This window comes from Haplochromis burtoni, unplaced genomic scaffold (genome assembly GCF_018398535.1).
Source record: "Haplochromis burtoni strain Fernald_Lab_line unplaced genomic scaffold, NCSU_Asbu1 Contig_6, whole genome shotgun sequence".
In the NCBI taxonomy this organism is placed as follows: Eukaryota; Metazoa; Chordata; class Actinopteri; order Cichliformes; family Cichlidae; genus Haplochromis; species Haplochromis burtoni.
Genome location: NW_024582367.1, coordinates 4,148,289 through 4,277,278, shown reverse-complemented (window position 1 = coordinate 4,277,278; position 128,990 = coordinate 4,148,289). Strand labels below are relative to the sequence as shown.

General features: G+C 39.9%; 8 protein-coding genes and 1 non-coding gene across 17 annotated transcripts in view; 3 read left to right on the top strand and 6 right to left on the bottom strand.

The window, feature by feature from the left end:
- Positions 1-17,350: 17,350 nt before the first annotated feature.
- Positions 17,351-23,472, bottom strand: fbxw10 (F-box and WD repeat domain containing 10). Its single transcript, XM_014335343.2, has 12 exons — positions 22,828-23,472; positions 21,754-21,906; positions 21,464-21,594; positions 21,215-21,322; positions 21,008-21,114; positions 20,666-20,869; positions 20,399-20,520; positions 19,495-19,649; positions 19,242-19,384; positions 18,997-19,155; positions 18,590-18,888; positions 17,351-18,508 (listed from the first exon to the last, which is right to left on the bottom strand). The coding sequence occupies exons 1-12, from the start codon at positions 23,417-23,419 to the stop codon at positions 18,102-18,104; spliced, it is 2,580 nt and encodes an 859-aa protein (XP_014190829.1). The 5' UTR covers positions 23,420-23,472; the 3' UTR covers positions 17,351-18,101.
- A 1,094-nt stretch (positions 23,473-24,566) lies between these two features.
- Positions 24,567-24,637, bottom strand: trnag-ccc. Its single transcript has one exon. It is a non-coding gene; the product is annotated as a tRNA-Gly (tRNA).
- A 174-nt stretch (positions 24,638-24,811) lies between these two features.
- On the top strand, positions 24,812-33,066 carry prdm9 (PR domain containing 9). 2 transcript variants are annotated; one of them, XM_005913561.3, is made up of 7 exons: positions 24,812-25,006; positions 25,258-25,426; positions 25,517-25,600; positions 26,393-26,670; positions 26,776-26,843; positions 26,978-27,168; positions 27,323-33,066. In XM_005913561.3, exons 2-7 carry the CDS (start codon positions 25,330-25,332, stop codon positions 29,308-29,310), a joined length of 2,706 nt encoding a protein of 901 aa, XP_005913623.1. In that variant the 5' UTR covers positions 24,812-25,006; positions 25,258-25,329; the 3' UTR covers positions 29,311-33,066. The 2 variants fall into 2 exon arrangements, with proteins under 2 accessions (XP_005913623.1, XP_005913622.1); XM_005913560.3 differs by having other exon boundaries at positions 24,813-25,006; positions 25,311-25,426.
- On the bottom strand, positions 29,540-51,556 carry ppp1r9bb (protein phosphatase 1, regulatory subunit 9Bb). 2 transcript variants are annotated; one of them, XM_005913559.2, is made up of 11 exons: positions 51,345-51,556; positions 49,006-50,552; positions 39,096-39,228; positions 37,132-37,252; positions 36,811-36,915; positions 34,516-34,648; positions 32,860-33,012; positions 32,691-32,744; positions 32,314-32,543; positions 32,133-32,229; positions 29,540-31,022 (listed from the first exon to the last, which is right to left on the bottom strand). In XM_005913559.2, the coding sequence occupies exons 2-11, from the start codon at positions 50,437-50,439 to the stop codon at positions 30,972-30,974; spliced, it is 2,511 nt and encodes an 836-aa protein (XP_005913621.1). In that variant the 5' UTR covers positions 50,440-50,552; positions 51,345-51,556; the 3' UTR covers positions 29,540-30,971. The 2 variants fall into 2 exon arrangements, with proteins under 2 accessions (XP_005913621.1, XP_005913620.1); XM_005913558.3 differs by lacking the exon at positions 51,345-51,556 and adding an exon at positions 50,800-51,096.
- Positions 51,557-53,526: 1,970 nt separating this feature from the next.
- Positions 53,527-61,542, top strand: sgca (sarcoglycan, alpha). The gene is made up of 11 exons (XM_005913564.3): positions 53,527-53,626; positions 53,883-54,011; positions 54,106-54,254; positions 55,107-55,173; positions 55,274-55,472; positions 55,640-55,808; positions 55,987-56,195; positions 56,400-56,426; positions 56,628-56,801; positions 57,546-57,572; positions 57,661-61,542. The coding sequence occupies exons 1-11, from the start codon at positions 53,590-53,592 to the stop codon at positions 57,665-57,667; spliced, it is 1,194 nt and encodes a 397-aa protein (XP_005913626.1). The 5' UTR covers positions 53,527-53,589; the 3' UTR covers positions 57,668-61,542.
- On the bottom strand, positions 61,494-78,891 carry col1a1b (collagen, type I, alpha 1b). Of its 3 annotated transcripts, none has more exons than XM_005913565.3 (51): positions 78,617-78,891; positions 77,048-77,236; positions 76,458-76,474; positions 76,313-76,351; positions 75,348-75,440; positions 74,729-74,791; positions 74,591-74,635; positions 74,358-74,411; positions 74,010-74,063; positions 73,726-73,779; positions 73,449-73,502; positions 73,301-73,354; positions 73,147-73,191; positions 72,919-72,972; positions 72,712-72,756; positions 72,471-72,524; positions 71,254-71,352; positions 71,105-71,149; positions 70,921-71,019; positions 70,764-70,817; positions 70,558-70,665; positions 70,243-70,296; positions 69,996-70,094; positions 69,858-69,911; positions 69,672-69,770; positions 69,466-69,519; positions 69,284-69,337; positions 69,060-69,113; positions 68,900-68,953; positions 68,742-68,786; positions 68,537-68,635; positions 67,027-67,134; positions 66,658-66,765; positions 66,226-66,279; positions 66,054-66,107; positions 65,817-65,924; positions 65,541-65,594; positions 65,355-65,408; positions 65,096-65,257; positions 64,896-65,003; positions 64,115-64,222; positions 63,923-63,976; positions 63,736-63,843; positions 63,584-63,637; positions 63,357-63,464; positions 62,996-63,049; positions 62,782-62,889; positions 62,418-62,700; positions 62,127-62,317; positions 61,787-62,029; positions 61,494-61,680 (listed from the first exon to the last, which is right to left on the bottom strand). In XM_005913565.3, the coding sequence occupies exons 1-51, from the start codon at positions 78,696-78,698 to the stop codon at positions 61,534-61,536; spliced, it is 4,335 nt and encodes a 1,444-aa protein (XP_005913627.1). In that variant the 5' UTR covers positions 78,699-78,891; the 3' UTR covers positions 61,494-61,533. The 3 variants fall into 3 exon arrangements, with proteins under 3 accessions (XP_005913627.1, XP_042080029.1, XP_005913630.1); XM_042224095.1 differs by having other exon boundaries at positions 62,418-62,682; positions 62,791-62,889; XM_005913568.3 differs by lacking the exons at positions 69,858-69,911; positions 69,996-70,094; positions 70,243-70,296; ... (2 more) ...; positions 70,921-71,019; positions 71,105-71,149.
- Positions 78,892-101,766: 22,875 nt separating this feature from the next.
- Positions 101,767-118,452, bottom strand: si:ch1073-13h15.3 (guanine nucleotide-binding protein G(I)/G(S)/G(O) subunit gamma-T2). 5 transcript variants are annotated; one of them, XR_006054765.1, is made up of 15 exons: positions 118,274-118,452; positions 118,021-118,109; positions 113,878-117,880; positions 112,514-112,696; positions 112,009-112,250; positions 111,712-111,907; positions 110,211-110,408; positions 110,007-110,126; positions 109,757-109,895; positions 109,050-109,159; positions 108,398-108,564; positions 108,046-108,205; positions 106,416-106,630; positions 105,011-105,124; positions 101,767-103,679 (listed from the first exon to the last, which is right to left on the bottom strand). XR_006054765.1 is itself a non-coding variant. In XM_042224089.1 (14 exons), the coding sequence occupies exons 3-13, from the start codon at positions 114,032-114,034 to the stop codon at positions 106,461-106,463; spliced, it is 1,842 nt and encodes a 613-aa protein (XP_042080023.1). In that variant the 5' UTR covers positions 114,035-117,880; positions 118,021-118,109; positions 118,274-118,452; the 3' UTR covers positions 104,545-105,124; positions 106,416-106,460. The 5 variants fall into 5 exon arrangements, 3 of the variants coding, with proteins under 3 accessions (XP_042080023.1, XP_014190844.2, XP_005913631.1); XM_042224089.1 differs by lacking the exon at positions 101,767-103,679 and having other exon boundaries at positions 104,545-105,124; XM_014335358.2 differs by lacking the exons at positions 101,767-103,679; positions 105,011-105,124 and having other exon boundaries at positions 105,132-106,630.
- A 2,583-nt stretch (positions 118,453-121,035) lies between these two features.
- tmem101 (transmembrane protein 101) lies at positions 121,036-125,991 on the top strand. Its single transcript, XM_005913584.3, has 4 exons — positions 121,036-121,225; positions 121,796-121,976; positions 122,882-123,028; positions 123,967-125,991. Exons 1-4 carry the CDS (start codon positions 121,095-121,097, stop codon positions 124,273-124,275), a joined length of 768 nt encoding a protein of 255 aa, XP_005913646.1. The 5' UTR covers positions 121,036-121,094; the 3' UTR covers positions 124,276-125,991.
- Positions 125,992-126,117: 126 nt separating this feature from the next.
- Positions 126,118-128,990, bottom strand: part of LOC102308945 (leucine-rich repeat-containing protein 17) — an 8,463-nt gene continuing 5,590 nt past the window's right edge. The window contains exon 2 of the mRNA XM_042224078.1: positions 126,118-127,624. Within this exon, the coding sequence (XP_042080012.1) occupies positions 126,854-127,624 (771 nt within the window). The 3' untranslated portion in view covers positions 126,118-126,853. The remainder of the gene's footprint in view (positions 127,625-128,990) is intronic.

The window sequence follows — 128,990 nt, the reverse complement described above, 5'->3', positions numbered from 1 at the left end:
TGTGTGTGTGTGTGTGTGTGTGTGTGTGCGTGTGTGCGTGTGTGTGTGCATGTCTTGCTTATGAGGCATTAGTAAAAGGTCATTAGGTCGTGTATGGTGCTAGGATCTTTCACCCCATGACCCCACCCCACGTTGGTCACCCTGTGCCGACAGTTTGCCCTTCAGCAGTTTCAGCTCTAGATAAATCAGAGCAAACAGTTCAATTTGTCATTGCCTTTCTCATTAAGTTTTCGTAATGAATTATGTTTTCTTAATGGTGACCTTTTGAAATATGAAAAAAATGACTGAAGACCAACCTCAGCGTGACCCTTTTGTTCTTGCGCGTTTGTGTAATTTATATGGGACGGCGTCACAACAGCTCACCAATCTTAAAAATAAAAAAATTTTATACGCTTGATACGCTGTGACGCTGCATTAGAAGACCCATGTGGCATGTGGCGCTGGCTGGTGCCGTTCCATGAGGAGATGGCACGAATTCAGATGTGTGAAATGGACCCGACTTTCAACATAAAATCATATAAATCAAATTCAAAACCTCCCTTGCTTATTCCCAATGACGAGTATCATTGGCAATAACTAGTAAGCAAATCTGTTCAGCATTATTCATGAAGCAGTTTTTGATCTTTTCCTTTTGGGCATGCCAAATTTCACAAAAACATATTTTGTGTTTTACAGGCACTTTTATAGGCACACCTGGAAGTTGCCCCATATGGTCACAAATTGAAATATTACAAGTGTTAAAAACCTGCTCAGCACCTTTCACTCATGCACAAGCACAGTCCTGTTGAAACACTTTCGTCCTCTCTTCTGCTCCAGCCTGTTTGTCCTCACTTTGTCTCTGAATGATCTGAGTGACACAAACAAGATAGATTCCTTCACTGCACTCTGCACATCTACTTGGCTCTAACTCCATGCTATAGTATATATTCTCCATGCTATAAAAAGACAGGGTTATCTATCTTTTTAGTTGGGCCCAAGTAGTTTATGGTCACAGCAGTTCTTCTGGATCTTTGCCACTGTGTGAGAAGCCTGAAAGGCTCCACACTCATTGACTTTTACTGAGTGAGACAGCGACCAAGAGATACCCCAAGAAATGCATGCTGACCTCTTGAATGTCACTTAAAAGTTCTTTGTGCGTTTAGCTTTGGTTCACCGACTTGTATGTATACATGTATAATATATTGTGTTATTTATAGTGCAGCTCAGAAAGCAATCAAAGCAGAGATACCCAATATGAAATTCTGTCTTAATGTTGTCCATTAATCTCCATGACCGGCAAACCTATTCATCAGACTGTTGTTGTCATCACCATGTGTGTACTGTATTAGGCGTAGGGCTCTAGTGTCACTTCACTGTGGGGCTGCTGATGGCTGAGGAATGATAAGTGGAGGGATAAACCCTTTGTGGGGGTACACAACAGCAAATACACCCTCAGCCGTTGGTAAGAATCCAGTTTCAAGACTTCAGGAGTACACACAGACCCATTCAATGGCTCCTTCAGGCATAGGAACCCAAAGAAGAGTTACAATTTCCTTCAAACGCACAGGCTCAAGGCTGGGATGTCATTCAAAAGATTACACTCGTGTATTAGTTAGTTTGGCCAGATTTTCTAGGGTTAATGAAAACATTCACAAAATCACAGTAAAACTGCTGTAATAAGTATTAGGTAATACGCAATATATTACTTATAAGCAATTATAAGATGCTTATTAGTATAATTGTGTTATTATATTATTGTCTGACTTACCTATCCATTGTTAAAAATACATTAAATCTTTACATTTTTCAATTCAAATCCAGTTTTTTTTAAAAGCAAATAAACAAAAAACAACAACATTGGTAAATGTAAATAACTAATTTAGTTAAATGCTTGTTTAGGCTTATTAGTCTTTGGTAATAACTTTATAAGTGGCTAATTACTAACTAACTAACATTTATTACAGGGGGCTTAATAGAAAGCATTACCAAAATGGATTTTTAAGCCATTTAGTTATTCAATTCCTGAGTTACCTGAGATCTGTTTCCATGCATGTCAAAGTTTTTTATCACAAAGACTGAAAACAAAAGGAAGCTTTTATCTGCTTCCAGCTGTAACAAAAAGTGATATAATTATAGCAAGATTCCCTTTTTCCCTATAAGCTTCCTTTGCAGCTGGGGTTAGTTGCTGAAACATTTCTTTGCATGGCACAGTGGAGTCAAAGTGAGTCATAAAAGTTATCAGAAATTCCAGAAGATATAATATTTAAATAAGCAAGCCAGATGTGTAACGGATCAAAATCTGTCAGTTTGTATTTAGATGGTTAGTTAACCATTAATCAAGAACCTCACTGGCACGCTGTATTGTGTAACCCTGTTCTAACATGGAGTAGTTTTACAGCTTTAGACCATTCAAAGGTTTGCGTGTTTTCTGATATTTCATCGTGGCAGATTTTGTTACATTATGCCATGTTGTTTAGGAATCCAAGATGTCTGATTTTTACCCTGGGACACAAATGCAGCCAAATAATTAAAGTGGATCTGGAACATCGCTTAATCTAACTCTCTGATGCTTTAAGCCAAGGACTTTCAGCCCGCACATTTTCAATCATGTTCCCTTTTCAGTTATGTTCACTGTTTGTTTTTTTTTCCTCTTTTGCAAACAAAGAGGCAGATGTGAAAACATTACCTTTTCCCAAAAATGGAGAAATATTCATAAGAAATCACACTGATTTTTTTCGGGTTTACCAAACAAGAGTGAGTTTCTGAAAAATTCCCATTTTAAGAGATCTTTTAAATTTTACATGTCAGCTGGTGGTTGCTGATAAGTGAGTGATAGATCAAACTCTGACACATGAAAGAGTATTGACAACATCTCTCTAATGGATTTTCTCCAAAGTTCTGTTTGCACTTCAAAGGCTCAATTAAATATTTACATACAAAACATATTTATGCAGCCTGGCATATAAGATGATAGGTAAATATTGCCTTGTGACTCATATTGACAAACAGATCAACACTGCGTACCTGTGTTGGTTTTACATGTGGTATTAAACATGCCAGTTCTTTCTCCTCTACACACCATCAGGTTCAGTTTCTGCTGTTCCCACTTCAGTCTGATGAACAGCTGGGTCTCCCATCTCTGTTCCAATTCAGTCATTCCTTCTCCTACATTTCATTGTTATTCCCAAGACATGCACTTGTCAATTCACTGTTCACAGTGATGCTAACAAAGTCAGCAGAGGAAGCATGTCATCTGTATTGTCATTGTAAGGATGTACATTAGAAAATCATTTAATTAGCATTCACTCTCAACCTCTCAATTTCCACTGCATGTTGCTCAAAGAGCCATGTTGCCATGGCACCTATCTGGATTTTTCATTTGGTGCTTTATCATGTGGCCATTCTCCACTTTGTGGGTCTGCAGATATAATTTCCTTTTATACAGTCGATTTTATGGTTGGCTTTGCTGTTAGCTTCACCCAGAGGGGTTGTTGCCTCGGAAAGTGATTGTGATTTTGTTTGTTCGCTGGCTATCTCTGAAGAAGCTGAGCAGGCTGGAAAGTCGGTACTTTAAAAAAAATCAATGTGCAAAAGAGGTTTATTGTATGCAGATTCAGATTTCCTTTGAAAAATATGAACCTGTTGACCAAAACAAACCTATGTTTGTTATTTTCAGTTATTTATTTATTTATTCTTTTAATTTGGTCAAAACCATGGACCAAACTCTACAAAACATCTGTAAAGAAAAAATATATGTAATACCCCCTAATTTGTATAAAATTATAATAAACAGGTACATTGAAGTTGTACAGATAAAAATGGTTATTATTAATAATGTTAACTAATTATCACTAGTACTTTTTTTTTTCTGTAAATAGTTACTGCCAACCGTTTCCAGAGTGTAGACCGCTTATCCCAGTGAGACATATTTCACTCCTAACTCTATGTATTTTGGCCTGAATTGCAATCTTTTTAGCAGTTACATGAATGAAGCAGGACACACCGTGATCTCCAGATTCATGGCTCACTGTGATTTGTTGTCAACACTAAAGAGATTCAAATGCAGGATAGAGATCAAATGGTTTAAAGGGATTTAATGAATGTTTCCAATAAGTGCAACAGAAGTTTAGGTTTAAGTTGAGCTTTCCAAACAGCATGATTTTACTCAGGTAAATCCCCCTCTTAACTATAATTCAGGTAAGTATTTCCCTTTTTCCAACACTGGTTCAATCTTCCAGCTTTTCACAGGCTTGAAGACAGAAAAGTCTCCAACTGAGACAATACCAGAGTTGTTCCCACAGAATTGCTGCAAGGAGCAAGGAGACAAAATAAGTAAGCAGACAGCACAAAACAAAGGAAAGCAGATTTTATGCCATCACATGAGTAGAAAAACAACCTGCCATCGACTGGAGATGAGAAACTGGTGTCCCTGCCTGGGTCCTCTCTGGACCACAGCGACTCCTGTAAGAGAGTGGTTAGTGCCGCCCTCGGATATACTCACAGACAGGTCAACACCTGGGGAGTGACACCATGATATTTATGCTATATAACTACTATAACTGCTCTCTTAAACAACTTTAGAAAAGCCATTCAAATAATTTTATTATCTGCACTAAACAATATTTAAAATACATTTGAAGAGTCAGCTTTATATTAACCAATTAGCAACTATTATTAATTAACATTTCACTGTTTGTTAAAAATAAAAGAAAAACACTTAACAAAAGTTTCAGCAACTGTCAATTTACCACTTTCTACCGATTGGGTTTTATCATGTGTTACTATATATCCAGTCCTTTGGGTAAATGCCCAACTTCTATATGTATTTTTGGACTTACAAAAAAGGTATACTGTTTAGTATACTTTTTATACTGCCTTGAGTCCTCTTTCACAGCTATAACGTAATGACCCAAGCAGACCCTTGTGCACTCTTTGATGCAGAAAGTGTAACTCAGCTCAGTTATTCAGGAGGGGCTCACACTAGAGTCGCTGCTCATACACATTGAAAGGAGCCTACTTAACCCAGGTTGCTCAGGCATGTGTCAAATCTGCCTCCTGAATGACTCCTCGGTAAGATGTTTCAGGTTTATCCAACCAGACTGGCTAGAGCTGCGACATGCTGGAAAGTTTATGTTTCTCGGGGGATTTGGAGATCCTCCCCCCAAGAAGAGCTGGAGACGCCAGTGAGGACGTCTAGGCAGCTTTGCTTAGACTTCTACCCCAACAAAAATGAAGGAATAGATGGATGGATATGAATTACATGATGACATGCTTCTATAGGTGGTGCAGTGGTAGAGCAGTCACTTAATGGCAAGAATGTTTCTGGTTTGAACCCCAGCTGGGGGCTTTCTGTGTAGAATTTGTGTGTTCTCTCTGTGTCTGCGGGTGGTTCTACCCACAATCCAAAGACATCAATGTCAGGTTAATTGTTGTTTCTGAACTGACCATAGATGTCAGGCAAAGTGCTTAATGTGGCTGGTAGTCTAAAGCACTTTGAGTGGTCAGTAAGATGAGAAAAATGCCATGCCAGTGCCAGTCTATTCCATGTGTGCAACATATTGCTTATCCTTGTTTTTGAATGGATCGAGACCAATTCATTGTTGTTTAGTCTTCCTTTATGTTGTGGTACAAATCATTATCTGCCCTCTGCAAAAGAAAACTGTGCTGTCTTTTCACGCTCTGGGCCCTGTTAGCACCTTTTTCATCATCCAAGGTGTGTTTATATGTGCTGTAACAGCACAAGTGCTGTAGCCACTGACCTACAGCAGATTGTTTACACAGCAGAATGGGAATGATAAGTGATTCTTGTCCTTCACACTGGTCTTGTATATTGCTCAGTGTGGTTTGATACGTGTTATTCTTTGCCTGTGTGCTCAAACCACATGGATGATGAGATGTCGGTGGGTAATGGTAAAAATAAATTAAGACTGATAAGACTATAAAAAATAATTAAAAAATATATAATTTTATTGCTGTTGGAGCCATATGGAAGTGATGGCATGTCTGGAAGGCCAATCTGATAAACACTTCTCTTCAAAACTAACGTCTCATCTTGCATTTGAGCTTTCAGTAAAGAGTACCATTTAAGAATGAAACATGAAGTGGATGTGGGACTCTTCCTTTTCAAAATAAATGAAAACCTCAAAAATCGCATCAATGTACATGAAAAGTCTTCAGGGCCTGGCACTGTTCCCGCTGAAAGTGGTAAAAGCCTGAACAGTGAGTACAGGAACCTCCTGGCACAGTCGTGTTATTGTTGCAAAGAATGAAGAGAGTGCGAGCCAGGCATACAGAGTTAGTTCAATAAAACTATAACCAAAATCAGCAAATTGAGCCGGAAAGATTGAGACGAAGCCAATACCGTGTCTGTCTGGGAGTGTCCTTGGATATTTTTTTTTTCTGTCAGTGTATATTCTGTTTTTGTAGGAATATTTGCAGGTATGCATGCTGATTTACTGCAAATGCATAAACTGTGAACAGACATATGGTCAGCAGTAATTTATGTGCATTTCCATAAAAGCCAGACTTTGCACAATTAAGTCCATGGCACACTCAACACATGCACAATCCAGTGGTGAAATGAGAAGATAGGAGGAGTCAGTTCTCTGCCAGTATCACTACCCGAATCTCAGGTTTGATGGTTCACCCCATCCCAGTCCTTCCTGGAATCTCTTTCTTTCCATGTGGGAAAGCTTTACTTCACATGAGATTTGAAGCATATTTGTTTTCACCTACTGTCACGTTGACGGCTCGCCCATTTGGGATGGATCAAGCGCGACGCCAAGATCCGCTGTCACGTCTTCATGCCACTTGTGAGGAGACATTACCAGAGGTAAACACTTCATTAAGAGGAAGCCAGTCAAATATGGAATATTCACATGCATGTTTGGAGAAATATTACAGGGCGCCTGTTTGTGTGGATATCTTAACATCTCCAGCGTTTTTCACGACACAGTGATCCCAGATGTGGCTTTTGAGTCATCGTCCAGCCCAGCACTTTCAGTCTAACCTGTCTTGGAAGTCTTCCACTGTTTTGGCCCTAAGAGTCACGGGTTCCCTTTTTAAGGCAGCAGGGTGTTTATACGGCCTATGCCAACTGGCTCCATGATTGCAGGCCACTGGTTTATTTTAATTAGCCATGGAAAGCAGTTCCGATGGATTTTAGTGTGACTCACTCCTTTTTCAAAACATTAGTCTCCACCACGTCCCATTGTTGCCCTTTGAGGTTGGGTTTCGTTTCAGATTACTAAAAAGCAGGACCATGCTGTGCCATGTACTGTGTACTGTGAGTGTGTGTACATTTGTGCGTGTGCTGGCCTACTGGTGAAAGGTTTAATATTAATCAGATGTGACGTAGTAGTTATGCAGAAATGTATTTTGTTTGACTTGCACTGCAGCAGTGTTTGTTGTGTCTCTTAAAATGCAAACCCCACTATAACATAATTTCTTATGTAAGGACTCAAAAAGTACTCAGAGATTTGTTTGTGGATGGCAAAACTTTTCCAAATTTTAGATACAGCTTCTAAGTGTAAACTGGGTTCAAACACCAGAGTTACAAATCTACACATCAGATATTCATGAGATATTCTGCTTCAGCATCTCACGTCATGAACAAAAGAGGCTGTGTGTGCTCTCTGTGTTGAAGAATGTATTGTCTTTTTGCAAGCAAGTGATCATTAGGTTGTCACCGCAGCAATATTCCAACCAATTCATCTCAAAATAATCACTTAATTATGATGCAAAAATCATCTCCATTTGTTTTCTGATGGCCACATTGTGTAATTACAGTGTGCAAACAAACACTGATGTCATTTCGTATTATTTTTGGTTTATTTAACCTATTAGTTATACATTAAAAATCTCTTTTGCAAGAATATCAGTGGTTACTAAACAATAAGTCATAACAAAGTGTGCGAAACATGCACATATAGAGAATATTAAACTGTAAGAATTTCTCAAGAGATCTATAGGGGCAATCATAACATTTGTAGCCAGACTGCCAGCTCCATAACATTTAGCTGAGCTTTAAGTTCAGTCTAAGCAGAGTGAGCATCACATTTAAACAGCATTTTCCAGATTTCATGTACAGTTTACAGAGATTTTTTTTTATATATATTCTATTATATCAAATTTTGGGCTAAATAGACATGCAGACCTGTTTTGTATGACAATCTTTTTCCCTACTGTTGCTGTTTATAGCTGCTTTCTCCCACATTATCTTAAAGTCATTGTTAGCGAGATAATACAACAATGTATTGGTAAATTCAAGCATGGGGGGAAAAGCCACAAAGTCCAACCATCAATGGACCATCACAATCTCGAAACTATGAAAGTAGAGCTGACGTTTCCAAGTCAAACCACTGGAATGGCAATATTTTCTTATGTTTTTCTGCTTTGTTTCTTTATCTCAAATATATAATTTTTTATTTGGAATTATATCGAAAATGAAATTTAAGCTCAAAATTATGTATCTTTGGAATTTTGGCAGTTTGGAGACTCAAGTGCTTATTGTTGCAAGTGTGAAATAAATCTCTGGATGTGATTTTTTTTTTCCCCCCTTAGATTCCAAACATTTGCATACTGTAAAATCACTGTGGAATGCATTGACCCTGGCAGCTCATTTTCTCTGCCTCTCTGGCAGAGAGGTTTAAGTAAAGCCAGTTTATTCAAAACACATGAACTGCATTCAACAGACTAAGCCTCGGCTTCAGACTTGCAGTAAAGACGTCTTTTGATGTAGCCACATCAGTACACTGTGAATACAAACGTAGACACTTGCAAGAAGAAAAGTGTGGTCTGACATTTCCAACTTATCACATCAGGTATCAGGTTTCCTTTGTGTACACATGCAGTGGCTTGGTCTTTGGAAACAGCTTACTAAAATTGTCATGGACTCTGCTTTTATGTCATCGGCCAAAAGATTGCTTCTGATATCCTTCGTTCCTTGTGTAACCTTAATTTCTGCTCTCTCTATAACTCTGTGCAACCTTCAACATGTTGTTTAGATATTGGGTGAGCATAACAGGGCCATATCATAAACCAGCTTGCGTTCCATTGCAACCACTAAACATGAAATTTAGCTTTTTCACAGTCCCTGAGAGGAGTTGTAACTAGATGGCAGTCCAAGCCAACAGACACTCATTATCCCCTGCAAAATGTGAGCTTTTGTAGGAAAGACAACCCCAGCTATGTCATTCTTACTTCATGCTTTTATCGTTGACGAAAAACACCACACTAACTCGAACGCCTCCACAGAGCACCTTTTACACACTCGTAACTGTTAAAAGCTGCAGCTGCATAAGGATCAGTTACATTCTTTATCTCACCTTATAGAGATTTTCTGAGTGAGAACTATAAACCTCCAGGCTTGTGCTGCTCACGAGAGGCTTCTTGTGATTCTGTAGTCATTTTTATCTCTTTTTTTTGTCTCCAGCTTTGGCTTCAAATTAATTTTCTTGCAGCTGTTAACAGATGTTGAAAGAAAAAGGGGATTGTAATTATTAAACGTCTACAGAGGGGAGGTTACATAAAACACCAACGTAGTGAGAAAGCGGCCAAGACCATAAAGCCATTGTGCTCCAATGAAGAAAAATTACTGGCAGACAGATTTGAAAGCAATGGCCAAGAAATTTCTGGTTAAATCGCTAAATCTTATTTAGTGGTTAAGAAACATAAACACCTTTTAAAGGGGGTAAGAAAAAATGATTAATTAGCAATAAAGTTACGTAGTGAACACAAATGAAGGAGAAAAAGAACTCAAAACTGGACAAGAAACTCCTTTGGCTCCTTACTTCTGCCAAATGTTGGAAAAATTTGAAACTTTAAATTGTGAGTCACTAAAAAACCTATTATAACCAAAAGGAAATACTTGAGAAACACATGTGTATCTTGGAGAACTTGTTAATTCATATCAGTCCATAAAGTCGCCATTATTTCTGAGAAAAGTTGTCTGTGTTCGCTTCATTTTTACTTCTCCATATCAATTCCAGACTTTAAAAAAATGCAAATCAGACATGTGAGTCTTCGCCAAACAGATGTGTCACAGTTAGTCTTGCTGCAATTGGAAGGAAAAAATATTACAGAAATGTTAAACATGGCAGACCCAGGCATGAATGTTTCTGGGTGACTTGTAATGCGTTTTACTTTGCGTCTGTCTATATGAAGCTGTATTTTGTTTTATACACTAAGGAATGTCAGTAGTCAAAAAACCACTTGCCTCACATGGGACAACGGTTTTTGATTCCCGACTCATCCAGCTTGGCACGTTAAAATAACAGCCCACACACTGAAACAATTATGGGAATAATGTGGGGTGTTTTAACAGCTGTAGACTGGGGGAGGGCAGGGCGAGAGGCTGCGGCATTCGATGAATCGAAATATGACAAGAGACAAGAGACCTGTCTTAATGCTTAGCAGCATCTCACTCACTGCTGGCACCAAAAAAAAAGGTTCATTTTAATATGGAAAAATTTGGAAATGATAGATTGGTTGAGTTATTTCAACAGGGCACTGAGACATCTTTGGCTCAAAAGAAATGAGGTGGCCTGGATTTATTAATAGTTTTAATAAGTATATAAAGTCTTAGAAGTCTTAGAAGAAGTCTTAAAATACTTAGGGTTATAACCTTCTGTCTGAAGACATATATATGGTATTTTGATTTATAAGCCCTCTTTAGCTTTGCTGAACTTTATAGTGAGTTTCAGTTAAATGTAGAACCGTAAGACTCATAGAATATCTACCAGTTTTGGTCTTTCGGTCTTGCTAATTCATTTATTCTGGCTTTTGTATTCCTGTAATTTATGTTCAGACCGACTCCAGCCTGCCTTGCACTGAAGCCAGCTGTATCACCTGAGTTCCCTGCCACTCTGCTCACCTGTTTCCACTCTACTAATCAGCACACTTGGTATTTATATCCTGAGCTCACTAAGTCACTTGTTTTATGCTTTCTCTCTTTTCTTTTGGCATTTTTCTTTTTAAACATGTTTTTATATATATATATATATATATATATATACACACACACACACACACACACACACACACACACACACACACACACACACACACCCCTTTGGCTTTTCACTGTCATTGTATACTGTCTAACCAGACACGGTAAAAAAAGTGAGCCTACAGATAGATACATTAGTGGCTAAAGGGAGAAAATACACGATGCTGTCAAAACTATTCACTCATCAATGAATACTACACAATAATGAACAACACACAAATAAACACAAACAAATAGGGTTTAATATGGGAAAGCCTGGCTTGCAGTCTCTGTTCTAATTCTTCCCAAAGGTGTTTTATCAGGTTGAGGTCAGGACTCTGTGCAGGTCAGTCAAGTTCTTCAACACCAAACTCGCTCATCCACGTCTTTATGGACCTTGCTTTGTGTAGTGGTGCACAATCATCTTGGAAAAGGAATGGGCCATCCCCAAACTATTCCCACAAACCAGAAGCATTAAATTATCCAAAGTGTCTGAGTATGCTGAAGCACTAAGAGTTCCTTTCAGTGGAACTCAGGGGGCCAACTCCTGAAAAACAACCCCACACCATAACCCACCCTCCACCAAACTTTCCAAGTATACGACAACTGCCAGATAAACGGTCATCTATCAGATAGCCAAAAGCATGATCCACCACTCCAGAAAACACATCTCCAGTGGCAGCGTGCTTTACACCACTGGATCCAACACACATTGCACTTGGTGATATAAGGCTTGGATACAGCTGCTCAGCCATGGAAACCCATTCCATGAAGCTCTTTATACTCTGTTCATGAGCTAATCTGAAAGCCACATGAAGCCTGAAGTTCTGTATCTACTTACTCATCAAAAAGTAGGCGGCCTATACACACTATGCACTTCACCATCTGCTGCCACCACAACCCAGTCTTTCACAAGTGTTTGTAGAAGTCTGCATACCTAGTTCATTTTATACACCTGAGGCCATGGAGGCGATTGGAATACCTGAACTGAATTATCTGGATGGGTGAGTGAATACTTTTGGAAATCATCATTAGTCATCTGAGAGAAAAGTCGAGGCAAAAATACATATTGCACCGGGTAGAGAGAAAGGAAAAATGTGATGCATCCAAATGGCAAAAGAATACTTGTGGATTTAATGAAAAAAAATTCTTAGGAAGAACTCTCATGCATGTATTTATACAGTATTGCAAGTAAGCATTTTCAAGCAAAGCAAATAAGCAGCAGTTTTTTCTTTTCTTTTTTTTTCTTCTTTTTTTTGTGTCCCGTTTGGATCTTTAGCCATCAGAATTGTTGTCTTAAGGCCAAGAAAGATGCCAAGCGGATTTATTTTACCAAGTGGATCATCATGGCCTTGCCATATTGGTCCATTTGATTGACCTTTATTATAATTATGAATTTATTTTATTTTCGGTTGCTACAAACGGGACAGACATGACTGAGGGATAGGACAGGGAGAAAGAATGAAAGAAAGAGAGGGAGAGAAAGAAAACCAAAGGGGAGAAGAGACGGTGAGAAGGGGGGGAAGAAGGGAAAAAAAACAAAAAAAACACCTAGATCACCTGTATGGAGAAAAAAACAGAAGAGAAAGCAAACAACAAAGAGCAACATAATAATAAAAAAAACAGCACCATCACAATAAACTAGCGAGCAGTAGATAACAGTAGATACTAAATAATAAACGATATTGTGCAGCACGCAAGATAGACAGCGCACAATGTGCTTTGAGGCAGCAGCCAAGAAAGGTGTAGTCCGCGTCTGTGAACACCCGTGTGTACACCTGTGTGGATCAGCATGCTTGTATTCCAAAGGTTTCTCCATGTGGCGATCTGCTAGGGAGTGTGGGGAGCCACAGCCCCGTCCACCAGGGTATGAAGCAGGTATGGAGGAGATCCAGGCCCCAAGCAGCAGTTTTTTCAAGCGGTTTGCCATTAGTCTTCATATTAATAGAGGCTTGTCTTAAATATCATGTTATATAGACATGGGACTAGGATTAACCTTCTCATTATCTTTTAGCAAGAAGTGATAAGGAAAAAATCCCAATATGTCTAATTCTGGCACAGTGCCATCTACACAAAGGCTTGGTGTTTGTCTTATGGGTGCAATGACTCTGCCAGCAAACATAAGTCAAACCTACACTCATTTTCTCAAACAAAATTATGCTTGATGTTTTGACTTGGGGTCTGCAGTGTGTTTCAAACACCAGTGTTAGCATGCAGCGTGACAGTTGTTGATAAAACAGCCTTTTTAGTCTTTCACCTCTACCCCTCAAGATTATCCTGACTGGTCTAAGAGTTTAACTCGCTCCTTTCAAGTCAAAAGCTCACCTGCCATCAAGTTGCAAAAGCTCTTCTTTTATCAAACAACTACCCCTCTGGTGGCCATGGTACGCCTCTCACCACGAACCTCTGGGAAAAACACATAATACACACTCAATGACCCAAAACATCTGCTGCTAATATGGGTCAGTTTTATCCCCAGGTCTTTTAAAAAATAATCCCACGCATGACAACTTAGTAAAAAACACAAATGCATGAATCAACTGCCCTGCGTGTTATTTTCCAACACTTGTATCAACATGCTAAGGCACCCGCTGAGCTGTGAAGTGTCTAAACTAGAACACCCATTGCTTCTCCTCAGCTCCAAAAATGGCTCTTCCTAGGCCAGGGTCAAACGAGGAGAGAGTGAGAAGCCCAGAGAGCAGAGAGTATTTACTGTACAAACAACAGTCGAGTTATCGTGTCTGGAAAATGGTATTTGTTGTGACTGTTTTTTGCTGGGTTATAGGAAGTGTATTTAACTGCAGGACCAATCATCAGGGATTATTTTACAGGTTTCCTGAACTGCTTCAGTATTGTGGCAATTTATCTTGCTGCTAACGTGAGTTAGAAACGTGTTGCTGTGAAATAACCTCCTATAGAAGAGCCCCATCCATCAGATTTTCCATTTCAGAATCAAAATCCACCAATAAAGGCTCCCTTAAAAGTGTGCTCTCACTACACTGCTGGGGGCCTTTCCTTATCAGGTACCGTAACAGTGAGAGCCCTGTCTCTGTCGGAGAGAAAACATCTGTACTTGACATGACCAAGTGGCTAATTGTTTGTCAGGCTTTGAAGTTGAACTATGAAGATGAAGCACTGATATAGATGTCCATTAGCCATCCCAAACTTTCTGCCGCTGTCAGTGTGGTTTAAAACAGCGGTCCACAACCCCCGGGCCTCGGACTGGTACCGGTCCGTGTGTCGTTTGGTACCGGGCCGCGAGAGTTGAGGCTCAGGTGTGAAAATGTATGGTTTTCTGGGATTTTATCGGTTTTCAGCGTTATTTTGTTGTCATTTTTATCGTTAACTCGGTTTTCCTGGGTCTTTTCACGTGTTATGAATAAATCTTCTTTTTTTGGTACTAGTTTTATTTTGTTGTATTTATCCGAGACACCTTAAAGGCCGGTCCGTGAAAATATTGTTGGGCATAAACCGATCCGTGGCGCAAAAAAGGTTGGGGACCGCTGGTTTAAAAAATTAGAGCTGTAAATAGAAACAGTTGGTATTGCAACCAGCCACCACTCACGTACTCACTGAAGCAGAACTGCATCCAGCACAAGACCTCTAATCCTCCACTGCAGCTCTGGGCTCACTTAAGTGTATTATTCTTCTTCTGTGGTGCATGAAGACCTTTGTAGTCTGTGTTACAATTAATTTTCTATTCGTCTTGTGGCAGGAAGTAGACCCAGATGCCATTTTTCCTAAACTCTTCCTCTGTGAATTGCCTTCTTGTTCCAAGGTGCCACTCCACCCCCTCTCCCCAGACAATATTGCGTCTACTGACCTCTAAATAGAGAAGTTTTATGCAGTTGACCTTTGACTTTTACGTCTCTGCATTTATGTCTGAGAAAATAGTGAAATTATGACACTTAACACTGTCGCCTACAAGTGTCTGGAACAGCTCTGTGAAGACTAAGGGCCATTGAGATCGCAGGTCAATTCAAGACACCTTTCACTTTGGTTTAATAACCGTGTACTGAAACGCAATCGCGCTGACATGCAATGTAAGCCCACATAGAAGTGGGCTGGGAATCCTATTCAGTGATTGCAGAGGCTATTTACACTAATATACACATGAAGCTTGCAGTAATTTAAAGATGTCTCTCATCAGTTCCTTAAGTTAACACAAACCACCTTACCAGAGACTGAGAGTCAGTTAAAAACACACAAATTGACTGGCTGACACACACAGGCTTGAAGATTTCTATAAATGGAGACAGTTGGCCCCCCAGAGGACGAGCGCCATAAATCAGTGGTACCTTAAAATACTAGTAAACGTAATACATGCTATAGCCTCTGCTGTTAAAGCAGTAGTGTGTTTAATTAAAGCTTTTTCTGCTTGTTTTGCATTTGTCTTTAGTATAAAGTAGAACTTGCAGAGGTAAAATAATCTCTTTGCAATTATCACAATACATTCCAGATGTCACGTTATAACAGCAGATGGTCTCGAAGGACAATCAGTCAATTCATAAATGGGAAACAAAAACGTTTCAACTTAATTAGACACACAAAAAATTTAGAGCGAGGAGTGGGGAAAAAAGTATCTGCGTCTTTTACAGTCCAACTGTATAATGACCGTTTAAATGGAGTGACCGGTACATGAGGTGTCGCTCACATCACTGCACTACGACATGTGTTAGCACTGAGCCCTCTGTGAGTAACAACTTTGCACAATCATCTGTTGGGGTTTAGCCTTGTATATGAGAAGCCAGAAGCCAGCAGTAGCCTCTTTGATCATCTTCCTGATGTGCGGTCACAGCGGTTTCACCCTACTCTCTTTTGGCTCAATCAAGGGGGCCTTGATATCCGCATGTTCCAACATCCAGAAAACAAGAACCTGCTCACTGGAGAGGCACCGCAGAGAAGCAGTCAATGAGCAATCAGATTCCCTCTTATCTATTTGGCTTGGCTGGATGCGGCTGTTAATCAGTCCCATATCTCAGTAATGGTGTTCCTGTTAATTGCCTCCCTTCACTGTGGCTGTATTCCCTTTCGCTTATGATCTCTATCTGCAAATGAGGTCAGAAAGGCATATGGATCTTGTTTCCAGCCTGGCTTCGTTGGATGCTAACAGGGGATGGTTGGAAAGAGTGCTGGCCGTGTGGCCTGGCATTTAAAGCTGTCCTGAGATCAAGGCACTTGTCATCGCTCCCATGTGTTGATGTCACTACTCTGTTGGAACTTGAACTTATTCATAAAGATCCTTGTTTAACCCCAAATTTCATTCTCCAACAACTTTTCTTTTCTTCCTTTTTTTTTCTTTAGATTCAGCAGTACATGGTTGTATGGCACTTGGAAACCATTTTCATCATGACTCAGTTCCCCATGAGAATGACGTGATTTGCATATTCATTGAGCTTTTGCATCTGATGCCCATATTGCTAGACTTAGTAACGCAGCGATATCTGACTGGCTCCGGGGCAAGGCAGCCACCCGTCTGAGTTACATGCAAATACAAAAGTAAAGCAGATTGTTATTTTCTTAATCACATTCTGTACCATGACTGACTTGGCCTGCAAAGATGGTACTATTCAAGATGAAGTTGGAAGCTCAAACCTGCCGCTGACACAGCATGACAACATTTGAAAAATTAATTTGACAAATGAACTATGATGCAAATATGCACCTTTGGAGATGCAGATTCATGTAGACTGATGTCAGCTGGGGCACACTGAATTGCCTTTTGTTGCCTTCTCCCCCACTTCCAACCCTTCCAACCTTTTTTTTTTTTCCTTTTAACTTTGAGCGTCTTACATGTCATTTCTTTCCCTCTTCTCCTCGTGCATAAATAAACCTGTGCCCTCCTCTCCCCAAGCAAACTCTAGGGCTAGCTCAAAGGTCTGGGAGCATTCATGAAGACTTTTCTCTTTTCTAACTTTGTTTTGATTTTATGCTTGTTATCCACCCCTACAGCTCTGACACTCCTCAACAAGAGGCTCCGTACCTGATGAAACAAAAGGGGGGTTGTGCTGCCTGATGAACCTAAACTCAGCTTGTGGGGGTTCGGTTAAGCGCAGCAGGAAAAACGAAGGGAGCGCCATTCTCCCCAGTTCTCTGCAGACCAAATCAAATTATCTGCAGTGCGCTCATGAAAGAAGAGATTCCCCAAAGTGTTACTAAGACCGTTCTCCTCATAACCCCTTTGTTATTCAAAGGTGCCCAGCTGTTGTGCCGCTGCTCTTAAACCAGAGGACCTTCTCTCCCTGATCTTCAGCTCTCGTGACTTCCAATGATGCCCTCGAGGCACCATGGCCTAGAGGGCAGGTGGCAGGGTGAAAGGTCTCTCTGGATAGGACAAACCCAGCTCACTCAGCTGGTTTACCTCTGTAGCTTCTGTAGTGCTTCAAAAGACTACAAAGATATGTTGCTTAATTTTATTTATTTATTCTTTTTGAGACAGATAAACTAAAATGGCCAGTGGTGATGTGAGTGACAGGTGAAAGTATAATAAGCTGCTGGAATCTGAGAATTTCATAGTTTCACTGGTTTCTATTCCTTGTAAAAACTAAACTACTATTAAAACGTCTACATTTTTGACACAGTCTAAGTACAAAACCAAATTAAACTTAGAAATAATCCCTCTTCTCATTAACTCAACCTTCATAAAAAGTATGCAAAAACTGAAAATTTTCTAAAGGAAACAAAATGTAATTATTTAAGAAAGTTAAAGTGATGATAAATGTAATTGTTACAAAAAACTCAAGCATACTGCAGAACCATACGCCTTTGTCACTGTTCAACCACCTATCACATGATACAATACTGACCTCTAGTGGAAGTTTAATGAAACAACATATTTCAAGGTAAGGTTCATTGGATAAACAATCTGCAAAGCATGCATTGTGCAGTGCTTAACATTTATTGATGCACATTTTGTAATGTATGCCTCTTGGACAGTTTTTGGTCAGTGCTTTGTGTGACCTCCCTCATTGCTTCCACCAGTGTCACTGAGCTGTCCGAATCCTTTCCACTTAAAGAGTTAATCCTGGATAAACTGGGACTAGTTTTTATGTAACATTTTGGATTTATTTGTAATCTTATGAAGATGTATTGATAAGTCTATGGCCACCTTTTGATTGGCCTGAGTGTGTAAAGACTATAGGGTTCTTTTTGTGTCCCTAGGGGCAGTGGAAACCTGTCTGCCTTGTGGTTTGTTTGTCATATGTTCAGTGATAGTTCGTTTCACAACTGGGACACAGGTCTTGGCCCTGCTGGGATGACCATCGTGCGTTTCCTGCAGTGAGCACATGTGCATGCTCTGTTTTGGAGATGAGTGCAGAGAAGCCTTAGCTGTGTGAGGACCCCACAAATCTCTCAGTCTAGCCTTGCTCTCCATGTTGATGCTGACTTCTTCCGTGCACTGAGACCTCAGGATAGTGTTAACCCGGAGGTGGATGCAGTCCTGTGTCAGAGGATGATGAAGGCCTCTCTTCTTTATCCGTTCAGTTGCAGCCTTCTCGCTAAGCTTCACTGACTGTTTAGCAATCTCACTGCACACTCTGGCTGTGAAGAAAAAAAATCCACTTACAACACAAATCAACTAATTTTAAAGTATATTTTTTCTTCCACCTTGAGCATGCTTACGTTGTATTTGGCATTTAATGGGGGAGGACAGGATGTGGGTCCGGTGAAGCCGCTCACCTCTCTCTGGCTTCATACAGTCATGGCTGTGAATCTTTTGGGTGGTTGAAGGCAACTGTGCCACGTGATCTCCCGCAGGAGCGGAAAGAGGAAACTTTCTGAGAGAAGCTGCAGATTTCTCAGAAACCAAACTATCCTGTGGCATCACATCACAGTGATCTCCCCGTGAGGAACTGGCATAATCCCAGAACACTTTGGCAAACTGGAAGAGCTTCACGCTGTATATCGTGTTCACTAATATACTAAGGAACATTAGTGAGACAAAGTATAAAATCAAGCTAGAGATCGCACTAAGAAAAATTGTGTAATAAGAAAAAAATAATCAAGCTCATGCGAGTCATCCGACTCACCTTTGGTCAAGGAAGTGCAGGGACAGGAGACGACCTGTTCCAGTCTCTGCTGTGATCTCTCTTAAACAATCACCAGTGAGGAAATTAAATATGCGAATCTTTCCGTCCACACAGCCAGTAATAACACGAAGGTAGAGCAGCGTAAGAGATTTTACCTCCCTGCAGAACAATCAGAAGATCTTGTATTCCTAGTAAGATCCCATTTAAATTGTTCTACATGGCAGCTTCAGAGGTTACATGCTTACTTTTGGTGGCTGAATGTTATAAGACACTCCTCAACATTATGGTTGATGCTCCACACCATGACATTGCCAGTGCAGTCTCCAGATAGAAGGTGCCAGTCGTCAAGGAACAGGCACTTCACTGCACTCCTGTGGGCATCAATTGTCTTGTGGAAGATGGGACATTCATGAACAACATATGGAAAAACGGAAATGTTTCATCAGCTTCAGACAACACAAAGTGTTCTGTATTTGATTTTCCACAAATGTTTCTCACCCGGAGGAGTGCTGCATTTTCCATGTCCCATATTTTAACAAGGCCCTGTTTACAGCTGCTGTAGATAGTAGTTTTGCTGACCTTTACACATAGGACAGGACTGGGGTGCTTGAAATTAAAACCATTAAAAGGCTTCCCGGTCTGCAGACACCACACTGGCAAAGCAATGGTTCATTTCAGCTTGCTTACATATGAAAATGTTAACAGGAAGTTTTTTTTCTGAGGGTAAAAACATGACAATATACATACATTACACTGATTTCAATACACACATTTCCATTCACAGGACAGATGTAAACGATAAAAATAATGGGAGAAAGATTCAGGAAAAGCTAACCTATAAAAACTGTTTTCAGCAGTTCTTTAAAAGAAACCGCAGCTCACAGACCCTGATCAGCTGATCCACTGCTGTTTTAAGGTCTCAGTAGCTCTGCTATGTACACAGCAGCCCAGCCGTGGAAGGTTTGATATGTTATAAATAAAAAATTTAAATGGACTAAAATTCACTGGAAACTCGTAAAGGAGAGCGAGAATGAGAGTGACATGCCAGCGCTGGCTAGCAGCTTAGATGCTGCATTATTGTCCAGTTGAAGATGGGTATAATTAAAAGAAACACTGACAGTATTTTAGATGACATATAATCTTTTCTCCACAAATATGAGTGCAGGTATGTCTTAAATGGTTGGTTTGCATTTGGGTTTATCCAAAATACCTAAAAGAAACTCACTGATTAAGATAAGACATATGAATTGCTTCTTAGAAAAGACGATTTCTCAACAGGAAAATGAAAATATGTGATAAGTGTGTTTTTTGTTTTTTCTATTAAAGACAACGTGTGGTTATATTTACTCATGTAAATGTGAGCTCATGTAAAGATGGTGTATACCGATCAGTGGCCGCTTACCTTTAACTGCACAGTCTTTAGCTCCTGAGACAAGTTTATCAGCATCAGCATCCAGACAGTTGACGGTGCCAGTGTGACCGTACAGCGCCATGTCACACTGGTCTGTCTTCAAATTCCAACACCTGAAAGTGTGATGACAGGAAAACTTCAAAACACAATCAATTAAATCAGATTCATTCATGCAAATGCATTGTCGTCAGCATCTTCTGCATAATCAATTATTATCTACTCACAGAATTCTACTCATAAATTAGATGATTTTTTCACCTGATACTTGTGTCAAAGCTCGCGGTTATCAGCAGATCTCTGTCCTCACAGAGCAGCACTGCCCGAATGCTTCCAACGTGTCCTTTCAGCACCGACACGTCTTCTGTTTCTGATGACACATAAAACAGACGCACCAAACGGTCCTTTGAGCCGGTGGCCAGCAGCAGTCCTCCTCTATAGTCCAACACCCGATAAGGATCTTCGCTGCAAAAACACATAAGTGCACACCTCTGAATCACATCAGCTGTACCAGTAGAAACGTTTTCTCATTCCTGTTTTCAGAGTTTATTTGGGCACTATGAAAAATATAATAAAATAAAATACAGGGAAATCAACACTCACTTGTCCAGCAGCACTTTGGTAAAATATGCACCGCAGTAAACATTTCGCTCTTCCATTTGCACTGCTGTGGTTCTGATGTTTGCATAAGCGGAGTTAAATGGCTTGAGCTGCAGAACCAATCAAATAAACACACAATCACTGTGTTGAATATTCCGGCTGATTCCAAAAGCTGATGTTTACTGTGTAGATGGTACGACTCTGTGAAACCTTGTGGACAGTAGAATAAATATCTTCTTCCTTGTCATCCTTTACTGGTACAGGGATTTCAACAATGTTTGCATAAGTAGGACTCACAAAATTAACACTGCTGCACCCCTGTAACAGAAAAAAAAAGATTAGCACTGATCAGATTTTTTAAAATTATTCTAAAGAAGTCTGATTTTTTTTTAAGTATTTTAATTAATTAAAACCACTATAAATATTTATATAATTTAATGTGAAAAAAAAAATCTCAACCTCTATCATGGGAATAATTTGGCCCTGAAAATTTCTTCTGAATTTCATTTCCTCCATGGTTTCCTTCGCAAGTAGCTCCCAGTATTGACAAACTGCCGTGCAATGAATCAAAGTATGCTCACCTAACATTCCTACAAAACACACATACGGCATTGCACCTTTTCAATTTAACATTTACTGTATATTTAGTAAATGCAGACATAAGTGACATTGAAATTTTTACTTTAAGGACATATCGGCACACTTCACAAATTCAGGCTGCAGTAGTACAGTAGTATGCAAAGACTTGCCTAATATCCTCTTGGACAGATCAACAGGTAGGCAGCTTATGAAGTCTCTGTGTCGGCTGACCCCAGACACAGACTTGGAGGATCCCGGCACTACCATTAGAGCAGGGTCCTCAGACTCCTCCTGATTGTCATGATTGTTATTGTGGTTACTTACTGAAAAGATAAGACATACCTTATAGATCCCAAAAACTAGGAAATTAATTTGTTGGTGTGTCCCAAAATTAAATATAACATAATAAAATAATTAGTTATATCACAATAAAATAAAACACAGTTTTTCAGGATTGGGCTAATCTGAATACAATAAAATAAATAAATAGGTAAAATCTAATACTATAGAAATTACAGTTTAATAAAGTAAATATATCAATAATTTGAAATCCATATAAAATGCAATAACTAAATCTAAATCATCAATAAAAACAGAATTAAATAAAATCAGTATATGATACAAGAAGATGGCTCAGAGGGGGGGGGGTTGCCTATTGTATTACAATACTAGTAACAGTTCAACTCAAAATTGCAAATGGGTTTAATTTCCTCAAGCATTATCAAATCATCTTCTTTTTCTGCAAATCATCTCAACTCTCTCTCTCTGTGTCCTCCTTCACTACAAATATGAATCTCCTCTGTGGTCTTCCTCTTTTCCTCTGCCTAGCAGCTCCATATTCAACATCTTTGTCCAATAAAACCCTCCTCTCTACATGTACAGACCCTCTCAGTCTTCTTTTGTTTCCACAGTGCTTCACCTTAGCTGGACCAACCATCCAATTGGCCCAGATGGCATATTTGTAGAGGAATGTTTATTAAATGGCTCCAAATGGCAGCGATGTGATTAGACTTCTGTTAAGTAAGGTAACCCTGAGCTAAACGATAACTATATGGAGACTAACACTGGAGTCATTATGGGAGAAGACAACCCTTGTAACGCAAAGCTTATAGAACAAGAATTTGCTTTTACTATAATTGTGTATATTCTATAACTGTATATGTGTCGTTGGTGGCCTCTAGTGGTCCGTAGCGGGAATTGCAGTGCAGTGGAAACCAAGTCCTTTCCCACTCCTGAGATCTTACCATTAAACTCCAGGAATCCACTTTTCTGTCTGATCAGGAGCACGTTGGTTAAGTTGGCGACCATCCGTAAAAGTTCGGAGTCACACAGTGAAAAAATACGGCAAACGTAGCTTGACTTGACCCAGTCCGGACTGCTGCTGAACCACTTCCAGATTTCCTTCACGTTCACTCCCAGGGGTTTTCCATCATGACCTTGGTGGGAAAAGCGTAAGGGGTGTTCCTGAGGTGTGATGGGGCTTCTTGACCTAGCGTAGGTGTGCAGCGTCCACGACGTCGCGCCACGCAGCACACCTTGGATGTTCTCGAGGACTTGGACGCTCCTGCAGCGTAAAAGGAGCGTCAGCGCGAACCTCCTCTTGAACTCATCCGACACCTTCCACAGACACCGACTGGAACCCGGAGGATTGGAGGCAAAGACGCAGGTCGGACATATACCGCACATACTGACGCATCCCTCCGCTTTTTTGGTGCTGAAAGACTTCGAGGCATTAACAGACTTCATGTCGACGCTTTCAGTAGTTTCCTTTACATTCACCACGTCCGCGCCAGGCAACATTTTTTTCGTCTTTAACATCACAACGAAAACAAACATGCAGTGACAATTCAACTGGTTGCCATGCAACAAGTTCAGCGCGTCGGCAGCTGAATGGATGCTCGCGCGGGATTGTAGGCGAGACAGTTTATTAGGTACATAAGGTGGGCACTAAATCCAAGGGCCTTTAAGATTTAAATGCTTAGTGTGTCCTGGACTGATTTACAGAGGTGTTGGATTCTTATTCTTATTCTTATTCTTATTGCTGTTCCTGCTGTTTTGGTTGTTTTCCTTTCAGAAACATAAGGTAAAATAATAGGATAAAATGTACTTTTCTTATCCCAGACGTTGGCAAATTACCGTTTTACAGCATTCAAAACAAAAATTGGTTAAACAAATTATAACTATTCAGTAAAATGAATTGTAATATGACAAAGGAAATGGCTTGATTAAACATGAAAAGAAGCTCAATTAAATTTGAATATAAAAAACAACAGGAAAACATAATGTGAAATCAAAGTTTAAAAAAAATAAGAAATGAAATAAAACTCTGTAAAATGCAAATATTTTAGTTTAATAATAAAATGAAGTGTCTTTATAAAGAAAATTAGCTCAAATTAAATCAAGGGTGGTACAGTGACGGTGGCTGGGTGGTTTTGTGTGGAGTTTCTCACCATCCAAAGACATACATGCGATTAGGATAAGGTGATTAAGTTAAGGTGGTTTTAATTTGCGTGTGAAAGGCTGCCTGCCTCTATTTGTTTTGTTTATTTGTTTGTTTGTTTCCAAACAAACACATTCAGAAATAAATAAGCATAATCAAAAAAGTGTCCAAGTGTATTGAACTCTTGTGATAATGTTTTTCACAGTGTCAAATACATCTTCAAAGATTAATAAAGGTTTTTTTCCGCAAAAAAATAGTGTAAAAAATGTAGAGAACCCAGATGGGTATACCACAGAAAGGAGGAGGGAACCTAAAATTAAAAAAATGTATTCTTATACTCTTAATATAGTCTACAGTATACACACACTATATACACACTCGTGCCCTTTCGCACCAGGTTCGGTCACCTGAGATCACCTAGCTGCCTCTATAATTCAAACTTCCATAATATGGCTCAGGATCAAATGTTAATGTCAAATGTTAAGGGCATGAAATGGTTAATCTTAAGGCGCAGTCTCTTTCAGAGGAAAACAAAAATACTCGTGCGCCGCCCGGGAATCGAACCCGGGTCGCAAGAATGGGAATCTTGCATGATACCACTACACCAGCGGCGCCGTTGTTAGCGGGGCTGATAGAAAGCAATTTATCGGCGTGAAGCTTGGTCGAGTTTTGGACCATTATGTGTACTTTTGTTTATGGATGCTCGCCTTATCTATTACTGATATGTGAAAACGATAAAAGGAAGCGATAGTAGAAGAACAGCACATATTTGAAAAACGTTGCCACTTTTATTTAAAAAGAAGGAAACGTTTACTCTTATTCTGAAAGTGTGCTCTATTTTCTTCCGGGGGACCGTATCTTAGGGTTCGGATACTTTAGTTGTGGTTTCTAGTGAAGCGTCATGCGCTAACAGCTTAATCTTTCGTGTTTTGGACGGTAGTTACGAAACAACTCCAGAAATATAGCCGTTGAACGTCAGCTTGGTACAAAAGTTCTATTCTTTATATATTATTAACTACACATGCATTAATGCCATTTGCCATGTTTTGTGCTGTGATAGCCACATTTTCGTTATTAGCTATCGGAGACTGATTTGATAGTACCTTTGCCACTGATCCTTTTTTTTGTCTGTGTTAGTAGTATAGCTGTAATGTTAAAGGCTAAAGAGGTTTAACGTGCTGAAATAATGTTAGCTAATGCTAGCTGTAGCTTCATGTTACTATGTTTTTGACAGTGTGCATGCATCCTGTGTAAGCAACTGCCGTAAAGACTGATCATTCCCACCAGCTATCCACAGTTTTTACTCATGACGGACAGAAGCAGCAGCGTGGAGTGGGTTGAGACAACCGAGGAGGTGGTTGTAACTGAGGAGTGCATTCCCATTGAAAACAACCCCCCTGCAGGTACACTATAATGACATTACAAATAACGTTGACATTCAGTGCTGTAATATAGCCTTTAAAATAGTTTCTTTGTTCCTCTTGTGATGCCAGTTTTAGAGCCAGCAGACACGCCAATACAGAAGTTACTGGACGCTGTGGGGCAGGGAGAAAACCCAGATGGTGACGATGGCTTTTGTAAGCAAACCCCATGTTTACTCTTTTGCTATTGCAGTTTAGGTACAACTAATATCCAGCCAGAAATATGTCACAAGCCTGTCCATCGCTACCAAAAGAGCATGTTACAGGGCATTTAACCAAATGGGGGTAGGGATTTATTTGAACCTGTATGTATACTTTTAACCCTTTGTGGATTAGAGAAAATCCAAAATAAACTTGTGCGCCCAATTCTTGTTTTTTAAAGATATATGCTGTACAATCATTTCACCCTGGAAATCGAATAATTCAAAGAAATGTTAAAAGTCAAAAATTAACTTGACATTCAGGCCCGTGATAAGTGTGTCAAAACTTCTGACCACAACTCCAGGACCATTGCTAAGTAAATATAATACGCTTAAATGAAAGTCAAAGTGTTTTGCTATGGTCTTATTCAGTAGTCTTTAAACTTACACATTTCAGTTTTCTATCCCATTAACCTTACCTCTCTGTCTGGTTATATCTTCTTTAGATTTTAATAGGGACACACCTGTAGATCAGTACATATCTTTCTGAGCCACACATTTTTGTCATTTGTAAACTAGAGCTGAACTGTGGAATGTGTTAGATGGATGACTTAGCAGTGGTCTTCCCCATGAGGAGCTAACCTACACAAATATTTGCAGTGTATACACATTCATTCAAAGATTTACTAATATTTAATAATAATAATGACAATATTTGACTGATAATTTGTCACTGTGGTATGTCCAGTAAAAATTACCCCAGATGAGCTTTTTTCCATTTTTTTCCCTTGTTTTTACATTTTTATAGATTGCGAGGAGTGCCTGACTCTCTTCCAGGACCAGAGTGATCCTGACAACATTAATGGCCCATCTTTTATTCTCGATTTTCCAACAAACATGGGCGTCATGCAGAGGGCCCTCCTGACTCTGCCTTTTGGCCTGATGATAGGCAGATCTAGCATTCCCAGTGCAGGGATTGGGGTCCTAAATTATGGGCCTGCAGTGTCTCCTGGAATGCATTTTGGACCATTTGAGGGGGAAGTGACAACAAGGGAGATTGCCATGGCAAGTGACTTCTCATGGGAGGTGAGCTGGGATGTATTAAACCCAAACAATAAAACAAGTTTAAACCTCTTGATGCATATTTTGTTCTTTGTGTGTATTTTGTGACAATATTCCAATTTACTGCAGATTTACAAAGATAAGGATGACTATGACTACATTGATGCTGCCAAAGAATCATACTCAAACTGGATGAGGTATTGAATTATTTTCTGTTGTTTCCTGTTGAATTACAAAATTAATTTTTAATTATATTCGATGAAATAAATCACAGTTTGTACAGCTTGTACATTATTAGAAAATGCTTTTTTTCCCCTCCCTCCTGACACAGGTATGTCAACCATGCCCGTCATAGAGATGAGGCAAATCTGTTGGCAGTCCAGTACAAAGGTAGCATCCTCTTTCACTGCTGTCGCACCATAAATACTGGAGATGAGCTCTTGGTGTGGCCCAGCAGCAAACTTCATGCCCACTTTAGTGATCCTTGGGCCCAGATGTGGTATTTGAAGTTGAATGCAACAGGTACCCTGACTTTGCTAGTCTCAATAGTCCATAAAAGTGATCGTTGTAAGAGCGATAGTCATGTAAAATTTTCCTGACTGTGTTATTTAAAAATTTGATTTATAGTTTGTTTGTTTTTTTGTTGATGTTTTCGCCTTTTTCTCCTAAAATGCAGAGAGTACTGTAACCGGTACAACTCAGATCTTCCTGTGCGCCCACTGTCAGTTGTCTTTCACCACCAAAGCCTTCCTCCAGCGACACACAGAATACTTTCACACGCAGCCTGAAAGTGCTGAAGTAGCTGATGGAGAAAATAATGCCTCCAGTGCTGCAGGATCACTGGTGGTACTGTCTGTTGATCCTCTTGAATCTAAAACATGTGACGATTGCGGAAAGACATTCAAGCAAATACCTCATCTTAGGAGGCACAAGCTTTGTGTTCACTCCAACAAACGCCCCTATTGCTGCCCATATTGCAGGCGAAGCTTTAGCCAGGCATCTGGCTTAATCAGACATCAGTTAGTTCATAGGAAGCAGGCTGTAGGAAAAGCTTCCAATCAGAAGCAAGTCCTCAGCAACAAAGAGAGTGTAACGTCAGAGTCAGAACTTTTAAAAGCAGGAGATTCAGTTGTATCTGAAAAAATTAATGAAAATGAGACCCAACAAGAAGCTATGGATACAACTGAGGCTCCTGAGTCTTGTGCAGGTGAGTCAGAAACACTCCAGTCAAACTGTTTAGATTGTGGTAAGAGTTTCACAAAGGAATCATCCCTCAAAAAGCATAAGGTGACTGTCCATGAGAGGATACGTCCGTACGTCTGCGCTGTTTGTCAGAAATGCTTCGGTCAGTACAATGACCTGACCAGACACCTGCAGCGTCACCAGAAACAGAGTAAAACAAAAACAAATGAGGATCCAGAGGACTCCGACATATTGCCCTTCAGCTGTGGCGAATGTTCACTGGCGTTTTCCTCAGTGGACGACCTTCAGCAGCACATAAATGAACATCACTCTGATGAGAGCACAGCTGAAAATAACGAAGACGATGTAATGCCTGACGGTGAAAGTGTTGAATCGATCCAGAATCCTCCCTCTCAGAGGCCTCAGAGATTTGGAGCTAGATTCAGAGTTTCTGCCATAACTAAGCTCATTGCGCCTAAACGAAGAGCTACCAGTCCTGCTCAGCCTGCGAGGAGCTCCGCTGAACCAGAGGCGGCTTCTGTCCGAAATGGGAAGTTAAAAAAATACAAATGGTTCAGCTGCAATCGCTGTAAACAAACATATGGAAACCCAGATGACCTCAAAGCACATAAATGCACTTTGAGGCAGCACAGATGTGGCCAGTGTGGAGCAACCTTTAATAAGTCTGGTTTCCTGAAAAGGCACGAGCAGATGGTACATGTAGAGGCCAAATCTTACAGCTGCGATCGCTGCGGTAAGGTCTTCACTACACCTAGTAACCTTAAACAGCATCAGAAGAGTAACGCTTGTATGAAGTATCACTGCACGTCTGAGCTCTTCCCATGCTCCTTCTGTCAGTTCTCTTTCACCATGAAGAGCTATCTTATTAAACACATTAAAAGGCACCATCCCGTCGAGTATCTTTCACACTGCGAGTCGGACAGCCTAACGGATCAGCTGGAGGAACAAGAGGGGGGAAAAGAATATACGTGTCCTCACTGTGGCATGAACTGTATGACTGCCAAAGCTTTCAAATCTCACACATGCTTCAGGCAAGTGAAGGTTTTGTACTTGTGTAACGACTGCGGAAAGGGCTTCACAAACCACTACGGTCTGAAACAGCACCAGCGCATCCACACGGGCGAGAAACCGTACAGCTGCCCTCACTGCAGCAAAAGCTTCTCGTACGTCGGTCAGCTCAACGTACATCTCAGGACTCACACCGGGGAGAAGCCCTACCTGTGCACCCACTGCGGGGAGAGCTTTCGGCAGTCGGGAGATCTGAAGAGACACGAGAGAAAGCACACGGGGGTGAAACCGTACAGCTGCCCCGAATGCAGCAAAAGCTTCAGCCGACCGCAGAGTCTCAAAGCTCACCAGATGCTTCACTTGGGACAGAGAATGTTCAAATGCACTCAGTGCGGGAAGAGCTTTTCCCGAAACTATCATCTCAGGAGGCACCATCAGAAGATGCACATTTAGTCTAATCGCATTTTTTTTGAAGACTTTAAATTAAAATGAAATACAGGAGCTTAAATGTGAACTAAATTGCACTTTCCCGCTTGTGTACTTGATGACTTATTGAATGTCCTGTACTTAACATTCTTTTATTTAGTTTTTTTTTTTTTAGTTAAAAAAGGAAAAACACCAACAAATACTTGTCTTTGAGTGTCAAACTGCACTAAAAAATAAACAACAACCAACGTAACCATCACTGTTGACCATTTATTCCACAAAACATACAATGCAAAGCATGTGCACTGTACAAGCCTTAATATTATGAAAATACTCATAACCATGCCTGTTTTTTTTCTTCAATTAAGTAGTCTTAAATTTGTTTTTGTAGTCAGATCTACTACTTTTTTTGTCTTTTCTTGTTTTTTTTACATGACACAGTATAACTTTGTTTATTGGACATTAATTTTTGCATTGCTTTTGTCACTATTTGTCCTTTGTTAGCTCATATTTCCAACTTGACTATATTATAAATATTAAGTAAAATTAAAATATTTCAGTCTGACCTGAACTATACAAACATACTGGTATGACAGTTGACACAAGTAAAACTCAGTTTCATTTAAACTGTGCGTAAACTGAAACAGGTAGAAACCTGGCAGTGTTTTCCATGTGCTACACACAGCGGTGTCAAGTGCAGCTGCTGGTTAGAGAGGAGCTCCTTAAATCTAAAACTTTGCTGCTGGTAACGGCTTCTTTAACTTCCCAGTCCAGTAATGTTTCTTACATCAGTAGTCCTAACTAATTCCAGTTCTACAAGTCCATGACAACATCCATTTGAAGGGGAGGGAAGAGATATCCATTGTTTGTGGCACAGCAGTTGTGGAGGCTTGTTTCCGTGGTCCATTTTTTTCCTTTTTTCTATTTTTTTTTTCTTTTTGATAGAAGTGAGGGGTTGAAACCAGAGGATTAGTCGCTTGTTCGCGAGTCCTAATGTGTAAAAAATACACAAACACGTCTGAAAGGTAGGCAGCAGTTGGTTCTAAAGGTTATGTGACGAGACCCCTACGAAGGTTGGGATACTGTACAGTTTCAAAGACACGTCAGACTTGTTCCCGTTTATTACTCCAATCCAGTGAAGCACCATGTGTTGTCGTCTTCAGTGCGGTCTCCATCCAATTTACACATCTTTGCCACGCAAAATATACGACCCTCGACTCTCATTAGTTTATATTATGTTAAATGTTATGCACATTAAAATTTTTTACAAACCAAACTGATTGTTAAACCACACAGTATCACATCTGTACAAACTCAGAAAAAAATGTCACAAAACTAAGCGAAAGAAAGAAAGGATTTTTGTTTTGTTTTGGCAATTGAAAAGCAACAGCCTGGGCTTTCACAAGAATCACAAATTAAGGGAGAAAATACTGAAGTCTGAAAATGAAAAAGGAACAGTACATCTACGGAGTCCGTTTGTGATGATAAAACTGCTCTTCTTCCCATAAATGCCAACAGAAAAACATGGTTAAAAGGGTTAAGTGGGTGAAATACAAAGCCTGAGGGCACATACAGTATGCGACCACAAATTAAGCTCAAGTTGGACACACGAGATACCCTGCAGTTCGTTGCAAGTACTTAAAACACTCCTTTGTCGGGTGAAGTTCTATATTTATTAGAAAAGGCTTTTATAATGGTTCAGATTTCAGCTCCTCCACTCGGCACTCCAGATCAGCCACCTAAAAGAGAAGAGAGGAAAATGCACTTAAAACAATGAAGCGCTGCTGGAATGTGACTCGTACTGTTTTTGTATTTTTTGGAGATGATGTGTTCTGCTGTGCATTTCTGCTTTCAGTTGGTCCATTGATCTCCACAGCAGATCATCTTCTTCCATAGCATCCTATCCTTAGCTTCCTGCTTTGTCACACCAACCCTCTGAATGTCCTCCTTCACTACATCCATGAACCTCCTCTATGATCTTCTTTTTATCCTCCTGCTTGGCAGCTCCATGTTCAGCATGCTTTGTCAAGAGGCACACAGGAACGATATCTCTATGGCTTGCTGCTTCGTTGTTACACCCATCTCCCTCTCATTTACACTCATGTATTCTGTTTTCTACTAACAAGCAGGGAAAAAATAGGAACTACAGATAAACTTTAGCAAAAGCTTCTTTCCGTCAACGGTTTTAATTCTAAGCAAAATAACGACAGCATTAAAAGCTAAATGACAGCACTATAAAAGGTACAAAGACTCCTCCCTTAATAGTAGAAAACAGTTTTTTTACAGCCATTTTTACAAGAAAATATCAACATTTCAATATTGGAAAATCAGAAGGAGGTCTTGCTTATGAATGAATCTAGTGCAAGTTTTAAATTGCTGGAGGGAGGCAGGAGGATAAACTAGACCGAAGAGAAGCTCTGTATGGGATGTTGGGTCTTTTAATGCAATAAAATCAACCTTAACCTCTAAATCAGCAACAAGGTTTTCCGTTGCATTATACTTCTGCTTCAAACCTTTTTGAAATCCTACACCGTAAGCTGACATGCACTTTCTTAGTAATGCAACCACACAGCAGCTCAATGATAACATACATAAACTCTTTCAACTTCATCACACTTTCTCCAAGTTCCCCAAGACATTTTAAGATTTTCTTGAAACCACAAGCAATTCTGATTAATAGAAGTTTCAAGATCAGATTTGGTCTGGATCAAGCAAAGTGGTGTTTACTCTTGAACGCTTTACAAAATGCTCTGCAAACCTACCAGCACACAGTTGTTGTGTGAATATTATATTAAATGCTAGATGTGAAGATTAAATGTGCACACACTGCCTTGAGGCACCTCGTATACCTGTTCTTGGAGTTGCCCTGACTCCTCTTTCAGAAGGTTGGCCTCAGCCCCAACTTGTGCACAGCGCTGGGTCTCCTTCTTCAGATACTCAATCTCCCTGTTAAAGGAAGAGGATAACAGCATTGGCACTCTGATCTCACAACTCTCTCAGGCTTTTGTACATGTAGTTAAACGGTCTTACTTTTGTTGATACTCCTTGATCAGACGTTTGGCTTTGCTGTATTTGCGCTCCAGGGCCTGATACTGGGCCTGCGTCTCCTTCAGGTGCTCATCCACTGCCTGGCACAGGCTCTGAGCCTCCATCCAATATCCCTCCAGCTTCTCCATTCGCTCCTTGTTCTCCTGCAGGGTTTGCTCCAGCTGGGCCTTGTCCATACGCCAGCGCTGCTTCTCCTGCTCTGCGTGGTGCAGCTGGAAGAAAGCGTGATTCATTCATTTCAATCACATGATGATGTAAACGGACACACTCCTCTGACTCTAAAGATAAGAAATGCTCTTTTGCTTATTCTTAATAGAACCATTACATAAAATATCATGATAATATTCACTTTAAATTACCTTTCTTTTCAGTTGCTGGATCTCAGCCTGGGTGACAGCGTGTTTTATTTGGAGCTATAAAAAAAATCCCAGTGTTACTATTCTAAACACATCTCTAAATATAAGGTGCATTAGTGAAAAAAGTTTTGATTAAAGAAGAAATGTTGTAATTACGACATTCATGGCTCACCTCTTTGTATTTATGGGCCAGCTTCTCAGGGTCTGTCTCCAGAGGCGACATGTCCTCGTTCTCCGCCAAGTCAAACACCTCGATCGCAGTGGGATACGGTGGACTAGCTTCCTCATCATCATCCTCTTCCTCATCTGTGCCGTATTCCCCACCCTGCAGGAATATGGTCAAGGTTAGGACCCCGTTCATAGGCAAAAATCAAGAAAAGAAAAAAAAAGGAGAGCTTATGACTTATATTTTATATATATAGATGAAAGTGCATGTATAGCTAGAGAGTGAGTGAGATTAAAGTTTGTTGTCCTTCTCCTTTGCAGGTAAACAAACTCTTTCAAGTGATACAGAGAAAGCTAAATTTGAATCTGTCAATGTTTCCAGTGCTAAAATATAGTTTTTGCACATATTGGTTTCCAGGAGGGTTTTCAATTTATGCAATTCCTGGAGAAAACCAAATATATTTCTTTAAATTTGTTTAATTAATTTTTGGACATAATGCTAAAGGAAACAAGAAGGTAGAGTGTAATAGTCTTGATGGTGTCGTCCTCTTGTGCTGTGACGCCAAATAGACACTAGATGGTGCACAACTCAAGCAGGCGCCTGTACTTTTCATTACACAACTGCACACCTAATCTTCTTACTGTCCATGAATGGAGGAACTTCCTCTCTGTTATTCTAATGAAACCATAGACAGTTCCTGAGCCTGTTCCGTGTATGTGAATGAAAAGCGAAACAATCTGAGGCATCACTGACAAACTAAAGGGCACAAAAAAGTCCCTCTGCTTAGTCACAACCCTGAGCGGAGCATATTTTCTGATCATGTTTATAATACACTGGATATCACAGTGTGGCTTTTTCTTTTTCACTGTTCATAAAAATAATCACATATTTTTTAATCCTACAGGGAAACCAATATCCTAGAGGGCTAAGTGAGGATTTTAAGGTAGCACTTTGTGCTTAACTGTGAGGCTGTTTACTGATGTCTTTGCTCTGTTAGCTCAGCTTGTGTGGGACTGTGCGTCATCTGCAGTGGTTAAATAATATCTTATGTCCCATTTTTTTTGTATTTGTGCAGAGGGGAGGGGTGAAGCTGGATTAGTAAGCACTTCACCCTCACTTCTCTACTGTGCATGTGCAGATGTTGCTCCATCACCAGTTAAAGAATGATAAACCAGGCGCAGGCAAAGTTTTTATGCTTTGATCCCTACAGTGATGGGATGTGGTAGCTTTGTTACGCTGTGGGGGGGAGACAGTTTCCTGGCATGGTTTTGGTTCACTTGGCCACTTAAGAGGAAGGAATCCCTACAAATCAATTCAAAGTTGTTCTGAGTGATCGCCTTTATCCGGTGATATAACACTCCTACCCTGATGGGCATGCTCGCTTACAAAGTCCACCACCTAGAGCGCAGGAAGGATCACTGAATGGACTGATGAGTATAAAAAGGATGTGAATCATATGCTTTCACCTGATTTTAACTAACAGGGGATTGGGGAATCATGTGTTAGATAACAGTCTTCACCACCATCATGAAAACATCAACTGAGGGATTATCTGTGGGAAGAAATGTGCCCCCTTCCTCACAGACTTACAGAGATGATAATCAACGTGTTTTGTCTTTAGACGCTTCATTAGTAACCTCAGTAATCTTATTGCCCTCTAACCTCTTGTTCATCCATGTACTGGTTGTAGCGCTGCTCCATCATTTCCCTCTGCCAGCGCTCTTGCTCCAAGGTCTGCTGGATGAGCTGGGCCACTTCGCTCTGTTCACCCGGCTTCTCTCGTCCAATCACAAACCTGCATTTAGGCATATATTATTCCACCTCAGCCAGGAACAGAAAACTATGACAAAACCATATATATATGCTGTGATGCTGTATGTATATGCTAAATAATACATGTTGGCCTCTTCTTTGTTCTGAACACTGAGGAGCACAAACACCGGCTCTTTAGGCAGTGAATGTTTTCATTCTTCAGTTAGTATAGCATAATGTATTAATGTAGCTGGAATGCGCTGGCTCTCTGATAACAGAAAATGGCTTCCTGTTTACACTCTAACAAAGATCTTCTCTACATAGTTACCCTCTTGGGTGCACGAATCAAACCCTCAATTCGTCCTCTCTTTTAGCACATTGTACAGATCATTACAGACACTATATTTTCTCTTGATTGACGCTCACAAATGGTAAACTGGGTAAAGGACAGCGAATCATGACAAAGCCACAGATGGTTGTTAAGCCAGCCACTGTAGCCTTTCAATTTCTGCAGCACTGAGAGGTAATTAAATGCTCATAAACACACTTCCTGTCCCAATCTATTTGTCTGCGTGACGTTTGTTTTATGAATAGGTCGGAGCTCTATTGCCCTTCGCCATCACTGCAGCAGATCTATAATGTATGAGCTATCTATGGAGGTCTCTGATCTTCACAAGTCACACAACACTAGCAATTATCCCAACAGCGCAGACCACTAAACCCTGAATTATGAATGAGCATGGATGACAAAAGAAGCACACGGGAACAGTGAGCCATACCAAAAATCCAAAGCGCAAAGGCTACAAATAGACCCTTGGCATTTTGAAATTATACTTTTGATACAAAGTGTTTTGGTTCCTGATAACTGTTTTCAGTGGCTCTGATGTGGAACCTTTGGACTTTATACTGAATGTCTCTAAAAGGAGCTTTTCAATACTAAAGGGTATAATCACGACCCTGGGAGACTGGCGATATAAATCTAAAGTCTGGTGAAGTGAATGGGCAGGATGTGGTAGAAGTAAGCTTTGTGTGAAAAAATGTGCTGTGGGTAAATATCAAAAGGAAATCATCTCCTTCAGGAAGAATGCTTAATGTCAGGGCAACTAGCAATGAAAACACATATCCTGGTCACTGCTAAGGCATTTAGAAAACCACAAAATAGTAGCTACAAAAATACAAGACCATTTAACAAAGACCACAAATTAAAGTAGTTTAATGTACTTTAAATCTATATTACTTTAAAAGTATGGAAGTACTTTAAATACTAACATTAGCAAGTCAATTTACTGACAACAGTCTGATGTTTAGGAGCTTTCAGTGCGTTACATTTGCAGTTGGAATATCTGAGTTCCTAGTCAGAATTTTCACACTTCCAACTTGGAAATTCAAGAACGCCGACCTAATGATTCAAGGTGGTGGTAATGCACGTAAACCGCAGTAAAACTGTACTACTGCTGATATGTATTTGTGACTCATTAAATAACCCAGTACTCTGTGAATATTCCTCATCTGAGGTTTTAAGGGGCAAAAAAAACATGCAATGCACTGTTTTGATAGTGATGCATGAATAGATCTATCTTGCTAGGGAGCAACTTTATTACCAGAATGCATTCAACTCAGTACCAAGTATGTGTCTCCAACTTCCAGGTCAAGTACATTGCAAATGAGTCAAAAAAAAAGTGAAGCCAATAAGGAAATACCCTGCCCCTGCTTTCTTTATAATGGCCAGTAGGGGGCAACTCCATTAGCTGCCACTAGAAAAAGATAGCACATTGCACTTCCTTTTATGACCTCAATAAAACATTTCTGGTACATATATGCTGCAGTTCTAAGTTGTATTCAATAACGTATGCTGTCCTATTTTGTAAATGATGGTCCCATTTGTACTAGAATAGACAGAGTAGGCTGATGCAAAAAGTTGTGCATCATAGTTTGACTGCACCAGTTTTTTTTAACTTAAAATGGTGCTAAAAGGGAAGATTCAGGGGACACCCGAAGACACGACGATGGATCCTCTCAGGATTATGAAAGTCTTAACAAAATGTCTTGGCAATCCATAAAATTGTCGAGATATATCAGTAAAACTGAAATTGATAGCAAACTAGCATTTCTACTTCAACTTCTACTTGTCTACAAAAAAGAAAAAAGGTTTGTTTTGTGATGTAAAACTGATTCAAAGCAAATTGGTTAGTCAGAGAGACTTACTTAACGGTTCCTGAGGTGTTCCTGAGTACAGAGGCGGCAAAGCTTTGGGTGACTCCCACCAAACTGGTCCCATCTACCTCCACAATCAGATCGTTCACCTGGATCCTGAAGCAGACAGTTTAAAGGCTTAAAATTTAGAGGAACAATAAGGCATCCACTCCTGGAACTAACACTACAACTACTAAGGTAACCTCAAGGTGACATTTGATTTACAAAACAAAGGCCTGTTCAACTTCCCTTAATTTCTGACCTGCGATGTTTCAGTTCTGCAGTACATTTTTTTAATCATATCAGGAATATTTAAAGTACGAAGAAACATACCTGCTATCCCTGTGTGCTGCTCCTCCTTCTGTGACAGTCTTCACAAAGATGCCCAGTTTCTCCAGGCCCATGTCAGCCCCTGCACCCATCCCAATAATACTGATGCCCAGGCCGTCACCGTCTGAAAGAAATTAGGCTTGCTGTTACCAAACTGGTATTGTAATCTGTCTGTAACAGACTTGTTGTTGAAGAAGCAACCTTTGGGACTGAAAATGCAGCCAACACAAAAGTAACAGAACCTGCAGTTGTCTGAATGGCCACAAGATAGCTAACATTAGCTAACAACATAACATTCCACCTCTCTTCACTTCTGACTTCAGAACGACGGGATAGCAACAGTCACAATGCTCAAATCGATCTTTTAAAACAGGAATTCATGACCCAGCGCTTGAAGTCAGTGTGGCTATGTCCATGTTTTAATGTACAGTCTATGAATGTGTTATTATGGCATAGCAAAAAGAAATATAGCTGCTTTCAGTGGTCGTAGAAGAGGCTAAATTTTAATAATTCTTCAACTGTGTGCTAATAAATTAGTTAGTGAACCTTTGTTTGCTATCCTCTATAATTTAAACCCACTCAAAGGTGCACTGTAGTTTTTTATTAATTATATTCGCTTAATTTTAAGTAAAGTTTAAATTAAGTTTAACATAACTCGTGTCCTCAAGGCTATACATTTGCTTCCCCCAACATTTGCGCCAGCTTTAATCATATAGAAACCATGTATGGTTACCAGCAAAGTTTACCAGCACGCTCCACAGGGTACCTTAAAATGACTTGCTTACCATAATATATAATAAACCAATATTGTAAAAAATAAATATCAGCTTAAAGTGTTGGATTATAAGTCAGAAAAAAGCGAACACATATTACAGGTGCCTTCTGTTCAAACCTTCTGTTTGTGCAAAGTGAGGGGATAGGAAACCAGAATGGCTCGTTTGAGACTGAGGATTGACTGAGGGGATGCACCAAGGGCTAATATGAGATAGATAATGGTAACGATGAGTCACGCAAATGCACTCTAATAGAGTTCAAGAGTAGAAATATGTAACTGAAAGTCAGAATGAATGCAGGAACAACAAGGAAGGTACACTAAAAACTGTAACTGTAGTTTCTTGATATGTGAGAGGTTAAAAAGATTAGTTGTTGTTTGTTTGTTTGTGTTACCACATAGTTGGGATTTAAGATTTCTAAAGAAAGCCCAATCTATGTCACGATGACGCATCATAAGCTTTTTCATCTGTTGAATTTGGGGATTTTCAACCTGACATCAGCATTCTGTGCAAACTACAACTGAGTTTTAGTGCATAAGTTTCTTTGTACCTTGAGGACAAAAAAAAAAAAGCTCTGACCTTCATGTGATCTTGAAAAAATAAAACATTAGTTTTGTTGACGTCTGTGACGTCAAAGTTAGATGATAATCAATATAACACCTAGATTCCTCCCAGAGGCGTTATGTGCTGATTTAGCGTATTCTTTTTTTCAAGCACTGTTTCTTTTTTATTTCAGCTTCTATTCTATCATGATCTAATTAATGTAGAGCGTGCACACCGCAACACCTATAAAGAACACTGCTACATATGGTAACCCACGTAATCTGCCCTATACACAAGTCTTCTACACACATAGAAATGCACTATGATGTTACATGGATACTGCAAATCTGTAAGTCATTGGGGAGAGCAGAAGGCAGCTGGTGAACCCTGCAGGTCTTTTAAAGTAGGACTTTTTTTAATTGCTTCGGAGATGGGAGCCAAATGGGAGCTTGATCATTCAAATACAGAACCTTACATTTGTGGGTTTTTTGTATTCTCTTTCTTAGCAAGGTGCAAAGAAGCCTCAGGCAAGTCAAAGTACAGTAAATGCTTAGAATTATTTATATGCCCGAAGTAAAGTGCAGATTTTACAGAAAGAATTTGTATAAATACTCGACTGGTTAGAAAAAAAACAGGGTTTAGTTCTGATACCTTTCTCCAGCTCCACAGGGAATAGGTCCAGCCTCTCCACTCTTTTCTCCAGCTCATACTCAGCAGACGCTGCCATTGGATCCACATCTTCATTGCGTCTGTCATAGTCCTCGTTGGAATAGGTGGCAAACACCTGTAGGATGAGACAGTGACAAGATCAGACTGAGAATCACACTTACATCAAGTCTCTGCAAGGCGGAGCAGATTTTTGCTAGCATCTATTCCTGTTCAGAATTTGTTTGTTGTTGAAACGGGACATTTGTGAGTCACAGTTGTTTTGGGATTTTTTGTTTTGAAAAGAAAATGTTCAAAATTATGGCAAATTATTTGTTTTCTTGGCAAAAATTAGATCCACGCTTAGGCCTGTTCGATATAACGATATATATCGGATGACTATATAAAAACGTCTATCGTTTGTTTACAGCAATATTTTTTCATCGTTTTGATGGTCACTGTAGTAGCTATATAAATTTCTTAAAGTTCTATCTTTCTCTTATATTTAAAATAACCACACTATGGATGGACAAGTGCCAGTTTTTACGTGTTGTAGTTAGCAACAAAACTGCAGTCCGCTTGTTTGTTTTCCACGTAAGCCTTTCACAATAAAGCTCAAGATCCTGTTGAGACTTTTCAAAATAAACTGAATCACGGGAAAGAGTATGCAGAGAGTTTACGGATGAAAAGCAAAAAAGAGCCGTCAGGTGCTAAAAATAAACATTAGGCTCAAACTTTGAAAGAACTTATGTCTAAAAATGTATAGTTTCATGCATGGTTAAAACACAGGTAAAGGACGCCCAACTGGAAAAACTTCACGCAAGTCGAGATGCCCAAGATTCACAGAATTTACAGAAAATATTACATTTTTGTGATTTATATCCTTGTCAGGACGATAAATGTCTTATATCGGGATATGAGATTTTGGTTTTATCGCACAGCCATATCCACGCTTCACGCCACTGTCATTGTTGCCTAATAAACCTCCTTATAACTGGCCTCTGTGATATAGAGAGATAGATAGATATCCTTTCTTTCTAGACAAGTCTTTCTTTTCCTTGGAGCCATGGTGTCTTATCACTCTTCCTGCACATACTCCAAATATAGTAACTGCTGCTGTCACCAGAATCACTTCCTGTGCACCCTGAGGAGCAGTGATTCGTTTTGTTTTTTTTGTTTTTTTACTTTTTATTGCATTTGTGTATTAACAGGTAAAAGAGTGGGCAGATTGCAGAATGACGTGACTACAGATACTTAAATTCAAACTACTGAACGGTTCAGTTAATATCAGTTACACGTGCTTTGTGGAAGATGACTTACAGAGTCACAGAAAGGCAAGAGAGGAAGTACTGGAGGAAACAGGACCATTACTCACAGGAAACTGACTCTAATCTGAGTATTTTTTTTTCTCCCCCACATTTCTTGCACCGGTGCTCAAAATCCTTTCTAACAGCTTTATGTTCCACCACCACCAGCTGACTACTATGCCATGTTCATAGCCACTTAAATCACCTTTCTTTTTCACTCTGATACTTATTTGGAGCTCTAAACCATGTCCACATGGCACTGAGCTAAAGTTAAAAGACACACACACAGTGGTCAGTAAGCTTATATATAATATTTCTGTTTGATTTCTTTAGAAAATCCAGCTTAAGCTAACACAAGTTAAAATTAATATGATCTATTCAGAGAAATGACTCTTTCTAAATCACCTTCACTGATTTACATCATTCCATTGAGGACAGCAATTTAATGGATTGAAAAAAGCTTAAGATCACTACTTAGAGGTTTTGGATGCGTAAGTAGCTGAGACAGACAAGATGGCTTCATGGTTCGATAATAACTGACCAACACTGTTAATGCGGACATAATGCAATTCAAATGTATTGACATTTTCAACTGAGACAGCCACAGCATTTAGTCCGAGCTGTATTGTTTCACAGCAGTCATCTGTATCAAACAGACTAATGAGAAAATAAATAAATAAAAATCAATCACAACCACTGAAGTTGCTCTTATGAAGACAGGGGCCTCTGTTTTCAGGGCTCAACTTCCCACATTCACTCTGGTCTAACAGCATGACAGTTTACATAACCACCCCCAGCATGCTAATGGAGGCCTTCTGCAGCTGCTGCTCACAGGCCTCACATAGGCACAAACACACACACACACACAGGGAGAAAGAGAGAGCCCAATCTTTAAAAGCCTCACTTTCAGTCTTCCAGGGTGATTATGTATGCACCACCTTGCATGCTCCGCTGGCTACACTAATTCAGTGCTGGACCTTCTCCTTTTACACATTCTTTGATTTATTTTATCAACTTTTCTCTCCACAATCTTTGTTCCCTCTTCTGCAACACTTTCACACTGTTTCCTCAAGCCTTGGTTTGCTTTATTCAATGCATCTCTTGCATGTCGCCGGCCTGTTTAGCTTGTCCATCTGTGTTACAGAAGTAGCATCTCGTAGCTTCCGTGCTGCTCTTCAGTCCTACAGTATGGGGCCCCGTCTCCGTGGCAACCCCACAGTAAAGAGCCTGTCAGTTTTCTGACAGCTCCTTTGAAATGTAGCCAGCCCCTCCTCTCTTAAATTTATTCAGTATCATTGTATTCTCTTACATCATTGAGCACTGTACAAGCTTCTGCTATACTTTTGGGCTGTCCTTACCCATAACAATAGAGTTTAAAATGTAATCGCCTTGAGTTAAATCTCTCCCCATCACTGTCAGATCACGCAAGCAATGACATGGATGATTTTTTCTTTTGATTTTTTTTTTTTTTTTTTTTTTTTGGGGGGGGGGGGGGGGGGGCTAATTATGGCATAAAAATTACAATTTGCTTTAGAGTTCAGTTAGTGTCGATTATTCTATTCGTTTCTCAGGGAAGAATTAGTTCAGTACAAATACTGTCTATAAAAGATGGATACAGTAATTGTGATTTTTGTTTTGTTTTTTTTGGTTTTTTAAGGTGGAAGTGACAATATTTGTTTTGGTACCAGGCTGTAAAGATGTTACTTTTATAGCTGAAACTAGCCATTTTAACATTGCACTTTATTGGGATTGACTCAGTTTTACAGTGAGCCTCAACCGGCCATCTTATGATTACTGAGTTCCACACTAGTTGGATTTTTCATGGAGGTTGCCACTTGTTTTAGTATTTTTGGAAAAACATTGTGACATCTGGGTACTGAATATAAAGTTATGACCAGCAGCAGGTTTGCTTACTTGAACACAAAAACTAGAAACCACAATTATGGCCCCATAATAAAGTAGTAACACATGAATATTTTTAAAAACTGCTTCTTGAGCAGCTGCAGACGGTACCCCAGATAGTTTTTTCTTTCTCTTTTTTACCATTTACATTTATGCTAAGCTAAGCAACTCTTGGCTGTGGCTTCATACTGACCCTGCAGGCATGAACGGTATCAATCTACCAATCTTCTCATGTAATACTCAGAAAAAAGAAAAAAAAAGCAAATAAGCATAGTTCCCATTGTCCTGGGCTTTTCATTTAACTGACCACAAAACCTATAAATATCCATAAATGCTCATTATTTAGTGGGTCCAACTTCCAAAGTAGACAAATTGCTGTATTTTATACTATTTTGTAAATAAAACACTCAATCAAAAAAGGAATGGAGTAAAGACTAATTAGGTTCAGCAGTTCTAAAACCATTAGATACACTGCTGTTACACTTTACTCTGTGAATCCCATCAGATTTAAACTCACAATAGTTAGCATGGGAGAAGAACTTAAGTCAGATGACTTCTGATTTAGGTTACCTTTGTATTTAGACGGATTAACAGAATGTGGATTAAGCGGCCAAAAAAAATACACCGTTTGCAAGTAACAGAGTGTAAAACAACAACAGAGACCTCTGAGCACCAGTGTGACACTTTCACGTGGCACTGCATCACCCCTTGAGTTTAAAGATCAATAGGTCACAGCTGATGGTCTGTGAAGCCCTCAATTTACACCCATGATACTGGAAAACATCAAAGACAGAAGACTGAGCGACTCTATTTTACTGCAATTGTAATAAATGATCACCACTGTAGTTGTGCTGTGCATTGCAGCTATTGGAGAAACTGGCCATGGTATAAGTCAAGCTACAGTATCATCCTTGACTGACAGAATGACCTCTCGCTTCCAGCAGGAAGTCTATCTCCCTCCTTACAGACAGACTAATTGGGATTCTCCACGATACAACCTCTGACCTCGCTTTACCTAAGCACGCAGAGTTGTAGATGAACTCTACGAACAGTGAGGTGGCTATCTTGGGAAGACAAACATTGGGATTAAAGGCAGTGTGGTGGGAGGGGGGGTGTGGTAGAGAAGGACGCTGTTCCAGTTGTGGCAGATAGTAGGTCAGAGGAGCTAACAGATGGCCAGGAAACTCCCTTCCTCCCTCCCTCTGCTACCAGCCGCCTCGGATGTCCTACAAAAGCTCCATGGGCAGAAAACTACAGCCACTCACCAGCTTAGAGATTGTGTTTGTGTCTATACAGAGCACCTATTTGGGATTGTAAAGGGTATTAAAAAGCAGCCAGTAAGTGACGACAACCATTTTACAACGCTGTTGTCATGACACCAAAATGGCCAAATGATACAGCTGCCACGCCATGCCTCTGCTCTGCTCCAGTGTGGTTGCATCTTGATGCCCCTCTGGCTACAGTGTGATTGGATAACGCTGTGGTGTTAACTAGCAAGCCCGTAACCCACACCCCACCACCCCCACTGCCCACAGCAGCACGTCAACTGCTGTTTCTTTCCCTCTTGACTCCAAAAACTGTTCTAATTTTGGATGGAGCGAATAGGATGTGTGTAGGTGGTGCCACTGGTTTTTCCTAAAAGAGTGTTTCCACTCTCGTTGCATTCAGCAAAAAAAACAAAAAAAAAAAGCTTTCCAGCATTTTTTTGCTCATACTAGGCTTTGCATGTGCGACGTACAGTTTTCTCAATTTCTAGCTAAATGCAAAAGTTCATTACCATGCACTGATATATGAATGCCTCAATTTTCCCTGTATACGAATATGTGCGCAGTAATTAATCCATGCTTAATAAAGCTGTCAAAATTAAGCGTATGTTACACTTTTCCTCCTAAAGATTAATGACGCCACTATCTAAACTAACATAGGTTAAACAAGTGGCAGGTAATTGCTTCTAAATCCTACTAAAATTGGGGGTTAATCCACATGCCAGATGTGCACCATGCAGACAGAAAATAAGGATGTGGCTCTGGCAGCGATCACGTTTGACCAGTCTTCTCTTGCCAATAAAATGGATATGGTCAGCTCGTCATAGTAATGTTTGCATGGCACCAAAGCCCATCTATTTTGGCAGAACAATTTTTGGTCAGCAGTCATGTTTAGGCTTAGCGCTAACGCTGGAGAGAGGCACGGCAATATGAAAATAAGGTCAGCACAGAGGGCTGAATGGCATTACACTATACAGAAGGATACAACAACTAAACTCTGTAACTATATATATTTTATTATGTTGTGTTTATGTTGGATATATGTTTTATTATGTTACCATATCATACTGATTACATTTGTTATGACATTTTCTTTTGTATCCCTATGGCTCTTTTTTACATACAGACTTAGTTTGGGGTTTTTTCCCTTTTTGCTAAAGCATATAGTTTAGCCAGATCAGGTGACTCTGAATCCTCCCTTAGTTATGCTGCGATAGGTGTAGGCTGCTGGGGGATTCCCATGATGCATTGAGTATTTGTTCTTCAGTCGCCTTTTTCACTCACTGTGTATTAATAGATCTCTCTGCATTTAATTATTACTTGTTATTAATCGCTGGCTCTCTTCCACAGCATGTCTTTTTTCCAGCCTTCCTTTTCTCACTTAACCAGTCAAGGAATTGTGAAAAAAAAACCTCTTTTAAAAGCATATTAACTAGCAGCACCATTACTCAAGGAGGAAAACCGTTTCCATTCTTCCATTCTATATTTTCTGGTATTAATAAAAACATAAAATAACAATCATCCTAACTACAGGACCAATAAAGCCTGAGAAAGACAAATATACATGTTCAGCCATCCATACAGCACGGTTGGCGCCTCACATGTCACTGTAACCAACGCCTGTCATTTTTTGGACAAGATGATGGCAGGCGGGACAAGACAAAACAGTTTCAGACATCATGAGCGAGACGTTGCGTAATGTGGCTTGTCGCAGTAACCTGAACGAGTGGGCACATCACATAAATGCTTGCAGCCCACCACCAACCAGTGCAGGGCCGAGAAGTGGGGCAGTCTGACCTTGCTGATAATCTGTCTGGTCTTCCACTCCTCCTGGCTGTGAGTAATGCACTGTATGAAATACTGCAGGCCTGCTGAGTCAAAGTGATAGACAGTTTGAGGATACCTTAACATATGGTTACCTCTCCATGGGCAGTTCCCTTATTGGATGATCTCTGTGGTGCATTTAGGGTAGTCTGTATTTTGTGTTTTGTGGCAGAGACTTTAAAGCAGCAACACCTCCTTCTATGTTTGTCAAAATTCAACACCCTCTGTTTATTACCTTATAAGTACAGTCATCGTTTGTGTTAATAACACAGTGTGAAAGAAAATCATAGGTGTTCTCTGAGCAGGCTGGTGAGACTGAGGAGCGTAGGCAGAGACCTAGAAGAAAGAGTCCAGGTTGGTGGTGCAGAAGGACAAAATGTTTAGGAGTAGGTGAGGTGAGGGGTAAGCAAGGTGGCAAATAAATCTGCTTATTCATGGATTGGAGGAGACACAGCCCAAATCTAGTGGAGATTATCTCTCTTTTTTGAGGGGCAAAAAGCTCCCCCTGCACAGTGGGATAAATAATTAAAAATCACAACAAGCTAGGGGGCTAAGCGGTCAGGCTAAATACACCGAGTAATATAGAATTGAGTCAAAACAAACAAGCTAAAGAAATAAATAAGACATGAGAAGCAGCTTCCTGTGTTCGACAAAAGAGGCGGCCCTGAAAAGCGAGGCAGGTCTGTGATGATAACAATGCTGCTATTTTTACTAGCAGCAGCAGACTGGTGACAAAGAGCGAAAGGGAGAAAAGAAGGAGCAGGAGAAAGAGTGTGAGGAGGAGCAAACAAAGAATGCAGTGTGAACTCTACCCGAAGCAGATCTGCTATTTTTGCCACTTTGAGAGGACACGGACAGAAAGACAGACAGATGGAGGGGAACAATCAGTATGAATCGGAGACAGAGAAAGGCATGCATGCAGACGTCCAACCGCTGTCACCACAACAAGACTTAATTGTGACCAAAAGCTGCACTGTTGCTCAGACGAGAAATATGCGCTAAAAATGAGCACTTCCTGTTTGGCAGTGAAACTAAGTGACAGTGTGACTTAAGAGCTGGCTGTTATGCACTCGCATGACATTTGAGCTGCATAATAACGCCCCTCCCATTTGACCTCGCATCCCCCTTACTCTCATCCACCCCTGCATCAATCTCCATAACAAAGGCCACACTGATACAGTGTGAAAGGACTCAGTAGGAGGTTTTTTTTCTTCACTGACCGCTGCAGGGTCACAACGAAATTCTCCTCTTTATCAAAGTCGTGACTTACAGCTTTTATCACACCGTAGATAATGCCTCCTCCTGGTAACCACGCTTGATCTCATGAGGATAAAATAATGTTGAAAGTGTGTTTTCTTCTCTATTGCACTTGCATGACAGGCACAGCAAGCCCACAAATGACTTGTATGTGATTTATGGGACAAAGCTGATTTCTAGGCATTTGCTCAATATATTAGAGCTTAATAGTGACACATAATCACACATCACTATTGGTATAATTGCTGTTCGGGAGTAACTATGTAATTTAATGTCTCAATTAATGTTACTGTGATTGGTTACAATATGTAATGAAATTACAGTTACCAATCGAATTGTCCATTATTACTAAGGGTTATATTCTTTACACAAGAAGGCTTACTCCACATGTAGAATATATCATTATTCTCACTGCATTAATTCCTTCTTTTGACATATTTCCAGAAAAAGCCAGTCAGCAAATCCAATGCAATGCCATCTAGGATAACATAGCTAATAAAGCGCTGTCTCTCCAGACAGGCTCCATTCCTCTCAAAGTTTGAGCATTGTTTTTGATTGGTTCTTCTTTTTGAATGTGCACTGTTTCAAATCAGCCAGTCTAATCAGTGTGTCTGACTCTGATCATTCCAAGGTGGGTGGATATGTCCTTGGAAAAGAATCTTTAGTGCTGGAAGATTAACAAACCAGATCAGGGCTCTAACATTATAAACGAAAGCTTGTTTTCTACCATTAAAATGTTAGGCCTAATTTCACCTTTAACAGAATAACTAGTAATTTGTAGACAATCAGATTTCACACATGTGTCAGTTACCATATATGAAAAGACGTTCTCCAAATTTTTGGAATGTGCATAAAACACTGCATTACACACAGAATTATGCTTCACTGAGTCTTTCTCACTGGATCACAGTGCATTGTGTGCATCCTTGAGGCCTGACAAACATCTGCAGAGCTGATTTTTTTTTCAAGTATATTCCATAACTTGTGTTGTTTATATTCTTCAGTAATCTTCTCTTCCGTTATCTGACAGATTGCTACAATTTTGGGTTCATTACCACGAACAACTGTTTCTCGATGAAATGGTTTGAAACCACTGGATATATTTAATAATGTCACTCGTATGAGCTTGTGAAGGTAGAAAGCAGGTGCAAAAACAAAGCTTCCAGAGCACCACTGGTGGCCTTTAATTGTACACTTTTTAATTTTATATTGTAATATTTGTCATTAAGCTTATTTTCTCAGTTTGTTTTCTTTAGCTTATTTAGCTTAGAAATATCTGCATTGATCCAACACATATATGTGCAGTCCTTAGCAGTCTTTCATTAATTCCAATATTTGATGTATATGTTGTTAGTATCTATGTCAGGTTGGTTTTTAAACTATAATATTCAAATGTCAGGGTGCAGAAACTGGGTGGTTCTGGACAATGTGCAGCGATAAGAGAAAATTTGGACTTGACAAGCCATGAAATGGTACAGGAGAGCCTTTCTGTGAGAAGTAATGTGTGTGACACAAAGTGTCAGGGCCCACTTTAGCTTGCAGAGTTGCTGTATGCCTTGGACCTCAAGGCAGAGCAAAGCAGCAACACTGAACTGGAGAGAGTCTGATGCTCCTCTCCGGATCATTACACCGCCCCCAGACAACGAGAGACACTTCAAATCAACTCGTCCTCCTCCTCCTTCTCGTCTGTCCTATTCTCTCATTGCACCGGTCCAAGAAGAGATTACAGTGCTCTTTTTTTTCTCACTTCCTCTGTCTTTATCTCACACACAATCACAAATACAGCATCCGATGACCTTTCATTTTCCACAGTACAATATCCACTTCTCTAAAAATGGGGATAATTATCCAGGCCTGCCAGGTCTGTTTTACCCCCCCCCAAAAAAAAGGCAATTATTTACAAAAGCAGCTCCTGCTGCATTTCAGTATCTACGTTGAGGCACTTTTGGGGCCCATGTCAGCTGCACAGTAGGAATGCAGGCCCATCCATTAGCAACTGGCTGCTGGGGAGGAGGGTGTTAGTAGTGTGCAAAGCCCTGTGTTGAAACAGGCTAAAATCAAAATGTCAGCACTGGTGTGACACTGGCAGAGGCTGAGCGAGTTCATTAAAAAAGCTGACAGTGGCACTGGCTATGACTGTAACACAGCAGATAAGCTTTAAGGTCAAGTTCAACAAGCCTCTAAAGACACAGGATGAAAAGAAAATCCCACACCACAACATAATTACAATTCAGAAATCAGCACACAAGCCTGATTAATAAACAAGGTTCTGGGGGTACAATGTGACAGCAAACACCTCCATGTTCTAGCTACAGTTCTTTCTGTTAATTCAGGGTGTTTTTACACTTCACATTTCCTCACCTGGATGGGCTCTGCGCTGAAGCGAATCTTTCTTGAAGGGGGTGGATCCTCTTCCACAGGCAGCCCTGAAATCTCCACACAGCTGGACTCTGGCTCATAGCGGTCATCGCCCTCGTCTTCCTCCTCATCCTTCTGGCTTCCTTCAAAGTCCTCCCCCACCGCACTGTAGGTACTGATATCCACAGAGTCCCGGCCCGACTGTTCTTCTCTGAGAGTCCTGTCTTCCTCCTCCTCTGTATTTTTGTCCCCATCCTGCCTGACCATGTCTGCACTTTTTGGAGAGCTTCGCTTCTCTGAGGCAGTTTCTCCATTCTGCACCGACATGTGGATGTCACCTTGCAGTATTGTGCTGCTGGGCTCGCTGGTCCCAGAGTGTTCCTCAGGTTTAACATCAACTTTGGCCTCGACACCTGCATCTGAAACGGTCTTTTCTCTCTGTTCATTCGGCTCTCCTACATTACTGTAAAGTTCAGTAGTTGGGGCACACTGGCCACCATTAACGCTTTCAGATGGAGGAGTCACCCTTCCTCTGGAGCCCCTTGGAGGTGTCTCCTGTCCCTTCTGAATGCTTATCTCATCCCCTTGGTTGCCTGATGCAAAGGCACTGACCCTCTTTGTGATTATCTTGGAATTCAACACGCCTACCTTGGTGCTGACCCCTCTGGAAGGGAGTGGTGGTGTAGAGGAGAGACGGTGGAGGTTGTTCCGGAGCTCGGCTGCCCGTTCAAACACAGCACTGAGCTGGCTGACTGTAGGGGACACTGCTTCACTAGTGTCCAGGCTGTCCAGGGACTCTGTGCTGCCATTAAAACGGGCCACCATATCCAACCTGCCATCCTGAAAGCTAGAGGCCTTATCTGCCTTCAATAACACCCTGGTTGTAGCCAGCTTCTCCTGCTGCAGTTTTTCCTGCTGCAGCTTCTCCTGCTGCAGTTTCTCCTGCTGCAGCTTCTCCTGCTGCAGTTTCTCCTGCTGCTGCTTCTCCTCAAAGATGCGGCGGGTCTCCTGTAGCTTGGAGTAGCTGGGCGAGGAGGCCCGCTGGTGCCCATTCTCCGGTTTTGTGTCGAACTTGCTGACGCGCTCGGACACGGTGGATCCGAGCTTCAGCAGCGCGCTGTGATCCACGTTCTCGTTCAGGCTACCGGCTCTGGGCAGGGAAAGGCGCACCGATTTGTCGGCGATCCTGGCGTTGTCCTCACCCTCTGCGTCGGCCGGGGATGTGGTCTGCATCTGCTGGAACATGTTCTTGATACGGTGCACATTAGAGCCGTACCTGCGCCCTCGGGGGCCCTCCTGCATGTCCCCATTTGCAGCATTGTCTTTAACGGGCTTCAGGGCCTGCATCCCCGCCTCGTACGCGTTCCTGTGCGGGGATGGGCTCCTGAGCGTGGAGCCAGAGCCGGTGCTCTTGGATGTGGATTCGGTCTTCATCATGGTCAGTCAAGCGTCGCAACTGATGCTCAACGACGGCATGTCTCCTTTCTCAACTCCCGGTGGCAAATCTGTATTATCCACCAGCAGCCGATCCCAGCGAGGTGGCGCCCAGACTAGACCGGCAGATGGAGAGAAACAAAAACAACAGATCGCATTAAAGGCCTGCCTGCATCCGCTGCAATTCTCGTCTAGTGTAGCGGAGAAAGTGAGCGCGATGCATCTGTCAATAGCTCGTTTGTAGTTACAACAATGCGAGCCTGACCTTCTCAGATAATTGCATTAGTTACTGAAAATGTTTGCACAGAAAAACAGAAGAGTAATGAGCCGCGGATTTACCGCAGCTGACGACAGATTGCTTACGTTTAATCCCTTTTTAGAGGCAGCATCATTTTGATCTCTTCATTCTGTGAGCTGCAGATTTCTGGTCCTCTCGTAGCGGCAGACTGCTGCTGCTGCATGGAGGGGGGAATGCATGGGTCATAGTGCCCGTCTGCTCCTAATTCTTTGACCATTAAACGAATACGATCTTCATTTACAATATTTGGCGGAGGTGCATTAATTATAGCTACTATGTTACAGTGAGTGGTGTGGTTTTCATTCCCGCTACAAAAAAGCAGTCATTCCAAGGAAGAAGCGATACGCAATGCTACTCTAAGGAAGAGGAAGAAAAAAAACATAACATATAATTTAAAAATATATATTTTAAAAAAATTATGATTTCTTTTTAACCTAATGAGGCTGTGGTGGCACACTATACAAAAAAGACGGACGCCCCGAATGTTTTTTTTCTCGTATTTTTTAAACCCCTCCCCCTCCACTAAAAGGAAATCCCTAATAAAGCAGTCCAGAGGCAGCTTTTTACACTAAATAAATGTATCTGTAAAGTATAAAATATGGATACTTACCGTTTCGTTACGAAAAATAATAAAACTGAAGTCGCGGTCTTTTTCGTTCAACCAGCGATAGGACCCAGTGACACCTCACTCACGTCAAATCTCCTTGGCCAATAACACATCCGTTATTTGCAGGACACATTGCTGCTTCCTGCATCCTACATCTGCGCCGATAGATATTTTAAACGTTATTACCGAGCGTAGACAAAGCATTTCCTTTTTCTTTTTTTTTCTTTTTTTTTCTTTTTTTTTGAAGGCTTTGAACTTGCCCACGTAGTCTCGGTTTCAAAAGTCGTTTGGGGTTTGTTTTGTTTTATCTGCAAGGCCGACCCATTCATGCAGCTGCCTCAATACATAGACAAGAAGAGTGTAATGTACTTGTTTACATGGGTTAACTGTCATGGTGAATATTAGTCACTGAAAAATGGCTGAGGCGATGTTAAACAAGGCGGTAGTGCCACCTAGCCAGTGTTCTCATCTGACTGTGTTACTGGTGGGTTTTGCAAAGTAATGACCAGCTGAAGAAACATTGACACAAATAAACTCAGTACATAAAATTAAAATATATTTAAAATATATTTAATTCTGTCCAGTGTGTTAAAAAGCTTTTAGTTGTGTACTTTTGTACTTTTAACTTTTTATTCATTTTTAACCCAACCCCTATTTCCCATGAGAGACTTTGCCTTTTACCACCCTACAAATACAACGTGTTCTTAATGACTCATGTCTTTTTCGTGCTTTTGCATGAGTGTCACATTATGACTGTAGAACAGTCACTGGTGTTACACAGACCGTTCGTTTGCAGACCGTCGCCTGCATGTTGTAGCTGTTTACTGTCACCAGGGGGCAGTGTCACAAACAACAGATCTGTGAAATCACAGGATACCTGGCAATGTAACCTATGCACAGCCCCATCCGTGATCCATGATGAGCTGGGTGCTCTTTTGTTGTTGTTTTGTTCGTTTGTTTTTATTGCATACTCTTCCACGTAGGGTCTGTGTAGGCACATGCCCATGCAAAAGAATGCTAAAACATGGGCTTTACCTGGTTAAGTAAGGCATATACTGACCAACTTTTGGTTTAAAAAAAAATAGTATTTTACACAAAAGTACAGCCATGTCCTAGTTCAGCTTCAGTTGGAATCTCTTCAAGACATTATGTAAACATTTTAAGCATAAAATCCTTCCTTTACGTTCTTCTAACATTTTTAAATATTTTTTAAAAGGTTTTACACGGTCTTCAAAAAAAGGAATTCACAATTAAGTGGCTTTAAAGTTACTCAGTTATATACCAGTGTCCTTTCTCCTTATTACATCAATTCATCAATTTTCTCTCCATTTGCGGTGTCTAGAGCAGAGGGGGGCAATTAATTTTCCCAAAGGGCCACATGAGAAACTGGGACTGTTTAGAGGGCAGCACCAATAAGCTGAAGTCAATTATATTAATTTTACCTCTTTATCACATTGGTGAGGGACCTCCACAACACACCCAGTTTCTCATGTGACCCCCTTGGGAAATGTAACTGCCCACTGGCCCCATGGTGTAAAACCAATCCTAATTGATAGAGGGTGAAAGGGGGTGTACACTCTGGATATGATGCTAGTCTATGACAGAGCAACCACAGGGAGAGGCATGAACATCCAAACTCCACACAGTAACATGCTGGTTGATCAGAAGGTTCAAATCCCAAAACGAGCTGAGCTGAGTTAAATTTGCATTAAACTCAGTTTATTTATATATATTTTCTCGGTAAGAAAATAATGTGTAAATTTTCTAGAAAAAATGAAAGGTAATAATGGTGTTTTTTTATTACTCATATCGCCCTCATATGAATTGAAAATCTAATCACACACTTTTTGAAATTAAAGAAACAAAATAAACTTTGATAAATATACCTAAAGTGTTAGAACATTAGGTAGCAAAATCACTCCAAGCTTCATTAGCCTATTGCACTATTGCAACAACAGTGTTTGAGACCTAAATATATCAGTGGAGAAATATAAGGCAAATATAAACTACTAAAGGCAAGTGGATACATGTGCGAACGTACTGAGCAAAAATGGATGACTGTGTATGACTTATATGACTGTATATCAACAAAAAGAACATAAATGTCCCTCGAAGGCCTACTGTTCACAGACTCACAGTCACCCTTCCGGATGTTATTAGGTAAGTGAGACAAAAATAGTTTTGACATGTCCTTTGCAGTGACCAAGCCCCTCTCCACTTGGTTCTGTCAATCAAAACCCAAAACAAGATGGCAGGCTGTGGGAGCTGGGTCTTCTTTTTAACAGGCAAGTTCACTCGTAAAATTATTTAGCTTCATCAAAGAACAACTTTCGCTGACCTTCCTCAACATTAATTATCAACTCTGTGTTATTTAGTTAAAACACTCGCCCTTGATATCAGCTTTTAAGGACTGTGCGTAGAATTCTAGCATCAGGATGTGTGTGTTGTCATTTTTTAATGTCAGATTTAAGGTTTTGTTTGCCTTTTTTGACCCTTCTTATAAACTGTCTGGTGTGTGTGTTTTTTTACACTTCCACACAGTGTGTTCTGCCAGTTTGTTTGAGGCCAGTTCTGACATCAAAGTTACCATTCCTGTGGGGAAGTTTTTTACACATGAACTGTTTAGAGAGACTTTCCAGAACGACTTTGAACCTTTGGGCAAAGTCTACGGTGAGACAGAATGATCTAAATTCAGTTAAAAGGATAAGACATCCACATGTGTTAACGCTGTTTTTCTCTGCTCTTTTTGTGTTTTGCAAATCAGGCATATTGTACAACGACCCCATAATATTTAAGTGCAACAAACAGAATTTCCCAGACCTCCCAGAGTGGTTGCGCTTCACCCAAAGGAACCCCTATGACAACGGCTTCTTGTATGGCACACCAATGTCTCCAGGAAAAAGTATAATTGAGGTGTGAAATCATCATTTACACCAACATTGGCACAATATTCTTCCATGCTGCACATCTAACATTCACCTCTGGCCTTACTTTTGCACATTCTTCTGTCGTGATGGTAGGCCAAACAAAGATAACATTCCAGCGCAGCTACAGTGGAGACAAATATGAAAAATATGCGGCTATCAAAAACAGCTGTCAGGATTTGTTGTCAAATCCCCAGAGACAAAAGCCTTGGGCCTCTTCTCTTCAGCTGCTATTTTGAACCAACATTAAAAATTCAGGAAGTAAGCTGTCTTTGAAGAAGAAGAGATACAAATGTCAGAAGTAACACTTTAGTCTCAACCAAACAGAATTTATTTCAGTTAGAAAACATGCTAAATTTTTGGTGTAAACACAGAACACAGCTGTATTCTGATTCAAAACTTTTCCCATTGTAACAAACTACACGCCATTTTTTAAGTGCATTAATTTTTTGCTTTTGTTTAAACAGTTCATCCTGTTTTTGTTTTTTTTCGCTTTTCTTTTTACAGAACAGTGAACATAAAGTATTAAGCAGCTATACAGCAGAAAATGTAAGATATTAAACTAATCTTCACCGCTTTATTTTCTTTATTTTCGTTTTAGTGTAAGTCTTAAATTATTAATATATCTCTAGATATATAATAACGAATTGGTTTTGAAACAGATACTTTTTGTTACTGTAAGCAAAAACGTTTTTCATACACTAATGAGCAGACAGCAGCTAAAGGCACTCTGGGAAATTGACAGCAAATGGAAAAGCGGACATTTAAGTTTTGCAAAAGGTGCTCTTGGAATGCATATGAACTGTCATAATCTTAATAATATTACATTTCATTCTGACAGATTTATGCCACCAACCAGCGGAGCTATGACACAGTCAGACACCTTCTCATAATCAAAGTCGTTCCAGGTATTTGCGATGAATCCGTCCCATTACGTTTAAGTCCCAAAATGATAGTTGTAATGAATGAGGGTGTGTCAAATGTCGAAACTCGCCGGTGTATTTACAGACAAGATTCTGCCCTATCAAGTCGAAGTCTTCATCAAGCTGAGAGAGATTGAAAAAGTGCTGCCCTCTACTGTTCAGGATGAGATAAAGCAGGATTTGCAGAAGCTGTGGGACACAGAGACCCTGGAAATGATCAACATCACCAACGCCCTCGATCGTGGTGGCAGAGTTCCACTCCCTCTTGCAGGGCACTTTGAAGGGTAAACTTAGATCTGTACATTCTTATACATACTGGGTTTATTTAAAATTATGTTTTTTTTAGTACTACTACTTAAGTTTGTTGTATTTTATTAGCACCGTGTTTGCTGCTGTAACAGAACTTGCTTTGGAAAAAAATGCATATTTAGTCAAATTTGATTTGTGACAGTGTGTATGTGAAGGTAGGGTCAGAGGAGTATTTCTCCAAATGTCTCCTGAGGGTGCTGACACCGGAGAACAAAAAGCAGTGCAAGGAAGAGGCCAAAATCAAAGTCCCTGGAGAATGCCACTTCTGCATAAATCCCAGCAACTGTATCACCTGGTGCAAGACGGAGCTGGTGAGGCCAGAAAAGATGCACGCCCAAGAAGGAACATATATATAAATATATATGATCAAAGCCTCAATTGATTATTTCATTTTGTCTCATTAACTACTAAGCAGAAGCAAACAGCATAAAGCTGTTTATCTCATCTGCTGCTCTGTGCTTCATTTTAACGCTCTTCCTCCTCCTGCAGTTTGATCTGACAAAGATGAAGCCGAAGCCACCTGCTCCCACTATGGGTTCAGGGATTTTGGAGGCTGGAGAGGACTTCAAACCTCTGGAGTCTCCCCCAAACAGAGACTATTTCCCAGACTACATCGTGACAGTGATTGTGCCCCTGATCCTCGCCATCATCCTGTTTCTGCTGCTGGCTTACATCATGTTTGGCAGAAGGGAAGGAATGTATGCATCTAATTTTAAATCTAATCTCTGAATAAATATGTAAAGGCTTTGGATGCCAAACTATATTTTTCCCTCTTCCGTCTACTGGGATTTTATGTAGTCATCCAAGTGGGATAAATTCCACCAAGGATGGGAATCTATTTAAACATATTTAGACTTTTGATTGATCCAATATTAAACGGATATTTTACTCTTTTTCTATAGTGGCAAAAGGAATGCAAGAACAAACCAGTAAGTACTTTGTTTATAACAGATTTTGAAACCTGATTGTTGTCTTTCAATTTAAAACATGATCTGATGGTTAACTTTTTACTACCAGTCAGCTAAGACAGCATTATAAGTGATATTTCACAGAATGAATCTGAAATATAGTGCAGCAAAAATATTTCCAAGCTTGCAGAAAAAAAAATCTGTATGTGATGTGTGCTGCAGAATTCAGCTGTACCACCACTACACCATCCATGAGAACACTGACGAGCTGAGGACCATGGCTGGAAACAGAGGGGTGCCTCCACCCCTCTCCACACTGCCCATGTTTAACAGCCGGACTGGAGACAGGGCCTCCCCGCTGCAGTCTGACAGCATCCCACTCATCATGGCCCAACAGTAAGCACCACACCCATTAATTCCTATCAGTTATGTGCACTGAGCTGCCAGTCTATTAGGTACACAATAAGAACCTAATGTAACACCACTCTAATGTTGCTCTGATGATGCACTGGGTTGTTCTGATCAGGTATGCTTCTCCTGTCATTTTCCAAATAGTATCGCAGGGTGGAAATTTGACAGCACTTTTCTATTTTCTCAGTTCTTTCAATTTTGCAAACACCACTTGTTGAAACGCATCCCCAAACCTGCTGTTTCTTTCAGGTCATGTGTAAGTTCTTTGCTAGATTTCCAAAAAGATCACTTTAAATATTTACAAAAACATCTTCCTCCTCAGAAGCAATACATACTGTATGTATATGAGGGGTGACTAAAGTCTTTTGCTCAGTATTGTAAAACAAATGAAGCTTATAATAAGTTACATCAAAAGTCATTCTTGTGTCCTTGAATCAACACCATTTCAATAGAAATTGTAACCAAACAGCCGTCACAAATTAGCAAATGAAAATCTACATACTCAAATATGTTTGTATGACCAGCAGTTTACAATCTGAAGTATTTTGTTTATGAGAGTATAGCATATAAAGAATAAGTACTAACATCTCATCACACCTGCCATCTGCTGTTGGTGAAGTTAGTGTCACTATTACTGCTGTGTTGCATGAGTTATTCTCCAACAGTTGTAATAAATCATAATAAATAAAGTAGTTTTTAATTGTATTAATTTTCTTACTCTCTTGGTAGAGATCCATACAGTGACACACTGCCCAGGTAAGCCCATTCACAGGATTCTCCACCGCATTGATTCTGCTTGGAGTTGCTGATTATTCTAAGAATATTTTTTTGTGTGTGTTTACAGGAAGTGAGAGCAGCGATGGATAAGATATAACACATGGAGTATTATTAATAACCTCTCTGAGACACAGTTTGTGGATTATATTTGCATTTGGATATTATAATTTCTTCCTGTTTGGGTTCCATTAAAGTAAATGAATAGTATACTAATAGCTCAGATGTTGTCAAACTAATTATTGTCACACGTTGTAAACTAATACATAGGTCATTTTTATAAACACTGAAGCATGTTTTGTGGATTAAATATTTCTTTGGTTCATAAAATATTTTGTTTATATTTATTAATTTCTTAAAGGGTATGTGATGACTAGTTGGACAAACTTTGGAAGAAATCCATTTGATTTGATTAACCCAGGCTGCTAAAAATGTATATTATATGAATTATTATTCATTCGCGTATTATTATATTCCAGCAAAAAATCATGTTCTTACTCTGGCATGTTCTATGACTGACCTGAAAGATGCTCAATATCCATTCTTTATATTCATCTTATCCTTCTTTAGTGGTAATACAATAAAAAATAAGAAGGGACAGCTTCAGTTTAGATATGCTTTTAAACACAGGTTGTACATGCAGTAGATGTCAGGCAGAGGTAGGGTTTGAAAGTTGGCATTCAGCACCTGCAGCACGCATGCTCTGCTTTATGAGCTCAAAGTAGAAATGCTTTGTTTACACTTTGCTTTAGAGAATCAGCAGCTGCAGCATTAAGGGAGCTAGAAAGGATAAAGATGAGCTCAAATGTATGTTTAATTTGGATCTGTGTGTATGCTGTATATACAAAAAAAAACCAGGATATTTTTTTATTCTTATTTCTTACTATAGTTTTGTATACACTCACTGGACATTTTATTAGTTACACCTTCATAATACTGGTTTGGTGTCCCTTTTGCCTTCAGAACTGCCTCAGTTCTTAATGGCATAGGTTCAACAAGGTGCTGGAAATATTCCTCAGAGATTTGGATCCATGTTAACATGATAGCATCACACAGTTGCTGCAGATTTGTTGGCTTTACTTCCAGGATGTGAATGTCTACATCCCAAAGGTGCTCTCTTGGATTACGTTCAGGTAACTGTGGAGGCCGTTTGAGTACCAATGAAGTCATGTTCAAGAAATCAGTTTGAGGAGATCAGAGCAACTGTGACATGGTGTGTGATATCCTGCTGGAAGACACTGGGGTCATAACGGGATCAGCATGGTCACCAACAATACTCAGATGGGCTCTGGCATCTAAACAGTGATTAGTTGGAAATGGAGCTCATTCCAGGCGATATGTTTCCACTCTTCTACTGACCTATTCTGGTGATTCCATTTTAATTGTAGCTTCACTTTCCTGTTCTTACCTGACAAGATCGGCACCTGGGGTGTGGTCTTCTGCTGCTGTAGCCCATCGGCCTCAAGGTTCAACATATTTCTTGTTCAAATATGCTCTTTGAACGTGATTGTAACAAGTATTTGAGCTATTGTTGCCTTCCTATCAGCAAAAAGCAGTCCAGCCATTCACCACTTTCTCTTTTTAAACATTCTCTGTAAACCCTGGGAAAGCTGGGAAAATCCCAGCATATAAGCAGTTTCTGAAATACTCCGACCAGCCAGTCTGGCACCAACAACCATGCCACATTCAAAGTCACTGAAATAGCCTTTCTTACCTAATCTGCTTGAGTTGAAGGGCATTTATTTCACCATGTCCTAAATGCGGTGAGTTTCTGCCAAGTGATTGGGTGATTAGATATTTGTGTTAATGAGCAGTTGAACCCTAACAAAGTGGCCGTGAGCAGAGAGATACATGTGGGTTGTCTCTGCTATGCAAGTAAGCTGTGATGTTCTTTATTCACAGCATGATTTTGTTTTGTTTTCTTTCTTTTGTTTGCTTCTTATCCTGACCGGCTTTACACGAGTGATGTTGTTTTTATCTATAAATATCTGTTTTCTAAGTCACCTCATCATCCTCATCATCATCACCTCGTCACATTCGGTGAGTTGGGCTGTGACAGTATGAACCACTAATCAGTTTTGCCAGTAAATTGTCTAGTGACAAAGCAAACTATGAAGAGGAGATCAGTTCAACAGTTTACAGATCATTCATCACTTATGGCTGGATCAAAAAGAGGTTCACCCTCTTCTTAAAGGGTTGCAGCTTTTATCTGGTTTTGAAGGATGAAAGCCTATGAAGCCTGCAAATAATAGCAGCTTTGCAGTGCACTGCAGCAGTAATTTTCATTCCAGTTTGCTTCTGTGCTTTGCCTGCAGGAAGCAGCCGTTGTTGCATTAGACATCCAGAAGGAGTCGCTGGTGGTGTATCTTCATTTGGTATGGGCGTTTTCTCTTCTGAGACAAGCATTCATTTCTGCAAAGTTAGCTCCTTGTTTTTCAGTGTGACAAGGAAACAACTACGGCTGCTTCACTGATAATTCAAACTGCATTTTGCAGTATTTTAGGTTTGGTTTCTTAAGAAATTTAGCTAAGGAGCCAATAACTTTTTTAGGCACAAAAAAAGGCTAGAGTTTGGTATATTGGCCTTGTTTTCACTGCTGCTTAACAAAAAGTAGTCAGTGCAACTGTTGTGGAACAGTTGATTGCTAAACACATGGACAAAATTGCTTCTGTATCTCTCGGCCAGAGACCTAGCTCTCTAAAAAAAATCCCAAAAAACAGCTTCAGCGTGAGCTATCTTCTCTAAAACCTCAGTTTCACAACAGTTGCAAAACAGGACAGTGAAAACTCTGCCACTGAGTAGACCACTTCACATGCTTTATTTCAGCACCCAAAATAATTAAAAACATCTTGATTTATTATACATGTACAAAATAAGTACAGAATCTCTCTTTTAAACCATGAAAGTGGGTCTGCTTCAAATTCTTTTTTAAGAAACCCTTCGCAAGAAAGACATCAACAAACAACATAAACAACAGGGTGGGAGATGTGTGCTGTTTGGTTTTTGTTTTTTTAGTAAAGAGGAGTTTTCCACAGGGGCAAACAGACAGAAAGATCAACACTGAACACATGGGCAGGGAAAATGATATTGAACCAGACATATTTGCATGCAATACAATTGCAGTGATCACTTTTTCAGAGGACCTCTGTTATCAAACCAACACTTAAGAAGAAAACAATTGCACTGCATAGACAACAAGACAAGGAGTCAATTTAGTAGCACCAAAGGTTCTGCAGGGATTAAGTGGCAATGATTCCAGTACGACAGTGTGAGTTTCACCATCAAACACCACTAGCTGGACCTCATTGAATCGGTAATAGCACCTTTGAATGGTTTTAGTGTTCCCCCAATAGACTTGTGGTGTGTGACATAGCAAAAAGTGGGGGTGATGTCTTGTTATGAGGTAGCCATCTAGATTTTGCAATGAAGGTGAGCTTTTTAGTCTTGCTCTTTTGCTGGTGTTTGCTTTGTCTGCTCAGCGTTCAGGTGTTTTTCTCATTAATTTAGAACAAGAAGACACTTCACACTTTTTACAATTTATTTAACACCAGAAAAATGGTACATATCATTTGTTGTTTTCAATGTCCTTCTGCAGTGGTAGAAAATGGCAAAAGTCACCTGTGTTTCATTGCGTGTGCAGATCTGGGTTGTTGTTTTTTTTGTTTGTCTTAATCTCCGGGGGGAAATTTTACACAAGCATATATTATTTTCTTGTTGCCAGTGAAAACAAAAGATTCTTTTTAAAGTGTCCTCGTAGTTGGTTTCGTTTGAAGTAGCAGTCCCAAAAAAAACTTCTCATGATTGGAAAGACACAAACACTGTCTTCAGTAGAGTGGTTTTAAGCATGTGGACCAATGGCAGCCAAATGAATGCATAGAAAGAGGATTTAGAGATGACTGCTAGAAAAAAAAACAACAATGTCATGTCCATATTTCTTTCATTTTTACAAGAAGCAAACAGGGCCAACTTGGACGCCAAATTCCTGATCAGGTGCACCAACATCCATAGGAGCAATGTCAATGATGGGCAGGCGGGATGTTTTTGATGTCTTGTAGTCAATGACTGTCTTGCCCCATGTGCCAGTGTGTGACTGTAGAGAGAAACAGAAAGGAGACATTGTAAGAGATTAGTTTCTCTTTTCTTATACTTGGATCCTGTGTAAGTTTAGCCCTGGGGCAAAGAGAGAGCAAACTCACCGTGCAGCCATCCTCGCTGACACTGTATGTGAAGCGGCTGTTGCCCTCCGCTCTGATCTCGACGTCGTTGGATCCCTGGAGAAGCAGAGCCTTCTTCAGGTTGCCGGTGGCAGAATCCATGTAGGCGATGCTGTTCTTGCAGTGGTATGTAACGTTCTGAGAGGCCTGGTTAGACATCAGGCGCATGAAAGTCATCTGGATGTTGACATCCTCGAGATCAGCTCCATCGCTGCCATACTGGAACTGCGTGACGGAGAGAAGAGAAGCACGCATAGTGTCACAGGCCTAATAGTAAAGCATGAATACTGTCCAGGTTTGTTCATTTGCTCTGTTTTCTCACCTGGAATCCACCGGTCATGGACTCGCTGAACCAGACGTGCTTCTTCTCTCTGATGTTCTTGCTGAGGTACCAGTTCTTCATGGGGATGGTGGACTCGCTGGGGTAGACACAAGTCTCACCAGTCTCCATGTTGCAGTGGACCTTGACGGCATCCAGAGGAGAGCCCTGGTTGGGATCAATCCAGTACATGCCTGTAATACAGGGACATCAAAAAAAGAAAGTCTCACGCTGAGCTCACCCTCGTGTTATACTTTATCTAAAGGCTGTGTCAGAGAATTGATCTGCCCTCACCGCTCTTCCACTCAGGGTGGCACATCCTCAGATCACGGCACATGCGGGCTGGGCTCTTCTGGGTACCGTCTGGGCTGCGGATCTTCTCGACCTTCTGTGTCAGGGTCTTAAGGGTGGTGTCAACCTCCATGTCACGATCGCGCATGACATTAGGATCATCAGCGCGGTAGTGGCCACCACGCAGGGGATCAGGGGCCTTCTCCTGAACAGGCTGGCTGATGAACTCAATTCCACTGCCGGGAGGTCCAGGAGGTCCAGCAGGTCCGGGAGGTCCAGGAGGTCCCTGTTTTGAGACACCAGGGGTTGCTTAACTTGTCTGAAGGTGTAAGAATATGGATAAAGTAATGATAATTGCTCAACTTACAGCAGGTCCCATCTCTCCATTGCGACCACGAGGTCCAGGAGGTCCAATGGGTCCAGGCAAACCGTTCACACCATCCTTACCAGAGGCACCGTTTGATCCAGAAGGTCCCTGTGGAGGAAAACCAAATGATCACCTTTTGCCTTGAACTGATTGACAAATTTGAAGGAAAACTTTAAATAAAGAAAGTTTTGTGTCTGTTAACAGTAGTACTTACTCTAGGTCCAGCGGGTCCAGAAGCACCAGCAGGGCCTCTCTCTCCAGGGGGTCCCTAGAGACAGATGAGGATGCTAACATGAACTATGGTATAACAAAATATAGTAGAATATAGAAAATGTGATAAAATCAAGTTTAATAAGTCCATAAGTCAATTTTAAAAAGTGAGACTGATTAATGTTGTATTTTATAAAACTTGATGATGGATGTAACTAGCAACTGTTTATAAGACCTTAATAAACTCCAGTAAATATCCACCTGAACCTTAAATGCAAATCCAGCTGTGGGTAACAGGATAAATGCAGCTATCAGCACAAAGTTTTTATTTCTTCCAAAGTGCTAATGTGGTAACTGTTACTCACAGAAGGTCCGGGCAGACCAGATGCACCAGTGAATCCTCTGTGTCCCTTGTGGCCTCTCTCTCCAGCTTCACCAGCCTCTCCTCTGTCTCCCTTAGCACCAGCTGGACCCTGAATAAAAGAAAAAGAAGATCCAGATGCCATCTCATCATTAGACAGTAATCAGTCTTCTTGAATATGTAAAATTTATGTTTCATATAATAATACATATTATACAATGAAAAACGTACAGAAGGACCACGAGCACCAGCAGGGCCAGAGGGACCAGCAGGACCAGAGGGACCCTAAAGGAAAGAAAGATATGAACATATGAATTCAGAAAAAATCACAAGTGTGTTAATTTTGTTTAAATGTGCTCAAGGTAGCTACAAAGTGGACTTACACTCTCTCCACGGTCACCAGTTTTGCCAGAGGGGCCAACTCCTCCAGGAGCTCCAGGAGCACCAGGAGGTCCAGGGGGACCACCCAAGCCAGTCTCACCACGGTCTCCCTATGAGTGCACATTTCCAGTGAGAAGATAGTTTCATGCATGTCAATATTATCAAATTAGCCAAGTTAAATAGGGTTACCTTAGGGCCGGAAGGACCATCACGACCAGGTGCACCATCATGACCAGGAGATCCCTGTGGAAGTAAAGCAGTAAAGATGTTCGCCAGCGAAACTGAATTTGTGGGAATTGTGAGTGCATTTTTAATTGTACTACCTGAGTAGCCCGATTAGCCCAATTAATGGTTAAAATACAGAAAAAAGGGACTTCTTACCTCACGGCCAGCCTCTCCAGTTGGACCAGACAGTCCAGGGGGTCCAGCAGGTCCAGGGGGTCCGCGCTCACCGACAGGTCCAGATGGTCCCTGCTTTCCAGGCTCACCCTAAAGAAAGTGCATAAGAAGTCAGTCCTCTAGATTCCTGTGGATGCTCTTTGCAGAGCTGAACCTTTCTAAGCACCACCCAGAGAGAGAGACGCATATGAGAACCCAAATGTCCAATGTGATCAAATCAGATATTAGCTGGTCTTTCACCTTTAGTCTGTGTGATGTCAGATGGACAAAAGGAAAACTGTGGAATATTTCCCAAGGAATATTGTAATATTGCCATGTCCTTACACAAGGATGGTTTATTTAACATTGTATGTGTCCAAATTTCTTTGCTACTAATTATATATTTCATAGTGAGTTTGCGCTTTGCAGTACTAGTTATTATTCCTTTAGCCTCAGTATTCGACAATGCATTACAAAAAGTTGTGTCCAAACAAATGCTGAAGGTTACAGGTCAAAAGGGCAGAGCATGACAATATAGACTCCAAAATATATTTGACCTAATAATTTAATGGGAAAGTGTATTATATATAATGTGTGTTTATCACAACAAATGCATGCTGTTGCTTTGATCTGTCATGTTTTAAGTGATGTAATTAACAGAGTCAAGAAAATGAACCAAGTAGTCTAAGTTTTTTTTTTCATCTTCTGGTTGAGCTCACTGTATTGTCCCCTACACAGAACCCCCTATATAAGCAGACATAAAGGATTTCAGACACAAACTCACAGATGGTCCAGGCAGACCACTGAAACCACGCTCTCCCCGCTGTCCAGGGAGACCTACAATACCACGAGGTCCACCAATACCTTGGGGTCCAGGGATACCAGGGGTACCCTGCACATAAGGAAATAATGGTTAGTTATGTTTTAGATTTCTAAAAATACATAGAATATCTATTATGGACCAAAAGGGTAACAGTGACTTACAGGGGCTCCATCAGAACCAGCAGATCCTTTCTCGCCACTAGGTCCTGGGGGTCCAGCAGCACCAGCCTCACCAGGGCGGCCAGCAGGGCCAGTCTCACCACGAGCTCCCCTTGCTCCATCTTTGCCAGTAGGTCCTCCGGGTCCAGGGGCTCCAGCAGCTCCCTGGAAACAACACACAATGTTATGGTAACATAAAAATCACCGATCACTGTTACAATATAACATAGATAGATCGCACTAAAAATGATCAGAAACTCACAGCAGGGCCAGGGGGTCCAACTCTTCCAGCAGGTCCAGGGAAACCAGTAGCACCCTAGCAAGACACACAACCAAACCAAATACGTGATCAATGAAGCTTTAAAACACATAAGTAACTGTAACTACAAATAATCTCATTGAGTTTGTAAGTCAGAGTGTCAAAAGAAAAATATGAATGAATACTTACAGGGGAACCAACACTACCACGAGCACCTTTGGGTCCAGGAGCTCCAGCAGGTCCCTGTTGACGGAAATATTTGCAAGTGAGGCATCTAATACCAACAATGCTAATTAAAATAGGAAAAATATGAATGTTTATGTAAACAGTATATACAATTTCTTATGAACACAATAATCAATCTATGGTGCAAAACCCCCCAGAACATTTTATTCCATTTATTCTATTCCATTTACTATATATTCACCAGATGTATACTACAAATCACAATGAAGGTCAATCTACCTGAGGACCAGCAGCTCCAGCAGGTCCGGTAGGTCCAGGAGGACCAGCATCTCCCTTGGGTCCACTGTCACCACTCTCGCCCTTAGCACCAGGCTGACCATCAGCACCCTGAGGTTGGAGATGAAAAGAAGAAATGCATCAATGCATGGCTTTTTTTGCATCTCACATGTCATCCAAAGTCAACAAATTAGACTTTTTTTTAAGCATCTAAATTAGTGAAAAAAAAAAGGGGCTTACAGGAGGTCCAGCAAATCCGGCAGCTCCAGGAGGTCCGTGCTCACCACGGTCACCCTGTTGAAGTAATAAAGAAAGGTCATTCAGTCATAATAATGTGCATATCAGAGTTATAAATATTTTGATTGTTTTCCCCCAGGTTTTAATCTGATTTTGAGTTTAGAAAAGAACTTACAGGGGAACCACGAGGACCACTAGGTCCAGCAACTCCAACAGCACCAGGCTCACCCTAAAACCAGAGGTGAAGGAGAAAAAAGGAGGTCAGTAGGCACATTGGTTGCTAATCCCAATCACATATTTTATGATCAATGACACTTGCAGATAAACCACATTAAAGCCAAAATTAAGTTATGCACTGAATTTCTATTTAACTCGTGGTTGGTCTTATTATCTTTTAATATTGCATTAATGTGGCATGCTATTCATCATGTTTCATATAATTATGACATTGACTTATGCATACTGTAAGTGTGGGTAAAAATGTTGTAAGACTACTAACAAATTTCACTCCAGACATGAAAATTGAATGAAGAAAAGGTCCTGTAAAATTGTTAAACTCGAACAGCTAATATTTGAAGGCCAAAACCAATTTTTTGTCCAATCTCACCTTCTCACCCTGAGCACCAGGAGGTCCGGGGACTCCAATAGGACCGGTCAGACCACGTGGGCCATCTTTGCCAGGGGCACCATCAGCTCCCTTGCCACCAGCCTCACCCTAAAAAGAGAAAGGTTACAAAAAGTTACTTGTGTTGATATAAAAATTACACAGCTACAGTTATTTGAATCATTACAACATTTCTAGAGTAATTAAATCTTTATTAAATATTGGGAAAACATGATATAAGATTTCACATGATATAACAGGTATAATACATAAGATATTTTATCTTCACTGAGCTTAAAAAAATTTAATGATGAGAAAATCGAACTGTGCACGCCTTTTTCTTTATACGAATGGGATTGGTGTGATACTCACATTCTCTCCTCTGGCACCGGGGAGACCAGCGGCTCCACGTTCACCAGGCATTCCCTGCATACCGGGGGATCCCAAACCACCGGGGGCACCGGCAGCACCAGGCTCTCCCTGGGTACACACAAAAACAGGAAGACTCACATTGTTATCCAGCTAATACAGGTCACTGGAGCTCAACAAATGAACCATGTTGGTAGATTTGTTTCTGTTATGATAAGCACAATGAGTTTAGGAAAAGGAGAATTTTGCTGGTCCTAAATCTTATTTTAGTTATTTGCACCAATGCCCAGTGATTTTAGTCTTGAGACATTTGTTGTTTTGCAGCATTTTCTAGTTTCTCTAACTCATGGGTTAATTCGTTTTGCACTCAAACCTGCAAAACTAAAGTGAAGAATTATCTTTACAGGCGTGACATTACAGGCTGATTACCACCAGGTGATGGGTGTTAATGTGTTTTTCTGGATCTCTGATATTGCTCTCTGTTGAATCTGAAGCTCAGGTTGTTTCTGTCATAAAAGCAAATATAAATTGTCCACAAAGTCACCTGTTGATGAAAAAAACACCTTTACTGCTACTGTTTTGCTTGTACACATTTATGTTTAGCAGTTTCTTTAAACCTTAAGCATGTGAAGCCATAGACTAATGACAACATGTTGAAGCAGAAAGCTTGCTCTATATGCTCTAAATATATTATTGTTTATTCTTGAAATGAAAGAATATACATACAAAATGCTAAAATCACCTTTTTACAAGTACAGAGGAGGTAAAATCTATTGGCTTTATAGTGTGGCGGGTTACACCTTTACCTAACAAGCAAAAGATCCCTAGTTTAATCCCAGGAGAAGATTGGGGCTGCAACAGGAACCCTGCATAAGGATCTACCAATCAAATATGTAGTGACAAAAACAGACCTGCAAACTAATCTACGATATACAGGAGTGTGTTTTTAACATATGAGTTTTGTGATGGTTTAATAGTGTTGCACAGCAGCTACAAACACTAGATCATTTTTATATGCGATCCAGGTGAGGTCTGGGTTGAAAAATATGTCCTCTATCTTTAAAATGCAAATAAATAGGACTGTGACAAACATTTCTGAACTGAAAACCTTACAGTTCCTTTGCAACATAAATAACTTGCTTGCTACTTTTAAGTCTTTATATAAATATGATTATTCTTGGTGCCATATCCACTCTGAACATCTGATTTTTAATGAATGTGTCGTTTAAATGTCCAGGCAGGCTGGTTTATACTATAAAAGAAGAACTTAAAAACAAAGGGCAGAAATACTGAATAGTTTGCTCTCCTTGTTTTCTGAGAAAAGCTGGGAGTAGAAACATACCTGAGTAAAGTTTTTGGTGGTTTACAACTTGACATCAGGTAGATTTTTCAATTTTATTTCTGTGCCATTTCAAAAAATGGACTGGATTTGACACACAGCAAGAAAAAAAAAGGAATCTCAAATGCCAAATCAGTAAAGTTTCTTCATCGTTTAGACGTTTTTCTGACCTACCTTAGGTCCATCGTTACCAGCGGGTCCAGGAGCACCACGGGGTCCAGTTGGGCCAGCAATGCCAATTCCACCACGCTCACCAGGAAATCCTCTGTCACCCTGAAGGAAAGAAGGAACTCATCAGCCACAAAATGTTTTGCCAGTCAGTTGATGTCTACCACAGGAGCTGAAAATGTTTTGCTTCTGCAACAGAGGGGATACTCACTCTTGGTCCAAATGGGCCAGAAGGTCCTGCCTCACCAGGAGCACCCTGAATAAAAGAAGGAGAAGGGAGAGGGTTATGACGTCTGACTTACTGTGTCAACATGAAGACAGAAGGGGGGAAAGCTGGTTCTAGTGTGTCCTTTGTAACTGACTACATACCTGCTCACCAGGCTTGCCAGTCTCACCAGTAGAACCTTGGGGTCCAGGAAGTCCCTGCACACGGATGAAAGGTACAATGTTTTAGGGTTATCAACTGACGTCATAACACAACAATAGATATGAGAGTGCTGTGACTGTTGGAATAATGTCTAAAGCCCACCTGGAATCCAGGAGGTCCAGCGGGTCCCTGCTCTCCTTTCTCTCCAGCAGGTCCCTAAACAAAAAGACAAGAACAAAATGATACAATGCAAACTCTGATTCACCATAAGCATCCATGTCAGCCACATAAAAGATACAACTATGGCTTCTGTCCTCTGATACATCAAACTACTCAAATGCTATGCAAACATAATTTCTGTTTAATAATGCAGATAAGATACATACACCGGGGCCAGAAGGTCCAGGAGCACCAACATCACCATCTTTGCCTGGAGCACCCTGTGATTAAAAACAGCCAAATGCTCGACTGTTACACTCTGTTTCCACTATTATATTAATATATACAGTCTTTAATGGTGGAACTTGTTTTAAGTGACTGTTTAAGTGGGAAAAGTATAATTACTTACAACAGCGCCAGCAGGTCCAGTTGCACCTCTCTCACCAGGTTTACCACCATCACCCTAGTAAAAAGAAATAAGTGCATATTTATATCTGCCACATGGGGAAATTCTGCTCTATTATTTATATTTAAACTAATTTCTATGGGCTAAAAAGAAAAATCACATCCATGACATCTGGAAAGACAATGAGCAGAAAAGCTCTGTAAACTCACAGAAGCTCCCTTGGGTCCGGGGAATCCCATAACTCCAGGCTGTCCTCTGGATCCACCGGGGCCAGGAGGTCCAGGGCGACCATCTTGTCCAGGAGAACCCTAGATATAAAAAAAAAAAAAACAAAAGATGAAGTTCTAAGAGTGATGTAACATATAACATATGTTTATTTGATGCTCAATACTTACAGCAGGTCCAGCTTTGCCATCAGGTCCAGGGCTTCCAGGGCTACCAGTCATACCCTGAGGAGAACAGTTAATGTGTAAAATTCATGACCAAAACATCACAGAAATGTTGCATTTGAAGAAGTACATCGTCGTGCTAACCTTCAGTCCAGGGGCACCAGGAGCACCAGGGCTTCCAGACTCACCAGTGACTCCCTGAGCTCCCATTGGGCCAGGGGAACCACGCTCACCTGGGGCACCCTGTAATATAAGTTAATAAAAGATCTAGAAGCTGTGATACTGGATACAATTTATGACTTAAATGATCAGTAATGGCTTGTTTAGCTATTCTGATAGGTTTGAATAAGTTGGAGTAAGGTGGCTAAGTGATTTTAGTTGACTAACTCACCTTGCCACCAGCACCTCCATCAGCACCAGGGAAACCACGAGCACCAGGGGCACCCTAATGGAAGAACAGAGACACCGACCAAGTCATTAAAAGGGAAGTAGGTGCTGGGCTCCAACTACTAAGATGAATCCCCGTGGGAATTTAGCACACTGCAATTTCAGAACACTTTGTAGAAAAAGAAATCAAAGGGTTTCAACATGGACATTTTCAATTAAAACATAAGGAGTGATGGTGAGAAAGTGTTGGCCATTTTAATGCTGTTTTCCATAAGGCACACAATTTTACATGATCGAAGATAAAGAGGGACAAACATACACGCTCTCCAGGGGGTCCACGGGGTCCAGCACCACCAGGCTCTCCACGAGCTCCTCTCTTTCCCTCCTCACCAGAGGGGCCAGCAAGTCCCTGAACTCCAGCGGGTCCCTGCAAAAGAAAGGAAATTTCATTAAACCAAGCATGAATTTATTATCTTGGCAAGATGCAGTGGAAACTGTTCAGGATCATTGTATTTTGAAACTTACAGGCTCTCCCTTGGCACCAGGCTCTCCCTTAGGACCAGAGGGACCAGGGTCACCCTGTTGGCAGAAGCATACACATTTTATTTAGCTATCAGGTAATCTAGGATCTATAAAATACTGACAAAAACATTAAAAAACACTAAATCAATTGCCAACGCACATTGTTACCCTTAGGGCCAGGAGAACCAACAGCTCCCTGAGCTCCAGCAGGACCACGACTACCGGGGAAGCCAGGAGCACCAGCAATACCAGCAGCACCCTACAGATGGAAAATGTGGGGTGTAAGCATACTTCATGTGCAGGACTGAAATGGAATAAATGTAATCATTGTAAATGATACTTACAGGAGCACCCTTAGAGCCAGCGGAACCATCAGATCCAGGAGCACCCTGTTAAAAGAGGAATAATATAAAATGTTGAAATTGTTCAGTGTTTTTTTATTATAACATCTGAGATAGACATGATGGTATGTGTAAGTTGAGCATCTACTCACAGCAGGTCCAGCGGGTCCAGCAGGTCCGGGGTTACCAGGCTCACCACGTGCTCCCTGGGGTCCCTCAGATCCACGGCCTCCTGGAGCACCAGTCTCTCCCTGTGCACAAAGACAAAAATATTTCATAAATCTGCACCGCCAATATTATGTCTGTGCTCTGATAAAGGAGAAGGAGACCACACTGAACATCAGAAACATAATTTAAAGATTAAATATTATATACACACTAAATATCACTCAAAAGACAGGCAATTTTCTATCAAAGCTATGGTGTATTGCTCTTAGCTATACAAGTGGAAAATAAAATGTATTTTGAGCGTAACACATGCACCTAACAATATTATTTATGAAGGAATTTGAGCACAAATAATGTGTGTTTTTAGAGACATAACTGTCCCCACAATAATCCTAAAGTGATTTATCTAGAAAGAAACTTCAAACTGCATGATTGTTCTGTCATCATGACTGTTTTTTTTATTCTCCTCCTCTTTATTCCTAAAATAAACCAGGAATTTGTGACATCATAGTAGGTGAAAGTTACAGGATATTTAAAATAGCTCCTTCGGTAATGGCATCAGGAAGGAGAGGCACCAGAGATTAACGTGCCATTAGAAGCCTACTGATGCCATCTGGTGGTTAGACTGTTCACCTGAAGTATAGAGTATTAGGCTAAATACGCTATTAGCAATTTTACTGCTTGGGAAATAGGCTACAATCCATGCTAACCTTGGAGTATATTGTAATTCAAATGGCCTGAGGGTGAAATCTGACCAGTGCCAAGAAGCTTTAGGCATTCAAAGAGCTTTACAGACCAGATGTGTAAGAAAAGATTGAAGTGGGTTAAGCCGAGACCTTTCTCATGGGAGAGGAGAGATGCATGACATTGGACACAAATTTCTCATTTTGGGAAATTCTGTGTTTCTTGAGTTAGATGTATGTAGCTTCTACACGATTCTTACCAGGAAGTTTGCTCGTAATGTTCTACTAATAAGCTACTAATAATTGGGGAGTTGATGAGACACCTAGTGAGGGATTAAGGGGATAATAAGCTAAAATATTGTCATGGTTCTCCAAAGCTTTCCTTGGCTACCTAAATTTTGAGATTAGACTTGAGAGAGCTTTACTGTCACCATTATCTAATGGTTATAAATATAAAGGTCAATCAGGAAAGCTATTATGATATCATATGTACTCTTGAACTCTTTTGGGTGACTTACCTTAGCACCAGCACCGCCAGGGAATCCAGAGGGGCCAGCAGATCCAGTAGGTCCCTGAAATTTAATATAGAGCATATTAAGACACAATGCTGAGCCACAAACATTGTAATAAATTGATTGGAAAGCTGAGGAAGAATCCCTTCGTTTATGCTATGAATCTCTTACTAAAGCATTTTGCGAACAGATCTAAATTATAGTCTCGAATGAATTTGAAATGAGCAATGCAAAATTCAGTACTTACAGGAGGACCAGCAGGACCGGTGTTGCCATCATTACCACGAGCACCCTGCAGAGGAGAGAAGAGATTACATCAAATATTTTCAGATCCAACCAATAGTAAGACACGAAACATGAGACAAGAACACAACAATCTTCCAGCTTTTGTGTTGTTTTTCAGTAGTAATTATGGGTCTTTTAATAAGTGACTAAGGAGCGGAAAAGTGCTTACAGCAGGGCCGGGAGCTCCAGGGCGGCCTCTCTCTCCGGGAAGACCACGAGCACCCTAGAAAAGACAAAAACAAACCAAGGTCACAAGAAGGTTTGGCCTAGTTTTTGAAGATATGCGTTGGAAAAAATGGCAGTGCTGCATCTAATCTGAACTGTTATTACAAAACAGTGTTTAATCCTTAAAATGATTCATATGTCAACAACTTGATTAATGGGAGCAAAAACATACCATGGCACCGGGGATACCATTCTCACCAGAAGCGCCAGGCTCTCCCTGTAAACAAATACAGGAAAAAGACAAGAGATCAGCTTTAAATTGTGGTTTTATAAAGATGCAGATTAATATCATTTCACAATGAAATGCAATCATTGTGAAATCTTACCTTAGGGCCAGCAGGTCCAGAGTCTCCCTTGGCTCCATCTAGACCGCTGAAGCCCTACAAAGAAAATTAGCGAGCATTTTAAACTCAATCACCACTCATAACTGTTTAAAAGTGATTTTTTTTTCTTTTTATTACTATTCAGACTCACTCTGTGTCCCTTGATGCCTGGAAGTCCAGGGGTGCCAGGGAATCCACGAGCACCCTAGATGAGAAAAAGAAGAACGATGTGAATAACTTCGACTGCATTTGGAAGTTAGCACAATGAGGCCTGGAAAACTGAACATAATGGATAAATATGTGGAAATGAATATATTTCACAACAACTTGTTTGTCCCTACATACATGCTGAATAACAGCTTTTCTCCGTTTAGGTTTCATTTTTGGCCTACCATCTCCTGACCTTTGCCCTAGTGGTAACCACTCACCTGAGGTCCAGCAGCTCCGCGCTCACCGGGGCGTCCAGGTTTGCCAGCCTCACCCTGTTGTAAACACACAAAGACGCGATGAGGGATATGAAGTAAGCTCGTGCAAACACACAATCAACAAAAGCAATTACAGACCTCAACACATTTAAAAGAATAGCATATTCACTATTTTAAGTGAACCAATATTAGTTATGTGTCCCAGTTAGCTAGGCATGAAATTTCTGTATGAAGTGTCCCAGCAAACAAGCATAGACATGAAATAAAATTCTCAATAGATCACTTACATCATCTCCGTTCTTTCCAGGGGGACCAGCAGGACCACGAGAACCCATTGGACCCTAAAAACACCAATAAATTACTGGATTAGCAAAACACACTGCTGACTATTTTAAGCAAGTGTCTGAATATGCTCTGTGCTGCTCTAGGTACAGCACAGGGAATTGGTTGGCATGAAAAAAGTGATATGTGTCAGTAGGTCAGTGATTAAAACAGGAAGTAGAATGAATACAGGAAGTATTCTGTCTAAAGACTTTCTGGGGTTCACAACCGACTTTTACACTAGCTCGAACTGGAAAAAGGAACAGACAAAACAAGGGAAGGTAGAGGTTTAGTAGAACGTCATGTATACTCACAGAAGCTCCGGGCTCACCAGGCTCTCCAGGAGGTCCAGTGAAACCCTGAGGACCCTGAGGGACAACGAGAGAAACATTTCAGTGTAATAGCTTCTTTAAAGTATTCATTTTCCTGTTTTACATCTAAAGCAAGAAAACATGTAGGGAAGAAATCTCTGGCCTATTGTAATTGCATGGTTTTACAAATGCATGGAATACTTGGACTACCGTTTATTTAATAGAGAAATACTTACAGGGGGGCCGGAAGATCCAGGAGGACCACGGGGACCCATAGGACCCTATTGACGAAGGCAGAGAAGAAGCCAATAAATACTTGCACCTATACATAATTATCAAATGAGGGTATTTTGAGAGAGATAAAACCTACTTACTATTGGGCCAGGAACAGGTGGGCCACTAGATTTTGAGGGGTCAGAATATTGAGGAGAGAAGTTCTGTGGGAGGAGCACATAAAGAGTTAATCACCAAACACCTCAAGGTACAGTTACTGTAGTGGAAGACAATAGAAGAGCATGACAAACTTTGCACAGCACACCATCTTCCCCCCTACTGTTAGGTCACTGTTGTATGTTACATAGTCACTTGCTAACACACACCCTATAGTGTAAAGACTCGTTTTCTAAGGTAGGAATAGGATGTTCTGTATGGAAATCAATGTGATCTATTCAAACATGGAGATTTTAAAATAGTAAGAATCCTTTTATGTATCAGTTCAGGTCACTAGATAAACTTCGAGCACTCTTCACTTTGAGACATTAATGTGAGGAGAAGGGAGCTGTCAGTACTCTCAGTGCTGAAATACACATGGAGGAACTGTCCCAGCTTTGAAGTGAAATCTTCAGCACCTTGATTATTAAATTGGCGTTCAGTATAGAACTGAAGACAATCCATGCCAGATGGCAGAAGTAACATGGAAGAATGAGATGGGTCTCATTTGTCATCAACAAAACTCAGTCCCTGTCTTGGATGTTCTGATGCGATGATACTTACTCCGCCAAGGCCAGGGGGGCCAGGGGGGCCAGGGGGGCCAGGTGGGCCAGGATCGCCAGGGATTCCATTACCGCCGGGATAACCAGGAGGACCCTGGGGAAAAAGATTAATTAGCAATATTCAGGGCTAGTTATTTCAATTATTTTTCTTAATTTCACAAAGCTTAATAGCAAATATAAAGGGTCTTACAATATAAAGAAGTGATGTAGATGTAGTTTTAAGTACTTAAAAAAGCTTCAAAGTTGGCCCTAATGTTTCTCCTCCTCCTCCAATTTGTCTTTAATCACTTGTGAAGTTTGCAATGACCTTTTGACCTTCTGACCTAATTATCAAAGGTCATCAGTAACAAGCAGCTTCATCAGAAAATCAGTTCATCAAATCAGTTTGTGAGGGCTCACTTAGCTGATGCATAGTGATTGTGTCTATTTTGACATTTTTAGCTAGTCAAGAATATAGGAAACAAAACATCCTCCTTCTAAAAACAAACACAACCAGCCACCTGTTATGCACCAATTATGGTGATTTGGAACTAAAGCTGAATAAAATATTATTATGTCTCATGAGAACAGCAAAAAGCAACCATCTTTGTTTCAACAAATTTCAGAAGAAAACCATATTTCTGAAAGAGATAACAGACCCTTTGTCAGTTTTAAACAGACAAATGGCCAGGTTTGTATTAAAGCAATCATTATATATATAAGTGTGTGTATATATATATAATATAATATATATATATATATATATATATTATTTATATATATATATTATATATATATATATATATATATATATATACTAGTATATATATATATATATTATATTATATATAATATATATATATGTGTTAGTGTGTGTGTGTTTTATATATATGTAAAAAACTTATCTGTCACTTGTACTGACAGACAAACAGAAGATGTCTTCAATAGTATGAATGTTTTTAATAATTTAAATAATGCAGCACCTACCGGGTCTCCCTTGGGGCCAATGGGTCCTTCGGAAGTTGGCTATGGACAGACAGAAAACTGGAGTTATGCTAATTCATATACAAAATAATTAGATATAATAATAATAAGACTAATAAAAATAATCATCATCAAAAGGGAAAGGTACCTCAGGATAATCTTGAACTGGAAACAAACAGAAAAAAAAATGTCAGCACCTCTTTAATGTTCATAGGAGACACATTTATTCATATTTAAAGATAATGGAAAAGGCGAAAGTGATGGGTAACTGTAAGCAATAAGTTTTCTGTAGTTATTTGTGAGTGAAGGCTGAATCATCCATGAAATGCTGGATTTCTCATAATTATCAAATCCAACCCAATCTAAAACGTTACTGCTAAGTAATTTTTGCAGTGGAAAAAATAGGAAAGTAGGTATAAGTTCAGCAGAACCCTATACTTTCACTGCATATGTGGACTGAATGGGAAATTATATAATCATTGCCAAACTTTGCCAAAGAGCAGGGATAATCCATTGTTAAAAGAATTCACATTTAAAAATTTAGGGATCAAAACGTAATCCAAAATGATTCGGTTCTGAATGAAAAATCCTTAAACAAGCAGGCAGATAGGCAGGCAGGAAGGCCAAGGGCATTGAGTCCTTTTGAGGGCAGAAAGCCATGGCTGGTCAAAGATGGAGCAAAAGGGAAAGTGGGTGGTGCCAAAAAGCTAAATAAAGCTCGGAATTGGTGAGCAGTACCATCAGGGCAGATAGGGCAGCACTCTCCGTCTGGAATAATGGGATCGGCGCAGTCGGATGTGTCCTCACAGATCACCTCGTCGCACATGACGGTTCCGCTGTCGCAGACGCAGATCTGGCAGGGTTCTGGTTTCCATACATCCTTGTCGTTGTACAACTGTCCATCTAATGTGCAGCTGCCAAATGTTCCTGAGACAAGAAAATCACGATGAGTTAGGCGATAATGTGATGAGAATATAAGTTCTAGAAGTTAGTACAACTAATTTGTGTTTAGATTGGATAGTTTGGAATTGCTACACCTGCACAGGTGTACATTATGGTGGATGGGCTTTTGCTTAAAGACTGTGTCAAATTCATATAAGAGATCAAGGGAGCTAGTACCACGTAGACCAGACTCTAAATAACACAAACACAAAGCTGGCATATTTTATATAAAAACTGTGGGCTGTTATTGACCTTAGAAAACTGTGTGTTTGGTGACTGATGTGTGATCAGGAAAGGAGCATATAATAAAGTCTAACATCCACGCACATCTACAGGAACTACATATAATTTGAGCCGGTCAAATATAGAAATTCTGGCTGCAGAGAGATAAGGGGTAGTAATGGTCTTGTCCAACTGTCCTACGTAGATGTTCCCTCCTGAAACATTTGATTATAACGCTGAACGGAAACTTTCGTGGGGCCTACGCAGATGTCAGGCAGTGGATATGAGGTTGGGCCAGAGAAATGGGAGGATGAATGCACAGTTCCAGTATTTGCCACAAAGCGGCGCTGTTACCCTGCAAAAAAACCACCTTCCGCGCCCAGGCTGCTTTGGTGATTAATTGACGTCTAGACTGGCGTTTTTAACGGTCGACGTCAGACTTAAGCGATTTTTCCATTCTCGCTTTTTTTCAGGTAACCGTGTCCAGTTTTACCCAGCCTGAAAAAACGTTTAATTCGGTGTGCTTCTTAGATATTAGACATGAAGTTTTGCCTTTTCAACTGAAACAGTAATTTCTCACACTTGATTACCAAAATTAATTCTGTCTGCTCTCTCTTGATGCGTTTTTGGTGAACTGTTGATTAAAGATCAAGTCTTACAGGCTTTGACGCATGCTTATCAGCTAGAATGCAAACTTATAAAACTAGAGAAGACTGCTTTCCAGACAAAACAGATATAAACGATTTGTTTTATCAGACTCATTCGCCTATCTAAATTTGCTTCAGATCTCATGGAACCATTGTCCTGTCACTGCGCATCAGACACAATGCAGTTGCTCCCTTCAGGTTTGCACTCCAGCAGGAGGACGCACACTGAGCATGTATCTGCATGCCAGTGAAAGGAGCAGTCAATAATGGAAAAAATCCAGTCTATAAATTCCTACTCGCTTCCAAGTCTCCAAAGAAACCACCAAAGCGCCTCACTGTGTAACAACTTTCACCATGTCTGCCCACTGGAGTCGGGTATCCCGCAGAGGACGATCAGCTCCAGCAAACTGCTCAGCATCCTTTGCTGGCTATCCACATCCTGAGGGTGCCAACGCTCCAAAAACAACTCAAATCAATGTTTGAAAGTGATACTTACTATCATCCTCGCCTTGACCTCTCGCCAAAAGCACTGTTGCGCTGAGCAAAAGCGCTAACCGAATATCCACAAAGCTGAACATGTCTAAATATTAGACATGTAGATTCTTTGCGGAAAAGGGGAATCCTCTATCTCCTCAGACACCACTCATACACGGTAGGGTCCGGTCTGTGTGTAACTCCAATCCAGACCCTAGCAGAAACTCCCTACTGCCTAAACAAATGAGTTAACTTGGCTTTTATATGCCTAAACTTTTGGGGAGGTCCTGTGCGCAGCAGATAACTTGTACATGTTCAAGTCAGAGGCCCTCCTTCATCAGAGAGATGGGCCGTCTTAGAACATGTCAAACAAGTTCACGTTTCAGCTCAAACGTGGATGATGAGGAAAGGCATCATTTACACGCAGGCTCTCCACCGCGCAGACGTGTTTTATCTTCTTAACGCTCCGTGGATTTTCTTAATTGACACTCGTGTTGAGGCGTTTTGTCTTTCCCGTGTTCATCGATATACTGAGCAGCTGTTTGCTTTCAGATGTGCAGGAAGTTGAGTTCTTTTTCACAGTTTTATTTCATGACGGGAGTTTTATTTAATTTATTTATTTTATATATGTAAAGGGTTCAACGCAATGTTTGAGGAATTCAGTCGAAGAGAAGTTTGCGTAATTTACGCACGAAGAGTAACAAGATTAAACAGGATATTTTGGGACTCCTGACATGTTTGTAGAGAAACATTTTGTGTATGTATATGTAAATGTATTCAATTCAAGTAAATTTATTCAAACTTAAGCTGAAAAGAATTCATTTTATGGTCTTATGGTCCATTTCTTTATTCTTGGGGCCTAAACACTTTCGAGTATCAAGCATCTGCAGGACATTGCAGATTACACCAGTGTTCTGTGTGTACAGAACATATGTGTTCATATTCAAATAAAGTATTTTACATAGATTTATTAAATCCAGTTACAAGTATAAGTAACTGCAAGTTTGATGCCTTCACAAAATATTAACATATTATAACCCATTATGTTTCCCCTAATTATCTTAACTCTTCCTCAATCACCAATAACATTGCTTACAGATTTGGTGTTTTGTTGGCATTAGCAAAACCAATAAGAAAGATTGACACAGTTTGAAAACATCCATGTTTCTGTTTCAAAAGCTCCCATTCCCCAAAAACATAGGACATCCCATGATGTTAGAGATGGAGAAGGAGGGAAAGAGAGAGCGAGAAAAAAAATCTGGCAAGTCCACAAAGCAGTCTGCTTTAACTGTGGACACGTTGCAGCTTCTGCAACTACAGTGTGGCCCAATCTGACCTTTCATTTACTCTGCCTCTTTCTGCTTCATCTTTTTTGAGTTTTGTTTTTTTACATTCAAGCTATCTTGTCCTCCATTAAGTGGAAACAGTGAAGATATAAGAAACAATATTGACGATACAATGATGATGTATGAGACTCCATCAGGAACTGATCAAAAGAGGAAAAAGGCATGTTAGATAGTCGATTCAGCATTGGGGGAAAATAATTTTTTTTCAGTTTTGTCATCTCAAAATTAAAGGAAATCTTTTAATTTTAAAAAACCTCATACCAACATAAAAAGTACAATGCATACTGCAGTGAAGGTAAATCCTACGGCTATATACTATACAATATTTATCATTCTACCTGGAGCAATAAAGACAGAAGAAAAACATAAAAACAACATAATAGTACAAACAAGGCCCAAAACCATCATGTCAGCTATTGTAAAGAATTGTTCCTATGGTAATTTATTACACCTGAAATTTTAAACTTTTGTATGTTTTCCTATTCACAGTTAGGCTACTTCATAGTATCTGCCTCAAAAACAAACTTAAATTGTAGTTTCATACAAGCTAGCGACGCTGCCGTAAACAGAATAAAAATCATCTTGAATATTTACAGAAGCATTACTTAAGCAATCAATATTTTTAATGCTACTCTGAAGAAGTGCATATTTACATGAAGACAGCATTAGATAAATTGTCAGGTTGCATAAATCTTCACTGTTTTTACATTTATTCAGCCGTCTGGATGATTGAGGGGGGATTGTTTAGTGATTTTGTATCAAGTAAACAGATCTTTTATAGAATTTGTTCCTTGTGTATTGAAATCAGGTTATGCACTCAAACACCTGCTAATAAACATACAGCGGTCAATTTTACTTTCAGAGCCAACCTAAAAGTTTTCTCTTTTTTAATCCCAGAAGGTTGTTTGTTCTCCTAAGTTACAGCTTATGTTATGCATTTGTGCAACATCCACTGGCTTTCTGAGGTCAAAGATACTGATTTGTGACATAAATGAGAATACTGTACGAGACAACAGAGTAATTTGTGCAGCATATAAATAAATCATGAATTAGAAATGGCTCCAAGTGACAATTTTGAATGTGCACTGAAGGAGCTTCAAGACTTTTAGTGTGGGAATGCTTTCCAGGGGTTGTAAATGAAAATAGGGAAGTCCTGCTGTTAGTCTGAGAGGAAATTCATTTGATAAGCTTTGTGCCTGTGTGCTGCCTCTGTGATTCTAACCTAGAAAATACAACTGAAAAATGTCATCATTTGAAATTTTCTGAATGTGAAATATGATGTGAATCAGGTTAGATTTATGATAAATCTTTAAGGCAGCACTTTCAAAGAGTGAAATGAAGTTGAAGCTCACAGGACAGTGTTTAAATAGAACTGGTAATTTTCTAGTGTTTGCCTTGGACTCAAGTTGCTGCAATCTATAATATATAGAGTCCAGACTGGTGGTTTGGGTGGAAGCGCTCAGAGTGATTTTATGGCATTTTAGCTGCCTTCAAGTATTCTAGCAGTGCAGCTTGAAGCTAGATGTTTTTTCTCACTGTAAGATAAGATGTTTGAGAAAAAAATAAATAATTAAATGACACTGCTGTTAAGAGAAGCTGAAACAACACAAACTCTCTTTTCTGCCAACACAGGTAACAGCTTGAAATCCTCCCATGTAAGACGGTCTTTTTTTATCACAACAGAGGGAGTGAAAAAGAATTGAATTGCAGCCACCGTGCTTTGTCGACTCAAGGGAGGAAATTCCACGTTTGTCACTGGCAGCTTGTTGAACTTCATGAGCCCAAGATGTAATAAATTGTGGGAAAAGGTGTCTTCATAGTTGCAGCTGCAAAGTTTTTATGTCTTGCATCTTAATAATTAGAATTCTGCAACTGTTTTCTTTAATGAAAACTAACAGGCCTCACAAGGACAGGCATTTGTGAACAGAAACCGAGGGTGTTTGGGGAAAAAAAAGATTGTGTTTGTTAAAAGCTATGCGGCGTATCCGTAGGGCCTAGGTCAAACAGCTGTGATTTGAAATAAGACCTATACTTATTTTTGGGGGGCTATCCGAGCACTCACACGCCTCACGGCAACTCAAACTAAAAAATTCATTTAAAAGGAGATGTATTTTGGAGATGTATTTTTGTTCCATTCAGCATTAAGATGTCACAGAGCTTGCGATGCAACTAAACAGGCCTAAACTGTGCATTCCACAGCAAGCCTCTGAGCTATAGCCAGCAACACGTAGCATTGCCTTTGCTGTCCACGTGTTTCTACTTGTACGTCTTCAGAGCCTTTGCTGTTCCACACTCAACAAAGCCAAACCCCTTCTCCGACTATCTCTCACTCTGTCTCTCACTGCTTTCTATCACTTAGTGCCTGAAGGTCTTTCTTCGACTTTTTTAAGGTGCCAGGGGGTATTTATAAGTTTTTCCTCTTTTTTTTTTTTTTTTGAAAACTATAATATCTCCTTTGACTTGCTGCCTGACTGCCAATTTGCAATAAGGCCACTATTACTTGGTGATAAGTCTTTGTTCCAGGCGATTATGACGTTTGTTAATTATTCTCAATTACAGGTTTAAGCACAAGAATTTTCATGCTTTGTTTAGGTGGAAGCCCATTGTAGGCCCACCTGCTTCAGACAAATTACAGGGTATGATGTGGAAAATTGTACAGTAATGTAAATTAAAATCAGTCACTGCACAGTATATCTTTAAATTTCTGAATGGCTGTAATCAAGTGCAAAGGCGAGCAGTAATGCTGTTTGTCTTTAAGCATCTTCAAACTTTAAATGTGCTTATTTACTTAACATTAATGATAATAATATTTTCTGATACTTTTAAGATGATGCAGTATATTTACATTTGCAATGTAGAATGTTAAAGCACTGCTGATATAACAGGTTCGAATTAGATGAAAGAAATATTCCAAAAACAGAAAGCTTTGGAAGTGTGTTTAACATATTCAAAAAGCATCATGTTGCATTCTCTTATATATACAGTATATAGGGATATATGGATCCCCATTAACCACTTTTAGTATGGTCATATGTATTTCTTAAGGCACTGGATATAAGGCAATGGTTTTTTTAAATCCTAAAAATGTGTGTTTTAACTCTGTTTTTGCTGTGAAGTGAAATCTATGTTATGGACTAACAAGAGTATGACCACTCTAGGCGCAAGGCAAGTGATTTAGATTTCACTTTCCCTCTTTTTTTGTTGCATGATGGCAGTTTACTCCAATTAGTGGCCATTTATTGTACACATTCCTCTTCAAATTGGAAGATTGACTCCATTATATAGGGTATAATAATTCTCTGTTAACATTTGGATGACAGTAAAAAACAACAAACTGAATATGTGCAGTAGTGGGCTACAGTTCATTGGGAATAACTACATACATGGGGAACAGTTTGGGTTTCATCTTTTACATTACAGACCATCAAATAGGCTGAGAAACTTATCCAAAGCATTATTGCAGATTCTCACTCAAGTCAATTCTTTAAACTGTAAGCTGCATTCAGTTTCAGGAGAGCTAAAGTCTGCCGTGTACGTGTACAGACGGGCAAATGACTACTGTGACTACAGCAGTCGCCTCCATGAAAATAAACCTTCCAGCTCTGGCCCAGACTCTGCAGGTTTATTCAAAGTAGCAGCATCAGTTGAAAAAAAAAAGGATTTCCACACAGCATCATGGGTAAATGCTCAATTACAGGGTGAGCGTCTGATCCCACTTCTGCCTGTTACTTCAAGCAGAGCCCAATGTGAGATGCAATCATCTCATAAAGGCCTGCTTTCTGTCTTTTTAGCCTCAGGATGGTTTGTGCTTGCTACTGAGCACTACTCTCAGCACTACACAAGTCTGTGCCAAAAAAAATCTTTATTTAGTAAGGTCTGCTTGCTAGATTTGATCTGTGACATTATTAGATTGCCCTAGACAAGTTTATTCCTTGTTAGATAGAAACTTTAGTCAGTAAGGTGGTGAGTCTTGGTTCAGGGTTCTTCCTGTGTGCAAGCTGTTCTTTTTATTGAATTTAGTGAAGATTATCAGTATAATTAGAAGTTGTACTGTTAGTATTTTGAATGTGTTTTGAATGATGGAACCAGTCGATACACCAAGCAATAGTGGAACTTGAAAAAGTGTGATGCAAACAGAAATTGGAGACCATTTGCCTCCCTGATGAACCCAACATATTTCAAAAGGTACAACTTTTACTTTAAAGGCAAATGGCATCTATTTCCAGTTTGTGTTGCAATTTTGGCATGTAGCTGGCAAGTGTTTGCAGACAAGACTCCAACTTCCAACTACAGGCTAACTATTTAAATAATTCAAAGTCTTCTTTTTTCAAAGGTTCAGCTGCCTAACAAATCCACCCTCTTAAGAGCTCCTCCCATCACGGCATGCCACATCCTCTTGAGGTGTGGAACAGAATGGTGTGGGACCCACCCTTACAAACCTATAGCTACATTTTTAATCAGCCTATCTTAAAATAACATTTTCCTCTACATTAGGTGTTTTCAGGGATTTCATGAACAACATTTATCTCTTGACTTTGTTTCCCTCACAGAACACACATTTCTGTAAAGACCTTTTCTGGGTCTGGTTTTCTTTTCATCTCTGTATCTGGTTTTCTCCAGTGTCCCAGCCCCCATCCAAACTTCAGCTCTCCATCCCTCCCTCCTTCTCGCCCTGCCTCCTCCTTTTTCCTCCCATCCCTCCACTCCCCCCACCGGTGCAGACATCCAGTCAGACTCAGCAAGTGGATGGAAAATATGACTGGATCCTTCCCTGACTTCAGATAATGTGCAAGACTGCTGGCGAGCGTGGCACCTCTAAAAACAGGGAAGAATAAGAGCATACCGGACAGTGAACAGCTTATCTGAAAGGGAGCTCTTTGTATGTCATTAACTAACTTTTGTGGTTAGTTTGTCATTTGCAAGTAAAAGTTCAGTCACTTTACACCTGAAAACATGTTCCAACAACTTAAGGATTTACACAAAGATCACAACAAATGTGTTGTCTTTATTTTTAATCATAGAAAAATCACAGACCCTCAAAGTTCCCCCCTTATCTGACAATGCTTATGTTGGTTATCTTTATGTTAGCACAACATCAGAGGCCACAAGACAAAAACTAAAGAGTCCCCCTGTGCATGTGGGTGTCATATTACCCAGCCACAATAACTCAAACTGGGAGAGAGCCTGCTGCAAAGCAGAGGAGACTCGGCTCAGTATTGTTGGGATGGGCTTTGGATGAGACAGACACATACACAAACACACACAAACAGGAAAAAGTGACACACAACTCAGCTAAAACTTCTTCATGAAACTGTTGAAATCTGAGGGATTCTAGCTTTCACTGGTGAAGTTAAAGTCTTCTTCCTCTATAAATGGTCTTTCCAGTTGACCTGCAATTTCTTTAGGGTGGTTTGACACTGGTCTTTTCCAGCATCTGGGAAAGTTAGTTAGTTGTAAGAGAGTCCATTCCTTCCCTTTTATCTGTAGTTTTCTTTCTTTTTTTGCTTTTAGCTTTATCTCCACGTCAATCTGTGCCTTACTTTATGGCTAAATTCCATTTTTATTTTTACAGCATTTTGAGCTGTTTTGGCTTTCTTAACTATCTTCAGCACGTCGCTTAGTCATTGTGAGCACTTTAATTTCTCCTCTGCACCACCAAGTGTTAACATTTAACTTTTAAACAGCGTCTCTGAACCTTGCTTTGAGTTTTGAAGTCAGCCTCTGTCGCAAAGTGAGTTTGAAAGGCATGACTGGGGAAAAATGAGCTCAGAGATCCCGTCTGGAAACATCGTTACTCCAGCTGCCTTCCACTCCTCTGCAAAGGCTCATAAATACTGTGGCCTGCAGAGATGTTCGCGTGTGAGAAAAATGAGGGGAAAGTAGGAGGTACGGCTGAGTATAAGAGTGGAAGACGAAAAAGACGAGCAGGAGAGACAAACAAAGAAAACCAAGAGAAGAAATTGAGGAGAAGAAGGAGGAGACATTAATTGGGAGTTTAGTAGTTATATGAAGCAGTCGATTCGATTTTATCTATATAACTAACAGATGCAGAGAAAATGAGTAGAATACCCAGTAGGTAACCTCAAACTGAGAGACACTGGAAATGGAAACAGGGAGCCCTGTAACTATGCAGGGGAAAATTCCCATCTGTCTATGAGTCATACTCTCCCCTCAGCCACCAAAGCGAAATTTAACAACTCTAAAGTTTTTACACTGCTGAGACGATGATATTCGAAGAATGTTTTAGGCACATTAATTATGTCTCATCTTATATAAAAGTATTAGGATACATTCCTGATATTATGTTTACATTATAGGAGTATTGTTGTGAGCAATGTCAAGTTGTGTACAGATCATTTTCCAACGAGTACATTTTGCTGTCTTGTTCTAGTTAGAAAGGTTTTTATTGCAAGATAGTGAAATTCAAGCTGCAATGTTATCACAGCATTGGCAGTCTTATATTTGTAGATTTATCCTGATGCAGATAAGCAGAAGTTAAGTGCATTAGTTTGCCTGGCGACAGTTCTTAGATTTTACTTCAGAAATTAATTCAGAGATACTTACAGAGTCATGTGAATTGCTAGACCTCTTTTCGTGGAGCTCATGCTGCAATATTGCTCTGTTATACCCCGGTGAAATCTTAGATTTGAGTTTTAACATCAGTGGATATTGTTTGGCAGTGGATCAGTTTAGGCTGATAGTAATCTAATCCACAATTCAATTTAATCCCCTGCTACAAGTTTGGACTGAACATGCAATATACTATGCTTAAGCTTTCTGTAAATAACATAAAATAAAAACTGAGGTGTCATTGCAAAACATGATTGTTGAATCCCAGTCATATCACTGTCTCACAAAAACCTTAATTTGAAGTCACAGACAGTAGACTGAAGTAGGCCTATATATGATGTCCATGCACTTCACCATAAGGTCTCACATTTTTGTATATTTTCCAAAATAATTTGTTACTGTTATACGTATTTTACAATATTAAGTGTTAATCTTATGCTTCTTATGCTGACTCATACATTTTCTTTTACCACCACCACCAACCCAGTGTTAATGCAAGTAGGCCTATAGGTAGGGGACCTCGTCTCTTGACTGCATTTATATTCATGCTAATGCCTTTGAGTACAGTTAGTCACTTAAGTGTCCCACTCTGAGACACTTCCATTGAGCTCTTTATTTTTCATTGCCATTTTATTTTATTTTTTAACCTGAAGACAAAGACGTTTTCTCCTTTCGTACCAGGTAAGGAGTATAGCCTACCTTAAACATCGGAAGCAGTATAGTCCCATCAAACATGGTTTATAGCTCTTTTAACTGTCTATTTACACGATGTGACGTAACCAAAAAAAACCCAAAACAAAACTAAACTAAAAAACGTGTACCCCTTTGAACATATTGGCAAACTGACAATGTAGTAAGCTAATTAAAAGTACGAAATTTACAAATTTCAGTTGTTTACTACCCAATCACACCGCTTCCTGTGATTGAAAGCAGCATGTCTGAAATCCTTCCGCACTACAAGGATAGCAGGTATGTCTGTGCCTGTAGCTCATTGTTAGGTTAAGTAGTAAGGCTTGTGATGGATTGTTTTGGATTCTAAGTAAGCTAGAAGACAAATTAGCTGATCGCTTCCTAACCACAAAAGTACAGTATTTAGCTTTATAGCAAATAATATGTAACTAGTCACCTGCAAAGAGCTGCTTGATGTATTTCTCTGTGCTTAACTTGTGTTAAGCTTTGTTTTCAAATCAAACACATCCAGCTTCACCTTTATTAGTTTGGTTTCCAAGAAGGCAGCAATTAAAACAGAAGCTCACTTGAGTGTAAAAGTTTTAACAGTAAATTATACTGTGTTTAAATAAAACCAGCAGGTTTGAATAGTATAATTGATACCAAAACTGAGCAAAAATAAAGTCTAGTTGAGATAAAGAGCGCCTGTGAAAGTCTTTAACATTACATGAAAAGACTGTTTTTCAGTTGTTGTGGATGTAAAATAGCATCTAAAACCCCAAGAACTGGAGGTCAAACCTGTGAAGTGTGTAATTCTGAATATTAAGAATCAGCATAAAGGTCTGTATCTGAAAGCTTTACTTGCTTCACCACCTTGACAAAAAGACAGATGATGCAGTGTGGTGTAAGAATGGTAAATGGACTGGTTCTTATACAGGCCTTTTCTACTCTATCTAAGCACTCATTGCGCTTTACACAACTTCCCCGATTCACCCATACACACCGCGCTTTTTTATATGTAAGTGTTTTCTATCTAACATGCACACACATCAGAGAGCAAGTTGGAGTTAGTATCCTGCCCAAGGATACTTGGCATGCAGACTGGAGGGATTGAACCACCAACCAAAGACAAAGCCTTTCATTTAATATGAGCCACTTTCTTTGAAATAAGGTTTGTCATCACAGTATCTCATTAATAAAGAAAGATGCCCTTCATTTACTTATAAATGCAGCTGCCTCAAGCATCAATAAAACATTGTATTTTTTTGTTCTGTATCATCAGAAACATTGTTGCAAATTTTCTCCTAGTGTAGTATGTATGTATGTAAAGTGCATCAAATGATGTACAGTACTGATGTAAGTATATTTAATCGCTAAAATTTGATCTGGATCCTTTCCCCCCAAAATCTACTATGGTTTGGGCTCAACTTTAAGCTCTCTCGATATTCAGTATAGCCACAAAACCTTGTTTGTGTAAGTCTATCTTCTCATTAGGAGTTAAGAATTATTAAGAATTTGGGGCAATTTGGGGCATTATAAACATGTATGTTATAGAATCCAGTGTAGTTATAGGAGCTATTAACTTTGCTTTTCAGAGCTGCTAATTTAGGATTTGGGACTGATAATGCTGTCTGTTTCGGAAAGAGGAAACACCAGTATTTGATGTCAGTTTTGAGCATGTGCAGTAGCTCCCTCAGTGCCCTAGTGTAACAAGCCTGCAGTCCAGCCCAAACTTTGCTGAGTACTTCAGAATGGTTGAGAAGAAGAAGGTGACCTCAATGCAGAAGAATGCAATGTGGTCTGTCCTCCCTCCCCTAACATTCAGCACGGGTAAAAATTACTTCTCTTAACCCGCAGTTTAGCAGAGGCAGTGTATACGACTTGAGACATTTAAATAGCCACAGTCTCCTTCTCCTCCCTCCTTACTCTTCTCCCTGCCTTATTTTCACCTCCTCTTTTCATGAAGAGGATATGTGTAAAGTTGCCACGTTAAATGCCTTCTCTCCTTCCCATTGTGATTGTTCTCACTCTGTAAAGAGATCTTTAACAAAATGAGCACAGTCGTTACTGGCAGACGTGCATAGAGAAAAAAAACAAGAAAAAAAAAACAAAAAACGATTGAACATAAGGATGTGACTGCTCCAGTGTGCATTTTCTTATGCATAGTGAAGTTTTATTGACTTTCAGTTTTTTCAGTAAAGTAAACAAGCTCTGATCACATCTAATGATCACAGTTTCTCTTCTTTTTGCCATTCTTTCTTTCTACATGACCTATTTGAGCATGTGTGATTATTTGAGTTGTGGAACTCGTGCTTGCCTGTCTTGTCTTATCTTATTTTTTACAGAAAAGCAAACAAATAGAATGTAAATATTAAATCTGTTCCCTCAGATTGTTATATCTTAATATAGCTAGAAAAAATATGACCACACAAGATAGACAAGAGAGTGGCTGAGGAGCTATTTGGGATATTATGGAAATCCAAATGAGTTCCCACTTGCTCGGTTTGCATCTAAAATGCCTGATTTACTATGAATTAACCTGATCCTCACTGTTACTGTGGCATTATAAACTCGTGTTTTGCCTCCTCGACATTGTTTACCCCTTTCAAATTTTATCACAGAGACCTCAGAAGAAGAAATTTCATGCTTGATAAGGTGGTGCCAGCCACATGTTCAGAAATCAGCGCTGGTGCTGAAGGAGGAGTTAAGATTTATGCCTGCCTTCTGTGTCACCCTGAAAGGACTAACAGCTTTCAGATGTTGGCTGCGGAGGAAGTATGGAGAATGAAAGTGGTAGCGTAGGAAGGTTGCGCTGTAAATGATCTATAACAATACAGGCATTTAGGCGTTCATTGAATGGTGCAGAGTGGTTGCAGGGTGAGGGAGTGTTTGGATTGATTAGCCTGATCTTGAGTCTTCTAGCCACATATTGCACTGTGGTCTGTATTATGTATTCTCACTCAAGAGGAAGCTCCAGTCTAATTTTGGTTAGGAGTACTACTTTGGTTGTGTATTGAACTGTTAGGCTTTAAGACAGTACTTGGTATCGCTGCCATCTGTACTTTCCGTACTATAACAGCCTCCGTTGAGCAGGAGGAAAGATTCAGTTGAGTTTTGTTAATACAACGCCTAGTCACAACAACAGTTGTCTCAAGGTGCTTTATGTTGTAGTGTAAAGAGCTTATGATATTAGAAAGAAACTCTAACAGCCACATGACCCCCTATGAGCAACAACTTGATGACAATGGGGAGGAAAAACTCCCATTTAACAGGAAGAAGTCTATGGTAGAAACAGGCTGAGGGAGGGACATCCATCTGCTGTGACTGGTTGGAGTTGAGGGTAAAGAGAACCGACGAGAGAACGACAGGACAAAAGGCAAAGAATTGGAAAAAGAGCCACAGTTTAACCTGCATGTAAAGCCAGATGGACAACACGTAAACTCCACACACGTGGTTTCAGTTTCAGACACAGCATTTAAGTTTTAGTAAGGTTCACAATCTTACTTTAGCATAGTAATATGCAAGCATTTGTATTCAGATAGTATTCAGATCAGTATATAGGTTTATAGGTTTTTGCTTAGTAAGTAAATATTTGACAAATAAATATTTTGACCCAATGAGGGTGATTCCTAAAAGTGCTGCTATATATTTATAATATAAATCATTGGCTCTAAACCAGAATCCGAATGGAAGTGCTAAAAAAAACTCATTATGTCATTAGCATCTAGCCTTTGGGTATCATGAATGTCTTTACAAAGGTGTGCACTGCTGAGATAATTGTGACTGAGGAAAAAGTGCCTGACCAGCTGCTACAGCAATCCCTCATTTGTGAGAATGAATGTAAAATACATCCAGGTGTTATTGTACAGTGTGAATGAATGTATGCATTCTTTAACAACAGCTGTAAGTATGAAGTATATAAAATGCGTGAATTACAGTGAACAACGGCTCCAATAATACTTCCTCCTATCATTGGTGTTCAATGACAGTAAGGACCAGTCAGCCCCATCATTACAACACGAAACTATAATTTTTCCCCTCATTCTCTTCACCTGAATGTACAGTTATGTTGCATGTACACCTGGATCACTTTGGAACAAGGTGAGTTTGCTGAAATTCCTACTGATTCTTTATGTTCTTTACAATCCCATGTACCAACTGGAATTGTAACTGAAACGGCTGTTCTCCCTGCAGTTCTGCATTTAACTGCTTCCATTATAATGCCAGATAAAAACAAAAACAGTGTCTTCTTTGGAGCCCCAGATTCCAAAGGAGTGTGCAGTGGGAGATCATGTGATTTCACAGGGGAAAAAAGGAAAAAGCCAGTCTTTTAATGTAGTTGTTCACCTGTCATTTTCCACATTCCTCTATCCCACACTAGATTTAACTTTGACACCATTTCCTCAGAGACGTTGCAGCAAAATCATTCTGCCCTCTGATCAAAAAGCCATAGATGAGTGGAGAGAGCAGTGAGTGTCACAGTGACTCCCAGGATTTTGGCTTTGCAGCCAGACTTGAGCTCAATAAACTTTCATCCTAAAATAAATGCGAAATTAGAGGGTTATAGTATGGAGAGAAAAAAAGGGCCACTGGGCTTGGTTCTTGGCCCCACGCACTCAGCTGCTGTGGACTTTTCTTTCCTGTCTCCTATTATACTTGGTCTGCTGCCTGGATGAGTCAAGAGAGTGAGAAGAAGAAGAAATGGGTGGAAGAGGAGAGGCAGACAGAAAAATGAAGAGCACTGAAGGAAGGAATGGTAAAGACTTGCTTTACCGCCTCCTCCTCTGTCTCATCTTGCTTGAATGTTAGGGTAATGTAGACATTTGGGGACACTTTTCGATGAGTGGGCTTCAGTTGCAAGGAAGGTGCTTCACCAAAAACCTGCTTTGGTTCCTACCATACTGTCCCAGTTTTACTTTTAGTTTTTCATGTATTTTCGCTAAATACTAGCAGTGCCAAGTGCAAGCCAAACTGGAAATTAAAAAGGTTCACCTTCAAAGTAATGTTTCTAGTTGGTGATGCACTTTTCACAGTTTCACTGCAGCTTGGAGATGAGCTGGCCAGTGCTTGTAGACAAGTCTTCCATTCAAACTACAAATGCAATTTGTGTCACTGAGGCTCTATTCACTTGAATTGTCATCACCATGAGTTAACATCACATGGTTGGTCGTCACGTGTCTAAAATGGTTATCTACAGCAGTGTTAGCCTGCAAGAAAGGCATCAAAGATTTAAGTTTGAATCTGTGAGTTCATACCTCACATTTGTTATTGTTTGAGATTTTCATTGATCAACACTAGAAGCCACCTGACAGACTTTGAAAATGGCAAAATAACAGACACAGTGCTATAATTTGTCAGCTAAACACAAATTTGTTCCACCTAACAGCAGATATGTCCAAATACAGGTACAGAAATCCCCTCAAACTTTTCCAAACACAGTGTTCTTTTGCTCTTCTACAGTGTCGTCTGCCTAATTTCTTTTCCAGTCATAAAAGATGTGTTTTAATGGCTGAGCCACGACTGTGTCCAAGAGTGACAAATCCAGATGTTTTTGGATGCTGGTGCTGCAACCTGAGCGAACATTGTCAGTGTAGAAGCCAACTGTCAGATCGATAGCAGACTAAAACAAGTGTCTAGCTGGAAATCCTCCTTGCTGAAGACAGATGTGAAATATTCAGTTTGTGCTGCTCACAGTTTGACAAAGTTATCTTTTCCTCTGTATCGCTTTTGGATACACATTTAATATATTTTATTATAAAACGAATTTGGGAACCTCTGCTTTCAAACACATCAAAAAGCAGGCTTGTTTGAAAGAAAAAAGCTTTTATTAAAGTGTTTATTAAAGCAAGCAAGCAAGGGCCCTCACAGTAGCAAGCCAGTGTTTAAGAGAGGCTGTTTTGCTGCCATCATTAATTAAGAACTAAGAAGATCAAGGGCTTTTTTTAGGTATTTCAGTACCCCTGCGTGTTTTACAGTAGCTTCAGGTGCTTCTGTTTTTTAATTAGGAGCCTTAAACCACTTTGAGGCCCTGGCAAAATGTGTAGTAGGTGACTAAAGGTCTCAAAGGCCCCTACTGAAGACTAAATATGGCTGCACTGTAGGGGTTTGTTTTTGTTAGTGGAAAACTGATATAGAAATCTGTGGCCCCTTTCATCGCTCTTGCAGATGTGCTCTCATATAATGTCTACATTGATTTTTTTTTTACTATGCACCTACTTAGAAAAGTGGCTTGGGAAGTTTTGGTAAGTGTGTTCCACATTCAGTTGTTTCATGTGTAAATTAAGGTTTAATCATCAATTGTTTTAGTCCCCCTGAAAAGTTAACACCCTGTAGCATAGAACTGCCTTTAGCAGAAGAAGCTTGAAGTAATTCTTTTCTATATGACTTTATCAGTCTGGCACATCATTGTGTAGGAATTTTTGCCCACACTTCTTTACTTTGCTTCAGTTCACTGAGGTTTGCCAGACTTTAAGTGAGCCATTTCAGCCACTCTCTCCTAGATTTGCTGCTGTGCTTGGGATTATTGTCCTGTTGCAATTTGGGCCAAGATTTAGTTGTTGGACAGATGGTCTCACATTTGACTCTTCAATACTTTTGTATAAAGAGGAGTTCACGGTCGACTCGATGACTTCAAGGTGCCCACATGCTGTGGATGACAACCAAGCATAAAATTTTACCTTTCCACCACCGTGCTGACAGTTTCCTAAAAGTAATGACGTGAATAATGGCCAGTCATCTCTAGTTTGGTCTTGTCTGTCCAAAGGACATTGTTCCAGACGTCTTGTGGTTTGCGAACATGAACCATTTTGGTGTGCCCTTTGTGGACTGGTGCCAGCAGAACTACCTCCAGATCAATGCCAGTAAAACCAAGGAGCTGGTGGTAGACTTCTGCAGGCACAAGCATCCTCCACTGCAACCACTGAACATCCAAGGTATGGACATTGAGGCTCGTTTGGAGTGGAGGGCCCACTCCTGAAGACCTTCTTTTCTGTGGTGGCCTCAGCTATCTTCTATGGTGTGATCTGCTGGGGCGGCAGCATCTCTGCTGGGGACAGGAAGAGACTGAACAGGCTGATCCGAAGGGCCAGCTCTGTTCTAGGATGCCCTCTGGACCCAGCGGAGGTGGTGAGTGACGGGAGAATGGCGGCTAAGCTGTCACCCCTGTTGGACAACATCTCCCACCCCATGCAAGAGACTCTGACAGCACTGAGCAGCTCCTTCAGTGGGAGACTGCGGCACCCACGGTGTGGGATGGAGAGATTTCGCAGGTCTTTCCTCCCCACTGCTGTCAGACTCCACAACAAAGACTTTTGCAGCTGATCAAACCCTCACACGTGCAATAAGACTGCTGCAATTCTATATGCTATATGTGCAATTCTTCTTCTGACGAAGTTGTACTTTTGTATTTTCTTACTCAGTTGTACATAGTATTTGTATTTCTATTTTATTCTATTGTATATATTATTCAATTCTATTCTATTTTATTCTATTGTATATAGTATTTTATTTTATTTTATTTTATTGCATTCCAGTGTTTTCTAATTTCTGCTACATAACTTTGCACTTTTGCTGTAACAAAACAAATTTCCCACCTGTGGGACTAATAAAGGTCATCTTATCTTATCTTATCTTATCTTTAACTTGTGACTGACAGGTTGCTACCGTACAAATGTGCAGCATCTTTTGGTTTCTCAGTTGGAGCCAATTTTTGCTCATTATTCTTTTTTTTTCTTGAGCATTTTGATTGAAATCACCAAATTATGTTTTCTAAAAAGCACACAAGAATAAAAAGACCCACAACAGACAGGCTCTAAAGAAGGCTGAAGCAAGTGAGGTGGGCTGTGATCCACAGTTTCACTGCAGCTTGGAGACTAGCACATTTTAATGATACTGGTGGGGAAAAAATTTCAGTATTTAAGATGGAATTAAGCTTATCGCCCTCGAAGGAGTGTCTGACTAAATGTAAACTGATTTGGATTAAATCCGGAATAGTGTTTGGGGTCTTTAGTACCTGAGCTAAAGTGCTGATTGTTGCCACGGGCCTTTTTCTGGTTATTCAGCTGATTAAACGTGGTCAAGATCAGACTCCCCAGTGGCACAGCTCCATAAAGCAGCCTGCTTCTCCTCAGCTAATGGGTAGCATACGGCAGGTAGCAGGGTACAACTAACAAAGATGGGGCAGCAGGTTTTACATGCACTTAAACAGGAGCAGCTTGTTGTGTTCTCAGTCAAACCATGAATGTGTAAACCCTTACCCCCTGCCTGTCTGAAGCCTTTTGAGTGCTGGGGCTGCAACACCACATGGAGAACACAGAGAGGGGGCAATTAAGCTTTATGAAATGCTGACAGGACTGCATCCTTGCAGCCAGGTGCTATATGTTATGTGCTTTAACCTTTTTCAAAATGACTGTGCCCAGATGGGTATAAACACATGACGTTTTTAAAACCTACTGTTGGTTAATAAGAAAGACAAATTTAATGTGATGCTGGCTGCTGTTCGATCTTATCAGGGGAGCATTACTCAAATTTAACAGGAGTAAACATAAAAGAAAAGCACACGTTGCAAAATTTAGCTCCAGTTCGACCGATGAGAGTCAAGGTTCCACATCACAGCTCAAAGTAAACATCGACATATTATTTACTGTAGCAGCAAGTTCATGACTGATTTCTAATTTATTTTCATTCTATAAACAGTAGCTTTCATTTCTGATGATGAAAATTAATACAGAAAGGTAAGCTACATAAAGATTTGGGTTGAAGCGTCTGGTGCAATAGAAGAGCCACTCAGCTGTGATACAGACACTGACTTTTTTTGGAGGAAATACCATGAACTACTGTATAGTCAAGAAGAGAGACTCTGAGCCAAAAAGATTAGGGATGGTAAGAAAAAGCAGCAGCGTTTGAGGTCTCCACGTCATGTGTTGAACTACAATGAGTGCAGGGAGATGAGGGTGAGTCGGGAGTGGGTGGGTAAAAAAACGGATGGACACAGTCTGATTGGCTCCAGTCGGTTGCCCATATTTAGATTAGCGTCATGTCCCTCCCTGGTTTGTGTTCAGCTGTGCTTTGGAATGAAATGTAAGATGTCTGGTTGTGCTCTCCCTCTTTCGCCCTCTCCCCACATCACGGAAACTCACTGAAAACTAGTTCACTGGCTTTGAAAAGCACCTTGCTCTGTCATTTATTAGCTCCCCTGGATGAATTCACATGCTGGCAGCTTTGGAAGTAAAGTCTTGTCATTTTTTCCTGGCTAATGATTTGTACTGTAGATGGAAATCAGATCATATACTGATAACATTTAAGGATCAGTTTTTACTGATAGCCCCAGAGAGTTAAATTTGTAAGACTGTTTCTGTCTGCTAAACTCAAATTGGTGTCCTTTTTTCTTTTAGATAAAGCCAAAGATGTTCAAATAAAGAAGACCAGACACAGACTTTGCTGGTGCGTAGCTCATATATGTTGGCCACCACGAACCGTCTCCTAAACCTGACATTTTGTGTCATTGTGGTAGCTTACCAAATGATCTATTTTTTTTTCTTTTTTGTCCACGTTTGCAAGCAAAAGAGGGGTGAAAAAAAAAGGAGAGGAGGTGCTTGTCTTTGCCTAACATGAAGCATCAACTCTTCATTTCCCAGGCCTGCCACATCAACAAAGGGAGTATACTTGGCTTAGGAGCAAAGAGGAGGAACAAAAAACTAAAATCTTAAAATCGACCAGAGGGGGGGGGAGAAGGGAAGGAGGAGCAGTTCGGGCAGAACTGAATTTGATCAGTTTATGGTGATGGGGGATAACTATGTGCCTATTTTACCCCCTGATGCCCGCGTTTCTAGTGTTAGTTCTGCTTTGTTATTGATGCAGTACTACACCATTTAAAAAGAAAAGGTATATGAAAAGAAGGTGCGTGAAGAGAAGAACAAATTATGCTTTAAAATATGCTCCTTAGCGCACGATCGCTGAGCAAAGGAAACCTTTTGTGAGGGAGAGTCTGAACAGAATGAATCATCTTTGCAATGCATCGAAGATCTGGCTTCATTTAAAACAGATGGTCCTAGTTAAAGCACATTGTCTAACCCAGGAAAGAATTTGATGGTAGTTTAACAGGATACAATACTCAGATGACATTTATTAAAATGTGATGTCACTTAGTGCTAAGGTAAAAGAAACTTAAATGTTAGAATAAAAGTGGGTGCGTCAGCTTCAGGTGGTGGAATTACATCAGGGGGAAAACTTTTCATTAAGTTCAATGCTTGTACTTAACCTGATAACGATGGTGGCCACCCACATCTATCCAAAGCTTCCTGCGCCTTCAGATTTTAATTACTGTTTTAGGCTGAGCCTTTAGGACTCTTTATATTACAATGTGTGACACCATAACAATCTGGGTCATGTAAATAAAAATCTTGAGATTACGAACTGGCTTCTGTGATATCAAGGAAGATATCATGCTAAGACTTTTAAAAGCTTTTCATCCGTAGAGATCATAGACATGAGATTCTGGAGTGTGTAAAACTCCAGCGCTGGACTCCTCTCCGTCCACTGCTGCTCTCCCTCTCAACATGTCGAGACACTCAGCAGTCTGCATTCCTCCTTTGCACAGTTTTCCTGGAGCTCAGCCGCTTTACAAGACACCATTACTGAATGCAATCTGCTTTCCCTATCATCTGCAATAGAAAGATTGATGTAGTTTAATATCATATTCTGCTGTTTCTTCGCTCTACTTGCAGTTGTAGAAGCACAGGCATGAACTACCAGTAAACACATATTGCAGCTCAAGACTTTATTATTTACACCTGATCTGTTTGTCTTTTTCTACCATATATATCCTCACTCTTGACTTCGACAAACACATTTTGTAGTCTCTCTCTCTCGCTCCCTCTCTCTTTCATTTCGGTCCTGTCTCTACCTGTCTTGTGCATTGCTGAAGTTCTTGATTTCTCTTCACTCCCCCTCCCGCTTCCCCTTTAACATCAGTGAGAGGAAGAGGAGCACCCAGTCAAAAAAAAAGTAGCCACCCTGGGGCATCATCAGAGTTCACGAGGTAGCAGTGCAGACCTAGTGTCGGTCTCCACCTTCTCCCACCCATTAAACCCAGCCTCGATCCCACCCAACTCTGTTTGACTTGTCTATGGGACTTTTTTGCAGGCAGACGTTCGCCACACCATGAAATCCTACAGTTTGTCTTTGCACTTCGAAGCAGGGCTGTCATTTTTTATGCAGTGCAGTTCTGGTCACGTGCAGAGGTTTTTATTGTGTCGTTCACAGCAGTAAAGTGTAAGAAAAGATTATAGCCCTGCAGCACTCCTCCCACTTCTAACCAGGATTCTTTTTTATTTCAAAACCTTTCTCTTGATATCTCTTCTGATGTCATTGCTTTAGAAAAGTGCTTCTTCTTTTTACATTTTAATGTCTAAATGTTATGTTCTACAAATGTATTTGAAAAAAGCAAAAGAAAGGGGACGGCAACAGGGGATAACTTGGATAAATGAGGGAAACATCTTTTTGTTCTGTCCCACACATGAGTTCAATTCTTTAAGCATCTGGAAGCACTTACAGCTGCAGGGCTGGCTGTACTATGCTCTGCACTGCGACTTCAGCTTCGGAAACAAAACTTTAAGGAAAAAAAATGAAAACAGGCTCAAGGATTTTTGGTTAGTCGCACAAAAACATTCTATATACCAGTATAGATGCATTCATCGAAGTTATTACATTATCTTCTATGCAAGGCACATTTTAAAATATAATTTATCTCAAAGCTCAATTAAAAGCAGCATACTAGCATATATTCACAACCTCTGTGATTCTATTTAAGTGCACGCCTGTGCATCCTGAGACGGACAGGGTTTCACATATCAGTGTCAGGTAAAATGTTCTAAACAACAACAAGTATAATCAGTGTTTAATTGTTATAAATATTACTGCAAGCTAAAAAAATATCTGTTCACATTCTCTGGTTAAGCAGTCATGTTACTGTAGGAAGAGAGCTATTTAGCAGTTTATTGGTACTTGATCTGAAACTTCTGTGTCTCCTTGCGGGCTCCTTGAGTGTGACAAAGTTATGTGAACGGTGAGTGAAGTCCTGACTGCTCCGCATCTACAGCCCTCAAGACTAGATGTCCTGAATATGTGGCAGCATGTGAGGCAGCAGTTTTCTCAGCAGCTCTCTGTTTCTTCTCCAGTTTATGGTGCCTCTGTGAAATATGGTCAGGACTAGGATGGGGAGATCCACCTTCTTCATCCTGCAGAGGGAGTGAAGGCGTTGTTGAGCTTTCATGATGACGACTGTGTTGTCATCACTGGAGGTTTGCATGAATGTCAGATGAACTCCCAAGGACCGTCTCCACCTGAGAGTTCCAGATAGCCAGTGGGACATGTTGCTGATAGCTAGTCCTCAAGGCAATTATAATCTCCTTGGTTTTGTAAAGAATACCCTTTGAAATTTGCCCATGGGACATGTGGGGAGCATCATCTCAGCCATCAGCTGATACTGTACTTACTTATGCATGCAACATTTTCTGGATCATAGGAACATATTGTATTTCAGTATAGTAGTCTACGTTATGACTAGTACCTTTGAAGATTAAATTAACCATAACAAACAAGTAATTTTACTCTATAGTGTGGCTAACCTAAAGAAAACTTTGACAAAACAGGTCTCATTAAAATAATGCACTCGCTTCTTCTGGAGTTTTAACCACCTTTTTGTTTCTCTGTTGTTAATGTTACCATTCTTAAACCCATGTCCAACCTGATGTAGATCAAAGGTAAACATATTTCACTGTTAAGTGAGTGAGTGTCTATGCAAACAGAGGGAAAGTGATTCCTGCACTCCTTGTCTCCAGCACCTTCGGGGCATTACAAGCCATAACAAGTATGCTACCTACTCCTTTATATCACTTGTAGCTATGTATATTCCACCCACACACATTTCAGCTAGGTATACAAGCTCAATAACATCAGTGCTCAGTTTTCAAATAATTTCCTTGTGTTGCTAATCAATTTTTTATTCATCTGTTTAGTTTTCTATTTTGTTACCAACTCTAGAGGCGCAACAAATGATTTCTTAAGCTTTTATTCTTGTTTACAAGTCTATTTTTATCTATTTTCCTTAATCTTTTGTCATAGAAAAGTGAATCTTTTAGAGGTTTGGCCAAACAAAAACAAACCTCTAAGCGTTTTAGCACTTAGTTTAGTTGAATTGTTAATTAAGGATGTAACAGATTATCCATAATAATCATTACTTGTAGTCCTTTTCTCCCGTTATATCTTGTTTTTGTTATATAGTTTTATTCTATGTGTAGGCTGAATGGCCCAAGACAGGGGAAAACTGATAAGAAAGACAAATATGATCTAATATGATGCAGAAAATCTTAAATACGTGCACAACTACAGGCACTCAGTGGCATGAAGGATACAAAATGTCCTGGAGTGGCAACTTACTTTGCAGGAAAAACTATAGACCAGAAGGCTAAAGGTGGAGTCACTCATTGTGGTCCCAGTGATGTCTTTGTCTGTGGTGCAGCGTTTGCAGTGGGGAAATTTAATCACACTCATCTCGCTGGAAGACCAAACACATGAGTTCAATGAGGGTGAATCATGAGCCAGAGCATCTCGTCTGTAATAATAACCTCCAGCTTTGCCTTAGTCTTTATCTCATACTGAAAGAGGAAAAGGTGACGGTAAAAAACCTTTATGAAGCCCCAAAATTGTCTACATGCTCCTTAACCCCTTTAGATGTTTAAACTAATCCTGTCTTTCCACAGTGCCTGAATGCCAAAGTAAAAACATGTAGGTACAACCCCTCTGGGGTCATTAATTTGCAAAGCTTTTTAGTTAGATCTGGGACCAGTGAGTAGAAGCCAGAGAAAACACCCCCTCCCAGTAGGAAAACAAAATCTACACCACAGAGGAGATTAAAACTAAGCACCTCAGCTGGAGATTGAAGTGGAGATGTAATTAATTGGAGGACATATTTAATTATAACAGTCCAGAAGTTTTTGTACCACATGCAAAAATAATATAATAATAAATTCAGTTTAAACTGTTTATGAAGGTATTAAGTCTGCCACCTTCTGGCCAAATGTTTCCCACCTCTATGTTAAGTACAAAAGTAAACATTTGGTGTGCGTGCAGATCACGAGCTAAGCATGTCTCAGCAAACTGTGTAACACGTTTGCAGGGATGTGGAAAGGGTATGTTGTTGAGGTGAGCTCAAGAACAAATCTATTTTTGTTCTTGAGCTCACCTCAACAACATACCCTTTCACATTTAAAAATCTATTTTAAATGTGAAAAAAAGTTAAATTAAGTTTATTTATACTTCCCCGCAATCACAGTGTGCACCAGAGGGTTGCTCAGCCTGCGCAGCATTTAACACTTTCTGTACTTGGATGCCTGATTCACAAAATGAAAAACACCACATTAAAAAAAATGACTGTCTATAATAGTCATGTGTTGAGGAGTCATCGCCTAAGAGGGCTGACTGGGATTAAACCCACAGAAGAGCCCCATCTAGTGCATAAGCTCCCCTGAACTTTAGAAGCTCCCTCATGGTGTAAACATGAGATGACGAATGCAGATGCATTAGGGAAATGAGCATTAGTGGAGGATGGGCTTGGAGTGACGACCAAACGGTGAAATATGAGACTGGATTGTGTCCGAAGCAGCCACTGGAAGGTGGAGCTGCAGTCACATAGTGCAGATGGGTGTGAAAGAGCAAAGAGTTAAATTCTTTCATTCAAGCAAAAAGATAACATTTTTTTTCTATGTTACATTGCTCAGCTGTTAGAAATTGCTAATAATGGATTCAAGCCAGAGATTCATATCATCAGTACAGCTCAACACATGGTGTAATTGAGGGTGACTTTTTAGTCTGCCAGATAATTATTACTTTAATTTTCTTTAAGCAACGTGGCGCCAACTTATTCTGTTTGAGTTTTAAATAAATGGACACAAAACTCGGTCCAGATGTTTTCTATCTAACCGATATAGAGGTAATAATTACAGGAATAGACACTTGACTTTAAAAAGTGCGCTGGATGAATACCCAAAATTACCCTTTCATAAAAAAAGAGATGTGAATATACAAAGTTAGCCTCCAGTGTTCTCCTGTCTTTGGGCCCCTCTGGCACTTGGTCCTCTCTCTTCCCTGTTCTCTCTTGCTCTCTCTCCCAGCCAAGCTCCAAACATGCAGTAGTCTTACATCAAATATATCAAACAGATGAAAAGGGAAAGTATAGGCCTGCCAAGACACATTCATTTCTGCTGTTAGGCTGGGAAGGAGAATTTTTGTGAGTTTAAAAAAAGGTGTTGTGCTGAATTTAAATCCACAGAATTAAATTGTGCATGAAGCATGCACTGCCTACCTGATATTATCATAACCTGTATGTAAAAGGAAGACGTGTCATCATGATGTCACATATTCATTTCTGGAGTCTAGATTTTAAAGCCTAAATGTTTGTTTTTTGGTCTGAGAAGTGTCCAAATTTGGTGAGATGCGCTTGTGTCAAAGTGAGATATGGGGGTAAAATAGGGTATTTTAATGTGGCATTCCACAGGGATTGATTCACTTTTGGAGCTAGCTTCAAGTGGCCTTGGAGGAACTGCTGGCACTTTAACCCTATCAGCCAGCATGCATGTCTGGTGCCGTCTGGTAGTTAGTTTCTTGATTTCAATGCAAACATAGGCAATGTTTTAGTACAAGTAAAAGCAAAACTGAGAGTGTGAAAGGAGTCATTTTCGTAATTAGCCAACATGGAAAGCTCATTGTTCAGCAGCTACCCTGAGATTTACTGCTTTGGTTCAACACCATTGTTGAACCCTACTTGTAGAGCACTTGGTAGCTAGATAGTGAAGCCAGTGTAGCTTTAATCAAATAAAGAGGCAGATATTTATCCAATGATATAGTATGTACCTTAAACTGAGACTTTAAAAATGATTAAGCTGATATTGTGAGCTCTAAGTGTAAAGACATAACAACTAGTTTCAGATTGTGGAAGGCTTTTCATGCAGACAAAAGAGAGTTTTGGGAAGCTGCCATTTTCCTTGGATTTTCCATTTAGCTCAACAGAGAGAGATGGCCCCAAACATCAGCTTTTTATCGAAATCACAGAAGAAGTTTGTGATCTTTGCAAAGCAGGAAAACAACTGATTTGAAGGAATCAAGAAAAAAAGACAAGACAAAAAATGTTTTGTCTTTACATATTAGATGGTGGAAAAAAAGGGTGTATATTTAATGCATCTTACAAAGGTTTTAAAGAACATCAACTATGATGGGTTAGTAAAGTAGGAGTGACCCTAACTCGGCTGGCTCTTTCTTTTTTTCACCTGCTCTTGCCTTTAAGCCCAGTCTGATCCTAAGTGCAAACTTCAGACTGGGTCTTCCTCTCCTCTGTGTCGCCTAAAACTTTCTTCTCAGAGTTCTCATATTGGTAGCAGCTGTGGTTGCTGGCTGAGTGCAAGCTGTGGGAGGCTGTGGCCGGCCAGCAGGGAGGAGCTCCAACATCTGGAAAAGAAGAAAATCTGGCTGAAGCACAGAAACGAGAGCCTGGTAACATGACTACTCGCTGAGCCAAGCCTGCTGCTACAGTGTTTGCAAGTTTGCTGTCTGCTTTATGCAAATGCTTTTTCTTTTTTTTTTTAAAGGTGGTTGTGTCGCTGGACTGCCAGTCAATCACAGCAGCACTCATTTAACAGTGTAGATCTGCAGAGTAGTCAAAGCAGTGGAAAGAACAGACTGCTTTTGTTAAAATTTGACCCTCTGGGCCTCTCCTGGTGCAAGAGCATGTCTAAACATGTGGGAGCCGTCTGTGAGAGGAAAAAAGAGAAAGGGGGTTGAGGTGGTGCTTGTGCTGGTCAAGAAAACCTAAAATTTCTCCTATGATCTGCCCACTTTAGGTCACATAATTTTCTTTTCAGAATGTGGTTGTATTTTTAGTGAAAACTGAGAGGAAACAACCCCTTTAGTTTTTGTTCTCTGTTATTTACTTTTTGGATTTACTTACGAACAAACTTTTACTTGTGATAAGTTGAAAGTAGGTGTAAATTATTAGAATTGCGTGAACTGTAAAACGTCCAAATAAAGTAATCTGTATTGGGGCGATCGTGGCTCAAGAGTTGGGAGTTTGCCTTGTAATCGTGAAGGTTGCCGGTTCGAGCCTGGCTTGGACAGTCTCGGTCGTTGTGTCCTTGGGCAAGACACTTCACCCGTTGCCTACTGGTGGTGGTCAGAGGGCCCGGTGGCGCCAGTGTCCGGCAGCCTCGCCTCTGTCAGTGTGCCCCAGGGTAGCTGTGGCTACAATGTAGCTTGCCATCACCAGTGTGTGAATGGGTGGATGACTGGATATGTAAAGCGCTTTGGGGTCCTTAGGGACTAGTAAAGCGCTATATAAATACAGGCCATTTACCATTGGTAAATTGGTAAATGGTATTAAAGAAGACGAGAACACCAACTCTAGTTTCAGGTTGGGTTAGAGATCTAACCATGCGTAGGCAGCACTAACTGAGATTTTCATTGCAGGAGAACCTGGAGGTCCCGAGAGAAACCTGCACTAGCACAGGGAGAATATGCAACTTCACACAGAAAATTCTGAACGTACAACCCTCCTCTGTGATCTACAGCTTGTGTTTTGCAGGTGTAATGTTACAAAGGCTGCCAGTTTAGCATTAATAGTAAGAAAAGAAAGTATAGCATAGGTTGATGGACATTTAATTACTTTTGCAGGTCATGTGGTATAGTTTAGGTTCATGTAAATTAGGTCATGTTGGACAAAATAATGAAGGGGACATAAACATGTTTCAGTCCAGTGGTTTTTGTCATTCAAAACAACAATTTACACTGTTGGAAGAGTCTTTCTCTGGGAACCTTGAGCTGCATCCAGTAGTTCAGCCTGGTCCAAATGAATGGACAGGCCAGCCATCCGACAGGCTGTCTCCCGTGAAGCCACGTCACTAAAAAAAAAAAAGGATGAGTAAACTTGATTCCTGAACTGAAAAAAGGGAAAAACTGAATTTAAGTTGGTCTGTGAGTCAGTCAGAACTCAGTGTAGGAAAGTAATAGTTATTTTGGGTGATGTTGTGCACTTTATCATGCCATGGTAATTACAAGTTTTGGTGTACTGAAGTTCCAGCAAGACACAGTCAGTATAATTAGCTCCTCATTCCTTCAATTTAATTTTGGCCCCTTTTATTCTAAAGCATTGTATGAAAGATAGTAAAGCTTGCAGCTTTTTTACTGTAACTTTAACTGCAGTAGGAGCTTATCCAGGGTTTGTAGAGCAGAGGGACTGGAGGCTGACAGGGAGGGAAAGAGGTGCTGGCATACCACCGTCTGCCTGGACAGAGGGGACATTCTTCTCCTCGGATCCCCCCAGTCGTCCTCTACAAACCACAGCTTGTCAACCAATCTGCCCACCGTTTACTAAGGAAATGTTCACTTGCTGCAGGAAGTCTGAGGTTTCCCCTCATATGTTTGATTTCAGCAGTTAAACAAACAAAACGAGGGTTTGGAAGTCAGGTCAGAACAACATAGGTGGGAACTAAACCCACAGGGGCCTTATAATCTCAGTTCACCTGTAAAAGATCTTTAAATAAACAGCAAAAATAATAACCTATTTGACACAACACTATAAAATAATTATTGTTGAAAGATTGATACGATAATTTGTGAAAATCCTGCATCTTTTTTTTATGTGCACACAAAAAAGTACGAATATATACACATTTCTCATAAAACCATCCCAACCCCTAAGAAATATTGATTTAAATAATACAGCGTTGCAGTTTACTTAAAATTGCTTTCAGTATTTGTTAACAGCACAACAACCACAACTTAAAACATCTGTAAGTACTTGATGGATTATTAAATATATTGTTAAGATAATTTGTGATTAGCATATATGAAAACCTTAAAGCCAAACAAGGTGAGAAATGGATGTGTTAGTGTGACAAAATATGATGCAAAATATGATTTTTATGAGTGAACCAGCAGGCTACAGACTTTATTTTAGTATCTGCCGCAGTCATAATGATCATTTCAAACACAAAAAACAACAACAAAAGAATAAAAATCTATTTAAATTTGAGTCTTAATTGCAAATGGATTATTTCCCTTAATAAAAACAAGACATCCTATCCATCAAATAAGTGAATTCTAATGTAAAAAATTAGGATTTGAGAATTTAAACAAGTGTTGTGTTCTCGTGAGCTTCCCACAATATTTCAGGGTCCTGTTATACCCTACTTGTGTAGTTCCGTTTTTGTCCTGCAGGGGAAGAAGAGAGCAATTTCACTGCAGTTTCTTCTGAGCCAGCTTTGCCAGTTCTCTGGCTTTCCTTCTCTTCAGCTTCTTCTTGAGGAGGAGCAAGTCAATGTAGATAATGCGGTCCAACACAGCACAGGCACAGAGGAGTCCACCATGCAGAGCACCAGCTATCCCATTGCTGAACACATCTTGGCCTGGAAGACACAGCCACACATGCATACCTCTGTATGAGACATTACTTGGAAGACAGATTCAAATCGGTGTGTTCTTTCTTCTGAAGCTTCTTAAATAAATGGTAAATGGCCTGTATTTGTATAGTGCTTTACTTAGTCTGTAAGGACCCCAAAGTGCTTCACACTACATTCAGTCATCCACCCATTCACACACACATTCACACACTGGTGATGGCAAGCTACATTGTAGCCACAGCTGCCCTGGGGCACACTGACTGAGGCGAGGCTGCCGGACACTGGCGCCACCGGGCCCTCTGACCACCACCAGTAGGCAACGGGTGAAGTGTCTTGCCCAAGGACACAACGACCGAGACTGTCAAACCGGCAACCTTCCGATTACAAGACGAACTGCCAACTCTTGAGCCACGATCGCCCCCAATAATATATCCGTCTCTGCTTTGGGACTTTTTTATGATCATGTTTTCATAGCACCATTGTAGTCACCAGCAAAAGGCGACTTATTTGCTGCTAACAGATACAGCGAAAGTAAACTGTCATATTTAAAAGCATTATCTTAGTCAATTACTATCCTTCCACCTCCTCTCGAACCTTTCATTTAAACAGGAAAAGGCGCTGAGTGCATGAAAATACAATAAAGCAATAAAAACCCATAAAGTTATCATATACATAATACCAAGAAGGCAAGGACATCAGCATGAAAAATGTCAGTTCCAAGAAAACTGTACATTGTTCACTAAAAGGGACTTATATTGATTAAAAGGGATTAGCCTATCTAATTTTACAAGCTTCTGCAGATAGCTGTAAACGCTATACTCAAAAGCCAATTTCCCAGTGCCACAAATAAGATGATGGTTTTCAAGAACCAGATAATCTTGGAACCAAGTGCGGTTATTATGCTTTTTCAAAGAACAGCTCATCATTAAGCCTGAAAAAAAGATAAGCTTAAGAGCATTATATTCTCTATAAAAGTAGTATTTCCTTCAGCTTAAATCAAGTTTTATTATTCAGTTATCTAGAAAACAGCTTGCATTCTGTTATATCGCAGCAACAGTTTAAGATTGGTTAAACTTTGCTGTACGGTAAATCTGTATGCATTTTTTGGGGGGAACTTGAGGACCACGGGTCACTTTTGTGTATAAAGTTGCCCACAGCTCAGTGTCGCTGTTTCTACCTTTCATTTATGAAATTTATTATTTATTTGTGAAACTGAAAAGTGGTCTTAAATTAAAGTCCTGTCAATACTCATAAAGCTAACTATTAAACCAAAAACGCTTGGTTTGATTTCTAGCTGATTCAAAATAATTTGATGATTGGGAATATATCTATGTACCCTTCCTTTACTCTATCCTAAAACCTAATTGATACGATTTAAATTCTTGCAGATGATTTTTAGCATAAAATCCACATTTTCATACCTGAGATGTACAGGTTCTTGACTGGGGTGTTGCATCTGTTTTTGGCTACGGCCTCAGCATGGAAACGCTCCAGGTTGTGCTCAGCGGAGTACATGGCTCCATGCTGAGCACCCAGGTAGTGCATGTTTGTCAGTGGCGTCGCCACATCCTGGAAAACCAACTGAAAAACACAACACATGCAGATTTAACAAAACCCTTCCTACTTGATGTCAACAAACAAGCATTAATAGTTTGTATACATTACCAATAGCTTTTGATTTGTTTCTTTATTCCTTAAAAGTATATTTTTTTATTAAATTTAACATACAGGAGAAAAAACAGCAGAATCACATCTAAACATGACGGATCCTACCTTGTCTTTAATTTTAGGGAACACAGTGCAGGCCCAGTCAAAGAGGTTCTTAGCAAATCGCATTTTGTAATTGTAGTATTCATCACCCCTTTTGCGCACAGTAGTGTCTTTCCATTGCTCAAACCATTCATAGTTAACCATGGTGAGTATTGTCATGCAGGATTTTCCTGTAGAAATGAACAGCAAGTCACCACTCTTAATTTGTGTGGACTTTCAGTTCTGTGTTAGATCGTATAAAATATGCCAAAGAATATATTTTATTTTAAAGCTAAATACTTGACGTGCTCGACGTTTAAAGGTCAACATATGTTCATGTAAAAAGCTGAGACCTCAGACTGCCCTCAATGCCCAGTTTTTGACAGTTTTTTTCTTCTCCTGGCTTTCTATAGTATCAAACAGAGAGGATGTCCTTATATAGTCATCGAGCCAGCCTATCAGAAGAAGGATGGCTTAAAGAAAGGGGGAAGGGCGCTAAAACAGCTTCTTTCAGGCAGAGGGATGGACAGTGTTATTTATTCAAAATCATTCAAATCTTGCAAAGAGTCTTGAGAGTATAGAGCACTTTAATCCTCATTTAAAATATGTTTTGTTAGATCTCATAAATATCCTTTGGAAACTGTAGAAATAGTGAGTAATTGTTATTAATATGTACCAGGATGCCTTATCTTGGCTTCAGGGTCTTTAGAAGATGGCACTGTGATGAAAATCATGGGGATGTTATCAGGTGCTTCCTCTCTGCTCAATCCAAAGTAGTCCTCCATCCTAAAATAAAAATAAAAAATACAAATCATAAATCCCATAAAGAGCAATCTTAACTCCGTTTCAATTAAATCAAGGTTTATTTGGGTAGTACCGGTCATCAACAGTCACCTCACCTGTAGAAAGTCCTAACAATCAAGTGACTCCCTATGAGCAAGCACTAGGCAACAGTGGGAAGGAAAAACTCCCTTTTAACAGGGAGAAATCTCCAGCAGAACAAGGCTCAAGCATGGCCGGTTGGGTGGGTAAGGGAAAAAGTAGAAAAGAGGGAAAATAGAGCACACGGAGACTGGACAAAACACAGACGAAAGGAGATGAACATGACTGATCTTCTGCCCTATGTAGCGAACAAGAAAGGACCTTTAACTTTAAAAAAACAACAACATCATAAGCCATATACTGTGTTTATTTAAATAAAATATTTAGCATAATGTTCAGCTATGGTGTTTTTTCTTTGTTCTGAAATAAGATTGTATCTATAAAAATGTGTGAGACTTGAGCAGGAGAGATTTTCTTGTTTATTCTGATACAGCAGCACCCCCTTGTGGTTGGTTAATGCTGCCTTTCTCTTCTTTGCAATCGGTGCTCTGCAATACTCACGACTTGTCCATATCATTGTCTTTGAACAGCCAGAAATTAGTGGAAACGAGGTCCAGTTCCTCCTTTGTTCCATCAAAGCCAGAGAAGACTAATAATGATCCTCTGCCATGTTTCATCATGTTCAGTCGTTGCTGAATATCTATAATATAGAAGCATTACTTAGACATTATTTATCACCTTGTATCGTCTTCACTTCACCTGCATTTGTCACTCTGGCCAACTTTACCTCAGTTTCAGTAAAGTTTCTCACCTGGTTTGGCTTGTATCTCAGGGGGTAGAAGTTTCTGGAACGTATTGAAGATTCCACAGTTTGAAACCACCACAGGCGCATGAATTTCCACTTCCTCTTGACCTTTCCTCACCTTTACACCTATCTCAAACAAACACACACTATTGACTTGACAATAACTTAACCTTACACTGATTTTAAAAATGAGGTGGATTCTGCTCTCACCATAAGCAGCTCCCTCTTCATTAACCAGGATCTGGGAGACGGGAGCTCTCACCAGGCAGTTTCCTCCATATTTCTGAATGGTGCGAATGATGTGGAAAGGAATCTCACTGGCCCCGCCTTTAGGGTAGTATGCTCCTCGTTTGTAGTGATGAATCATGAGGGCATTCATCAGGACACTGGAGTCCTTTGGTGGCACACCTATATACATAAAGAATAAGTGAACTAAATCTGCCACAAGGGATGAAATTGGCCTTTTTTTTATAGGGGCGACAGCAGGAAAGGAAGGGAATTACTGCAAAACAGAATGAGGCACAATATTTGTTATTTTCTTGTTTGATTAATTGCTAGAAGACAAAATTGTAACTGAATTTTTAAAAAGTTGATGATTTGCATACCCCTATTATACAGTACATATTGCGCACAGTAACTTTTTATATTTATCTCGAGGTTTGTAGTCTTATTATTGTGGGCCCCTGATAATATTACAGCCTCTATTTCCCTTACCTAGAAGTGTCACTGCAAATCAATACAAGTTCGGAGTAACCATGTCCACCTCGAGGACTGATGTAAATCATATGCTATGACGCTTTTACTCATTAGAGCCTCGATGAGAGATTTTTTTTGTTTTTTTTAACTGCTCTCGACCATTAAAAAAAAGATCTTCTGACAACTGGTGTCCCAACACCTGATTCCAGACACCTTATGATGGTTTTCTCTTTTAACTTGTCCCCAAATATGTACCACATATACAGTATATGATTTCTAAAAACTAATGGGAAACCCAAGCTCCCACCCATCTTCGGGACACATTGGATCTACACTTCTGTGATGTGGCAAGACATTACTGTTGGTATTGATTTAACATAGCAAGGCTTATGTATGTGTGTCTCTCTCTCTCTTTTTGTTTGTCTTCTTTTGTTGTGTGTCTCATGATATGGAACAATTTTCAACTTAACTCAAAATCCATCCATCCATCCATTCGCTTCCGCTTATCCTTTTCAGGGTCGCGTGGGGCGCTGGAGCCTATCCCAGCTGTCATAGGGCGAGAGGCAGGGTACACCCTGGACAGGTCGCCAGTCTGTCGCAGGGCCAACACACAGGGACAGACAACCAGTCGCACTCACATTCATTCGCACATTCACACCTAGTGACAATTTGGATTATCCAATTAACCTATCCCCACAAGCTGCATGTCTTTGGACGGTGGGAGGGAGAACATGCAAACTCCACACAGGAATTGAATGATGGTGGAATTGGACTCAGGACCTTCTTGCTGTGCGTCAACAGTGCTAACCACCATGCCACTCAAAATCAAAAGTTTTTTTTCAGGTTGGAGTTCAGTTGAAATTTTGAGATATCTGACTCAAGATTTGATATAACAACCTTAAATTTTGACTTCTAGATATCCAAAAGCATTTTATTTTCAGTGGCAAAAATAGAAATAAATAACTATATTATATCTTATGTTTTCTGTTATGACGATAACTTTTTGAGTTCATACCATAGAAAAAGTAAGAAAAGATGGTATGGAGATCCTTGTTGCTGGTCAGGGTGTTCACAAAATCTGTTGCACATGTGCCAGAGAGGCGGAAAACTGGAGAGATGAGGTCTGCAATGCCTGACTTCAGCAGGAATAAAGACACCCACTGCGGGATAAGCTTGAGAGTTGCCAGATAGTGCGTCTTCTTAGCTGAGATCTGTTGAAAAACCATGGGAATTTGTAAGCATTTTATTTTTAAAGCTTCTGACTGTTGAGACTGAAATATGTGTGTAATAAGTGATAAAGTAACAACAACACCTTCATGATTTTAAAGAACTTGTCAATGGCTTCTGTGTCATCAGGAAACTGCTTCATCAGGTGAGCTTTCATCTCAGTTTTCCCACAGTAGATGGTGTACTCTCGTTTTTCGTTGCCCAGGCCGATTTGAATGGTGTCAAAATGTTGATCGAGCTGGTGAAACTCCAGCTGGCCCTCTGAGATCTGGTCAAAGGCGATACGCAGCAGACTGTTCTCATGGAGCTGGCCAATGTAGTGAAGCCCTGAAGATGAAGGAAGTGAACATTTTTAGATAGAAAAGAATGATTTTTAGGACTGTAGGGTTATGATGGCTGAGCGCATGCCTTTATTTGCTCTTTCTCTGAAAAAGCAGCTGTCACCCTAGACAGACCAGATTATCATCAGCCTATTGCTTTAGTTGTATCATTATTCTTTCTGTGTCAGTTATTTTTTATGTAATTCAAGCTGTTAGCATGAATCTCTAATGATTCTCCAAATGACTGTTATGGAAAAGAAGATTTCTCACCGACATCAAACTCGAAGCCTTTCTCTATGTAAGTGTGGCAGCAGCCTCCGGCCTGGTCATGTTGCTCCAGCACCAGCACTTTCTTTCCTGCTTTGGCCAGTGTGGCTCCAGCCGTCAGACCACCAATACCACTGCCGATGACGATGACATCCAGGTTCTTGGGCACTTTGTCAACGCTGAAACCTGCACAGAAACATACAGATGGTGGTGTTAACCTAGTAAAGATTTTTGTTCCAGTTCATATCGTTATCATAAAAGTCCATTATAAATTTTATTGTGTCCAAGTGCTGAAACTGGGGCGTCAAAATGCATCGTTTGCAACCTGTGTTACATAATACAGGCTGAAGGTTGTGCACTTCTCTTGTCATAAACATTGAACTGGTGCCGGTATCTGTGTTTTCCCATTAGCAATAGCTGTAATCTAATTAAGATAAAACACACATGGAAAAACAGTCGGTTTATTTAGTGACAGTTTTCTCATCTCTAAGATCACTAAGATAACAGTATCAGCACTTATAATGACTATAGCAAATTCATTTCAGATGTCTATATTCATTATCTATGAATTTATTTAATGCATAGATAATGCATTAAATAAAAGGTAAAATCTTTACCTCGTCAGACTGGTGTCACAGAAACCTCTGTTCAATGCAAAGTAAAGGTTTTTAAAGTAACAGTAACTTTGCTTAACATAGAAACTGGAATTTTAGTGCACTAAAATACTGTGTGCTTTCATACAGTGCTTTATTCTATATCCTTCTAGCATCCATGTACAATTTAGAATCACCAATTACATTTACGGGCTTGTTTTTGGACTGTAGGAGGAAACCCACTCCAGCTAGAGCATAAACCAGGAATCTTCTTAATGCGAGGCAACAGTTTGCACCAGTGTTAACAAACGTGCTGCCCCCATGTGGCAATTTTACTTCTTTAAATATATGGTTTATTAATAACAGAATGTGTTTTAATTTTTGTTTAACTGATTTTTAACAGTTAAGCTTTTGAATATTTTTGCTTTTTATAATTTGGCTTAAATGTAAAACTTTTCGTACAACATAGATATAATATAGAACTCTTTATTTGTTAAAAATCATTTTATAAAAAGAGGAGCATAATATAATAATCACACCCTTAAGATGAACTTTTTGAAGAAAGATTTGAATTCGTTCTTCCTGTATGAATGACTCACTGACTTTTTTTTTTAAAGTTAGGCCATAATATCTTGAAGTGATATTATAAAAATAAAAAGTTGTTTATGTTCCCCTCCCTTTCTAGGCTGGGCTAATTATCCAGGAATTCTGACTATCCAGGAACAACTTTATTCTGATGCTGCATGCAGCTCTTTTCACCTGCAGTCATTTTACCTTGCTTGATGACTTTGTCGCGCTTCTTCTGATCAAACTCCCGTGGTGCAGGTGGTCTCACTGAGTTGAGCGAGAAGGGGCTCGGTTTCCCAAACAGGTACCAGTATGTGCTACCTGCACATATGAGCAGGCAGACTAAGAAAATCAAGAGCCACATCTCAGAGACTGTCAATTCGCTGATTCTGGATCTCGATCTGCAGCAGGATTGTACACGGCAGCAATTGCAGGTGTGATCTAAACACTCGCCTCCCTGAGGAGGCACCTTTTATCCTGCTGAATGCCAAAGGTCTGGGGAAAAGGGGGCAAGAGATTGCTATGTAGTGATATATGTGTTATGACAAGCAGTAAAGTGGCGAAAGGCCCATTTTTCCTGTGATAACAGATTACAATAACGATGGTGTGTAATGCTTTTTTTGCTGAGCACTCATTTAGGGCAAAGACAAAAACATCAAAGGAAAATTAGGAACTGGTCTAATTGTTTTGTTGTTGTTGTTTTTTTGAAGAAATTCCTAAAATGTTAAAGATACTGAAACTGTGTAGGGGAATCTGAATGCCAATTGTTTTAAAGAATAAATACTAAAGATATTAATTTCAAATCAATAACCCATTTTATTGCATAAACTGCATTCAGTCAATCTAGAGCGTTCACGGCAAATCTAGATAGAGATAGTTGTAATTGCTCGTATCTGATAAGACAATTTAGATAATATTGTATTGAAGTCTTCTTGGACTTCATGTCCAATTTTATGTTTTTACAACAGGGCATCTGAGGGAACTTGCTTCAGTAAATTTTAGCATTTTAAAAATCATTACTGGTGAATATAAGAGTCAGACTCTTACACGATAGAAGAAAATGAGCCTAATAACACTGAAATTAGACCTGCTGCACCAATGTTATATTTCTCTTAAAAGAAGCTATATATGGATTGTAGCTGATCTAGTTTTCTTAACGTAATCCACTCATGAACTTTGCACTCAAGTTACACATTCGTTCATTCGACTTTGAGCTACAGATTTAATCTGCAGCCACAGATAGGGTGAACCACAATGAAGCAACAAGTTGCTACGATGGTCGAAAGGAATTTGAAATTGTGGCAGACAGAAATGTAGCCTTAAACTTCAAGTGGATTTTTTTAATATTAAATGCAGATGTAAATAATCGCTACATGTTGATGGTTTTGTGTAACACTGTAACACTTGTGAGATGTGTAACGGAGACTTGTGAGATTTTGCTCTGTCAAGCTTACCTTATTCTTTCAGATGCACCTGTGATCTTTTTTTATAACAGTGTTCGAACAGCATCCTGTGACCACAGCAGATAACTTGTAATGAACATTCTAGGCTCACAACCTTTCTTGGTCAAAAAAAAGCATGAAGACTGCTTCCATATTTGAACCCTTTACAAAGGTTACAAATTCATTAAGCCAATCTGGTTGTCTCAATTTATTTCAGATTCCCATAACAGGTGGTAATTTAAAGGTAACATCCCATTTTGTTATTGCAACCAACTCACAGGAAGCCCATATACATTATAGCAATTCTGAATATCTGTAATCTGATAAGGCAATTAAGATAATACACTGTGGACAAGTTGCGTTAGACTTTACATGCATGTGTCATGTTTTATGCCTTTACAGTTCAGCAGGCTGAGTAACTCTTGTGGGTTTAAGACGTTAAGAGTTGTTATAGCATTAGAAATACAGGTGAATCTAGTTAACATCTGAAATACCAATGAAAATATGTACAGTGTTTTCTAATAATATTACTTCAGGGAAGCATAATGTAAAAAGCATTGCTGCTGTTTTTGTGCTATGGTGTGCTCAAAATCCTGATTGAAGCTTTTCAACCATTTCTTTGCAAATGATACGCTTACTGTTTTAAAACTACTCTTTTAAGAATTTGTGAAATGCAAAGAAGGATAGAAACTGTTCTATAGTTAGCTTACACAGCTGGATCAGGTAAGGCCTTTTTAAGTAATGGCTTTATTGTCACCACCTCAAAAGCCTGTGGTATGTAGCCAGTTAATAAAAATAAATTAATCATATTTCAAATTAATCATCTTTCAGCAGTCCTATAGGAATGGAGACTTAAAGGCACATTGTTGTTTAAGAAGAAGAAATGATTGATGTTAACTCAAAAAGATCGATAGGACAGAGTGGGTCCGGCTGCTGGTCTCTTCTGACTGCAGACTCTGATGAAGACTCTACTGAGGGTCCCCGGGCAGTTGATTCGTACACACCTCACCTCTTAAAATTGTTCTTTCTTCCTTCTAGACAGCATATACAAGATGAATGTAGCTGATTTGCTGAGATTTTAGCTTTTTGAATTCGAACATTGCAAGTGAAAGTAAAACTGACGCTTATACAGTCATGAGTATACCCTGATTTAGTGTCCATCTGGACATTAAAGGTGACAAAAATGTACAAATAAATATGATATTGTCTTTAGTAAGTACAAATTCAGACCATAAACTCATCAGAAAAGTATTAATTGACATCAGAGAGCATGGCAGTCTAGGGCTGTTTAACCAGACTTGACTAGACTTGAAAAAATAAGTCTACTTGTCTTAAAGTGCCAGATTTACCCCCTACTGGCCATTAGAAAGAAAACAGGTTTATGGCACTTTTGCATAGGTTTCACATTTTAGACTGAGAAGCTATGCCCCTATTTTATACATTATCTATGTGTTTATCAGTTTTATTTGGATTTGGTTCCACTCGTGCTGACCTGTTGATTTCTCTGTTTGTAGACTGAAAATACTAAACAGTTTTGATTATTAGTTGAGACCCAGCCAAGCAGGGAGTGACTGATTGGTTTGATAATAGGCAGAAAAACTCCGGTTACCCCACACCTGTGTACTTGATGTTCAGCAATGTTGAGGCTTTTCAAAATGCTTTCACTCTCCCATTTTACATTACACTAAAATTACAACAAAAACTTAAAAGTGCAATTTAAAAGTGATTCTTCTTTTGATCTTTTGATCTTACTTATTCTTTATAATAACACTTATATAAACAACTCATCATGCAATAATTTGTTTACTATTTACGGGTAAATTATGTGATAATTATATATATTTATAGGTTATGTTTCAAAAATCCTTTTTTGCTCCTTTTTTGTATTTTGTTTTAGTTTCTGTCTCTATACTCTGATTTGTAATCTGTACCCAGCAGCCCCATCATCTATCTTTTGTGTTATTATAATATTCTTACAATATTTAAACCTCTTTAAAAAGCTATTTGACAGGTAGATGTTGAGTTCTTTGATGACTCAGATGTTGAGTTCTTTAATTGTATTTCCTGATGCCAGCACTGAAAGCGTCACTAATTGGATGGAGAGCTCAAAATGGAAGTCAGGATGAAGTGTGGAATAAGCTTAAAGACTTTGATACAGGAAGCGGCTCCGTGTCAACAGACCCGTGTGACTGACTCTACCACAGCAAAGAAATCCGATTAGTAGTACTGACTCTCTTGGGACTTTGACCCCCTTCTGTACAGTAACATGGGTGAGATGTTGACTTACAGTCAGGGATATTGGACGCAAATCAGTGAGTAGTTATCACTATTTAATATTAACCAGTGTGATAAAATGAGATTAAAGTACAGTAGGAGCTCAAAAAAATCACATGTGTTATGTCTTTTCAATAACAAGAACAGCTACGTCAGGTTGAAGCTTTGCACAGCTATTTGGATTTAATTATAAATTGACAAAGACTATCCACAGGTGCATACAGAAATCCAGTGATGGAATTATCCATTACAGATTTCAGTTTTCTTTCGACTGTACATTTTATCCACAAAGGCTACAGGAATATCACAGCAATGCAACCAACTCTCATAAAAAACTGTGTGACTTTTCCTTGGATTTCTATGTGCTATGTTATTATGCAGCCGCCCTTGTCTCCCTTGTAAGGGTTCTTGTCATCGGGAACACCCTTAATCAGCGGATCATTCGGGGCCAGTCCCTCCACAAAAGCAATTGTGTCTGTACAGTTTGCATTCACCTGTTAATTATCGGAAAGATGAAAACAAAGAAGATCAGGGAAGTCGCACAAGTCATTTAAAATTAATCTTAATTAAATGTTTACAAAAGGCTTTGGTGGATAAAGTTAAAGCTAACTGTGCTAAAAGAAGAGGCACTTACTGGTGTCCTAGGTGTGCTAACTTCCTTCTTCAACTGGTCTAGCTCCATTTTCAAGATTTCCTTATCTGACATATCCCGAGCCATCCTGGCTGTGAGAAGAAATTACAGTTCAAAATATGTTAAATGTCACAACAGATTGAAAAAGTGTACTTTACTAACTATCCTAATGTATTTAGATTTTTCTAATAGTCAAAGTTATGTTTAAATCCTCAATTTTAAAAAAAGATTTCAAAAAAAGAAACAGTGTCATTACCTGTTGAATGGCGGGGTCCCCAACAGTCAGAGAAATGTGCTGGCCCCTAAGAGCTCATCAACTGTGTGCCTCACTGTAGTCCGATCGCTTCTGCTCACTGACTGATCTGTGCTGCCCCACTGCTCTTCATCCCAGCTGATCCCCGGTGCTGGCTTTTGGATGAGGTCGGCACAGGATTGGGCCTGATGTCACCAATCCCTCATGATGAGATTAAACAATCAGGAGCTGTGACCCCTAAACAGGAAGGAGGAAGGCAAGGGAATACAGATCCTTTCAATTTGTTGATGCCATGCTGGAGAAAGTGAGATATGGACATAGAAATGATAGATGTGGGAACAGCAGATCCTTTGCAGAGGATATGCTCTGAGAAACATGTGGTCTGTCCCCCAAAGAGGTTTTACCCAAAACTATTGTTTGTTTAAACTGATAGTTGTGATTTCAGGTAGTTGGGAATAACAATACAGTGCACAGAGTTGTGTCATATAAGGTACCACAGACTCATTGCAGATATACTCTAGGTTGATCTTGCAAAATAGACCATGGTGGAATCTGTGAAGTTATTACAGAATCATTATTCAATACATATTCATGACAGACTCATTAGTTCAGTTTTAACTCGTTTGAGGAAAGTTATTGATTATGTTGCATCACTGCATGCTTTTCTGACATCAAAGTGATTTAAAACAAAATAGCAGGAATAAAAAGGCTTCTTATTGGTTTATCTATCATCTGTGCTTATCTGCATGATTCATAGAGAAATGTAGAGAGAAGAGAGATGTATAGAAAAAAGGGCAAAAAACATACGCAGTACACACAAGTGCAAAACAAAGACATGCTTTTGACAGAAGTACAGTTAGTGGCATCACTTGTTAGCTTTGCACAAAAATAGCTGTTAGAAATGTCCTTCAGAGAAAGTACAAGAAAAAAGTAAAATGTTTTTTGTTCACTTGTCTGCATTGCTTCAGTGAAGAATGTGTGGATATTTGCATATTTCTGTTATCATTAGTGTTAATTCAGTTAAAGTACTGACAATAGTTTTACTTTGGAAATAAGTTACAGAAGTGAAAATAAATACAAAGGTGGGTGAGATTGCTGATCATCATAAAACAATAAGGAAGGGTTTCTGATCTTGCTGTTTCTGTAGAATATATTTTGGTGAGTAACGCGTTTTTGTTCAAATGTGGGTTTATTTTCAGCTTTGTATTGGCAGTACTTTATTAATTTATTAAAACAACACATTGAACATTAACTGAAAGCCATTCATTTCATTTAAAGTGATAGCATTTAGCTGCCGTCACTCAATCTGGAAGCATTAACATTTTCACCGCTTTGTTCCCATCACCTCCAACTGACATCTGACAGACATGGAAAGCTAATTGGCCTCCACTAAACCTTCAGTAGGACTCACACTAAGCCATTATCAGAATCTGGGTTAGTCTCATTTACTCAAGATTAACCTCACTGTGGATTAGCAGCAGAGCAGAAACACTCCTTTTCATTGTGAAGAGGCTTTTTCCCCACCTTGAGTTCATTTTTACTGCAAAACAGCTGTGCTAAATGTCATTTACAGGTATTTGTTATTGTCACTGGTGGCTTTGACAATTTATTTTATTGTTTTTTGAATATTTCTTTTGTTATGAACACTTGTTAATGAGCAGGACCGTCACTGGTGTGTTCATAGCATTTTTATGGGATTGGAAGAGTTTTAACAAACCGCTAATTTATATTCCACAGTTACACAAAAAATACATGAATTATAAGTTGGAAATTAAGTATCAAGTTTAAAAAAATAATAATTGTAATTGAATGAAACCAGAATCAAGTTTAAAGATATTTTAATTTTTGATTTTGGCTACCTTAGTACAATAAACAATCAAGAGTAAAAACAAAAAATATTCAATTCAGTTTATTTATGTAGCACAATTTACAACAGCAGTTACCTCCTGGCACTTTATATTGTAAGCTACAGACCTTACAGTATTAGAGCAGTATTAGAGTAATAGAGCAAATGCTTTATTAGGATAATATGATACTATGAAGTCTTTAAGATGCAACAGGGCCTGATAAATTGACAATATAAATTACTGAGGCTTTTATCAGAGCCAAAGAGGTTATATAGAATATTTACTGTATTATATATAAATAAATATTTTAGTAAGACTCGCACTAAATATTTGCTTTTATATTTTGAATATAAAAAGTTAATATGTGTAAACTATACAACTATACAACATAAAACTTAATGCTTTTAAGCAACAGCGTTAATCTATTAAATACAAGCTTTTTGGGGGTGTATACAAATTCAGTTTTCAATAAAAAGAAAAGAAAAGAAAATATTTACAAATATTTTTGCATAGTTATTGTTAAGGGATACTAGATGACTTGACGTTAAGTCGCCTAATCTTTCTTGTTTTATTGAAGAAAAATTTATGAATGCCTTAATGAATTCACTAAAAATGAATCAATATTAAAAGACGATCTTTTTTTAATTGGAGAAAGATATCCAAGCCTTTTCTATTTAGAGGAATGGAGGTCAACTATCATTTCCTCTCATGACCTCTAATCCTTTCTGTAATTACGAATCATTTCCTGCAGATAGAGCTGTCGAAAAGCTTTTGTCCCGGCAGTACAGTGATTGGGCCACACCGGTGGCCCAATCCACCTGTTTGTCACATCAGCCAATAGGAAGACAGGAAAAAAATATTTTCAAAATAATAGCTGAAAAATATGCTTTTAGTTCGACACGTGAACATATTGTTACCCGGAAGTTAATGATGTATCCGATACTGTATCGCTGGCGATTAGATGTGCAGCAGCAACGATGGCGGGTCCCAGTAGGAAGCAGATGTTGAGGTTTCTAAGCCAAGTGGGGGCGTTTATTTTGACCCGGTTTGGATTTTGGAACTGCTTCAGCATGCTGATGCTCTTTGCTGAACGAGCGGACTCGAAAAGGTAAATAAAGAAAGAACGAGAGAGCTAGCTCAAGTTAGCTGACGCGCTAACAACCTGCTACTTTAAGATCGAGTCAAACTTTGAGGGAAAAAATAGTCTAAATATTAAAACATGTTATTGGAGAAGTATTAGCTGAAAATTGTTATGGCTGAAAAGGTTGAGTTTAAAGGATAAAGTTACACGAAGCAACCTTTTTTCTTTTATCTTAAATGTGGGAATGTGCTTGCTAGCTAATGTGAGTTGAATTGCAGAAATTACACCCATGCCGAAAGTTGATGGGCTGAAGAAGTGGTTTAAATTAAGAAGCCGTGTTATCTTTAGCCTCGTCTGTAATTTTAGATAGGGTAGGCTGTAATTTTCTTTCTTGGTCGTCGTTTCAGTGTTGATACTGGGTGTGTATTTTTCAGTCTGTGGTGGACAACCACACCCCTTTGAACCATCCTGTAATTACAGCTGCTCCACGGAAAATGTATAAATATAAATGTAAATCTATAACGTAACACAAAAGTTTATTCTGAGGCGGGGGAAAACTGACCCACTGACACGCTTTTAATTCCCAACAATCTACAGGAAGCCAGATATCCACATACCGTACCTGTATGTGGACATGGGCGCTGCGGTGATCTGTGCCAGCTTCATGTCATTTGGGGTGAAGAGACGGTGGTTTGCTTTGGCTGCTGCCGTACAGCTTGCCATCAGTACTTACGCATCATACGTTGGAGAGCAGGTGTATTATGGGGAATGGCTTAAGGTGAGTGACGTCATTTGATAGAAAAGTAAGTTCTGTTCACAGATATAAATTAAATTGTCAGCTAAACAGATTAACTTTAATTTTAGTGTTATTTAGTGAATGTGCTACCTGAGCTAAAAAGAAAAAAAGACAGCTTTTGTTATATTTATATTGTTAACTAAAAGTAGGACAGCAATAACTAATAAGTGTTTAAATAAGCAATCTCTAACAACCTCTGAGTGGATAAAAATAGTTCAGAAGATTGGTGAAATGGAACAGTTTGGTTTGAAAAGGAATAAATTAGTCTGTGATAGAGAATACTTGAAAACCCAAATTTTTCTTTTTTGTTATGACTGTATCATTGTCTCTTTCTGTGGAGAGACTGGAGACGGGATTCTGCTGGTTCTCCCACTTTCTGAAGAATCCTGTCTATGAATAAAACCTACGAGGACCCTCTGAATAATCTTTTGGCTGCTCCCTATAGTAGTTGCCATAGCAGATCTTCTGCGTCACCATTACCTGCCAGATTTTATTCAATGTAATATCTGACACCAGTATGAAGTGATAATATATAACATGCATGGTGTCAACATGCAGTAATATGTTCTTCGAGATGTTTATTTTTGGGTTGTCTTTTTGCACTACACATGAACTCTAGTACTTTTGAGCACATATTTGTTTATATCTGATACTCATTGAATGTAATAAATTTCATTTTTTGACCACTGATGGAGGTTAAACTTCTACTAAATCAAACAATGGCCCGGATCAGTCTTTGAGCTATTAATCAAAAGTGGATCTGTGTCACACATGGCGGTGAAATTGGATCTGGGCCACCACTACAAGTCAGAGTAGATTGCTTTATCAGAGCAACGGTGGTAGGAACTTGCCTCAGATTGTGACAGTTTGAATCTTTTTCACTACAGGTGCGAATGTACTCCAGAGCGCTGGCCATTATTGGAGGCTTTCTGATTCTGGCCAGCGGCGCAGGGGAAGTATACAGACAGAAACCACGCAGCAGATCCCTGCAGTCTACTGGACAAGTTTTTCTGGGAGTCTATCTCATTTGCATGGTAAGACACGTTTCACTTCTATAGATTTTAGAGCTAGTTGGGCTATAGTCCACTTTGGGGAGATTAGGAATCTCCAGGTCTTGCTCACAAGTAGGGGAGAGTGTAGCAGGAGATTGACACATGGAGTGTGTTCAGTGAGGGAGAGGCTGAGTGTGAAAGCAAAGCAGTTTATTTAGCAATCTACTTTCCTTTCCTTACCTTACCTGTTCATGAGCTGTGGGTAGTGACTAAAGAAATAAGATTGTGGATACAAGCAGTGGAAATGAGCTCTTTCTGAAAGGTGTCTTGACTTGGCCTTAGAGAGACTGCGAAGAGACATCAGTGTCTCTAAGGCGATGAGTTGATGTCGTTCAGGTTTTTGACTAGGATATCTTCTAGGTGAGGTGTTTTGGGCATGTCCTACTAGGAGGAGACCCCAGGGCAGACCTAAGACACACTGGAGAGATAATGTCTCTTAGCTTGTTAGGGAAATCTTAGTGTCCTCCCAGGAGAGCTGAAGGAGTTGCCTGGGAGAAGCAAGTGTGGGAATCTTGGCTTAGACAGCTGCCACAACGACCCAGACCTAGATTGTTAAGTGTGAAGTTTTGTTATTTTCACTCAATGCCATTGTGAACTAAATAGGTTTTAAATATAAGATGTTCCTTATTTTCCCTAGTGTCTTTATAAACTAAGTGTATATCTTTTTAGTGCTGCTTAGACAAAACTGTGCGTACTGGTCATTTTTGAATTGATCTGTTTTGTTAAATTAGATTCAGAGTCTGACCAGAATTCTTTCTGTGATCAAATAACATGAAATTAGCTACTTGAAATTAATTTCTACAAACCAGATAATCATTTATATGAAATAATAATAATATTCCATAAATTTCTGAGTAACATTTTATTGATCAGACCTTGTTTTTAGTTCAAATACTGCAGTGCTATTTTCTCCCCACTAGGTTTACTCCCTCCAGCACAGCAAAGAGGACAGGCAGGTCTATCTGAACCACATCGTTGGGGGAGAGGTCACTCTGATGCTGCTGGAGGTGGTGTTTGGCATCCTGGCTCTGGCCTTCCTCTCCGGCTGCTACATCCGCCTGGCTGCTCAGATCCTGGCCACCATCCTTCCTCTTATTATCTTGCTCATCGATGGTAACATTGGTTACTGGCACCACACTCGGAAGGTGGAGTTCTGGAACCAGATGAAGCTGATAGGTCATAATGTGGGCATCTTCGCCGCTGTACTGATCCTAGCCACTGATGGCTGAACAGTCACACACTCAGACAGCTTTTACAGACCAAGGTGTGTGCACCAGAGGAAGATGTCGTTGGCCTTTTCATCGTGGCCCAACTCTGTACTCAAAGCTGCCGTCACTCGATGACGCCTCAGGATTAAAAACAGTCACTGCTGAGACGGTTGGATGTAAGCTGCATCGATTATCCAGTTTGTAACTTTGCTTTTGCAAGGAAAAAGAAAAAACACAACCTTGCTTTTTAAATGTTAATAATTTATTTGGATTTATGTTTACATTTTTGTTTCTGATATGCTCTGAAGCTTGACAGGGAGTGTTATTACTACAAACCTACTGGGAACTTTTAAAAGAGGTCTTAATGATTTCAATCACTATTTACAGTGGATGGTTTAAATACGTGATTTTAAAAAAGGGAAAAATTGCTGGGTGACAAATTAAAGGAAAAAGGCATCATGAAGCAACAGCTTGATTGGGGTTTTAGAGAGGGATGAAAGTGCACGGCTGCAAAGGAACAACACAAACAAATAGTTTTATGTCCGTTACCTTGTTTTTGTAATTGTTAGAAGCCAGAATATAAATTTGACTTAATTCCAAAGCCCTTCTTGACCTGAAGAAAAGTTGAGATGCATTATCCTAGGTGGTTCTTATCTTAGTTGTCAACAAAAGCATCATTTTTGATAAATTCTTCCACAACCAGCAGTACTGTGCAAAATACCACACAGCAGTGAGACCAATCCGAGAAAAGGCCAAAATGATAACTGAAAGTATAATTTGATTAATTGCCAATCTGTGCTTAGCAACATGTTGAGCCAGAACAGCTTCAGTCCAGCTGTCTCTGTAATAAACAGCTTTAACCTAAGAGATTATTCACTAATTTTGTGATTTGGTTTTTGCAGAGCACCAACTTAAAACATCAGCTCTCCTGTACGTACATACATACAGCTGTCTTTCTTAACCACCAACCAGAGGTTGGAACTGGATCCTGTCATAGCTGACTTTGGGTGAGAGCGAGGGGCGGGGTATGCCACTCACACCTGCAGCCAATTTAGAACTCCTATAAAAAGTTTAATTAACTCCCACCCCTCACTGTAGGGGAAGGGTCAAAGGTTCAGGTTTTTCCTTTAATTTGTTGCACGTCTTATGTGATATTGCTTTTGAAGTGGAATGACTATGCTGGCCTATTGGGAATAAACACCATGTTTAAAGCAGTCTTTCAATGGGTAGTCCTGTCTGACATCATAGATGGTGTAAAAGGTGGGCTTGGCAATGTGACGTCTCCTGCTGGCTTTAAAGCTTCCAGATACGCGTTTTTACCTTCACCATTGTGTTATTAGAAGCAGCAGGTCTGACTATGAAACAGCACTCTCATTGTTTAATGGGTTGTCAATCATAAGCCTTAACAAATAAGTGTACTCATTATTCTCCTTCCGAAATTTACAAACTCAATTGGCTTCACTTTTTAGACCCAGTCCGTCTTTTATATGTCTACAGCTGTAATACTTTTTAACTGCTTACATTTTATATGAAATAACTGTTTAGTTACATGGGTATTCAAGTCACTTCATTTTACTGAAAGCTGCAGTTTGTTTTCTATGATGTGCCCAATTTGGCTCAACATTCAGTTAACAAGGAAGAAAGGCTGAATGTAACAGATCCTTCATGTCCAAGACTGTGCAGTGTGTTTAGGAGGTATAATTACCAGGATGTGTGATTAAATATGCATAAACCCTTTTTGGAGGATTTATATTTAATGTGTGGCTTGTGTCAGTGTCTAAACCAACATGTAGTTCAACACAAAGAAAACACCTGAATGTGTTTTTATACTTAGCTAAAGAAGATTCACCTTTGAGCTTCCATTTATTCCATTAATGACTTCAATCATTTTTTTTAGTCATATGTTGGTTTTATGTTTTTACTAATGACTAATGTTTTGTGGTTTGCTATGAACTTTTGCAATAGGTTTGGCCACCATTGCTAAAATAAAGATTTCTTCATACAATATTTACATGAAATACCCATCAACAATAAAACCAGTGTAATATGATGTCCCATCCCATATGGAACATGTTACATGTTTTAGCTCTTTTAAAAAAGGTCAATGACAAAAAGGATAGATCAGGTACTGGAGACCAACCAGTTTTCAAAGGGGTTGAGATGTTGCTGTGTCGTCAGACCAGTAAAGGGAATTTCAAAAATGTTCGGAGGTAGCCTGATGTTGAATGAGTCCTACACGCACCGGAATAGTGCTCAGGCTTTTCTCTAGGCCCTACTCGCGCTCTTTTGCTGTAATCTGTAGATTAAGACAAAGTTTGCGTCTCATTAAAAAATTCTTTAGGCAAGTATACAAGATGACACTTAATGTTCATGTTACCCAGAACATATGGGTAAATTTGGATTGTTTACTATGCTACTACATGAGCCATTTCCACTTTGATTTCTCTCCTTTTTCCTACAGTGCCTGCTTCATAAGTATAAAAAGCTTTAAAGAGCATTGAAACAGAATAGAATGTGATAATTTGTACTTGTCTGCTGCTCAGCATCCAGAATCAGGTCACATATTAGTCCTAGAGTTCCTGTTAATGAGCAAAAAGTATCACTTTTCTTGTCCCTGGGACTCTGCTTCACTTGAGGCTTGTTTGTTCTTACGGTTGCGCTCCGCTTTTACCAGAGCACCAATCACAGCGAGCATCACGGTGATGGTGATGACGAGCACTGAGGCAGTCTCAGCTATACACAGCTGGCTGTCCATCGAAGCCAGGAGACTTCCGGCTAGCTGAGCGGGAGCGTGACAGATGATGTCCTTGTAGTCCTCTACGTGCAGATGTCGCACATGGTTGATCTTGCCGAAGATGCGCTGCAGCTCGCAGTCACAGATCCAGGGGTTGAGGGACATCTGAAGGTAGGTGCTGGTTGTCTGGAGCTTCAGGAAGGTCTTGAACCTTATGTGCTCTAGCTGGTTTCCCTTGAGACCTAGCAGAGAGAGCCTTCGCAAGGGAGCCAGAGATTCAGCCTCAATCTTTGAGATGTTGTTGTAGTTGAGCAGCAGGACTTCCAAAGTTTGCTGCCTGTTCAGCTGGCCATCTTTAAGAACATTCAGCCTGTTTCCCTCCATGTTGAGGAAGCTCAGTCGAGACAGGCTGCTCAAAGCCTTGATGTCCAGTCCTCGGATGTGGTTGTAACTGAGGTCCAGTTTCCTCAAGCTGCCACAGTCCTCCAGTGATTTGGAGTCTAAGTGCTGCAGCAGGTTGTTGCTCAGCCGGAGCTCCTGGAGGGAGTATAGGCCCTGAGAGAAGTCCTGAGGGAGCCACCGCAGCCGGTTAAAACTCAAATCCAACTTCTCCAGAAACTGCAGGGATGACAGAGACTAAAATGGAAAAAGAAATTAGAAACAACACGTTACTCAAATCAGCTGAGTTTGAATTGTGGTTTAACTTAAAACGTGGTCAGTTATCAGGTGTGTTTTCGCAGCAACTTTTAAATATATATTGCATCTCATCTCAGGAAACCGGTTCCAGAGGGAAATTTAAGGGGTTTTTTCCGCCAAGCTAAAATCCCAAACAAAGCTGTGCAGACTTTTTCTTTGTCTCTGTTTAATTGAAATATTTTATTTTTGAATTGATTGGAGAAATAGAAATTTTAACTCTTCCCTTTAAATAATCTTCTAGAATTAACCCATGTTTCTGAACTGGTGGTTTGTTTTATATTTCATGCATCCTTGTATAAGAAAATAACCGGGTGTGGATATGAAAAGTTAGTGAGGTCATCAAACCACATCTTTACTGATATGAACTGATGTATCAAAACTCATCATGAAGGGAACACGAGAGGTCAAATGTTGTCTTTATGGGGGGGGGAAGAGTTAAATATTATATAGTAGTGAAGCTGTTGACTTACTGGTCAACCCTCACCTATGGTCGTGAGCTCTGGTTTTGGATACAGGCGGCAGAAATGAGCTTCCTCCAAAGAGTAGCTGGGCTCTCCCTTAGATATAACTCTGTTATTTGAGAGGGCTTCTTAGCAGAGCTGCTTTTCCTCCACATCGAAAATAGCCAGATGAGGTGGTCTGACTAGGATGCCTCTTGGACACCTCCTAGGTGAGGTATTCCAGGAACGTCCTACTGGGAGGAGGCCCTGGGGCAGACTAGGACTTGCTGGAGAGTCTGAGTTTCTCTGCTTAGACTGCTGCCCCCGAAACCAGATGAGCAGCAAAAATGGATGGATGTGCTAAAGTCACCCCTCATTTCTTTATATTTTAATTCCAGGAAATCAGACTTAAAATTTTTGTAAAGTGTTGTTGAGCAGTAGTTTTCTGGGCTTTCTAGAGGACTGTCAAGGTTATCTTTGGGCATTGGCTGCTTTTTCACGCATCCTTGTCCTTTTATCATTTTTGGAAGTATGTTTGTTTGTTAAGACACTTAACACTGACTTATTAATCATTAAACATAAAAAAAATGCATCAAGGGAGTTCAAGTTGAAAGAGTGTTGTGTCTACACATCGACAATTTAGCAAAGAACCATTTTTTAAACAATATCTTTTGGCACTTTGTTATTTGCAGCCTGGTGACAAAAACACATTTGCTCCCCTTTCTTTAGTTGAGACTAGAGATGGACCGATCCGATATTACGTATCGGTATCGGTCCGATACTGACCTAAATTACTGGATCGGATATCGGAGAAAAATAAAAAATGTAATCCGATCCATTAAATATCACGAAAGCACCTCACATAC

Coding starts and splice junctions, on each gene's coding strand:
- fbxw10 (XM_014335343.2), bottom strand. CDS start 23,419: ATGTTTGTTTTCGTTGTGATGTTAAAGACGAAAAAAATGTTGCCTGGC. Junction 18,889..18,996: donor CTGCACTTCCTTGACCAAAG/GTGAGTCGGATG, acceptor AATGTTCCTTAG/TATATTAGTGAACACGATAT. Junction 18,509..18,589: donor CATTAAATGCCAAATACAAC/GTAAGCATGCTC, acceptor TTTTCTTCACAG/CCAGAGTGTGCAGTGAGATT.
- prdm9 (XM_005913561.3), top strand. CDS start 25,330: ATGACGGACAGAAGCAGCAGCGTGGAGTGGGTTGAGACAACCGAGGAG. Junction 25,601..26,392: donor AGATGGTGACGATGGCTTTT/GTAAGCAAACCC, acceptor ACATTTTTATAG/ATTGCGAGGAGTGCCTGACT. Junction 27,169..27,322: donor TTTGAAGTTGAATGCAACAG/GTACCCTGACTT, acceptor CCTAAAATGCAG/AGAGTACTGTAACCGGTACA.
- ppp1r9bb (XM_005913559.2), bottom strand. CDS start 50,439: ATGATGAAGACCGAATCCACATCCAAGAGCACCGGCTCTGGCTCCACG. Junction 36,916..37,131: donor GCAGCACACAGGGATAGCAG/GTATGTTTCTTC, acceptor TGTCTGCTTCAG/GATCCAGGTGAACGATCTGA. Junction 33,013..34,515: donor AGTACATGGATGAACAAGAG/GTTAGAGGGCAA, acceptor ATATTCCTGCAG/GGTGGGGAATACGGCACAGA.
- sgca (XM_005913564.3), top strand. CDS start 53,590: ATGGCAGGCTGTGGGAGCTGGGTCTTCTTTTTAACAG. Junction 54,012..54,105: donor ACCTTTGGGCAAAGTCTACG/GTGAGACAGAAT, acceptor TTTGCAAATCAG/GCATATTGTACAACGACCCC. Junction 55,174..55,273: donor CATAATCAAAGTCGTTCCAG/GTATTTGCGATG, acceptor GTGTATTTACAG/ACAAGATTCTGCCCTATCAA.
- col1a1b (XM_005913565.3), bottom strand. CDS start 78,698: ATGTTCAGCTTTGTGGATATTCGGTTAGCGCTTTTGCTCAGCGCAACA. Junction 68,787..68,899: donor CTGGCAAGCCTGGTGAGCAG/GTATGTAGTCAG, acceptor TCTTTTATTCAG/GGTGCTCCTGGTGAGGCAGG. Junction 65,595..65,816: donor CTGGAGCTGCTGGTCCTCAG/GTAGATTGACCT, acceptor TTCCGTCAACAG/GGACCTGCTGGAGCTCCTGG.
- si:ch1073-13h15.3 (XM_042224089.1), bottom strand. CDS start 114,034: ATGTGGCTCTTGATTTTCTTAGTCTGCCTGCTCATATGTGCAGGTAGC. Junction 112,697..113,877: donor CGACAAAGTCATCAAGCAAG/GTAAAATGACTG, acceptor GTTTCTGTGCAG/GTTTCAGCGTTGACAAAGTG. Junction 110,127..110,210: donor TGAAGAGGGAGCTGCTTATG/GTGAGAGCAGAA, acceptor TGTTTGAGATAG/GTGTAAAGGTGAGGAAAGGT.
- tmem101 (XM_005913584.3), top strand. CDS start 121,095: ATGGCGGGTCCCAGTAGGAAGCAGATGTTGAGGTTTCTAAGCCAAGTG. Junction 121,226..121,795: donor GAACGAGCGGACTCGAAAAG/GTAAATAAAGAA, acceptor AACAATCTACAG/GAAGCCAGATATCCACATAC. Junction 121,977..122,881: donor ATTATGGGGAATGGCTTAAG/GTGAGTGACGTC, acceptor TTTTCACTACAG/GTGCGAATGTACTCCAGAGC.